At 45.6% G+C, this 144,179-nt stretch overlaps 1 protein-coding gene across 1 annotated transcript; it reads left to right on the top strand.

Annotated features, from left to right (window-relative positions):
- Positions 1-65,803: 65,803 nt before the first annotated feature.
- Positions 65,804-134,064, top strand: LSMEM2 (leucine rich single-pass membrane protein 2). Its single transcript, XM_086936816.1, has 4 exons — positions 65,804-66,293; positions 112,994-113,143; positions 118,525-118,767; positions 133,931-134,064. The coding sequence occupies exons 2-4, from the start codon at positions 112,999-113,001 to the stop codon at positions 134,062-134,064; spliced, it is 522 nt and encodes a 173-aa protein (XP_086792942.1). The 5' UTR covers positions 65,804-66,293; positions 112,994-112,998.
- The last annotated feature ends 10,115 nt before the right edge of the window (positions 134,065-144,179 follow it).

Genomic DNA, 144,179 nt, shown 5'->3' with positions numbered 1-144,179 from the left:
ATATCTTTGGAATCTAGAGTTTCCAACCCACTGTACGGCTTGAAGGCTTGTAAGAGCCTTTCATAGTAAGCATGTAAGGTTTCCTTGGGCTCTTGAGTGGTTCAACCTATCTTAACCCAGTCAATATCTTGTGATGAGATCTTAGACTGCAACCATGTGGTTACTTGCCCAAACTTTTTCATGACCAAGAGTGAAGAACCATGTGTTATGGGGTCTCGGTCTGGTTCAGCAGTTGGCCAATCAACAGCAATTTTACAAGTGGACCACAAATCACTAGGTACCACAATATCAAATAGAGTGTTCAAATAAATCCACAACACCATAGAAATCTTCCCAAACTATCAACTTGTTTGTACCATTCAGCAGGTTTCTCCCTCAGCCGAGGCAAGACGTTTGTAAATGCTGCCAAATTACCCCTGCTCCAAGGCACATGCACATACCCTCTGCTCGGGATACCTCACAATGGGTAAGCCTCTACTCCAGCTGACCGCACCTCCCGGAGGTGGTGTATCTCCTATCCCCTTCTTGACATTCTTTTTCTTTGACCATCTTTCCTCACATTCTTCAAGCATGCTCCACGTGCACATCCCTACAACCAGTTCTTGAATGTGTGTTTTCAAACCTAAAACTCTTTTTTCCTCCAAGTCCTGATCACTGTAATTCAGTCTGTGACTTCACTGTAACATTTTCGTTTTAGACAAATCCACATCGTACGTTTCTGCCAATTCCGTCAGTTTCTCATGTGTTCACCTTGCTTTACGAGTATCATCCTTTGCCACAAACAGCTCATCTTGCTCATAAAGTTCTATCCTTTCCGAGGGAAGACTTCCACTGATTTTCGCGCCAGGACACTCTGGTAGTAACGGAGCGCGTTATAAAACAGCAAATAATAAATAATAATAATTTCCTCTGCTTCTGCTTTTAACCTCATTACTTCCAACACCTTTAATGCAGTCTTAAGGGTTCCCTGACTTGACACGCTACTCTGTCCTTCACTTTCGCTGCTCTGATTCCTGTGGCTATTTCTTGTCGCTGAATTCAGCGAAACATGCCGACTCCCTGAAATTCCCTGATCGACTTCTACTTCTGAAATTTTTCCCGCAGACCCTCTAACTGGAGCTTCCCACATCCTCAAGTCTGAACTAGAGTCCACCAATGGCACTGATTGTACTGCACTAGTCCCGATACACACTCTAGATGGGTCTGCAGTTGTGGGCAATGGGGTACTAGCTTCTACAGGAACCAATTATGAACCACTTCCGTTTGCTGTGACATTTCCCCCTAAGTTGACTCTTTCTTCTGTTCCTGCCTGTGGCTGACTACTGCTTTCCCTTGACTTGGGTTATACACCGACACTATAGGTCCAATAGTGACCAGTACCGTAAGGGCTTCCGGTAACCGCAAAACAGTGTTAACTCCGCTCATCTCCCCCCTCTTCCCATTACAGATGAAATCTTTCCCACTACACTTGTACTAGGGTTCGTCTGCGGTTCTCCAGTCTTCTCCATGTCTATTGCATTTGCCAATACTCTCCTTCCCTCGTCTGAATCTCGATTGTATGGTGGAGTATACTCTGCTAACAATCTATCTAACAGAATGTTATCGGTGTCACTATTATCCTCTTCCTTTCTATTCTGCCCGTCTCCTGTTTTCACTAATAGTGGAAATAGCCTATCTCCCTCAATGGTGTCTACCATCCACTTCAACTGTGCGTCCCATTGCGCATCCTGGTATGCCTTCATCACTTTTTTCATCCTCCCCTGACTTCTTTCCCTGCTCTTCGCCTGTGCTGCTCTCATTCACGTGTTTAATGCCTCAAACTGTGTTGGTCTAGGTGAGGTCGCAACAAAGCCATCACTCCCCTCAACTGATATAGCACCTCTATCTAAATGAGCCATAGCGTGGAAAAGCCAAATCTCCCTCTTTGGTAATCTTATGTCAATTTTTAAGCTAAACTATAGTATTGAGTCCTACATTTGTTGCCGTGTAATGTGCTGGCGTGTCCTCGGGTGGTGCTACCTCACCCACTCTAGTTACCACTCCTCTATCTCCTCTACAAAAGTCTCAGAACACTTTAGAGCATTGCATGATTAAATCAACATTTTTTACTCACCAGGTGTTTTATTTTCAACTTCCTGATGACAACCCATCAATCCCAGCGCGGCATTACACCAACTGGCCTATTGCATCGCGGCATCGTCACTCTTTCCCCTTCACAGCGGTTCACCCTCCTTCACAATCTCTATAGAAACAGGTAACTGTCCACGAAACGACCAGATAGTCACATAAACAAGTAATTGTCTGCCTCTTCTTCAAGATCAATATAATTCAGTCACTCAAGAACATTCCTGCACCTGACCCACGACCTGCGTGGCCACTTGAATCTATACAGTCCACCTTTGTGCACAAGGTTTGCCAGACGACTCTAACAAATACACTCGCACAAAAGTTCCCTGTCTTAGGCGAGTCGTCGATAGCGCTTCATGACTTCTCAACAAATCACTGGTCAGACAATTAAAACAAATAGGTGTCTTCTACACCACAAATCTATCCCGGGATCTTAGGCTACTCTTCAAGCCTGACATCAAATCAAATCTCATGGACCGCGCGCGTTCGGCCCGAAACCACATTCACTCGACTCTCATCCCAGCTCTGCAAGACATCTCACAATCAAATCATCACCGCAATCTAATACACCACATCCCTATTCATTCTCACTCCACCGTTCACCCCTGTTCCCGCCACACCGTCACTCTCCGTTGGTCTCCTCCAATCTCCGTCGTTCTCTGCTCTTTGAGATCTCATTCTTTGGGCTCTATGGGGCTAACTTTTTCTAAAATATTCTAGATTCTCCCCTGACTTCAAGAGGCAACCATCCGACATTGCTACCAAATGATGGGGCCGGGCTCCACGTTCTAGATTTACTCAGGAACCCCTTGTCAACAGACCGTTGGTTCCTGCTTGAAAGTGTAGAAGGGAGAAATATCTTAGCTAATTAGATATTACAATTCGAATAAACCATGATTCAGAAGAATCAAAGACTCCAGGTTCTAAGTTTAGTTAGTTTATTACAAAGCCAAGAATAGCTGGACATACAAACACCGCAGAATGAGGGTGTAAAAATAGATTGGAACTAATACATAGCCAAACCTACGTGCAAAATGTAGTCTATGAAGCATCCAAAGAATAACCAATTTGAGAATCAAGATGCAGAAAATAACTGTGCCGACATAAAGTGTCTTCTTCATTGGAGGTTTGTAAGTAAAAAGTATTAGTCTGTCCCTACGCTACCACTGACGTGACATACCTACTTAGTATTTCCCCAGGCAAGATCAGGAAAAGGTGTCAGCACGTGATGACTTCCTAAGAAGTGCACTCATGTTAGATGGGTCAAGTAGCATAAAGCTACAGAGCTCGTTCTAAGATGCTCCTTGTCCTCTTTCGATCTTCTCTTCTCTCCTCTCCTAATTCTATTTCCTGGGGCACTGCTCCTAATTCCAATATCGAAATCTCAGGACACAACCCTCCTATCATCACGTGATTACCCCATCCAGCTGGGCACCTCCTCGTAGGCAACTTCCCTGTCTACTTCAATCCTCCCAGCCTCTGGCTCAATGACTTCCCAGGCCTTCTCCAGTGAGAAAGAACACTGTCCAATATTATCAGCACCTCTTGTTCAAATGTATCCTCTCCTTCCTAAGCCTAACTCCTAAAACAAAAGCTCTATTTTAACTAACAAAGATGCGTTTCTCCACCTGCAACAGAAACGTGAGAAAGGAAAGATTCTGTATACACATGATGATTGCTAACATTTCAATTCGAGAGCCAGGGAAATACACATGAGGCCTACAGAAAATCGTCTCACATAAGAATCAATACGGGTTTCATTAAACATGCTTAAACATAAACATTATTACTGTGCACGTTTAAATCAGTACGTTACATGTCAGTGAATCAAATTCTGATTAGTCACTAGTAAAACGAGCATTAATCTTCACCATTTAAAGCACAATTGCAATATTAATTCCTCCACGTTGTACAAAATGCCTTTCTCTTTACTTACACGTTATTACATTGCACATTCTAATAACCAAATTTTAACACAACCATGGAATATATGCAGGTGCAACCTACTCATGATTACAATGCACCCCTACAAATCAAAGAGCACAAACGATTGTGCTCTATCAAATGCAAACGTGGAACTTGGGAAACTAAACAATGAGCGGAATTGCTAGAACAAGCGTGCTCTTAACTCTGCTACACTCCCATAGATTGAATCTGCAGTTATCCAAACTGCTGAAAGTGTGGCCATTTGACTGACTCCTCTGGGCCAGTGAATTAGGAACAAGATGCCACTTCAGACGAGGGACACGAACATCTGGTAAACATCAAAGACAGCTACAAACTGGTATATTAGAGGTGACTGTGTCAGGTAAAAATATTGTATCCATGTTTATTGGGCCATACGTGTGGTGACCCTGTGCTTTCAAGGGAAAGAACATCTATTGACTTATTGGAGAGACAACCTGTTATAAATATTAAGCACAGAGTTCATTTGCCAATTTGGACGGATGGTTTCGAACTATTCTGAAATGGTGGTGTGAGTACAAAAAAAGCCTTGACTGACTTTCAACAGTCCCCTCCTCACTGTTTATCCAAAAGATCTATCCAATGTGAATGCATTATCGATTTTAAAAACCCATGCTGACTGTGGCTTTTAATACTATGCAAGTCTGAGTAAGGCAAATGCAGAATTGTGTTACTTGCTAAATAAATTATACTCAAGCGATCCTATGAGTGCAGGTATTATCCTATGGGACAAGTCAATGCATATATATATATTTTAGGGGCTTACAGCCAACCTTTTTCATCCATCTGGCTCATTGCAGATCATTCTCATGTTGCCTCTATCCACTGCAGAATTAAATATGGGATAATACATCACCCCACTTCAGCCAATGACTGATTTCACTGTGGGTGACAGCGTTGTGTTCTTTCATCAGCAAAAGCACATCCAAACAAAGGGACTCATTATGATCTCGTGCGGAAAGCCTCCAAACGGCATTCGGATTCCCCTAGACCGTGTGGGAACCTATCCACCCATCTCAGTCGGAAACAATTCAAACTGTTCGGTCAATTCGAATCGGTTCCGAAAGGCATTCGGAGAATCTAAGTCGGTCAAAGCTGAATAGTACAGCTCTGCGGACAGCGTTTCCAACCAACAGATTAACATGTCTGATTCGGACAACCTTTCTGACTCGGTTTCTCCTACACAATAAGGCTGTTGGAAACTGTCTTTGGGGTCCCTAGCAGGCCCTCCTTCATCTTGATGCCTCAGGTTGGGGGCCGAGGGGTACCCAAGGGACCCCCCTGTAAAACCATGCAGTGTGGCAGGCACCATGGGGTGCCTCCGACAGGGTGCAAGGTTTTCCACAACCGCCACTTTTTCCCATAGGAGCCTGTGTTGTCGGTCGAAACAGAGGCTCCCATTGAAGTCAATGGGAGACCTTCCGAACGGTGTTCGGAGGCATCTTGATAGGTCGTGCGGAACCTCCGACTGAGTCGGTCTGAAAGTTTCTGCACAACATCGTCATAGGTCGAAAAGTAGTGTGCTACAAAGTGTAAAACTACTATCCCAACACATGCTTTTTCAGATCAAAAAATATACTTGCTTTTAGCCAATGCGGCACCTATTGGCTTTGCCAAAGCTTGTTTCGTTTTTGATAGTTCTTCCTTCTTTTTTACCTTAGTGTTTGTTACATTTTTCACAGCTTTTTTTTTTTAACAAGAGTATTTCTCTCGTAGAACCCCTTAGTTGTTTCTACTTATGACAAGTTCTGCAATGCCCCCATTTTAGGTCTCGCCTGCAACAGCCCATGCGCTACATGCACTCTTCCTTGTGAGAGATATTGTATACAACAAAGTACTTGCAGCCTGCCCATTGCTTATCCTTTGTTGGTTTCATTGGCACTCCTATTGACTCCCTTCTAGTTGGCTAGAGCATGCTGGCTTCACTTCCTCTCCTTTCAGCTGGAGCAGGTTTCTTCAACTTGATTGCCGTCCTTCCACTGATCGCACTGTAATTGAGCTACTATTGTTTGATGTCTCCTAAGCAATGCCTGTGCTGTCCCTTCGAGACATACTGTTTCTACTCTGTGGGCCTAGAGCATGCCCATCACTTTTCATTTGTTGTTTTGTGTGCCCTTCAAAAATCCTTGCTTTTCTGTGGTGAATCGCTTGCTATGTTGTAAACACCTATGGCTACAGATCCCTTTTACTAGTAGGTTTTCACTGCTGGCCATTTATGTTTGTTTTGTTCACTCTTTGTTCTTTTTCCTCCGCTCATATTTTAGGATTGTTGTATTTCGGGCTTGCCAAAAGCACTCAGCCAATGGCTGTAAATCATGTCCTTATCTTGGTTCTTCTCCTGTCCCCTAATCACCCTCCTCCCACTGTTGCTTGGGCCAGGCTAATTTCCCTGTGCTTCGCCAATCTTTCCAGACTGCTAGGAACCGGCATCAGAAAGCAGCTACCTATGCCCTTTGGCTGTGGGTGTGTGAAGGACGAGCGAGTGTGTGCATGGTTTTACACTTATAGAGCCTCAACAGCAGTGAAGTCGCTGAGAGGCTTAAAGTAAAGATCACGTGAGTGTTCCTCCGTCCCATAGGGGCACACTTGTTATATCAGTGTCAATAATGATTTATTTTATATTGAATTGAATAGATGACAGGGGAAGAGTGGACTGTGACTATAAGAATTGGCCACTACTTGTTTATCTCCTTTGGATTATTTGGATTCCATTTTAGAACAGTAGAGTTCCATTTTGAATATGTAACAAACTAAGCAATCACGTCAAAATTACACAACAGATTTAATCTGAAACAAACATTTTATGTCATTTTATAAACCAGCTTTTAAACAGCAGCAGCTTGGGACCAGTAGACGTTGTGCAATTAGTAGAAACGTATATTTAAAATAAAATCATTAGTAGATTCCTTGCAACCTCCTAACATTTCCTTTGTTGTTGTTTTATGAATATTGATATTCCTGCGTCATTCTGTACCAAGATAGAAACTGTATTCAGCCCTATTATCTGACTTGCCGCTTTGCACATGCGCTTTGCCTTGTTCGAGCATGCAATCCGATTCCTGACTGTCAAAAGTTTTGGAGTGTGGAGCTAGAGGCAAAGACCTCCTGACCCCTCAAGGTATGTATCCCCACTGTTCTTGTCAAGCACCGTTCCTTAGGGAGTGATACCTTTTGTCTAAAGCTTGAGACATGACACTGCCTGAAAGAGCAACATTCATCCTAGAGGAGTGGGCTGGGGCTGGGGCTGGGGCTGTCAGCTGTCCTTGGAAGCTTATTCCAAAGATGGGGTAGCTTTTTGCGAAACTTGTGTCGGAGAGAGGGTGTATCCAGTTCTTGTTGATGCCACTCTTAGGATGAGAAGCGCAAGAAACAGGCACTCCTCGAAACCGGATATTGTATAATAGGGTCTTTTGAGGAATGTGCCCTTTATGCACCTCCCGCTTCAGGGCTAATTTTGGGCCATACTGTCACTTCTATCCTTTGACATAAATCGTCTTAGGGCAGCTGCCCGGTCACCAAGTGATCTATCTGAACCCCCTGTCCCCTCAGTTGTTTTGATTTGGTTGAAAATGTATAAAGCGCGTGATTTCCCAAAGGCGTTTTGGCGCTGGGTCCGAAGCACAAAGGATTCCTGGACTTAGTAATGTTTAGCCTTAGCAGGTGAAAAGACAAGTTTTTACAGCTTTTCTAGACAGCAAAAGTGAAGGACTGCTTTTTATCGCAATCGGGAGGAGATACAAGTTTTTGGCAGTCTGCAGCAAGAAACTTCTCCCTCCCCACCTCACCTGCTTAAACCTAGGGTCTTGTAGAAGTTTTGTGTGGGCCGATCTCAGGCTTCTGGCCGGCACATACCATTTCAAGTGTGATCTCAAGAACTGTGGTCCAGACACATGCAAGGCCTTTAAGGCCAGGCACAGAGATTTAAACATAATCCTTTTTTTCCATGGGTAACCAATGAAGGGCCCTCAATCGATGTCCAATTGGCTCATATCTGGGAAGATCTAGGACCAGCCTTGCCGCAGCATTCGGCAGACACTGGAGTTTTGAAAGATGTTGGGCTTGGATCCCTGCATACAAGGTGTTGCCATAATCCAATCTGGATAAGGCCAAAGCTGTGATCAACGTTTTACGTGACTCGAGGGGAATGAACGGGCAGACTCTTCTAATCATCTTTAAAATATAACAGATGGTCAAAGAGAGGTTGTTTATCTGGGCGCAAAAGTCAATTTGTTGTCAAATATGACTCGTAGATGTTTGTCCATTGGTACTGGGCAGGCGCCCAGCCTGGCTGGCCACCAGTTAGGAGACCAAAAATCTGTCTTTGATCCCAACAGCATAACCTCTGTTTTTGCCACTGTTCAGCTTCAGGCAGTTTAGCTGCATCCACTGATCTTCCTTTGTCATGCAGTCATTGAATCGCTCAGCTGTTTCCTCCAAGTTGCCTGTAACTGACACCACTATTTGGGTGTCGTCCGCATACGATACTGGAAGGAACCCATGCTGCCTAATAATCTCTGCCAGAGGGGCAACATAAACATTGAGAACCGTGGGGCTCAGGGAAGAACCCTGCGGCACTCCACAAGGAGATTTAAATGATTTGGATGTAAAATCTCCCAGTTTAACCAAGAATGATCTGTCTCTTAAAAAAGATTGCATCAACCTGAGTGCAGAATCTTGGAGCCCCAATTCAGCTAGCCGAGCACAGAGTATCTCGTAGTTCACAGTGTCGAAAGCAGTCGAAAGATCCAATAGAATCAGGACGGCCTTCCCTCCTGCGTCTAATATACTCCTGAGTCCCTCTGTTGCCATAACCAATGCAGTTTCTGTTCCATGCTCTTCCCAGAAACCATATTGTGATTGGTCTAAAATGGTTTTAGATGTAAATACTGTCAATTCGTTATAAAGCAATTTTTCTAAAACTTTAGCTGGAAATGGGATTCTGGATATTGGCGGTAGCTGCTGGTTAGTTTTGTGTCCAGATTTGCTTTTTTTAAAGTGGGAGCATTGAAGCTATTTTCGATGCTGTGGTCGAGCCCTGCCTTTTATTCAACACGCTGGCAACAGATGAAAGGAGAATGTGACATTTCGATGTGCACAAACCTCTTGTTTTCATTAAAGGCACTGCAGCTTTTAGCCAGAACGCACAAGTGTTCCTTCATATCACGGGTGCCGCTGGGAATCTGTTTAGTGCTTTTATGTGGCCAGAACTTCTCTATGCTGTAGCTTTGCTTTTTTGTTTGGCTTGCAAACTGCTGTTGAAATCATGAGTGTACAGTAGACTGTGCCGTGCATCTCTTCACCATTCTTTCTCCCACTCTTCTTTCTGTAGCCAAATTCCCTACCTATCGCGGCAGGACCAGGCCACGTGGGCCACAGCATCGCTATGAAGGAACACACAGGAGGCAACACTTATGCTCTCAGCCGGAAGTCCCCGAGCGGTCTTCAACTCATTTATTTATACCCTCGGGCGAGCCCGGCCCAAGGGGTGCGTGGATGCGTGGGTGAATCGCACCATTGTTGTAGAGAGTCCGGGTGGCTCTCTACATCCCTCCTTTCTTTTAGTTCTTGATCATAAACTTTTCTTAGTTCAGGGTGAGGCACATACAAAGTCTCTGAGCCGGATTTGGCCGGAGACCATACATCTGGCTCCGGACACAGGGAGATGTGGTAACCCCAGCCGGGGTTCCTTCAGCCGACTCGTCAGTGGCGTTTTGGCCGGTCAACCAGGCACCACTGTCATTTCCTTGGCTAGCTTGACTCGGCGACGCCGGCAAAGCATTCCACCCAGGCGGCAATCTAGGGGGAGATGGGCTCGGCAAAGAGTCCTGATATTCAGAGACCTCCGGGTTTACTTCCACCTCCGGTGTCTTCTTGAAACTGGACACGTTCCCGGTGACAGATTGTTGTCCCTTTTGGGCGGTCACCATGGTCCCTTGGACATGCACGACAACCCATGCCTCCGGTTTGTAGGGCGTCCAGAACTTCCACCCGGGGTGTCGGTCTTAGATCACCACCCGGTCTCCCACTCTGAGCTGCGGTTCTTGAGCTCTATGGGCCTCACTTGCCTTCCGGTTCATCGTCTCCCTCCTCGACTAGACAGCAGCATCATCACGCTCCGCGGGCATCCACGTCGGGTCAGCCGGGATACTGTCTCGTGGTGCTCGCTTGAACAGGAGATGAGCCGGAGCACACTTAGTAGTACTATGAGGAGTCTGACGGTACGCGCCAAGGAACTGGTCGAGGGCCACTTCCGGATCTTCCCCATTGTCCACTGCGATGCGTAATGCACGGTTGATCGTCCTCATCAACCTTTCCACTTTCCCGTTCGCTTGGGGCCATAGCGGGGTGATCTTCCTGTGTTGCACCGCTAGGTTCTCGAGATAATCCTGGAACTCACGCCCCTGGAAGGGGGGTCCGTTGTCGGACTTGACTTCTTCCGGCAGCCCCATCATTGCGAAGACTTGATCCAGAACTCTCTTCACTTGAGGGAAGGCTGTTGACGCTATGACTTCAACGATGGGAAACTACGAGAACGAGTCAACCATGACCAGCATGTGACGACCATCCGGTAAGCTCCCAAAGTCCACACTGAGATGTGTCCATGGAGTACTGCACGGTTCTTCCGTGATTACCGGTGCTGGAGCTGGGTCTCCCCCGGTGATCGTGCAGGCATGGTACTGCCGCACCATCTCCTCTACCATGGAGTCCATGGCCGGGAACCAAACCTTATCCCTCAACCGTGCCTTGGTCTTGGCCATTCCCTGGTGCCTGATGTGGGCCAAAGCGAGGATCCTCCTCTGTAGGTTTTCTGAGACCACGATGAGATGTCCTCTCAGGACGACGACTCCTTCCCCCACACTGAGTTCATTTCGAACTTGCCACAATTGTTGACGGGCATGGCTAACCTCCGGCCGGAGGGCACGGGCACCGTCCATGAAATGGGCCCAACTGTTATTCTCCAAGGCTCCCCGAACTCGGGACAGAGTGATGTCTTCCTGGGTGGCTTGGCCGATTTCTTTGAGCGTCATAGCCTTGGGACACGCTCCTTGCGACACCATGTGGACAAACACCTCTGTGCTGCAGGCTTCCGCAGATGGACCAACCGGTGCCGGAGATTCCGGGTGTCGAGACAGGTTGTCGGCAGGGTGGTGCGCCCTGGGGCGAAAGATCACCTTGAAGTTGTATCCCTGTAGCTGCACGGCCCATCGCTCGATCCTCTGGGTGCTAATCGGGATGAGCCTGCGAACAGCGGGAGCAGAGGTTTGTGGTTGGGCACAACGCGAAATTTTTGGCAGCAGAGATATAAATGAAAGTGCTGGCACGCCCACTTGATCGCCAACGCCTCTCTCTCGATTTGTGCATATCTGGTTTCAGTGTCGGTTAGGGCTTTACTGGCGTAGGCAACAGGCTTCCATACTTTCGGGCCATGTTCTTGAAGAAGGACCGCTCCAAGGCCCACCGGGCTGGCGTCAATAACCAGTTCCGTTCTGCGTTGTGGATGGAAGTAGGCCATCACGGTCTTGTCGAGTAGGCCTTCCTTGATGTCCTAGAAAGCCTTGTTGGCCGCTAGTGTCCATTCCCACTTATGGTCTTGACACGTGAGCCCCCGCAGTGGCTCAGACATGGCTGCCAGATTGGGAATAAACCATCCACAGTATGTGGCCATGCAGAGGAAGCTTCTCACCTCGGTGGGGTTGCGAGGGGTGCTGGCTGCTCGGATGGCTTCGGCCTTCTTCGGATCCACCAGGAGTCCCTCGCGGGTAAACGTATAGCCAAAGAAGTCAATGCTCTCCTGATAGAATGAGCACTTGGATTTATGCAGAGTCAGCCCGCAGTCCACTAGCGGTTTCAGCGTGGCCCTGAGGTGTGAGTGATATTCTCGAGCATGGCAGAGTACACAAGGATATCATCGCTGAGGTTGATCACTCCCTGAAGCCCTGACAATGCTTCCCGGATGGCGTTTTGGAAGACTTCAGACGCTGATGGCACTTCAAAGCTGATTCTCCTGTACCTGCGTAGGCCCACACGCATCGAAAAGTGGTAATATACCGGCTTTCTGGCTCAAGTTCCAGCTGGTGGTAGCCGGCGTTGAGGTATAATTTGGAGAACCACTTTGCTCCATTTAGGTCGGCTATGATGTCGTCCGTCGTGGGGCTGATGTGGCGTTCTCTCTTCACCGCTGTATTCGGTAGTCTCATATCAACACAGTCGAATGGCTCCTGGTTGCTTGGGTTTGGGTGCCACAACCAGCGGGGACACCCATGGCATAGGCCCTGACACCTTCTCGATGACCCCTAACTCCTCAAGCTTCCTAAGCTCCTCCTCCACTTGGGGGCGTAAGTTGAAGGGCACCCGATGGTGCCGGAGGGCCACAGGTCGCACAGAAGGGTCAATGTGGAGCTTGAATCTCTTGCCTTTTAGTTTCCCTAGGCCTTCGAAGAGCGCCGGAAATTCCTTCCACATTGCCTCCGCATGGGACTCGTGAACTTGATTAGCAAAGAAGACAAGCCCGAGGTCTTCGGCTGTGTGACAGCTGAGCAAAGTCCCCTTCTTCCCCTCCGTGACGTAGAATTTTGCTTCAGTGGAGTAGCTTCAGCTCACAATCGTGGTCTGGATGACGCCCCGGAGAGGGAGCGGGTCTGTCCCTCCATACGTGTAGATCCTTGCAGGGGATGGTGCAAGGGGAGGTTGCGGTGAAAGGCGATCATATTGGTCGGAGTCCATCACATTGACGGAGGCCCCAGTGTTGATGAGAGCTTGCACGCCAGTGCCTTCGATGGAGACGGAGCACATGGGAGGTGGCCTTCGACGGGTCCCTGTCCGGCTGACGTATGACACTACGAATACTTCGTCATCGCCCTCATCCTCATACATGGGTCGTCACTCCTGGGGCTGGTCATCGGTACTGGCGGTGTCATCCAGGGAGATTTGTCGAATGCGCTGTGACACACTTCTGGGCATCGACATCGCCGATCGGAACTTCCCTCTGCGGCATACTTTGATGTAATGGTTTAGCCTTCCGCAGCGGGAGCATGTCTTTCCTTTTGCCCCACAGATGGCCGTTGCGCGGTGATCATCCCCGCAGTATCCACATGGTCCGCCTGGTGGCGTTCTCGGCGCCTGGCGAGGTGTCGGGGGACCTTCTCTGGATGGCGTCCACCTTTTCCTCCTTGATCGGCATGTGCCTGGGCGTCAGTGACGCGGTGACTGGGGTGTGCAAGGCGGCTTCCATCTCCTCTGCCCTGGCGTCTGACAGTTCGTGGGAGCGAGCCAGGATTAGAATCTCGTCCAGCGAGATTCCTGGTTGTCGGAGGATGAGCTTCCACAGGAGCTTTGAACGGCATCCTAGGATGATCTAGTCCCGTATCTCGTCCCTCGGGTCCGTGAAGGAGCACGTGCTGGCCAGCCGGCGCAGTCGCGCATAGAACATGTCTACAGATTTAGTCTCGGTTTGCCACGCCCTCTTGAACTTGAATTTCTCAAAGTCGTGATTGAGCTGTGGGTCGAAGTGTTTGGTGAGCCCGCCGACCGCCGCCTCGTAGTTATCGTCGCGAACAGATCATATATCTCCGCCCCGCCATAGTATATGAGGAGTGAGCGTTTGACAGTTCCATCGGTTTCGCAGGTCCCCTTGAAGTAGTGGTTGAGCCCCCGACCCAGGCCTTACATCTTGGCGCCACCGTTGCAGGGTCTGCAGCCTCACTGAAGGGGGGTAGTGGTGCGACCGCCGTGTGGGTGTGCACTGATGGTGGGGTGATTGGCAGCGACCACCGGGTTGTGGGCTCCGTCTTGCTGGGCGGCAGTCCCTGCCGCCGGCGCGGTGTTGCTCATTGTGACTGGGCACAAGTGTGCGGGTGCAGGGGCGAGGCTTGCCTGCTGACGTGCAGCTCCGGTGTGCGACTCAACACGTGTCCTTGACCCCTGGGCGCTGTAGTGTCCTCTTGCGCCTGCAGGTGGCGCGATGTGTCACTCAGCGCACCTCTATGTGTGTGCCCCAGGAGTATGATCAGACTTGGTCCCCTCTCAGGGTTGACGTTCAGTGGATGGGTTCCCTGGCCAAAGGTGTCTTTCCTGTGGTGTTTTACTTTTCTTCTTTTTTTCCCTGAATTTGCCAATCCTTTTTTTTTTTTATGTTTGAAAGCTTTATTAGAGAAAAAATAGGTATTACAATAAGGTGACATCAGCAAAATATGAGAAAAGAGGTATACGATGGGATAAAGTAAATAAAAGCAGCCAATATCACAATGAAAAACAAAGCATTTTGAATTATTGGGAAGGGAGGAGGGGGGAGGGGGGGAGAGAGGGAAAGAAAACATGGTATTGATCATAGAAGATGGGTAAGTAAAAATAGAAAATACATTAAATGTCAATCAAAAAGTACAGTAAAAACCATCATATTCAGTAATTGCTTGAGTGAAGAACATGTAGTAAAGGCGATCGATATAAAGCTAAGTAATTACAATATTAAAACTGAAAAAATATCATAAAAACTGCAGGCAAGAGTACATGTGTTCAGGGGGGCTTGAAATTATCCGAAGAAAGTGGAGAGTAAATCTTTTTGGCAGATTGATCTAAGTATAGAGTAAGAGGTAGCAAGTAAAGTTCAACATTTCGGGAAGGTTTGCAGGAGGAAGCAAAGGCAACATCAAGTCTGTGTGATTGGCATACAAGATTCCACCAACAATTTAGGGACAATTTGTTCAAAGATTTCCAATTAGAGACGATATGTTGTAATGCAAGAGCCAGCATAAGATCAAAAAGACCGTGAGAGTGTGGGGGGAGAACTAAATCTTCTGAAAGGCTACCAAGAAATACAAAAGAAATGGAGAATTGAATAGAGATGTTAAAAATACGAGAAAGGCGAAAGAATATCTGAGACCAGAAAATACGAGTTGAAGGACAGAAAAAGAAGAGGTGCAAAAGATCTGCAGAGGGAGCATTACAGGTCCAACAAGTAGATATAGAATCAGGTTGAAAGCGAGAGATAGAAAGAGGAGAAAGGTATAGTCTGTGGTAAAAGAAAAATAGGGATTGAGTGAGAGAAGCAGTACGGGAAACCTTCAAGGATCTGGCCCATATCTTGTCCCAAAGAGAAGTCGGCCATGAAGACTGTAAATCCGTTTCCCAAGACAATTCCAATTTTGATTTGAGACGATCTGGGTTGGGGGTTGAGAAGTACCGGTAAATGATGGATGCTTTAGGAGTTGTAGAGAGGACAGTGAGTAGAGAGGAAGACGAGGCTGGTAGGTCTTCAGAAGGGAGAGAGTAATAACGGTCTAGAATGGTTTCCATAAGGATAAGGAATTTCTTTGCAAAAGAAGGAGGGCAGTGGAATTGAGAGCGAAATTTAGGAAAGGAACAAGGGGATGAACCATCAAAAAGATGATGTACCCAAATGATACCTTTCGCTCTCCATGAGGGCCATGCAATAGGTCTGTTATTTATTAATAGAAGTGAATTGTACCATATAGGCAATAGTAGAAAGGATTCCTGTGACACTGAGGTAGGTGAAACTAAAGGGCGTAGAAGAGAAGAAGTATGTTTGAATAAAAGGGGATTAAGGCATGGGGCTTTAGAGGTAAAGCGAATTACCTCTTGGAAGGAGTATGGAAGCAGTAACTCCTGTTCAACAGAAAGCCAGAGGGGAGAAAAAGGGGAGGGTTCCTGAGATAACCAGCGGGAAGCTTGTCGGAGGGAAAAGGACTTATGGCACAGAATCAATGCGACGGAAATATGAGGTTGGAATACGAAGCGGGAGCATGGATAATAAGTAGATCAGAATAGGGGCAATCATCATTCTGATGGAGTCAAGACGGCCCCACCAGGAAAGAAATAATGGATTCCAAGAGGTGAGTAATGAGTCTATTCTAGATATGACTGCATTCATGTTGAGTTGAATAGAAGAAGAAATGCCAATCCTTTTTTAATGGGAGAGGTCCATGGGGCACTGTGAAAACGTCCCTCTTCTCGAGTTGTTACAAGGGGCTCTCTTTCCAGAGTACAATATGAGAGCCTCCAAGAGCCTCCAAGAGCCTCCTGCGCAGCGGTTGAAAGCAGGCAGCGGAAGGGGCAGCCCTGATCTAGGGCCTCGCTGCTCGGGGGCAGGCCGATGAAGCACAGTATTCGGCAGCAGGCCCTGCGAAGAGCCGGCACCGCAGAATCACCGGCCGCGGGGGCCACCACAAGTGAGGAGACGAAAGTGGGCGGGGCAGGAACCACTTACCCCCCTCCTCCTCTGACACAGCGCCGGGTAGCTCCGCCAGCCGAATACGCTCCCCGGTAGCACAGGAGGCACGTGGGTGGGCTCGAGCCGGCTTCACTGTCGATGGCAGGCACACCGCAGCAGTGGACTTCTCCCCAGCTTGTGGCGCGATGCGATGGGGGTCCGCAGTCGGTCACCTTCCGGCAGCAGGGTCGACCACAGCGTGGGGGCGACGTGGGTGGGCACCGCGTGTGTCTCGACTGGAGCACTTGAGGGTAGCGGGCATGCGTGGGGTGCGACCAGCCTTGTCGCCAATGTAGCACAGCGGGCCCACGTCACGTGGGCCACAGCAGCGCTATGAAGTAACACACAGGAGGCAACACTTATGCTGTCAGCCAGAAGACCCTGAGCGATCTTTAGCTCATTTATTTATACCCTCTGGGCGAGCCCCCCCCCCCCCGAGGGGTGGGTGGATGCGTGGGTGAATCGCAACATTGTTGTAGAGAGTCCGGGTGGCTCTCTACACTAGTTACACAGAGCTGTAAGAGTCCGCACCTGTGCAAGGTCGGAGCTGTCTCTCCTGTATACAGAACGTGAGGGTGACATAGCCATTGGTATATTTCAGTTATTGTTTTTTTTTATTGTTTCGTTATAATATGAACTAAATCGTGCAACTGCATGTGGAAGTAAATGAAGACCGTAGCCCAGCACTGACTCAAATCTGGGAATAACGCAGTGGGACCCTTAACACCAACATTACAGTCCACCATATGTAGAGCAGCCCCTTATGATTTGTCTATTTTATGTTTTGGGCAGCCTTCATAACTCTGGGTGGGACGGGGCTACCAATATTAATGAGGAAAACACATTTCACCGTGCCATTATTTACAAATATAGGGGCTGCCCTCAGCGTAAAATATTACTCCTCCCTGGAGTCCCTTTGACACTCATGCATGTTGAAAGTCGGAGCTTTCCTCCTCGGTCAGAGTGGGATGATTAGAAAGCACACACTCTCTCGCTTCATAATGTTCTAAAACAACACAGAGCTGACTAGTGTCTACAGAGATCCGGATTGTTCTGGGCAATAAACGGTGACCCTTGCTCTTAACGGATGGAGCACTGCATGTATTAATGTTGAAAGGCAGAGCTTTCCTCCTCAGTCAATCGTAGGATGATTAGAAAGCACACACTCTCTCGCTTGCTAATGCTCTAAAACAACCAGTGGTCGAAGTGGGGGAAAAAAGTATGGAAACAGTGGGCAGAGACTTTGAGGGCGGGGATAACCCAAGGATTGGACCAGTGGGCGGAGTCAGAGGTGTGGCCAGAATGTGCCAAACATCCCAATTTTTTGTATTTGTTTGGCATTTCACCGACCAGTTACAACTTATTGTGTTATTTAATTCAACCAATGGATACACTTGATTATTTAATGATTAATAGGAGTTATTGGCAATTAAATACATTCACAAAGTGGGATATATTTCCAATCACACAATGTCCCAAATACGCTTAAAAGTGGAATCACAAGCCATTTGTCTCTAAGCCATGCAGTTTCTCACATTAGCACTTCTTCTCCCTTCTTCCACAAGAGCAGTTCAAACTGAGAACATGGCGGCCGTGAGCTGAGCGGCTGCATGCCTGCGCTAGCTGCTCCGCTGCTCCTTTGCTCCCAAAGGGGCTATGAATGCTCCAAACAATAGTTTAAATCCTAGTAGTAAGGGAATGGCTCTCTAAAAACTCTATTAATTGACTAAACGTAGTATTTCCCTACCTGGCATGTGCGTGAAGTCGGTCCTGGATCTCCCCCATTGCTTCAGCGTGGCTCTCGAGTTGAGGCGGGCCGGGGACTCACTGCGCGCGGTCTGCTCCAAGGTGGGCTCACCCAGAGTGGTTCCGGGAGGACTGAGGGCAGAGGCAGCACTGGATGTGCGGCAGATGCCGGTGTAGCCGCACTGGAGGGCAAGGAGGAGACGTTTGCAGCAACGGAGGAAGAGGCGGTAGTGGTGGCAGAGGCGGCAAACGTCGAGGCGGTAATCCGAGACCCCGCTGCGGCAAAGCAGGAGGGAAAGTCCAGAGGCGAGGTACCGGGGCTCCGGGGGTCCTCAAGCTTGGTAAGCCTTCTCCTCCATACTCACTACGCAATTTAAATCGGAAGGGGGATTCTTCAGTAGACATTTGTGCCTCTGTATCTACTTGTGTAAAGCGGTCGTCTTTTTTTTGCCGCCCCCTCTAAGACCACAGTCCATCGAGAAACAGCAGGGGGAAAACAAGGAGGGTGAGAGAGGTGCTGGGTTGTCAAAAGTACAGGGTAGTAAAGGTGCAAAGAGAGGGAGGAAAGGTGGCAAAAGGGGGGCAGGAAAAAACTCTGATTTACAAGCACAGTCACTTCAGGAGAACAGTGAGGATGACGAAGTCTTTAAGAAAACACCAGTAAATAAAGCCCACTTCACCTCAAACTTTGAAGAAGGTGACGAAGGATACCCCCCAAACCGAGAATATAAAAAGAAGGGCACCAAAAAACTAGAGAAAAGGGGTTATCCAGCAGATGCAAAAGTACGAATTACCCCCTCATTGAGATCCTACTTTAAGGTTCTCCCGCAAGTGCAGGAAGTGGGGAAGCAGAGGGCGTTGAGGGAAGATTTGGAATCCTCTGGGTTAATAAAAATGTCTGCACCTTTAACTATGGAGTTTAGTATCTCCCTAACCCCATCAGTACCTATCCCCTCATTTTCTGAGTTGAACCCTGGATTAGACCCTTCGTTTGGGGCGGATTCCCCATTGGGGTGTCTTCAGATCCTTCTGGGTCCGATTTACGGTTAATTGAGCTTCAAGCTAACCAAATGGTTTTAGTCGAAAATTCTACAACTTTGGCTAACACTGAGGTCAACCAATTAGCATTGGTAAATATGGAGGGGACAGTAAAAGAGAGTAGGGAGCTGGACATGGGGGCGGAAAGAGCACTAGAGGTTTGTGGGGACACGTTGGAGACAGTTGTACCTTCGGGCGACACGGGTCCCTTGGGGACCTCCTGCGAAACCCTCTTTTCTTCAATGGCTACGGACATTAAAAAGGGATTTGCGGTTTCAGAGGTAAATCAGGGGGAAATTCGATTCTTTTGTGAATCGTTGGAAAAAAAACTTGACAACTTAAGTTCAAGAACAACGGCTTTGGAGAGTGAGGTTGGGACCATCAAAGACGGCCTGGGGGAAGTTAGATCGGACATTTCCGTGCTTAAAAAAGGGGAAGCTGCACTTCGGGACAGAGTGGAAATACTGGAAAATAATTTTAGGCGTAACAATTTGCGACTCCTAAATATACCAGAAGGGAGAGAGGGGGACGATCTTAAATCCTATTTCATCTCCCTCATTAAGGATACAATACAGATCGACGCCACGGAAGAGGATCTAAAAAGAGACATCCAGAGAATTCACAGAGATCCTTTCAGAAGACAGCCCAATAGGACAAAGCCTAGGAAGATCTTAGTTAATTTCCTGACTTTTTCCCTTAAGGAAAAAATATTAACAGCAGCCCTCAAACTGAAATCTCTGAAACCAAGAGACTCTTCTTTTTCCTTTGAAATCAGATCCGACCTCTCTCTCGTACGACTTTAGACAGACAGTGGGAGCTGGGGAAAAGAATGGACGGCTTTAGGAAGCTAGGGGCAATAGTCTAATTAAAGTTCCCTGCACAATTGAAAATCATGTTTAATAATAAAATGTATTTTGTCAAAACACTGCAAGAAGCGGATGAGCTTCTAGGGAACCTAAAACCTTGATTCTACTCTAGCTTTCTGCACACTATATAGATCACGCTTCCTCAGTAGTCAATTAATATTGCACTTAGAATTGTAGTTAGAGGTAGCAGCTTAAAAGAAATGTTAAATAGTATTAAAGTAAGCAGAATTAAACTACGGAGCAGTTTAGAGTATGCTAGCAGACAGGCAGAACCTGGTCCATTCCAGGTAAATGAGGGTAGGGTTCTCCAGGGAGGGGTGTGGGGAAGGTTGGGTGGGCGTAGTACACGGGTGTGGGGGCAGAAGGGTAAAAATTATCAAAAAATCATTTGCCTCCTAATCTAGATGAAGTTCAAATTGCATTGTTTTTGGTTTGGGATCAGAACAAGGTAAATTTGAATATACGGAAATCCCAGGGTTATAGCTTCAATCCATATCAGCCATGAAAACTCTACAGTGCTTATCTTGGAACGTGAAAAATGTCTTCAATATTTAAAAGACTCACCGGCACAGATAATTATTCTTCAAGAGACCCACCTGGTAAAAAAGTAAATGAGTGACATTTGTGGAAAGCTTAGGTGGGTAGAGCACTACGCCTGCTCATGTCAGACAGCTAATATCAGGGGTGTGGCTATTCTAATAAAAAAACAAGCAAATGCTTCTCTACAAGATGTGAGAACTGATTTAAGTGGCAGGTGGGTGATAGCGAAGATTTTGGTAGAGAATGTTCCCATTACAATTATTGGGTATTATGGTCCCTATCAGGACGATCCATCAATGCTAAAAACCATTTTTTTAAAAATCTTTTGGATTTTCCTAATTCAACTGTTCTAGCAGGGGATTTCAATATTGTTTTAAATCCGAGATTGGATAAATCATCAAATAGCAGAGCTACAATCTCCTCTAAATCAAGAGCATTTCTAAAAATGATGATGAAGCAATATGATATTAGTGACATATGGAGAGAGAGATCGGGTACACAGTTGGGTGTATCTTTTTTCAACTAAAAATATAGACATAAGTCACAAATAGATTACATCCTGATTAGTAACGATATAAGGGACCGTACACAGAACATCGGGTATTTAACCCCTCACTTGTCCGACCATGCGGCGGTCTGGATTAATTTTAATTTAGCTGGTAGCCAACAACAAAGGGTGTGGAGGTTTGACCGCACAATTCTCCTAGATGCTGCTGTTACTGGTTATTTGATCCAAGAGGTGAAAGCGTTTTTAGATATCAACATAGGATCAACAGATATAATGGTGGTATGGGATGCATTGAAATCCTTTTTGAGAGGCCTGATTACAAATAAAACTGTCCATAAAAATAGACAACACACTCAAGAGATTACATCTGTGGAGACCCAAATGAAGTTGCTGGAGAAAAGGATTAATCAAGCTATCGAGCAGGAGCAAGACCTCCAAGAGACACTAATGGCAGAATTAGAGGTGTTAAAGGCCCGGGTGGAAAATATAATTCAAACTAGAATATCCAAAAGGTAGGAGGTGAGCAAGCTTGCTCACTTCGAATACGGAGCAGGAGCTGGAAGGCTATTAGCCTGGAAAGCTAGAATAGATAAAGTCAGGAATCAAATTAAACAAATAGAAGACGAAGGCTCGAATCTATTAATAAGCAAAGAGGAGGAGATGGGAGAGATCTTCCACGCTTATTTTAAAGGGCTATACAAAGACGAAAGCAATTCTGATCTAACATCTATCCAATGCTGGCTAAACTCCATCGAGCTACCTTCATTGAGTATAACACATCAGGAAAGCATGGAGGCAGAAATATCACACCAAGATGTAAGGAAGGCTCTTCTGGATTGTAGAAAGGGCAAAGCTGCAGGGCCGGATGGCCTCCCTGCGGAACTATACAAGGAATTGAGCGAGGTAGTTATCCCCATTTTGGTTGAGGTGTTTAATAAAATCTTGTTAGAAGGAGCTCAGCCTCCTGCTACCTGGAGGGAAGCAAATATTATTCTAATCCTTAACCTCATGCGCGCTATTGGAATTTTGTCCCTTTGCTGAGATTTTAAAAAACCCATGTTACATGACGAGCTGGGCTCGTCATCAGCGTGCGAGGAGGCTACACCATGACGAGCCCAGCTCGTCATCAGTGTGGAAGGGGTTAAACCAGGCAAACCATCTACAAAATGTAGTTCATATAGGCCAGTATCCTTCTTAAATTCCGATTACATGATTTTCTCCAAAATATTGGCAGATAGACTATGGAGTATAGCAGGGGTGCTGTTGCATACTGACCAGAGGGATTTATTAAGGATAGGAACCTTTTTGTTCTCACACACGATTTCATTGGCGCGATAGAACTTGCATCCACCTTTTCTCTCCCCCTGGCAGCAATGACATTGGATGCAACCAAAGCTTTTGATAGGGTGGATTGGACATTTTTGAGGGCAGTTTTGGAAAAGTTGAAATTTGGGCCAAAATTCTGCCTTACCCTCCGCCTTATGTATAGTGAACCATCTGCCAGACTGGTGCTAAATGGTAAAACCATCAGACCGTTCAAAATTGAAAGGAGTACTAGACAGGGCTGCCCCCTCTCCCCTCTCCTTTTCGACCTTATTATAGAGCCCTCTGCTCAGTGCCTTAGGGAGGAGCCTGCTATTACATCATTTAAGAGCGGCTCATGGGAGCGGAAGGTAGCCCTGTATGCCGATGATATCCTAATTTTGGCGTCAGATCTGGATTCCTCTTTACCCCGAGTGATTGAATTAGCTAGGGATTTCGGCCGGGTCTCTGGTTATGAAGTTGATGAGAATAAAACTGAGATAATGACTTGGGACTTGCCAGTGTCCAGTTACCAAACCAAAAAAGAGTTACGCTATTTAGGAGTAAGGATCGTTCCAGCAATAGACCAAATACCAAAAGTTAATCTTAATAATATTTTGAAGGAATCTCAAGCTCTTATGAAATCTTGGATACATCTACCACTGTCTATTTTGGGCAGAGTAAACCTTATAAAGATGTCTATCTTGCCGAAAATAACGTTCCTGTTTAATACCATCCCTTTGAACTTCGAGAAAGCACTAATCAATAAATTTCAGAAATCCATTAATTCTTTTATTTGGGCATCAAAAGCTGTTAGAATATCATGGAAGAAGCTGAGACGTAGGAGGGATAAAGGAGGTCTGGCTCTTCCTGATATTCAATATTATGCTTGGGCCTTTCAGTTATCGTATTCTAGAATGCTGCTAAAATCCCCCGACTCATCAGGAAGAGGTAAAATGTTTCTGGCCATGTTGGAACAACTGGGGCTTCCTCGAGAAGGCTTTATGTTCAAATATGGGGACAACATTTTTTTTAAGAAGGTCAGACTGAAAGTCCGAAGTGGTATGGCTCAAAACTGGGCCAGGATAAAAAAAACGAATAGGTCTTGAATATTACTCAAGGCTTGCCCCCATGTTGGACAGCCCAGGAACGCCCATTTGCCTAAATGATCAGTTGGCAGCCCCTTTGAAAACATCGGGTGTAGCAGTATGCGGTAGATGGAGCTCTTTTCCCATGGGCTACGTTAAATGACAAGCTGGTGGGCGGTATGTCCAGGTTTAAGTATTTGCAGCTAATGAGCTGGTCTCACAATTTGAAGATTCCATTAGGCCGAGGGAACGCCCTGGTAGATCATCTGGTTAATAAACCAATAAGGAAGAAAGAAATTTCCTTTTTTTATTGGGCTGTTGAAGAGGCTATTGACAGTGAATTCAACCTGGCCGAGCAGTTATGGGGGGAGGCTATTCCGGATACTGATTGGGAGGACCTCTGGCAGAATTCTTATAATATCCTTTTTCGGTAGTGAAGCCAGCTTGGTTGAGGATGAACCACTATTTTACAACACATAGGGCTTACTTCTCCCCAGCAAGGCTCTATAAAATGTCCAAAGGCCCACCGGCAAAGTGCAAAAAATGCAATCTGGAAAGCGCTCCGGATGTACATATGTTCTGGGCCTGTCCATCTCTTGTGGAATTTTGGAGCGAAGTCGGAGACTCCTTAACATCAATTTTGAGCTATACAATACAAATTTCCCTCGAATCTATCATTTTTGGCATATGGAGCAATATCACCGGCCCTGATAGAGACTTTTTATTTTTTTGCAATTCTTTTAGCTAGATGGGAAATTTGTAAGAGATGAGCTGAATTAACACCTCCCACACATTCGGAGTGGCTATCTTCCTTATATAAAATCTCTAAAACAGATTTGGCTCGATTAAAAAATTCTAAGAAGAAGAATATTTGGAACATAATAAAATTGGACCTCAGTCTGAGGTTTTTTTTTGGTTTTGGTTTTTGTCTTATGATTAAGCCTCAAGGAAACTCTCAGACTGTGTCTAAGCTAACAACGGCCATTGACACTAGCTTCAGTTTACCCCTGAAGAGAGTGTAACCACCTTCCCTCGTAACAACGGGAGGGCAGCAACTAGAATAAAGTGGGTATGCTGCTGGTAGTGCTGAATGTCTGACATATTATCGACAGACAGAATATCTACATACAAAAATGTCGACACAAAAATATCGACAGCATAAATATCGGAGTTATATCTTCATAAAGGTAAGTACAAAAATATCGGAAAAAAAATATCGTAGTACAAAAATATCGAAATTAAATATATTGTTTTTTTATTGTATTATTAATAATGTAAAAATAATTTAAAAATACATATAATTTTACTATTATTACATTAAAACATTAAAACATATTAAAAAATTAATAACTAATACATATACATTTAAAATAAATTAAAAAGTGTACATCTAAATTAATATACGTACTTACTACACATATTGCAACAGTAGTAAAAGCGTTGGATAGCGTAGGGGTTTACATTACTATTCCCACTCCAGAGGGTGCAACAGTAGGGAAAGCGTTGGATAGCGTAGGGGTAAAAATTACTATTCCTACTCCAGAGGGTGCAACAGTAGGGAAAAGGTTGGATAGCGTAGGGGTAAAAATTGCTATTCCCACTCCAGAGGGTGCAACAGTAGGGAAAGCGTTGGATAGCGTAGGGGTAAAAATTACTATTCCCACTCCAGAGGGTGCAACTGTAGGGAAAGCGTTGGATAGCGTAGGGGTAAAAATTACTATTCCCACACCAGAGGGTGCAACAGTAGGGAAAGCGTTGGATAGCGTAGGGGTAAAAATTACTATTCCTACTCCAGAGGGTGCAACAGTAGGGAAAGCGTTGGATAGCGTAGGGGTTTAAATTACTATTCCCACTCCAGAGGGTGCAACAGTAGGGAAAGCGTTGGATAGCATAGGGGTAAAAATTACTATTCCCAGACCAGAAGGTGCAACAGTAGGGAAAGCGTTGGATAGCATAGGGGTTTAATTTACTATTCCTACTCCAAAGGGTGCAACAGTAGAGAAAAGGTTGGATAGCAAAGGGGTAAAAATTACTATTCCCACTCCAGAGGGTGCAACAGTAGGGAAAGCGTTGGATAGCGTAGGGGTAAAAATTACTATTCCCACTCCAGAGGGTGCAACTGTAGGGAAAGCGTTGGATAGCGTAGGGGTAAAAATTACTATTCCCACACCAGAGGGTGCAACAGTAGGGAAACGTTGGATAGCGAAGGGGTAAAAATTACTATTCCTACTCCAGAGGGTGCAACAGTAGGGAAAGCGTTGGATAGCGTAGGGGTTTAAATTACTATTCCAACTCCAGAGGGTGCAACAGTAGGGAAAGCGTTGGATAGCATAGGGGTAAAAATTACTATTCCCAGACCAGAAGGTGCAACAGTAGGGAAAGCGTTGGATAGCGTAGGGGTTTAAATTACTATTCCTACTCCAAAGGGTGCAACAGTAGAGAAAAGGTTGGATAGCAAAGGGGTAAAAATTACTATTCCCACTCCAGAGGGTGCAACAGTAGGGAAAGCGTTGGATACGTAGGGGTAAAAATTACTATTCCTACTCCAGAGGGTGCAACAGTAGGGAAAAGGTTGGATAGCGTAGGGGTAAAAATGACTATTCCCACTCCAGAGGGTGCAACAGTAGGGAAAGCGTTGGATAGCGTAGGGGTAAAAATTACTATTCCCACTCCAGAGGGTGCAACAGTAGGGAAAGGGTTGGATAGCGTAGGGGTAAAAATTACTATTCCTACTCCAGAGGGTGCAACAGTAGGGAAAAGGTTGGATAGCGTAGGGGTAAAAATTACTATTCCTACTCCAGAGGGTGCAACAGTAGGGAAAAGGTTGGATAGCGTAGGGGTAAAAATTACTATTCCCACTCCAGAGGGTGGAACAGTAGGGAAAGCGTTGGATAGCATAGGGGTAAAAATTACTATTCCCACACCAGAGGGTGCAACAGTAGGGAAAAGGTTGGATAGCGTAGGGGTAAAAATTACTATTCCGACTCCAGAGGGTGCAACAGTCGGGAAAGCGTTGGATAGCGTAGGGGTAAAAATTACTAATTAATTTAATTAAATAATTAATATTATTTAATTACTAATTAATTATTAATTAACAATTTAAAAAAATTACATACATTAGCACATTAACTCTAATTATTGTAATTAACTAATTAATATTAATTAATTACCAATTAATTATTAATTACCAATAACAAATAATTCTATTTATTTGCACATTAACTCTAATTAATGTAATTAACTAATTAATATAAATTAATTACCAATTAATTATTAATTAACAACAACAAAAATAAATTATATTAGCACATTAACTCTAATTAATTTAATTAACTAATTATTATTAATTAATTACAAATTAATTATTATTTAAAAATATTTTAAAATATTTATTAATTAATTAATTATTATTACATTACTTCCCACCCTATTCCCCTATAAACCCACAACCCGCTCTGATACTAAAACGCAAAATATAAACAAAATTACAAATTTTCAAACATACATTTAATAACATATTTAACAAACATATAAACAACATAATAAAATACAAAACACTAAACATAATTTCGATATTATTAAATTTCGATATTAGTAACATACCTACCATAAAAACGATATTCTGTCTGTCGATATTCTGGACATCGATATTCTATACCATCGAAATTAAAACATCGATATTATTGTATATCGATATTTAAATTTCGATATTTTGTCTCCCTACCGGTAGGGCTGAAGGGCGGGATCGATTCTCAGGGCCTACTTCTCCTTTTGGAGTAACAGCGCCAACCTATGGATTTCATGTTAGCATGGTTGGAGACGAATGGGGGGAAAAAAAAGCAGTTCAAACGTGGATGGCAAAATATTTTAGTTTGCAAATGTATTCTATATAATTATGGCTCTGCCATATTTGCCACATAATACATCACCCACTGCATAATCTTACAGTTTTAACTAATCATTTTTGTAGCTCAAACGGGTAAAAAGTTACTAAAAAACGTGACTTGAGTTGCTGCAAAGTGGACGGCCCTTTGCAAAGGTTGACTGATCACCCTTCTCACTGCTGCATTTGTATGTTATATTAATGAGGCAGCATCTTTGCAGAGATATATCATGTGTAAAAATGTCTAAATAATAAAGTATAAGAACATATATTGCATTACGCTGAAGCCTTTTTTTTGTTGCATAACTTACTCAACACTGCGGCATTATTTTATCCGATATTGCTGCATAATCCCAGTGGCTCCAGAGCAGGTAGAACATGTTAAAAGTGTTTGCGCATGAAGCGGAGAGACTGTGAAGTTTGCAAACTTTTATTTTTTTAATTTTTATTTTTTGTTTTTAAAGACCTTTATTGTATTTCAATGCAAGAACACAGCATTAGGCCTACAACCCAAAAAGGGCCGGCCGCTAAGTAGTCCAATGCATATGCATCCAAGTACCTTAGCACAGCCTTTCAGCCGATAACCAAAGGTCCGGCGGCGTAACAGTTCCAAAATAATACATATATCCTGCTTTACTAATGTAGAAGATACCAGCAGTCTCATTTTTGTTCATACGTTAGAAACAACTGTATAAATTAACACCCCCCCCCTCCCCAACAACCCCAGGGATCAGATCAGGTCAGTGTTCAATAGTGCATAAAACCAGAGGACAGCAAGGGTGTGGAAGACATTGATTTCCGGTATACTCTTGGTTAAGGCATCTGTCTCGTCTTGCTCACTTACAAAATGCCTATTGTAAGAAAGGGAGTGTACTACAAGTAGAGGGAGGTGGGACCAAGTGACGCCAGAGGTCAGTGCTACAGCGTTCCGCCATATGGTAACATGGACGGCATCAGTACCATAACTACAGCAAGGCAGAGGGCACCAGTCCAGTTAACAGTGGCAGGAGAGCACCAGCCAGGCAGTACAAAGACGCGCAGTGTTGATCATCAATCATCAGCGAGCTTAGACAGCATATAAGCAGTGTGAGGGCCCCAAACATCCCGCGGGCGCGAAGCAGGAGTGAGTTCCTCATAATAGCAAGTCAGCTGATCACGGCAATATGCCATGTCCTGCAACCAGGTTTTAACATCAGGCGCACGTCTCCCACCACAGCAAATTGCCACTCTGCTCTTGGCAATCTGCAACGCCAATACCACCAATCGTCTCATTCCCACCGGCACACCAGAGGCCATACCAAGCAAACACACGCGTGGGTCATTAGCAATTTCCACTGACGTCATTTCAGATAACGTCGCTGTCACAGCTGTCCAATACGCAAATACACATGCACAACCCCAAGCCAAGTGCATAAAGTCAGCTCCATCCAGCCCACAGCGCATGCAGACAGCCGAATCACGGAGACCATACTTGACCAGCTGTGCCGGAGTATAATACCATTGCTGCAAGAATTTATAGTGTATGAGTCGGAAATTACCATTAGCTGCAAAGTTGCCAGTCATAGAACAGCATTCAGACATTCATCATCCGTCAAAGGTTCAGGTAAACATGCATCCCATCTAGCTCTCGCAGCTACACCACCTCCACCTTCATCCTCCTGTGATGCACGGTACAACCGTGAGACTAATTTCATACGACTGTTCGTCGTATATAGCAACTGTAATGCGCCTAGCACAGGTGGTTCCGCAGGAAAAGAAGGATATAAAGCGCGCACCGCAGCTCGCAACCTGACATAAAGGAAAGTAGCCATGGTTCCATTAGTCACCTGATCCAATAAGTTTGGCAACGGAAGAAACTGTGCAGCCGTGAAAATATCTCCCAAAGTGTGTACCCCGGCACCCTGCAACAACTGCAAAGCCCCCACTTCGCTCGACACTGAGATATCCGCATGATATAGTACAGGCATATCCGGCGCGTACAGCGGTAGTCTGTTTGAACGTTTGCCCAATTCCCTCCAGGCCTTAGAGGTACATTGCACCGTGTCCACTTCCCCCTTCTCATGTACCGAATGCGGGTTTATTATCATCGCTTTTAAGGGTAGTGGACATACTGCGCTTGCTTCAAGTGCCACATGGGGCGTGTACGGCTGTGCCGAAATCCAATAGGAAGCAAAATGAGCCTGAGCACATAGATAGTACAATCGCATATCCGGCACGGCAAATCCGCCCAGGCATAAGGCTTGGTCAGAGTGTCCCACTTCACACGTGGCTTCTTCCCCCCCCAGGCTAAAGTGGTTAATAAAGACTGAAGCTGTGCAAAAAAATGCGATGTCAGGGCAAGAGGAATATTAACGAAGTAATACAGAAACTTAGGCAGGACCACCATTTTTATCAGGGCAACCCGGTCAGCAAACGAAAGTGGCAGACGAATCCAGCGAGTCACCTGATCTTCCAGCTTCGAAATAGCCACTCCATAATTAGCGCATATTATCTCTTGGGAATCTCTGTGCACCCAGATCCCCAGGTACCAAACAGGTTCCGTGGCCCATGCCAATGGGAATTCCAACGGGAACGGCTGCGTGACGTCCGTTAGAGGCAACAGTATGGATTTGTCCCAATTTATGGATAGACCAGAGAAGTGTTCGAACCGGACATACTCCCGAAGCACCCCCTCCAGATACCTAGCCGGCTCCCGCACATACAAAACCATGTCGTCGGCATCATGGAAACCGCAAGTGACCTGAGAGGAAAGCGTAACGCTGTGTCTGCGTGCCTCTGCCGCAATATACATGCTAGGGGTTCTAAAACAATGGCGAATAATAAGGGCGAGAGTGGGCAACCCTGCTTTGTACCTCTCTGCACAGAGAAGGGCGCCGACACGTAACCATTAACCCTGACTCAGGCAATCGGGTTTGTGTAAAGCAGGGTGATCCAGGACGTAAAGACAAACGGCACTCCCATGCGATGCAACACCGCAATCATATATCGCCAAACGCTTTTGCAGCGTCCAGCAGCACCGCCACCGCGGCAAGATCCGGTTTAAGTAGATGGAGAACCGCAAATAAAGCTCTCAAATTATGTGTCGTGGAGCGGAGGGGGACAAAACCGGACTGGTCCGGTAGTACCATATCGGGCAATTTCAGACGCAGTCGTGTTGCCAGTACTTTGGCGATGATTTTTACATCCGTATTCATCAGGGACAGAGGTCGATAGGACTCACATTGATTCTGTGGCTTGCCCGGCTTTGGAAGGGCCACCAGCAGAGCCTCTCTCATCGTTGCTGGTAGCTGTCCCTGTTCTAAGGCCACATCCAATACCATCGCCAGGTGGGGCAGAAGTAAGTCTACATATTCCTTATAAAATTCAGACGGCAACCCGTCAGTGCCTGCCGCCTTGCCGTTCGGCAGAGCCGCAATCGCATCCCGGAACTCCCCCTCTGTTATGTGATGCATTAAAAAATCTTGTTGCCCCTTGGACAACCAGACCAACGCAATGTCTTCCAAATATTGCGCTATCTCGTCCTCCCCAGCTGTCTCCCTATGCCCATACATTTGCTCGTAATACTGTACAAAACAATTTAATATACCATCCGCACTCGTCACATTAGTATCCCCATCCTTAATTTCTTGTACTCCACAGTGCCTGGCCCAGGGTTCCTTAATTATATCTGCTAGCCCACGTCCCGGACGTCCTCCCTCACCGTAATACCGTGCCCTAGTACGTTTGGATAAAAATTTGACTTCCTGCTCAGCCAATTCGTTATACCCAGTGACCTTTGACCGTATTTCAGCCAGCAAAGATTCCGCCGGTTGCAGCTCCATCTGCCGTTCCAGGCATAATAGCTCACACTCCAGTCTGTCCATGGACTCCCTCAGCGATTTGAGCACACCAGACTGTATAATAATACACGCCTGCGCACCGTCACCTTGAAGGCCTCCCAGACAGTACCCATGTCATCTACAGGGCCAACATTCCTGACAAAATAGTCTTCGATTATTTCCCTCAGGCTTTCACACAATACCTGGTCCGTTAAAGCAACAGGTGGCAGGCGCCACGAAAAAGGCGCAGGTGCATGCGATGGGAGCCACACCTCCATAAGCACCGGTGCATGATCCGACAACGTGCGAGGCAAATGATCCACCCTCATCACCCAACTGCTAACATCCCTCGTCACAAGCCAATAATCCAAACGTGACCAGGTATCATGCGCTGACGTGTAACATGTACCTTCTCTCGCTCCCGGATGCCCCAAGCGCCACACATCCACCAGGCCAAGTCCACTCATACCATCCTGCACTGCTCCAACCGCTCTCTTAGCTGTGTAGTGTCGGTCATCCTTTCTGTCCAGTGCACCATCTAACGTCACATTCATATCCCCGCCACACACAATTGCAGAGGGAGGCAGAGCATACACTTTGTTCCATAAGGTGACATAAAACTCAGGGTCATCAATATTCGGACCATAAATATTAACCATTGTGATTAGCGTACCACACAGCTTTCCATGCAGAATAATATAGCGACCTTCTTTATCTATATCCTAGTGAAGCGTCACAAATGGTATGTTCTTCTTAATCAATATCATGACCCCACGAGCATATGAGGAATAGGTTGACGCCAATCTAGTACCCGCCCACTGTCTGGCCACTGTCTCCGCTGCCCGTCCCCGAAGATGCGTCTCCTGAAGGAAGACCACCTGCACTCCATGCCTGTTCAAGTATGCCAGAACCTGCCTAGTCTTTTGTGGACGGTTCAGCCCCCGCACATTCCAGGTGACCCAAGTAATCTTGCCTGCCTTATCCATATGCTCCTCTAGTTGTTAGTCCCTTAGACATAGCTATCGAACCCACCTCCCAGTACCAAACGCTGAGCTCACAACAACAAACCAAGTAGGCACATGCGGTAACCCCCCCGGGGTCCAATAAGTATGTCAGCCAACAGGCCCAAATCCCACCGTCCACCCCTCCTAGTCCCCTACACACTTCAGCTGTAGAACCGAACCAGACCTGAAATCCCCCAACCCCACCCACTTCAGGTCCCCCAACCTGCCAAAGCCATCTCCAACCTCCCAAACTCCCCATCCCCGACCCAACTTCAAATGGAATGTGGGGTACTCCCATATGTGGGGGCAAAGAGGCGTTAAACTCCCGTTAATAGAAAAACGGGAGGTGACCGAGCCACAAGTATGAACAACCCACCTCTACCACCATAGATCTGTGTCCCGCCGCCGCAGCATCTTCTAAACTTCACAAAAGGAGGAGCTAGGTGCCAGGCTTACATCAACCCAGCACCAGTGTAATCTCACAATAGCATAATATCACATTGACAAACATTGGTTCTCATAAGGCATTAACCCAACAGTGCACTTGTTCTGCAATACTATCACAACATCATGAAAGTATAATGTCATAGGCTCAAACTGTGGACCACATAAGACATTAATCCCAACATTGCATAAGTTCCACAATACCATCAGTAGTGCACATAAGCATAAGAGCACAATTTCCAACTTTAAGTCTTACAAGTCCACAACCCCAACATTGCATAAACCGTTTAATGTTCCAGTGCAAGTGAGGTAAATGGTGTAGTGAAGAGAAGCAGTTCCAACTTGAAGAGGCTCCAGATATCATCAGGCTTTTTGATATGTTCAAGATTACATTCAGCTTTCTTCATTTAGCTCCTCATCTCCCTCCTGCGCCATAGCAGAGTCACGCTTGTGTTTCTTCTGTTTTTTAGCATAATCCATGGCAGCCTTCGGTGACGTGAAAATTGTATTATCCGACGGCGCTCCTATCCGCAGCCGAGCAGGATACAACATGGCATACAGTATGTCTTCTGCCCGGAGAAGTTGTTTCACCCCATTGAATTCTTTGCGCGCTGTTTGCACTGCCACAGTAAAATCGGGGAAAAACTCCAATTTGCTACCTTGATATTCTATGGTGCCCTTCTCTCGTGCCAAGCGTAGCAGTATATCTGTGTCTTTGTAATTTAGGATGCGAGCAATGATGGGGCCGGGCGGCGCACCGGGCACTGGTCTTTTCGCTAAGGAGCGGTGCGCACGTTCAACAATGAATACTCGAGACAGTTGGTCAGACCCAAATAATTCCACAAATAATCGCTCCATAAAGTCCTCCATCCTGCTAACATTTGTGGACTCCTGCAGCCCCGTGACGCGGATGTTGTTGCGTCGGGACCGCCCTTCCAACTCCTCATTTTTAGCCTGGATAACCGCCAACACCCGCTCCATATTGAATACTTTATTAGTTACTTTGGCAAGACCATCCTCCGTAGCGGACAACCTCTGCTCCACTTCACCCATCCTCTCATTCTGCCTGTCAAATTGCGTGGACATATGATCCAGTCTGTGGTTCACTGCCTCCATGGTTGCCTCAATGGACTGCAATGTTTTTTGCATAGCTATGAGGGGGGCCTCCAGATTCGGCGCTCCCCCCGATACGCCCGCCGTCTCAGCGTCAGAAGGAGCTTGTGAAGAGGACATTGCAGTTTTGAGCGTGTCAAAGTTTCTCTTCGGTTGGTTCCTCTCTGGTCTGCCCATGTCGCCAACAGTCAAGTAAAACTAAGGTCAAATGTAACCGGGCCCCTGTAATGGCGACAGAGCTGGCAGTCGAATGTCAATGCCAAGTAGCTAGATACTAAGCGCCACGTGTAGGGGTGTTATATCGTAAGGAGAAAAATTGCGCACTTCCAATGCTATTTTCTAGAAACCAGAGGTAGCAGTTGGTCCTAGTACCCTTCAATAGCGAAAATCCACACGCTGTTTGGGCACTCACATAAGCAAACCAATGTCGACCAGGACTAGGCCCCAACGTCTTTCACTGCTCCCAGCCGCCCGGCTCCCATTCACAGGCACTAGTCAAAAAATGCAGTTCTTCGAGGGGCCCCGCAGCTCAGCCGATGCCAAGCGCCCCAAGCGCCAGCGGGGCCCCAGCCTCCCAGTTGCCCCCGGCCAGCCGCTCCGGACCACCCTCCACCCCCGTTGAACACAGCTCGCGCGGCGCAGCCCAGACCAGCCCAGCGCCGCCTCCGCAGCCCCGGCCTCCCCTAGGCCGCTGCCCCACTCACCGCCACCAGCCCAGGCGGACGCCGCAGCCCGTCACAGCCTGCCGGCGCAGACCCGGAGGGCAAAGCCGCCACACGTTGTCAGTATCACCTCCGGCTCCGCTCCAGCAAGAACAGCAGTGCCCTCACGCCTCCAGGGCACAGCTCCGCTCGCCGCTGGGCCGCTCCTCACAAGCCAGGCCCCAGGCGGGTTCAACAGACGCAGGCCAGCTCCGGCCGTCACGAGGCAGAGATCTCGACAGGGGAACAATGCTCCAGTGTCCGCATCTAGAGGGCTCCGACGACCGGGAACGGCTCCAATTAGTGCCGCAAGTTTTCAAGGACAAGCAGCCATCGAAAGAGTAGGTGGCAGACGCAGGATGTGGCGGATATTGAAAGGATGTGTGCTCAGTCTGGCAGAGCCTCACATAAGTGCGGCCATCTTGCTGTGCGCCCTCTAGCGCCCCCGAAGTTTGCAAACTTAGTTTGGTGTGCGTGGAAATTCTGCATTGCCCATCCTTGGTGAGTTACAGCTACAAGTGCTGAAACAAGGCCAATGGAGGTACTAATGGGTGAGGCGGACTGGCCTCGATGGCAGGGCCGGCTTTAGTGCTGGTGGCGCCCGGTGCAACAATGTTTGTTGGTGCCCCCAATGATCACCTATGCCTCGGACTCCCTCACTACCACCTTTTAACAGTCCCCCTCAAGTCTCCATAACCACACTCTTTCTCAGATGGATTTAATTAGATTTACAGCGCCACTCACACCAGTGTACGGTGTCAGAGCACTTTACATCACACACACTACACAGAGACAATCATTTATATGTGTGTAAATCACTGTATAGGAAATGTTATATAAGACAAAGGACTAGAAGGTGTAGAAGCCACATGACAACCATACTAGCAGGCAGTATAGTTTAATAGCTCACTGTTCTATGCTAGGATTTTAACTTATAAACTGCAAGTAACAAAAGGATCTCTCTGACAAAAGCAGTAACCTACTAACATAGTTAATATTATGTGCACTTTGTGATCTGCATGGTAAATGTTCTTTGCAGCAGGCACATTAACCCTCTGTGCTACCTTTCCAGGAGTCAACCCTTCCACTAGACAAAACTCTGATATCTCTCTAGGAAGAACATTAATCACCGAAGTTATCATGACATTTTTATTGATGCTGAAAATTGCAGGAGGCCAGGAAGGAGGCAGCACTTTTTTTAAAACCATAATATACTTGTAAACGCTAAGCAATCACCCGAAATAGGTAAACAGTGCGGTCACACAGTTCGCACCACCCTAACCTGCTCACGGTTCATGTGACCTCAGTGACAGAGTCACACTGACTGGATCACTGTTGCTCTAGGTTGTGCTGCTTCGTAGGCCTGCCCGTAAGACTGGAGATGAACTTCAGTATGGATTGTGGTGGACAGGCCTTCAAGGTTAACCCACAATTGACACCACTAGGTTACACCTGCTTGTGCTAAGACATCAGGCCTTCTAAGGTCTAGTGGGGCCCTCTAAGGTCTAGCATGGGAATATGCTCCCTCAGTAGAGTGGTCTGGTGGACTGTCATGAATGCTGAACCCAGTTCCAAATTCGACAGCTCTGGCCATAGTGCCACATCCTATCCCCCACTGAACACCATACTGCCCCACTGAGAGAAATTCGCACTGCCTTCAGCTACAACCTAATTGTGCAGCGCTATAAACACCTGGATGTGGCTCAATTCAAATTATGCACTTGATAAGAGTAATATGCTGCCTAAAAAATAAAACATCCCAGAAAAAGCAAACACTCATAGGGAATCCAAGATTAAGTAAAGCATGTGAAATGTAAGCAGGACCAACATGGTTACCTTAACGATACCTATTCAGAAATCAGCGAGTGGTTTTACCTGAAAAGTTAAGGACATGACTACAGGGCTCTGAAGGGAACCGTTTCAATGTCCATTGCTTATATCCTACAAAACTCAAGCAGTATGGTTTAAAAGTACCACATCTATCAACACAGAGCCATGGTACACATTTTGTTTTCCAATCCACCCATCAACCAGGAATTGCAATACATCCAGGAATGGTGCACTTTCCCACCTGGGGACAACAATGCTGTTCAAAGAAAGAAGAGAAAACAAAAGTAGCACTTCACTGCAAAGTCTGTAAAGTGAGGCTGATGTGTTTGGATGTGAATAAAAACAATCTGGCCACTTTGCAAGCACTCTGTCTTGCTTTACTTAGTTAAGCATTTATTTTTCATATTTAAAACCTTTTCTTTCTCTCCATCCTGAGGCTGCACTTTCGAATAGAAACATGTCAGAAAAAGGGCATTTCCCGCGAGAGTGTTTTTCTTTTTTGGATCCATTTCACAGGGAAGCAACTAAATGAAAGAAGGAGAGGATGTGAACAGTTTCTTCAAGTCATGGTTTTCAGTAAGTGAGGAGCAAGACAGAAAAGGCTAGTTAACATGTGCAAGGTCTTTCTGCCCATATGACAGCTAGTTGTTCACTTAATGAGAGAACTTGGCTCATTTTGCTAACCTGCATAAAATCTTTTTAATATCTGTTGTGTATTTTGCCAAAAGCGCATCAACAAACATCCTGCTTGTTCTCAACATTGCATTTTCTGTTCTGTGTTCTATTTCCTAATGCCTTGAAACGCAGCATTTAGTAATTAGAACTAAACTGTTTCATGTTAGAAATGCAGACTTTGTTTAATATTGATGGAAATATTCCATTTGCTCTCTACATCCAAACTCTCTCCTGCCACTGAAGAACCGGGTATTCTAAACCCAGCGGCGTCAGGGGACACGCCCTAGTCTTCTTGGGTTCACCTGTCTTAGAATACAGAGACACGGGATACTTCTAGGTGACGTCAAAGATCAAATTTATTGGCTGCAGCCAGTAACAGAGGTCCTAGAAGTACAACAGCATGTAGGTTCTCAGGAGACTGCTCAATCTTACAAAGCCAGCCTTCCCTTTTTATACAAAATATCACGCTTCAGGCAAACATTCCTTATTTTACAGTTGACCATTCACATATTTTCAATACAAAGAAAAAGCAAAGTCATGATGACAAGCCCACATTTCAATTTGTCCAACCCATAATCAATTACCCGGCAAGGTCCAGTATTTCCATCAGATATCGGCAGACCCCCAATAAAAACGGGCACCTCCTCATCGTAAAGTTAGCCATAAAGAAAGAAACAAAGACAGGTGTGTGTAAGATCTAAACATGGTATGTGTGCGATGCGAGGTTTACAACATGTTGCGCCTTGATACTAATCTCGTTCGGCCACTGGGACAGGAACGGGCCGAACAAGTTTGGCTTCAGGCAGTGGAGTCAGCTTGCCCAGGTCACAGAGAAGTCGGCTAAGGTGTACGTGTCCCAAGGTCTCGCACGGACACGATCATCCTTCGGTCAGCAGTCTAATGTGAGGGCAACCACAAAATGGCTGCCGTACACAAAATGGAACCCGTGGGTTCATGACGAAATCATCAAATACATAGTGAATCCATCGGCGTAGCATTACGAAAACACTCATGCATATCGCATTCGTCATTTGCGGTTCACTGATACCAAAATCGTCTATTTCCGACAACCTTTATTAAACGGGTTCAGAACACTGAACCACAGACCCTTGAACTACGGAACTACAGACCCTCCTTTTGCCCTTACATTAGGCAATAACCTAAACTCACTTCAATCTGAGTCCAGATCTATATTCCTGAAATCACTAAGATGCTGCTGTAGCATCATCCTATTACTTAGCTCATCTCTTGATGCAGGTGTCCTTACACACGATGTAGCACAGAGGCCACATATTGCAGGAACACACTGTACACACAGACAGAACAAGAAAAGGATAGCTAATACCATCCCAATGACCATCAGAATCTTCCATCCCCATGTCGACAACAGTTCCCAAAACCATCCCATCAACGACCAATCTCCTTCAGCCATATGTACAGACTCTGAGATCTTATGTAGCTTGGAAATGGCCTGAAAAACTGTTGGGGCGTTGTCTGGAATGAATATACAGCAACTCGATTGGATCACTTTACATACCCCACCTCTATCTGCAAGTATGACATCAAGAGCAACTCTATTTTGCAATGTCATAAGTCTATCCGACTGGAGCTCAGCAGTCAAGTTACTAAGGGCACCGGCAGTTTCGACTATGGTGGACTCAACCACTCGTGTCAACTGGCGTATGTTCCTGCTGTTTGCCATCGGTCCCCAAAACAGCAGAAAACCCTTAAAGAAATCTCCAAACTCTTGCCCTGCGGTATCTTCCTTGCTGAAGACACCACTAGCAACTCTCATCTTATGGTAATCTGCCGCAGCTGTAAATGTGGGAGGCAACAGGAAAGAAACAAAACACGTGCCCGAGAAGTCAGGGGGCAACCATGTATACGCCTTGTCATGGCAGATGAAATATGTACCCTTAGCTGCTAGAAACGACGGGGAAGTCCGAGATGCAAAGACATACGTCTCAGTACAGACACTCTTCCCTAGCTGAGCTCTGGGGTTCTTGCCATTCCCTTGCAGACATAGGTGACCCTGATGGGATACTATCCAAATCGGGGAAGATCTCTTCGCTCGCTGATTAACGCTCAGAGCGATTCCATAACCTGTTACATTCCATCTATCGTAAGCTTGCAACTCATCTCTGGGAATCGTTCTATATGAATCAATATTTCTGCTCATTTTTTTTGATTCCCACTACTAATGCTTTGTTGCTCGAATTACTTCTCGTGGAACGTGGGGGATATGGTTCAATAGCATATATGAACATCGTCTGAAATGCCCACAAAGAACCATTATAGCTAAATGGCAAAACCAAGTATGGGATACCCTTATCTGTTGTATGTGGCATAAGACCACACACCCAGCAATTAGTCGTATTTACTACTAGCTGGTGTTGGTGCAGAAGCTGAACAAAGGAATTATTTGTGAATTCCATTCTCCTAACGGACTCATGTTCAGGCAGAGGGTGAAAAGAATGCAAAGAAACAGTAGGAAGAGGTGTAGGTTGTACAGTAGGCATAAACGTTACTTGAAAAGAGAATGTCACATAACCAATTAAAAACATCATTAAACTCAATAGCATAAATAAGCACAATATTAAAAATCTTTTTCGAATGATCAACTTTCGTATCAGGCTTTTAAAGTTCATAAGTTCTGCAGGTCTCTCCAACTCAAAGAAATCCATCCTCTCAAATTGCTGCCCGCGGTGGGAGGTTGATTCTGCTAAGGAGTGCTTCTGTCAGCCCAGGGCAACTCCCTTAGACCAACCAGAACCGTCGACCTTGCGTCTTCGGCTGCACTCAAAAGACTTTGGCAACCGCGGCCCTAGCAGCTGAACCCGGATGGCGGTTCGAAAAAACTAAAATGAGTAGATCTTTGGTGGAGAGTTAACCTGCAAACAGAAAAATCATAAAAACTTTATTTATTCTTTATTTGTCCATGATTCTCGGTCTCAAATTATAGCGGTTTCTCCCAGGCAATTCTTGATTTTGAAACAAGAGTTCAGGCTCAGTAGTGTCCAAACGATTTGACAGTGGCACAGCTTCTTGTAAAATGTTATCACTTTCTCGTTCAGAAATTGTTCCCTTTACACGTGCATCGCTGAAGGGCAGAAAACGAGGCACGGCCTCAGTCTCAGAATCAGCAATTCCTTCCTGGACCCACTGGTAGTACGGTAGGGGCAACGGAACCCGTTTACAATGGTTACCGTGCACCCAATTCTTTTTGCCCTGCACACGTACTGCAGAGCGGGTGGCCAATAACACTAGGAAAGGCCCAGTCCAGCGAGGCTGCTCGTTCTTGGTTCGCTGGAAGTTGCGCACCAGGACCCAGGTGCCAGGTTCAATAGCGTGGCCTGGATCGTCAGAAGCTGGCGGTAAGGAACTGTGAACCTGTCTCTCCAACTCAAAGAAATCCATCCTCTCAAATTGCTGCCCGCGGTGGGAGGTTGATTCTGCTAAGGAGTGCTTCTGTCAGCCCAGGGCAACTCCCTTAGACCAACCAGAACCGTCGACCTTGCGTCTTCGGCTGCACTCAAAAGACTTTGGCAACCGCGGCCCTAGCAGCTGAACCCGGATGGCGGTTCGAAAAAACTAAAATGAGTAGATCTTTGGTGGAGAGTTAACCTGCAAACAGAAAAATCATAAAAACGTTATTTATTCTTTATTTGTCCATGATTCTCGGTCTCAAATTATAGCGGTTTCTCCCAGGCAATTCTTGATTTTGAAACAAGAGTTCAGGCTCAGTAGTGTCCAAACGATTTGACAGTGGCACAGCTTCTTGTAAAATGTTATCACTTTCTCGTTCAGAAATTGTTCCCTTTACACGTGCATCGCTGAAGGGCAGAAAACGAGGCACGGCCTCAGTCTCAGAATCAGCAATTCCTTCCTGGACCCACTGGTAGTACGGTAGGGGCAACGGAACCCGTTTACAATGGTTACCGTGCACCCAATTCTTTTTGCCCTGCACACGTACTGCAGAGCGGGTGGCCAATAACACTAGGAAAGGTCCAGTCCAGCGAGGCTGCTCGTTCTTGGTTCGCTGGAAGTTGCGCACCAGGACCCAGGTGCCAGGTTCAATAGCGTGGCCTGGATCGTCAGAAGCTGGCGGTAAGGAACTGTGAACCTGTTGGTGCAAGGCACGCAGTTTAGCCGTCAATTCGTACAAATAATCAAGCAACACAGGATGTTCGATTTCGCTAAACTTGGTTGGCCTTGGCACACCCCAAATGTTCGCCGGGCGGCCAAAGACAACCTCATATGGACTCAAACCCATTTTCGAGTAAACAGTCATTCTTGTGGACAGAAGAGCTAGGGGCAAAGCGTCTGGCCATTGTAAACCAGAGCTCGCTTGAATCTTGGCTAACTTCAGTTTAAGGGTGCCATTATAGCATTCGACTAAACCAGCTGATTGGGGGTGATTTGCAGCTTGAAACTTCTGCCGAATTCCCAAACCCTCACTCACTCTCTTCATCACTTGACCCACAAATTCACTCCCATTGTCACTCCAGATCATTCTCGGCAATCCATACCTAGGGAAAAACTCTTTGATAAGGACTTTCGCTGTGGACAAGGCAGTATTGTCCTTCAAAGGGTAAGCTTCCACCCACCTAGAAAAAGAGCAAACAACAACTAGCACATACTTTAGGTTGTTGCATCTCTCCATGTGAATGAAATCTAGCTGCAAAGCCTCAAACGGATACGTTGGAGGAGCAAAATGACCAGCTGGAGTTGGAGTTCCCTTACAATGATTGTACATCAGACACACCATACAGTTCTTGACCAGATTTTCTGCACACTTGGGAATCCCTGCATTCTGCCATACCGGGGCCAACAACTTGCAAATCCCTTTCACGCTGATATGTGCCATTCCATGAGCCATTGTAACCACTGGAAGTACATACGCATCAGGCAACAACCATCTCTGATGCTCAGACAATTCAACCCAACAACCATTCGAGTCTAATTTACCCTTGCTTTCTCTCCATTCATTCAACTCTTTCTCTGTAGCTTCAGCTTGGATGGATTTCACACTCTCAATCGTGTCTTCACACATACTTCTGTCTGGAACCCATCTCGCAGGACCCGCAACATACATTCGACTCATCACATCTCTCGCAGTTTCTTTCGCAACTTCGTCTGCAAACGCGTTTCCGCGACCAACATCATCAGTAACTTTCTTATGCGCACTGCATTTCACGATCGCAACTTGCAACGGCAAAGTAAGTGATTCAAGGAGTTCATTCACCAACTGACCATGCTGAATCTTTGCGCCATGCGAAGTCAAAAACCCACGTTCACGCCACAAACGTCCAAAACTATGGGCCACTCCAAATGCGTACTGACTGTCAGTGTACACAGTCACTCGTTTTCCTTTCGCCAACACACACGCTCTTGTCAATGCAATCAACTCTGCAGCTTGCGCTGAATTGTGTGGGATACGTGCAGCTTCAACAATCGTATGCAAAGTCGTAACAGCATATGCCGCAGTCGTATCACCATTCGGAAGCTTGAAGCATGAACCATCAACCCACAAAGTACCATCACATTCTGGAAGAGGAGTGTCCCTCAAATCTATCCTCCCTTTCGTTTCTTCCTCAGTTCTAAGGAAACAGTCATGCTGTTCAAAACCATTGTCTATCTCAGCTGAATTTGGCAACAACGTGGCTGGATTCAACGTGTTGCATCTTTTTATATGCACATGACTCGCTAACAAGGTCAATTCATAACCCGACAACCGAGCACTAGTTAAGTGCTGTGTCTTGGTACGATTCAACAAGGTATCCACTGCATGTGGAACCATCACGATTAACGTGTTGTCCATAACCAAGCCAGCAGACTGTCGAATTGAAACAGCCGCTGCCGCTGTAGCTCTCAAACAACTCGGCAACGCTCTAGCTACCGGATCCAAAGTCGACGAAAAATAAGCACATGGACGTTGCTTATCGCCAAATTGCTGAGTCAAAACTGATAATGCACATCCCTCTCTCTCGTGGACATACAATGTGAAGGGCTTACTGTAGTCGGGAGTACCCAACACAGGAGCCGAACACAACGCATTGCGCAATTCTGAAAAGCTCTTCTGACATTTGTCAGTCCAAGGAATAGGATTTGGAGTATCCTTAACTGTAAGAGCTATCAAAGGCTTTGCTAGCAATGAGAAGTTATGAATCCACTGTCTGCAATACGATGTAATACCTAAGAAAGCACGTACTTCTCTCTGTGTCGTCGGCACACTCATTTGCGCAATAGCTTGAATTCTTTCTGGGGTCAGTTTCCTTCCCTCCTTCGATAAGAGGTGACCTAAGTAGGTTACTTCTTGTAGACAATATTGTAGCTTAGAAAGAGAAACCTTATGATGGAAATCAGACAAGTGACGTAACAACGACAAAGTAGCCTCTCTACAAATCTCTTCATTGTCAGCAGCAACTAACAGATCGTCAACATACTGAATAAGGGCAGCACCATCCGGTAAAACCAACAAATCGAGCTGTGTCTTCAAGGCCTGACTATATATTGACAGACTTTCACAATAGCCTTGAGGAGCGCGTTTGAAGCGAAAACTTCGCCTCCTAAAGAGAAGCCAAAGATTTCCCTACTTTCTTCGGCAATCGGGATGCTGAAGAAAGCATTCTTCAAATCAATCACCGAAAACCAAGTAGCAGAAGCTGGAATCAAAGTCAGTAGAGCAGTGATATCAGGCACAACAGGAAATTGCGGAACAACGATCTTATTCACCTCGCGAAGATCGATCACAAACCTATATACAGGAGGCTGTGAAGAATCGGTTCTTTTCAGAACAGGCAAGACAGGACTATTACACACATTACCTCTCGTTTCTTCAATCACACCCTTGTCAATCAGATCATAGATGATCGCCAAAAGTGCTCTTTCACCATCGCTCGAAATTCGATACTGTGGAATGCGTGGCAACCTAACGTTCGCTTTTAGTGTCACAACATATGGCGGAATCTCCAAAAGACCCACATCATTAGGTCCAGTAGCCCAAAGAGAATCAGGGAGAGAAGACAATTCAGGTGGAAGGCGATCTTTAGATAGGTACATTGGAGAGATCACTCTCTTACCTAATGTAAGCTGTACTCCCGAAGGGGAACAATAAAGTGTCGCATACAATCTCTTCAATAAATCCAATCCCAACAAATTCTCGCCGCAACCTGTCGTCAAGATGAGGGGTGCTTCAAATTCACAAGGTCCAACAGAAATAGACAAGGGACTAGAAATCGGATTCGTAACTGGGGCGCCAGAAAAACCTACTGAAACATTCTTTAAGCCAGACAAAGGTGCGCCAGGGAGTTTAGAGTGCATAATAGAACTCTTCGCAGCACCAGTATCCAACAGAAAAGGTTCTGACACACCTGATGCAATCACTTCAACATAGGGTCCACTCTGATCTACTGGAACTGAAACAACTCCCTCTCTTTGTCTATGGCTGTCCTAGAAATCATTACCATCCATATCCTCACCTTCGACGTAGTAATCATCCGCATAGTACTGTGGCGTCCTACCAGACGCACCATTCTGCTGATCAAAGCTATTCATAGAATTCTGTGGAGGCAAAGAACGCGCATTCTGAGGAAACACACCACGTCCTCTACCTCTAGAAGCTTGCTGAACACCTCGACCTCTTACACCAGAAACACCATTCGTGCGCTGTAGCAGAACCGGACAACTATTCTTGAAATGACCCTCTTGTTTGCAATACGCACACTGGTTAGGCCCATACGGAAAACGCTGTTGAGAAGGCTCGAACCTTTGCGAGTTTCCCTGATATTGCTGAAGTTGCTGATAGTCGCGCTGATCATTGCAAGGTGGATAAGCTTGCTGTAACAGAATCTTAGTCTTCAATTCTTTAGTCTTTTTGTCCTCTTTCTCTTTCTCATCCTTTCGTCTATTCTCATAATATTGGGCAGTAGCCAAAATCTGCGCTGCCGTAGAAACAGCCCAAGCACTCTCAGAATCTTTTAACTTATTACACAACTCAGGAAGCAAATTATGTACAAATTTGTCAACGAACAATCTCTGGCCACCTTCAGTAGCCATGTCCTGACCACTATGATCTACAAATGTCTCCTCAAATCGCGTGAAAAAGTCAGACACTGTCTCATCTTTCTTCTGCTTACACGCAGACAACTTATCCCAATTGACACGCACTTCAGGCATCAAAGTCTTCATATAATCAATAATCCTACCAGGGAGTTGAGCAATGATATCTTCAGGCTTAGCACCTCCAACTTGTCTATCGTTCACAGCACGGAGATCAACCCATGTAGCACCTAATTCTTGGTCATGATCTGCATGACGAATCTTACTCCAAATAGGTTGTGGGACAACATTCCCAAACAACATATCTATGTCCGCTAAATTCATAATGCACGAACCCACAGTCTGAGTGAGCTCTTTATAATATCCTGTTGGATTTTTGCGCGGATCAGGCAAAGACTGTTTAATTGCTAAAACTTCAACACGCTTCCAAGGAACATGTACCCAAACTCGCTGAAATTGTGCTGGCGCTGCTACCATACCCAACGCAGCGTCGGCCTGAACTGTTTCCTTCCACACCGGAGGAACCTCTCTCATCGGATATTGACGCGCTTTTCTCTTAACTGACGAATTTGACTCAAACAATCGTTCAGAAGGATCATTATTACGAAATGGCAATATAGTCGACACCGCTTTCTCAATGTCGGGGAGACTCACGATCGTCCCCTTCGCAAACTCGGAGCGCACTCGATATAATTCTTCAGGCGGTTTACCCACTTTGTCCATCCACTCATCATGGAGGAACACACACATCATATCAAAGACGTACCGTTGTTTCGGTTCTTCCCATTGATGGAAGACATCCATAATACCCTCAAGATCATAATGAAAAGCGAGCATGATCCATTTACGCGCCAAATGATCCAAAACTGTACGCTCGTCAGTATCAGGCAACTGACTACGTGAATGTCTACCCTCACTAACTGAAGACATACTCAAATGTCCCCACAAAGGAGAAAGAAAACCTGAAAAAGCAGCAGACATTTTCTGTCTAACAGAAGGAGAAGGTGAAAGAATAAGAGAAGACGGAGCAATAGTAGAGGAATCCAAGGTTGGAACTGAAGAAGTAGTGGAGATAGGTGTAGCAGTAGCAGATGAAGTAGAAGGCAAAGTTGGCGGCCCTTGAGAAGGCTGCGCCAAAGGAACAGCAGCCAACTGAAGAGGAGCTGGCTGTGGAGGAATCACAGGTGGCACAACAACCGGAGGTTGCACAACTAAAGGTGGCGGTGGTGCCGTAGCATTCTGTGCATAAGGGGGTGGCGAACTCAATAGATGCGACATTAAAGGATCTTTGTCAAGATCTTTCTTTGCTTCTTGCTCTTTAGACTGCAAAACTGGGTAGCATTTGTCTACCGCTAACTTCCTGACTCTAAGCATCTGTTCGCTCTCTTGCTCTTCCTCATTATTCCTATACGCTATAGCAGCTTGCACCATTGACAAACCTCGTTCTCTTTTATTCTTCTTCGCTAACTTAATCTCTTTCTGTTTGGCTTCCTTTCGCCATAGGCGGAAAGAGTCAAACATTGCCGGCCGGGCTTCCTTCTTAAACAGTTTAACTTCGAGATTATCTAAAATCTCAGTTTCAAAGCTACCATAATGGGGCCACTGTAGGACACCGTCTTTCCTGGTGTACTTTACCCAGATATCGTTATAACCAATGGGGCCCACTCCATGTTTCACATACAACTCATACGTCAGAGTTCCAATCGGAGGAACCGGACACGAGTCCTCCAATCGGGAATCCCTATTACAACCAAGACAAAACGAATTTCCAAGTCTACTAAGACCAGGCATCTTCGCTCACTAGTCTAGCTTCAAACTTCAAAGGATTATCGAATACGATAGTCTTGTGAAAACACGAGTCCCTCGGTTTTGGGGCCTGCAGGTACCAAACAAAACTATCCCGAAGGATACCAAACAAAGAACCAAACTAAGAACTGGGAGACGCTCCACTCATACTTAACTGAGGTATCGATGACGTCGCCAGAAGACCCGTCTATCGTCTCGCTTTACAAATCATCAAAAGGCTCCAAGACAGGGCGACAGTCAGGGCAGCAGTCCTTCGTAGCCGTTGGAAAGCAGGGAACCTCGCAGCAAAGACTTTCGGACCACGTCGACATACAGGGGTCGATGAAGTGGCTGGCCTTCCTCCAGAATTTTCACACAAAGCTCTCCACGATCTTCAGGCTTGGACCCGTACCGCTGAAGTCGGCCCCTGAGTTGGGCGCCAACTGAAGAACCGGGTATTCTAAACCCAGCGGCGTCAGGGGACACGCCCTAGTCTTCTTGGGTTCACCTGTCTTAGAATACAGAGACACGGGATACTTCTAGGTGACGTCAAAGATCAAATTTATTGGCTGCAGCCAGAAACAGAGGTCCTAGAATTACAACAGCATGTAGGTTCTCAGGAGACTGCTCAATCTTACAAAGCCAGCCTTCCCTTCTTATACAAAATATCACGCTTCAGGCAAACATTCCTTATTTTACAGTTGACAATTCACATATTTTCAATACAAAGAAAAAGCAAAGTCATGATGACAAGCCCACATTTCAATTTGTCCAACCCATAATCAATTACCCGGCAAGGTCCAGTATTTCCATCAGATATCGGCAGTCCCCAATAAATACGGGCACCTCCTCATCGTAAAGTTAGCCATAAAGAAAGAAACAAAGACAGGTGTGTGTAAGATCTAAACATGGTATGTGTGCGATGCGAGGTTTACAACATGTTGCGCCTTGATACTAATCTCGTTCGGCCACTGGGACAGGTACGGGCCGAACAAGTTTGGCTTCAGGCAGTGGAGTCAGCTTGCCCAGGTCACAGAGAAGTCGGCTAAGGTGTACGTGTCCCAAGGACTCGCACGGACACGATCATCCTTCGGTCAGCAGTCTAATGTGAGGGCAACCACAAAATGGCTGCGGTACACAAAATGGAACCCGTGGGTTCATGACAAAATCATCAAATACATAGTGAATCCATCGGCGTAGCATGACGAAAACACTCATGCATATCGCATTCGTCATTTGCGGTTCACTGATACCAAAATCGTCTATTTCCGACAACCTTTATTAAACGGGTTCAGAACACTGGACCACAGACCCTCTAACTACGGAACTACACCATTCAAAGAGGAAACAACATTCATCACACAGTTTTTATATGATATAGGGGCAGGTGTAGACACATTAATGTTTATATGTTAAACGCACATTTGACGTGCACCAAGCATTATTGATTAGCAGAACAAATGTTAAGGTGCATTTAGAATTACTGAGTGATGGGGCAAATATGAACATCTATAATGGTGACATTATTTACATGTTATGAATACTCTCAACATTGATGCCTATTAATTGCATTGACATAATGGTCAAAAATGTTCACATATTATGCACCCAATCCTGGCATATTGTTTGCATTGCTATAATGTTGTCAATTCTTGGCATTTTCTAATATTATCACTACTGCTGTTTCAGTCTGTATGTATACATAGAGAAGAATTTAGCTCTTGACCACGTTATACCATTTCCTGTTGCCCTGTGTTTATGCCATCCCAACCCCTTCTGTTCAATTCTGTCAGTTTAATTCGCCCCCTGTTATTATTATGTCTCTCCTGCAGTTTAGTTATACAACAATAACATAAGTACTTCTCAATGCAGTTCTATATTATGCCTATTATTTTTTTTGTCAGATGTCATTTTTTTCTTTTTTACATATGGGGAGATTGGCTGATTTGCTCACACTACAGATGTGGTGTTCAGAGACTTAATAAGCACTGGCTCAGCAAATAGTTCTCACCTTTGAGACTATTGGCTCTGCAATTGCCTTTTGTTCATGCTGTGTACAGCATGGGCATTGCCAACTGTGTCAATGATTTGTAGCCATGCATGACTGGTGCACAGTTTGGCTAAAAATAACAATAATGAAAGGACTATAATGCACCCATTTCTAATTCACTTTTAAGGGGGGAAAAAGCATATTAGTCCTGACTTCATCATAGTGCTTTTTAGGTCTCGCCTACGCAGCGTGCATGCGTTGCATAGGAGGAGATCTTTAGGAATCGATTCAGTTTTTCTGCCAAAAACGCGCACGCATTGCATTGGTTTCAATGGAAAAGCGTGCACGTTTGGCGATTCCCTTGCGGGAGCGAGCTTTGAAACCATCTGTTCGTAATTAATTTTCATACAGATGGTTCCCTTGCTCGCTCCTGCAAGGGAAACGCTGTGCGCGCTCTGGGCCGCACTCCACCACCCCTCCCCCTTGTTTTTCTTTCTTCTGAGCAAGTGTCATTCGTCAGTAGGTAGTCTCTTTGAAAGTGCGTGCTTTCGGTTAACAGTGCACCCAAAAGTCGGTAACATAGCCTCACCATTTCTGGGCAGTGTTAATTCACCGCCTTAAGTTTTCCCTTCTCAAAGGACGCAGGGGGGCAGAAAAACAAAACTTAAACATTGCTGTACTTAGTTTTTTCCTTATCAGTTGCGTCCACTTAGAAACATGTTATCTAACTTTGCTCTTGCATGGGAGAGGCTCATAAACTTGTGTTTTGCTAAGGGTGCAGTCTGTCTAAGTGAATGGTAAAGTGTCTTGTGCTCGTTGCGTGGGGTCGGGTTGATGGGAAGCGGGAAATAGCAACATTTTGCGTTACCTGTGTGCTGGAACTACCAGTTTACACCGATTGAGCAGAGCCCTGCCTTTAGTATTCTTCCTTTGTATCTACAATTTAAATATTTTTTGACCATCCAGAAGAAATACTGTATACCATGCTTCAGGGAGACGTGTATGCATAACCACATCCACAGAGTGTTATTCTATTGCAGTGTGTGGTAGCGATGCAGGAGAGATTTTTCCGTCGTAGCACTAACACTGGGAGGCCAGGCTGCAAGCGGAGTGTAAGCTCCTCCTGTGGCTCTGGGGACCAGGAGGCTGTTGTATTGCAATCCTTCTTTGTGGGAGTTAGAGCACTGTGTGGCAGTGTTCGCCCCCAGGGTGACAGGACAAAGGCGACCGCCCTCATTGCGGCTTCCTGTTTGTGCCCCGCCTTTCCGCAGGCAAGTGGACCTATGCTGTGTATGGAGGGGGTGGAGATCCATCACTGCTTTTCCAGCTCTCCTGACCAGATCTGGTTTCTCAGCCCCGCTCTCCTCCACCTCGGTGTCTGTTTGGATCTTCGGCAGAAGTTTGTACCCCTGACGCTTCCCCCCAGCCCTCACAGCTGGATTGTGGCTGCCAGAACTTGGACGGTCCCTTTCTATCAGTTGTTGCCTCGCCTCCCCTGGCTCAACTGGTCCCCCAGTGGTACCTAAAGACAAAAGGAAGGTGCACTACATGGACAAATCAAGAAGATATAAGTTCTTTGAAGGTTCTTCTTTTTTATTATAATACGAAGCTGATGGGCATAGTGGCGCGAGCTTCCATCGTTGCTGCGATGGAAGCTCGCGCCACTATGCCCGTCAGCTTCGTATTATGGATGCTCTGACTGGTTAATATACGAAAACTGTTCTTTCAAGCAGTCGGGACCTTCACCTTCTATCACTACTGTTTATCGCCTTACTGTGAAGGAAACCACAACACGTTGGTGTGATAAGAATATATTTATTTCCTGTCATCTTCCGACATATGGAATCCCTGAGGAGTGGACCTACGTAGAACTCACCTGAAACCATTTAGAATTATAGCCCTCCCTCAGTTATACTGCCAAAAAAATGTTCCTCTACCTACTAGGACCATCTATGCTCTTCCTGTGCGACGCTCACTGGACATTTACTTTCGGACATACGGTGTACTTGGGTTCGATTTCGGAAGCCCCTGTTATATCCTAATAGCCCTGACGAAGTTCCCGTGGCACAGGGGAACGAAACGCGTTGGCTGTGTGCCGCTGTTGTTTTCAAAGAAACTTAATAAAAAAGAAGAACCTTCAAAGAACTAATATCTTCTTGATTTGTCCATGTAGTGCACCTTCCTTTTGTCTTTAAGTCTTATTGTTAATAGGCATCTCTCAGCAGCAGGTGCTGGAAGTTGTTGCACTCAAAGTAATAAGTTTGAAACTAAGTGAAGTGAATGTGCTTGACCTGGGTCTGCTGCTGTGTTCTTATGTTGTTCTGGTCCCCCAGTGGTGGTGGCTCTGGAGGTGACATGTGTTTCCGCTAACTGCTACTATTTGCTGGTTTTCACAACAACATTTGGTCATTTAAAATGTGAGAGATGGTAAAAGCCTGTTTTTCTTTTTTTTACCCCGTGTTGTCTTGGTTGTGCTCAAACTTTAACGTGAAAGGGAGAGTACGTCTGCGCTAGATCGATTTTAGAGATACCACACAGAAATGTATTTACTTTTATTGTCCAATGAAGTCCCTAAAGCAGGGAGAGTATGTAACAACAACTTTCGCACTCCTCCAGAATGTGCCCTCATTAGTTGGATGCACTATGCAAGAATTTTCCAACGCTCGCATTGCAAATCATGGTTCATTATCTCTACTTGTGCTCTTGTCATGTTAACACAAATGTCATTTCTGTTTCCATTAATTCTAAAGGGCTACAACGTCTGATAATTTGCCACTGGTAGCACGCTTGCACAGGGGATTTGGGGATTTCTTTTTTTATGTGAGTATTATTTGTTCCACCTTAGATCTTAATTCTTTAATGGTCCATAACTTTTGCTATCAAATTAATCTTTACCCTATTCAATAGGGTAAAGGATTAATTTGGCAATAGGGCCTATTGGCAGTCCCACCGGCAACCGAGGATGGAATGGGTGAGGAGGAGCGTGGCTGTGACTCTGTCCTGAAATCACAAGCAAATGTTTATCAATATTACTAACATTACTTAACCAGAAAATCTGTTTTCTTGCAGCTGAAACGCCACCTTCGTGTGAAAAGCCATAATCATATAGGATTTCCTAGAAAAAAAAAACGTATATCCTGTGGGTATTTGTTATTCTTAATTTTGTAGACCATTTACATTGTACACCTGAACAGCGTCCTGCCTACATATGAGATGTTTTTGTCACCCTAGTATTGGTACTATAATAGGGGTCTGAAAGCGAGAATGCAATAATCAGACCTTCAAATAGCATGCAAAACTGAGTGTGAGAATATCATGAGCACCTGCAGGAGGGTGTCCGTTAATGATGTGTGAAGTGGTATGAAGAATAAAAGTTGGACACCTTTTATCCCGCAAGATCTGGAAGTTAAAACTGTTTCACTGGAATTCAATCTAATCAGAAGACCGTAATGAGGTAAGAAAATGGGTTTCCTTTTTTAAGACACCAGGTCCTATTGTTAAGTCCCAGTGACCATCCAATATACTTATTACGCATACTACATACTTATTCTTCATAGCTTTTGTCTTAATTGCCCAGTGTCGTTTTTCTGCACTTTTCTCTGCCTCTGCAAGCTAAGTCATTGCGATCACCCTATGTACTTATCAAGCATTTAGCTCTTCTATGGTTACTGTTTATATGCCTCATCGCTTGTGGTGGGATAAGAACACTCACATTGTGCAAAGTCACTTATTACTCGTTGTCATATTGTCTCTGCCTGGCCCTACGTTGAGACAGGGCAGGCGGAATGGGAAGGGGCGGGGAAACAGGAAATGACCTGGGGAAAAGGCAGTATGAAGGCGGGCACCAAAGAATAAAGACGTGCCTGAATCAGCTCCTGGCTCCGCGTCTTTCTTTGGGGGCAAACAATAGTACACTGGCGATGAGGATGGGATCTATACAGCCCACAGCACCTGTACCCCCGCCGTAAGCGTTCGGCCGAATACTCGAGAGCCGACAGCACCGCGACGAAAAGGCGCGAAGAAAGCGCGAAAATTGCAGAGGAATTCCACGCGTCGCCTGGACGCTGCCCAGCAGGAGCGCTGCTCAACAAGTGCAGCCCAAGCCCAAGAAATCCTCATCGCAACTCAGACTACACAGGGAATCGGTGGAGCTTCGGCAGCACGTGCAGAAGGCGCGAAAGCAACGAGGAGAAGTCTGGAGCCCCCCCCTTCCAAGAACTGTAAGTGACACAGAGCAAGCGAGGGGTGTGCCTGGATGCCTTATGAAATTGAGAGCAATTGAAGCCTGAAGCCTTACAACAACAAGTGAAGAGAACTAACTTGAGAGTCAGTGTGAAAGAAGAATTGTCCCGAACGGCGGACATATTGAAGTCAGGCGCTGGCCATAGACTCCCATTGGATTTTCGGTGGCGGCCATCTTAAGGTCAAGCAAGACCCAATAAGTGGAAAAAACACAGAATTTAAGTGACAGTTGGTTAAGCAGTTAACAAGTGGGATCAAGATGACCACCCAGCCTGATACCTCACGCCCCTCAAGCACTGGGGCAGAGGTCCAACTTCCACCGTCGCCTCAAGTATTTATGGGAGTATCCTACTTACGCCCACCAGACCCACTGGAACTGACCTCTGGAAACAGTATGGGACCCAAATGGAAGAGTTGGGCGGAGGACTTCGAAGACTTTAAGACTGGGTCCCAAGTGCAGGATTCCAAGCAAAAACTAATAGTGTTGCGAAACCTGGTTGGGAAGGACATTGCGCAGATTATCAAAGAACTGCCCACTGCAGGCGCCACCTCCTATGACGATGTAAATGGGGCCCTTGACCAGAAATTCCTACACAAACGCAACTTGGACAATGAGCGCTATACGTTCAACTTGGCGTCACAAGAAAAGGATGAATCTATGGGTCATTTCATCGTGCGCATCAGGCGCCTAGCCCGACATTGTGAGTTTGACACCTTCACCACAGAAGATGCATTGCGACTACGCATAATTGAAGGCTGCCAATCTGAATCCCTACGTCAGCGCTTATTAAAGAACACTACACGCTGGAAGAAATAGAGGAGATGACACGGATAAATGATCAAGCGGAAGATCACGCAAAAAAATATGGAAGCCACCAAGTCTGAAAAGAAAGGACAGGCCTTCAGAATGCAAGTCCGCACAGACACCAAACGTCGCTCGGACCACCACAAATCAAAAAAATTCACACAGACCTCCAGAGGGACGTCATCGCGTCATGGGACGTCATCGCGTCATGAACCACGACATGATAGAAGCAGCAGACCTGCGTCAAAGTGCTACAGGTGTGGCCAAGAATACCCTCACTCGGGGCAGTGCCCTGCCATTGGTCAACAATGCCACCGCTGTGGAAGAGACAATCATTTTGAAGTAGCCTGTCAAACGCAACAGTCTGAGCGGAAGACAACCATGTCACGGCCGACCATGCGCCACCATGCTCGAGCGATGAAAGGGAGAGAAGGACGTTCCTCTAGCTCGTCAAGATCGAGTGATCGCTAGGCCAGCTCATACAAGTCTATCAGTCAGGTTTTCCAGGACCACCCATTCAGTCACAGGTTCTTGACTGGTGATGTTCTGTGGATCCACTGGAGGGAGCCCACGAGTCGCGAACGAAAACGCCAGAAATGCCAGAAACGCCGACATCGCCGAAGCGAGACGGACGCAGTGGCTGCCGCTCCTGTCTCCTGTCTGCTGCTCCCTAAGCCGTGAAAGCTGTGAAGTCTGTGAGAGTCGACGTGAACGCCGAGAACGCTGAACGGAGCGGGAGAAAAAAAAGCTCGGGCACAGCGAGGCTCCAGCCCGGTCTACCCAGGGTCATGCTTTAGGCTCCACAGGCGGCAGGTGAGCGGCTGAGGCAGGCAGCAGTTTGGTGGACGAGCGGAGCGGAGCTGGGGGTGGAGTCACTCAGAAGCCACTCAGGACTTGGAGTTGAGGGGGGGATTGCAGAAGCAGGTTGGGGCTCATTTTTTTTTTTTTTTCATCTTTCTTCAACTCACCTGCATCAGTAAAGTCTTCTCTCCCACTCGTGGCCCCTCTACAGCCTAAGACCCGCTGTGGGGGTTTTCTTGATGGGGGCCCCTTGGAACATTGCCACGCCCGCTCCCCAGCCACAAACAAGCGACTATCAAGGCAAGACCCCATAGAACTGCATTGAATTGACTCTGGAAAATTCAGCGGAACAGAGAGACTGCGAGCACGGATGCCATTAGAGGCAGCTGCGAAGTAAGAGCCCGGGGGCGGTGGCCTAGGCCGGTCTGACTAGGTCCGACCTCGCCAGCGGTCCCCCCCTGTGTGCCCCGCTCGCTCCACCTAGATCTTCAGTGGTCGCCAACAGAAGGCAGATGCCGGGGGAAACACCTTACTGTTCGTCATTGATATACCGTAGCAACCACCTTGCTGTAAGTGACAGCCAAAACAGAGAAAAAACAATGAGGACTAGAAATTCGTCCTTATTGCAGGCACAAGAAAAGCCTCGACCACACAGAACAGCTAGGAGACGGAAGGCAAAACTTTTCTACCCCCCAGGCGCGGGTGGCCTTTACTCCGGACCTGGGATGTCGGAGGGGGGAACCCCGGGAACACCGGGTGCGACCGGTGCAACGCCGGCGTCCCTAGGATTACAAACTGCGTTCCCTGCACTGACATCGTCGCAAGTAGGGCAAGATGAGAGGCTTTATAACCCGGCTCACTCTATTCCCAGCCCCCGGGGAAATATCTCTTCAGGAAACAGAGACATAAGAAGCTTCTTCTACCCCCTGGCTACAAGTTCAGGCGCACCAATTAGTCCTTTAAGCTGCACTTCACTCAACAAAGACACAGAGGACAGCCCACCCTCTAGCCCCACTGCCTCACAAGCCCCAGGAAGGCCCCTGTCACCAAATATAACCACGCTACAGGGTGGCATATCTTCCAAGCCAGAAACTCCGGGTAGGGTAGCACCCACACCCGACTTAAATAGACCAACAACGCCCTTACACCGCTCACCAGAAGATACTCATTCGAACTCGACCCCAAATGGGGCCCTCGCGGCTGACATATCAAACAGCACATGTAGCGCACCCCCGGCAACCGGGGAGCACACGCCTGACGCAACCAGCCACACACATAAAATTTATGAGGGAGGAACCTTCACAGAAACACTGGCCCGGCACTCCCCACCTTTGAACTTGACACATCAGAGCCCCCGGGACCAAGATAAAACGACCTTGTTACCATCTTCAATGAGTAGAAGCTCGGATAGGGAGTGGAGAATCCCCCAGTGATCACAGACCATCTAACTCTGATCAATGAGACACTCATCTCTATGACAGGTGCGGCAATCATGCACGCCGACAAGCTCGATGCCCAGATAAACATCCTACAAACTGTTGCAAACTTAATATCTGGAATCGACTGTAAATTGGACCGTCTGAACTCGCTGATTCGCAGAGCACAGGACAGCACATACTTTAAGCCAGTGCCATGCTGCTGCAGTCCAATCCTGAACAACTTAAGAAAACTCCCGGACATCATGACCACACTAGTTGAGGACCTCAAAAATGAAGTCGGCAAAATCAAGGATCCGATCTCTCAGGAACCACTTCCACACCCTCCAATAACAGAAGACTTAAGAAACCCAACAAACCACTCTACACAGATTAATAAAGAAGATAAAACTGCCTGGGAGGCACCACTACCTATGCTCAGCAAGAGCACGTCAGACGCCACCCCTACCAAAACACAAAATCATGAGCCTCAGCACATTACCACATCAATCAGCCCAGACTTTCACATCTTATCAAGGAAAAACAAGAAAAAATAAAAAAAACTCAACAAGGGAAACAGAAACAAATCTCTTGCTCCCAGAACCATCCGGGAACGGCTACGGCCTGAGAATGCGATGTCCACCCACATCGTGAATCAGGAAACGACCAACCCGGGAGCAACTGTGAAAATACTGGAAACAATCAAGTCAAACGCAGAAGACACTCATCCGACTAACTCAGTAACAACCCCGCTTGTAACCCCCCAGCCAGTCTTAACAGCACCACACCTAAAACAAGCAATGGACCCCCATGGTCAAAGCTCCGCTGAAGCAATTCAAGCAAACCCAAACAGATACGACCTTCGGGTCGCTGCTTTATCAACATCCGCGAAGGTCTGCGCACCGCAAGCGTCCCTGACCATTACGGACCTGAGGGAAATCGAACAGCCGCCATTAACCGTAAGCGCCCCCAATCTGTCACTGATGGAGGCCCAACCACGACACTTCGGGCCATTGGGGTTAAACAGGCAGGACACAGCACAAATACCACAAACAGGAGGCCATGGGGCAGACTCACTCTGCCGAATAAGCCACCCCCAGGATCGCAAGATAACGTTGTACCCTGACTACGCCTCCCAGGGGACGTGGGATATTCTTAACCATAGCAATTTATTAAAACTTTTGCAAATATCCCAGGATTGGAGGGAACTAACACTACAGACATTGACACCATCTCTTTTCTCGAGCCAGATGCGGAGGAGAAAAACGAATCCACAGTGTTGATCTTCGTGAGCCCGCACAAGGCCGAGGTCCTGAGAAGCCAGCACAAGCTACTGGAAAGTTGGGGCATAATAATAAAATCTACGCGTACACAAAAATACCCACTCCCACTAAAACCTCAAACCGCACAATCCCAGAGGGGAAATATAGCTCAGAGAATTGGAGGGATCTCATGCCTGCACACCCACCCCATTGACGGGCCTCACATGGTGCCCATCCTCCAGGGGTCCAAAGGTGCCACAAATACTGGCCCAACCATCAGTACCCCAATTAAAATAACAACTAATACGAACCAGGGTACACGCATATGCGCAACCTTGGGACGCGTAAGTAAAGATTGGTCCTGGCTGCCGCTAGCATTAAACTCAAGATCCTAACACAGCCACGATGCCTCGAGCCACCTCTCTGCAACATGATCATCGTCCAACAAAACCCTCTAGACAGGGATTACCCCTGGGTTGTCTGAAAATCATGACTTGGAACGTCGCAGGGCTTAGGAGGCTGCTTCTCAATAAAAACGCTGTGACATTCATGGAAGAAGCAAACATCATCTGCATACAAGAATCCTGGCATCTCCACCCGCTTTCAATAAGAGGATACGCAGAATACGGAAAACCCGCAAAAAAGCCCAACACCTTCGGTAGACCGTCGGGGGGATATGCGTTTACATAAAGCACTCACTCAATCTGGAATTTGTGGTAATTCCTAATCTCCCGGACAATTTACAGGCAGGCATCCTGAAAGGCTGTCGCCTGACAAATGGACACATTGCGTTCTTATTAATTAACCTTTATCATAACTCACATGGGCCCATATCTAATCTGGCCACGCTGACAATGCTCCTCGAGACCTTAATCCTCCAACATCCGCCCTTGGAATGCATCATCCTTGGTGACTTCAATACCCATAATATAGGGATATCAACCACACGAAGACTCCAGCCTGAGTCCACCACTGCTCTGAATGACTTATTAAAAACGTACAAGCTGGCGACAGCGCACTCGGTCCTCTTAAATCTGAGTCCAGGGTCCCTTGTCGGCCCTACATATAACAACCAAACAACGATTGATTACATCATTCTCAGTGAAAAATTACAACCTCTCATGTCAAATTTTACAGTCCACCCGCGCAACGATAGCGACCACGCTGCCTTAACCATCACATTGAATCTCATAGTGGACACTCGTCACAGGCTCGAATACATTGGTGCATCAAATGGCGAAGATCTGATAAAGCTGCCTAGAAGAATTAAATGGGCACAGACCTCTATCACATCCTTTAACAACTGGGCAAACCAGTGGCCAGGCTGGCCACCGAATGAACACATAAAGGGCGCAATAGCAACCTGGAATGCCATCACTGAGACCCTGGCCGCGATCCTTCGCGGAACCTTAAAGAGCACATTTAACAGGGACTCTCAACCCACATATGGATACAAGGTGGAACTCAAAATCAGCGCCAAACAACTGAGTAAGAAGCGTAAACTCTTCTATAAACATGGCCCAAGCCCAATGAAGAAACAACTCCAAGAGGCCAGCAAAAGTCACTCAAAGAAGGTCTGGGAGGCAAAACGAGAACACTGCGAAGCACAATGGCTGAAAATCTTTGACCTACTGAGCCCAGGAAAATCGCAGGAGTTCTGGCACTACCTAAGCACACTCGGACGATGCACAAACCAGAGACAAAACTCCCTCGAGGCTCCCATCTGGGTCGCCCATGTAAAAGCCCTCTACATTGAAACCGGCCCCGTCATCAAACAAAATGAAACAATCAACGTTGGAGCTGACTCAGAGTCAATCACTGAGATGACTGCCCCGCCGGGAAGACTGTCGGTGTCCAAAATTCTAAAAAACATCAGACAAAATGGTGCCCCGGGGCCTAATGGCCTACCCGGACACTTATTTAAGGCTAACATCGACTTCTGGTCAAAGACCCTGACCCACCTGTACACCGAATGCTGGCTTCTGGGGGATGTCCCCGACTCATGGAGAGGCTCGCTACTACAGCCAATTCACAAAAAGGGTCCCAAATCTGAACCCTCAAACTATCGCCTGATTGCCCTTCTGGACATCGAGGGAAAAGCATATGCTAGTGCGATCCTGAGGGACCTTACAGACTGGACGAACGTTGAAGGTCTCCTTCCATTCTGTCAAACTGGATTTAGACCAGGGTCCGCCACAGTCGACAACATTACAGCACTCTCTTATCTGGTCCACCACGCTCGGACACGCAAAAGCCCCCCCTTATTCGCCTGCTTTATTGACTATTCGGCGGCGTTCGACGGGGTAGATCGTGCAATCCTGTAGAGAAAGCTGGCCCAATGGAACATCAACCCAGCTTTGTTGAGGGCGATCCAATCCTTGTATCATAAAACGTGGGTAAGAATCAAAGTCTTGAGGGATCACGCATCCGCAAAGATCAACACGGATCGTGGGCTAAAACAAGGGTGCGTGCTAGCCCCAATGCTATTTAATTTATATACAGCTGACATGGAGAGAGCCTTGTCTGGGGCAGCACTGCATACCCCAAAGATCGGCGGGGCAAAAATCCACTTTATGCAATACGCCAATGACCTGGTGCTTTTGGACCATACGAGAATTGGGCTACAAAAGGCGTTAACGGCACTCGCCGCATATAACGATAAAAATAAGCTTGTAGCAAATTCATCCAAGTCCAAAATCATTATTTTTGGAAAGTACCCAAAGAAAAAATCTTTAAAATGGCGGCTTGGCAACCTTTTACTGGAAAGCACTCAGCGGTACACTTACTTGGGCATTTGCTTTCAGGAGTCGGGGCTCTCTAGCGCGCACCTAAAGACTATTCAAGGCAAAGGCAAATCATTTGCAAGCTGCACGCTTCTTTATACAGCCCGTCCACAATGGCCATCCAACGTGTACTCAAAGCAAAATTAATGCCGGCCCTAAACTATGCTCTCCAAGCATTTCCAGGGAAACTGTACAAAGAACTAGAAAAAATTCACTGCAGAGCCTACAAGAGACTATTCCATCTTCTGAGGTGTATCAGAAACACTCTCGTCCGACTGTAGTTTTCACTCAACCAGCAATACTTGGAAGAGATGGCAGCCCTAAGCAAATACTACTTTTTAACAACGACTGCCAAGGAGAACACACTTAAGGCAACGCTAATATTGCATCTTCAGAGAACCAGGGAATCCTTGGTCGGCCACTCTCAAGGCGGCGAAGGATCATCTCAACCTTGCCATTGAGTCTTGGAATCCCGAACATGTCAGCTACACTGCCATCAAATACTCCATCAAAAAACAAGTGCGGGCGCGGTCAAGAGAACTGGACCTGGAGTCGCTGGCAAAAAAAAACCTACACGTGTCCTTGGTCCTACCACATATCCTGCATAATCCCAAACACCACCTCAAGCAGGCTGTGGGCCGTGCAGCCCTTCACAAGATCTTAGCCTACAGACTACACCCGCTGCCTCTCAAAGAACTATATGCCCTCGGCACGGCCGGCTCAGAACTCCGGGAATGCAGGCTCTGCAGGTACAAACGTGAGTCATTGGCCCACCTACTATTCTGCTGCCCGGCCCTGCGCATGGCCCGCAATTTCTATCTTAGGCCAATTCTAAGACAATCAGGATTCTGCACGGTAAAGGAGGCGACCACCTACCTCTATACCCTGACAACGGTAAAGCATATGGCCTCCTTCGGAAAGTTCATTTACCAGACACGAACTCTGCTGATGGCACGGGAGGGCCTCCCCTCATAGAGACTTAGCAGATCCACGTCTTAATATGATCCTCACTCATCGCTACCCCGCCCCTTGGGCGGCACAAACTCCTTTGGTTTTAACTTTTGTAATTTTGTAACTTTGTATTTCGTTTTAATGTAATGGTTTTGAGTAACCAAACAGTAAAAGAATTCATTCATTCATTCATTCATTCATTCATTCATACAAGTCTCGAAGATCAACGTCCAGAGAATCATCGCCACACACACCCGTGTCACAAGACAGTGACGAATATATATGCATGGTGTCAGATCCGGACCGACTAAAGAAGTACCCCAAACTGGACATCAGAATAGGAAATCACCCTGCGAAATTTGTGCTAGACTCAGGAGCCTCTTTGAACTACATCTGCACCCTTGAATACCAAAGCATGAAACCCAGACCAAAACTAGAACCAGCAGCAGTCCGAGTTTACACATGGATGTCCAGGAAACTGTTGCCATGTCTAGGCCAGTTTAGCAAGACACTAACCTACAAGGACAGACAAATCCAAGCCTACATTCACGTAGTTGAAGTTCCCGATGCAGCAGACTGTCTCCTCAGTCTGCCAACCGCAGAACGATTGAAGCTCGTAGACCTCCTCTACATGATAGAAGATGTCCCAGATATCGTCAGTAAATTTCCGAACCTCTTCAAGGGCCTAGGAAAACTCAACCAGTTCAAAGTCAAGTTGCACATTGATGAGCAAGTAACGCCTGTGGCGCAACATCACAGAAAGGTACCATTTCACCTACAACAGGCAGTAGATGATGAACTACAAGACCTACTAAGGACAGATATCATCGAACGCTCCTCAGGACCCACACCCTGGGTATCGCCGGTGGTGGTAGTACCTAAGAAAGGGCAAGACAACAAAGTGCGCTTGTGCGTGGACATGCGCAGGCCCAACACGGCCATTGAAAGGGAGCGACATCCGGGACCCCACATTAGCGACATGATCGCTCGCCTCAATGGGGCGACAGTCTTCTCGAAATTGGACCTCAATAAGGGATACCACCAATTAGAACTGCACGAGAAGTCACGTTACATCCCAACATTCACAACTCATCAAGGGCTTTTCCGTTACAAACGCCTTAATTTCGGGATATCCTCGGCCGCCGAGATATTCCAAGAAGCCATCTGTCAAGTGATTCAAGGTATCTCAAATGCTTACAACTACAGCGATGATATCTTGGTATTTGGAAACAATCAAACTGAACACGACACAGCCCTAAACAGAGTCTGCCACGCACTGCTAAACGCCAATCTTACTTTGAACCCCGTCAAATGTGAATTTCACAAATCAACCCTAAAATTTTATGGTCACATCTTCTCCAAGGACGGCATGAAACCTGACCCAGAGAAAGTATCAGCCCTTGCAGATACTCCACAACCAAAAGACGTCAGTGACCTCCGATCATTTCTAGGGATGGCAAGCTATTGCGCCCGATATATCAAAGACTATGCAACTATCAGCTACCCACTCAGAGAACTCACCTGTCAGGGCCAACAATTCTTATGGACACCTGCCTGCGGCCAAGCATTCAACAAAATCAAGAAGGCTGTGAGTTCTGCCATCAACCTCGCATACTTTGACACCAAGCGAAAGACTGAAGTAACTGTTGACGCCAGCCCAGTGGGACTAGGCGCTATCCTCGCACAATACCATGAGGACTCTGATCAACGACACATAGTCGCTTATGCCAGTCGCAGTCTCACTGGCATTGAAAAGGCATACTCGCAGCCTGAGAAGGAGAGCCTTGCTGTCGTATGGCCTGCAAGCATTTCCACCTTTTTGTATACGGAAAGCACTTTACCCTTATCACGGACCACCAGGCTCTCGTCACAATATTTGGGAATCCTAGAGCCAAAATGCCCCCGCGCATTGAGAGATGGGGATTGCGTCTCCAAGACTATGTCTATACCATCATTCATAAGCCTGGAAAATCAGAGAATCCAGCAGACTACATGTCCCGACACCCTCAACCACATTCCAAGGAAAAGTGCTCCCTGGCAGAGGAATACATCCACTTCGTCATTGATAATGCTTGTCCTCCCACCGTACCACTGGAGGCTATCCGTGAGGCATCCATCCAAGACCCCACCTTTCAAGACATCATGGATCGCATCCGTACTAACTCATGGAGACACTTACAGGATACCTCTCAAAACACTGCTCATGCCACTCAAGAACTTGTGGCATTCAAACATGTTCAAGATGAGCTGTCAATCAGCGCAGATGGTTTACTGCTGAGGGGAGGGAGGATAGTAATCCCACAGAGATTACGGCAAGGAATCATCAACCTGGCCCACGAAGGTCACAGAGGAATAGTCGCCACCAAGAAAGCGCTCAGGGAACGTGTCTGGTTCCCGCTACTCGATCAGATGGTGGAAAACACACTCAAGGACTGCACCTCGTGCCAGCTAGTAAGTCGCGACGAACCGCCGGCACCTTTGCAGATGTCAGAACTACCGGACGGGGTATGGCAACAAGTGGCCATCGATTTCTTCGGCCCTCTAAAGTCGGGCAAGTACATCGTCGTTATCATGGCCGAATATTCTCGATTCCCCATCGCACATCAAGTGTCCTCCACCAAAGCGACTGCAGTAATCCCCATCCTTGATGAGACCTTCGCAGCTTGGGGTATCCCCGTAGGAGTAAAATCAGGCAATGGGCCATCGTTCAATAGCCACGAGTTCGCTGAATTTGCAAAACATCTCAATTTCAAGCACAGGAAGATAACACCGCTATGGCCCCAAGCCAATGAGCGATTTATGGGGACACTTAAGAAGGCAGTCCAACAAGCCGAACTGGCTCACCGTGACATACAACAAATTCTAAACGAAGTACTGCGGGCGTATCGCACCACGCCTCACAGTACCACAAATCAATGCCCGGCCACCCTAATCCTGGGAAGAGTTCCTCGCACACGGCTACCTACCCTGAACAACTCCTCTCAATCTCAAACGGTGACCACTGACCATGACACATTGGTCAAACGAGACCACGACAAGAAGCTGAAGATGAAAATCTACGCTAACAAAACGGAGACATGCAAAACATGCGGACATCCAAGAGGGAGACTGGGTGATGGTCAAACGCGATCGCACAACGAAAGCAGACAGTCGATACCTTGCTCACCCCCTGCGAGTCTCCAGTCGGAAAGGGACCATGATCACAGCAGAGGCTGATCACAAACGAATAACCCGAAACATATCACACTTTAAAAGGTGCACACCCACTGGTTGTGACGAAACCCGAATCCATGACTCCAGCGCTGACTCCCTGAGTCAGAGCGAGAACAGTGACCGAGATCGCTTCAGCCCGGCAAGACATGAAGATGCTGGAGATCACCGGGCACCAGAACTGGAACAGCCCGGCCGTCCACGAAGACGCATCAAACGACTAGAAAGTCTCATCGAAGAACTCTAAGAGACAGTAAGACTGTTTGTACAAAAGGGGGAGGTGTCATATCGGCTCTGCCTGGCCCTACGTTGAGACAGGGCAGGCGGAATGGGAAGGGGTGGGGAAACAGGAAATGACCTGGGGAAAAGGCAGTATGGAGGCGGGCACCAAAAAATAAAGACGTGCCTGAATCAGCTCCTGGCTCTGCGTCTTTCTTTGGGGGCAAACGATAGTACACTTGTGGCAGGTGAAGTGGTTTACACGCTACAATGTTGTTGTGCCCACCCTGAGCCAAGAGCAGCTCTCCCTATGCACCTCAAGCTCTGATCTCTCCAGATGGACCACTTGCACCCTGAGATAGGAGCAGCCCTCTGCCTGCATCACGTTTTATTCACATTTCTCCAATCTTCTCTCCATCTCCGCTTCTTCCCTGTCTCTCTTCCCCTATTTCTCTCTCCTTCAGCTCATACATAATTGTGAAGGGAAAAAGAGGCTGATCTTTCGCCTTGCGCGGCCTTATATGCTGCAGTCCCCGAGCGCCACCCAATGACGCCATGGGCGACCATCCTTTGTGGCGACACGGATGAAGGACTCTCCACCTTGGCTCCTGCCCGTGGAGCGACTAATGGCGCCCCTCTGCTATATGCCGGGGGCGCCTTCATAAGCAGACTTATTGGATTTGCTAATGCTTGTTTGTCTCCCCCTTCCTCGTTTTAATAGTCCCCACTTATGTTGTCTGTCAGTTGCCACAGAAAGCGATCCCATTCCTGTCACTTTTGATTCTTTCAATTCTTTAGCATTTTCTACCTTATACTATGTCGAATAAATAAGAATACCATTCTTTTCTTTGAAAATTGTGACGTTAGACGTTTTACATTTTGACGAGACTATTTTGAATTATTGATGTTATATTGTCTCGGACGGGGGGAAACGACGGATTCCCGTCTAGCTAAAAAATATATAATTTCCTGTAACCTATCACTCACAGGTTAAAAGTGCTGTAACTGCTGCTCATGATGCATAATTGTATTTATATTAGAGAAGATAACTCTAAAGACGTGTGTCTGCTCCCCCTTTGTGCTTTAAAACTCTGGTTAATGCCCCCCCCCCTTCATTCAAAGTCTTAGAACACGTCTCTTCTCTTTTCTTATCGTCTGCTCCTCTGAAGCATTCCCCAAATATAGACGCGATCCTCCCGGCCCGGGTGCCTTCCCAGCAGGCAGGGCTCTGTGCAGACCCTTCATGCTATTTTTAACCCACCCTCCTTGCACTGCCGTCAGCTCTGGCCCTATTTTGGAGGCAGCTTCGACTGAACCAAGATGCAGTATCGGAGCGCACGTGCGCCGCGGCGCGGGTCCGTCCATTGAAGCTGGGAGAAGAGGGGTTTGGGGGACTGGGGTTTGCACTGGAAGAACTCTCCGGGCCTGCGCAATTTCCGGTTGGTATGTGCTAGTCCTCATTTTGGGGGATTGATGCTACAGCACCCCCATGTTCACTGCATTTGAGGACTTCCTGTTCACAGTTTGACAGATTAGGATGACACACCCCCAGTCTCACAGTTTTTTTGGGCAGTGAGTGGTGATATACATTTAAGGGGCTTGTTGCTACAACACCACCAGGCTCATAGCATCAGACCGCTGAGGTCCCCGTGTCAGTGTTTTGGTGTCGCAGAGCCCCGAGGCTGACAGCACTTGAGGGGTGTGGTTACCACATCACACTTCGCAGATCTGTCCTGTGATTTCAGTTCACCTGCTACGAATATATTTCCCCAGGAGCATTGATTGACTGTCTTATTCTAAGGACCTTTCACCATGTAGACCTCGAGCTGGGGTGATCTTGCGTACTCGTGCACACCTAAAGATCCCGAGGGTATAGACCACACCCACATTGAACAGTGAGTATTAATTGTGTGCGTTTGTGGTGGGAGGGGAGTAGTGGTGCAGTGGGTTGTCTGTATGGAGAATTTCCAGATGCCTAGACATCTGGAAACTAACAGGTGTCTGGCTGTTGCAGGACATACCTAGGAAAGGTGGTTGTGTGTTTGCGCCAACCACAGTATCCAAACACCCAGTACCCCTATCGACCTTTCAGCTACCCTATAGGGAAGTGGGAATACATATGCACCCAAAGTTTGGGTAACACATTTGGCAGCCCCAGACAGAAGAAAGATTACAATTTATTGTAGGGGAGTAAAAGAGGATTCTGTACGTGTCCTTGTGACCTGTTCCACCCCAGGAGCACTATTTGACTGTTTCAAATCTAGTTTTGCTCCTGAATTTCAAGTCCAGGATATTGTGGGATACTAGTGCCGTGGATACATTTTCGTGGTGCAAAATATCTAAAGGTAAGAATGTACAGATTTATATACCAAACTCCAAATACATGTCCATTGGCAATCTATATCTTCAAGGTACATAGATGAGGAGTTAAGAATAGCAGATCTATACTTCCCTGTGTGCAGTTAACTTTTGATATTCTGTTTTAATATTTTGACCACAATATTAGTGTACCCCACTGTTCTTGTATTCAATTTTCAAGTGTCCAGTCACAAAATGCCATAATGTAGACCTAATGAATTCATATTTCATGGCCCATCCCACACACAATTGCTAAAACAAGAGACCAGTTCAACAAAGGAGTTTTGGCTTTGTGAAGTAATATGAACCATAAAGGCTCAATCCAGAAATTAATCCAGACGTGTCAACATAGATAAAGAGATTTCTATATATTTTAAGGAAACATGCAAAAGGTAGACTGTGTGTCAAATATAATTAATCAATGTCTGTCATTATTGTGTATCAATTATGTAATTGATATAGCTGGGCTGATGAAATGAGTGATACCAAAATATGGCATATCCATGTATGTATATATGTATATTGCGGCAAACTGAAAAATAAGAAAATGGTGGGTCACTATTTGTTATAAATAAATTGGGGAGGGGAGCATGAGTGGGGTCCAACTCCATAACCCATTTTTGGCCCTGGGTACCCCATTTTACGGGGCCATGTTCCTTAACTAAGAGGAGACACCACTTCCCTCCAGAGCCTTAAAATGCCCTGGGGACCTCATCCTGGGGCCAAACTCAATAAAAAAGGGAGGGGACTGCAACACCCCCTGAGCCTTCACAGGTTCTGTGAAACCTCATACCCCTGGGGTCTGAATTGAACAATAAAGGGGAGGGGGGCGCCCGGGCCCTCTCCCCGAGCCTTAAAATGTCACAGTGATCCCATTCGTCTGGGCTGGCTCAATTACTCTGTCCCGGGAGGCCCACCAATGGGACAGAGTAGATTCCCTGCCCAAATCAGTGCAAGCATGGAGGATTGTAGTACAGTCAGTGCAGTGCCTAATTTGTAAACAAAATGACAGGGCTCTAGTCAGAAGGCCTCTGCAGGTTGCACCACCCATTGCAATGCTGTCATTGCCAATGAGAGTACCTACACAACTACTACTAACTGGCAGACTAGAAGTGTGACAATTCAGCCTATTCCAGGCCTCCAAAGCTAAACAAATGAATGTCTGACAAAATATCGAAAACAAAAATATTGATATACAAAAATATCGGAACAAAAATATCGAAGTCAAAAATATAGGAATCCTATCCCCAACAAGGTAAGTACAAAAATATCGAAAATAAAATATAGAATGACAAAAATATCGTTTTTTGTAAAATATCGTTTTTTTTAAATATAATAAAAATGTAATATTAACAAAATAATACTTATAAATGTAATAAACATATTTAAAAATGTACTATAATATTTAAAATTAATACATAATATAATACAAATTAATGTTAATAAATATATAATACATAATGTATTTTTCATTAATAATAACTCTAAATTAATTATTGTCATAACTAAAAAACAAATAAAAATGTAATAAATTACTAATACATTTATTTACATAAAATATTCACATAAATAACAATTAATAACAACATAATACTAATAAAAAAGCTAAATACATTTTAGATAGCGTATGAGTAAAAATTACTATTCCCACTCCAGAGAGTGCGACAGTAGGGAAACTGTTGGATAGTGTAGCAGTAACAATTACTATTCCCACTCCACAGAGTGCAACAGTAGGGAAAGTTTTGGATAGCGTAGGGGTAACTATTACAATTCCTACTCCAGAGAGTGCAACAGTAGGGAACGGTTTGGATAGCGTAGGGGTAAAAATTACTATTCCCACTCCAGAGAGTGCAACAGTAGAGAAAGTGTTGGATAGCGTCAGGGTAACAATTACTATTCCAACTCCAGAGAGTGCAACAGTAGGGAAAGTGTTGGATAGCGTAGGATTAAAAATTACTATTCCAACTCCAGAGAGTGCAACAGTAGGGAAAGTGTTGGATAGTGTCAGGGTAACAATTACTATTCCAACTCCAGAGAGTGCAACAGTAGGGAAAGTGTTGGATAGCGTAGGATTAAAAATTACTATTCCAACTCCAGAGAGTGCAACAGTAGGGAAAGTGTTGGATAGCGTAGGTTTAAAAATTACTATTCCAACTCCAGAGAGTGCAACAGTAGGGAAAGTGTTGGATAGCGTAGGGGTGACAATTACTATTCAAACTCCAGAGAGTGCAACAGTAGGGAAAGTGTTGGATAGCGTAGGATTAAAAATTACTATTTCCACTCCAGAGAATGCAACAGTAGGGAAAGTGTTGGATAGTGTAGGGGTAACAATTACTATTCCAACTCCAGAGAGTGCAACAGTAGGGGAAGTGTTGGATAGCGTAGGATTAAAAATTACTATTCTAACTCCAGAGAGTGCAACAGTAGGGAAAGTGTTGGATAGCGTAGGGGTAACAATTACTATTCCAATTCCAGAGAGTGCAACAGTAGGGAAAGTGTTGGATAGCGTAGGGGTAACAAATACTATTCCCACTCCAGAGTGCAACAGTAGGGAAAGTGTTGGATAGCGTAGGGGTAACAATTACTATTCCAACTCCAGAGAGTGCAACAGTAGGGAAAGTGTTGGATAGCATAGGGGTAAAAATTACTATTCCCACTCCAGAGAGTGCAACAGTAGGGAAAGTGTTGGCTAGCGTAGGGGTAACAATTACTATTCCAACTCCAGAGAGTGCAACAGTAGGGAAAGTGTTGGATAGCGTAGAGGTTTAAATTACATACTTATAAATTACATATATCAATTAATTAATTATTTAAAATTAATAACCAATTAATTAAATTTATTTACCAATTAATAAAAATAAATGTATGCTTCCTACTAATTAATAATTAATTCTACATAAGGAAATTACTTCCCACCCTATTCCCCTATAAACCCATAACCCGCTACAGAACATATTTATCAATTAATTAAAAATAATTACCAAAATAATTAAATATAATTACCAATTATTTTTAATTAATGTATGATTCCTACTAATTAATAATTATTTAAACATTATTACATTACTTCCAACCCTATTCCCCTATAAACCCATAACCCGCTACAGAACATAATTATCAATTAATCAATTAATTAAAATTATTTACAAATAATTCTCAATTAATAAATTAATAATTCCTACTAATTAATACTTAATTTAACATAATTAAATTACTTCCCACCCTATTCCCCTATAAACCCATAACCCGCTACAGAACATATTTATCAATTAATCAATTAATTAAAATTAATTAAAACTTAATTCTCAATTAATTAATTAATAATTCCTACTAATTAATAATTATTTTAACATAATTAAATTACTTCCCACCCTATTCCCCTATAAACCCATAACCCGCTACAGAACATATTTATCAATTAATCAATTAATTAAAATTAATTAAAAATTAATTCTCAATTAATTAATGAATAATTCCTACTAATTAATAATTAATTTAACATAATAAAATTACTTCCCACCCTATTCCCCTATAAACCCACAACCCGCTACAGTACTAAAAGACAATATTTAATTAAATTATATTAAAAATAAATAATAAAACATAATAAATACAATATAATATACACAAAATGTATTTAAAAATCGATATTAGTAACATCGAAATTATTTATTTCGATATTATTGACATCGATATTTAAAACTTCGAAATTACTAATATCATACTAATATCAATATTAAGACTGTCGATATTACTTACCTTCTATATTATGTCCCATCGATATTTAAACTTCGATATAATTGTATATCGAAATTTAAAACTCGATATTTTGTCTGTGTACCAAACAAATAGCTTGGGCAGCAGGCAGTAGTTGTTTTTAATGCATACTGAATTAATAAACAATTGCTGTCCTGCTCATCTTTAATTTATACAAACCGCGCCTCCATGTGGCAGCTGTCATAAATGCTAGTGTTGACAATTAAGTGCTGGGGCCGAGCACCGAAAACCACCGGCTCAAATTATGCACTGGTCCAGTGGCATATACTGTATTTCAGGACAATGGAGTGCTGTAGAATGGAGTAGCGTAGACTGGAATAGCGCACACTCCAGTAGTGTACCATCAAGTGGGGCATAGTTGAATAGCATATAGTGGAATAGCCTAAAGTTGAGTTGCAAACAATGGAATAGCATATAGTTGCGAGCCATACAGTTTAGGGACGTCCAGTAAAGTGGCATACACAAAAGTGTAATTAAATTCAGTGGCGAACAGTATAATAGCGTAGAATATAGTGGTGTAGACTGGATTGGCGTACATTGGTGTTGGGTGGAGTAGAAATGAGTAACATACAGTGGATTATTGTACAATACAGTGGCGTGTACTGGAGTGGCATACTCTAAATAGTGTACAGTGGAGTGGCATAAGGTCGACTGTTGTACATTGGAGTGGCATAAGGTGGAGTGTGTAAATTAAAGGAAGCATACTGATAGTTTGTGTAAAGATGTCAATGTTATATCTACAAAATATATATTAGAATATGTAAATATAAATTTTCTGGTTGTATATGTAAATAGTGTAGGTAATGTTAAACTTATATGTTGTATAAAACATAGGTATATCTTGTGGTATGGTATATGATAGTAAGTTCATGGTATTCCATGGTCCATGCTGAGAACTGGCAATGTGATTAGTTGATGGCTGTGCTTACCAATTTTGCATTATTGTATTGTCAGCATTTCACAGCATTCTGGGTTAGGGTCTTACACATAGGTTAACAGCAATTAAACCTAATACTTAACTATTACCACTTTATTTAAGTGGTAAAAGGTTAACTTTAAAAAGAAAAAAATAGTATATATAATCGACATACAGATTTTTGTAAATTTTGACCCTTATAACTTTGCACACGTTTGACGAATGTCCACCAAATTTTGTAGACCAGTTGCACCCGTTTCATTGTTGGAGGAGTAAAAGTTTTGCGGGGATTAGTCAGGGGGGTGCAAAGAAAAAAGGGGGCTCCCAAAATTTGCTCAAATCCAATGTATTTTACATATGCTTTTATAGTTTGCATAGTGTGTAAACAGTCATTCGTAACATTTGACAGAATTACATATAGTGGTGCATAGATGATTATTTTGGGTAGTGCAGGTAAGTAGTGTAGCTGTTCTATAAGTTTTTTTAAATAAACAATTTAATTGTTTTTAAACAAACTACCAGCAGCAGTCAAATACAGTATATGTAGGAAGGTGGATACCTGACTATGGTTACCCCCAGCTTTTTGCCTAGTGTTTAGCTGGTTTTCGACTTAGTTGGCCTCGGATTCTGCTAATCAGGGCCCCAGGCTATCTGCTCTCACTGTAAAATGGACTTAATGTACTTTAGGTACATCTCCGATTGGACATTGGGTCACCTTATGAGCCCCTGTATAGTGTACCATAGGTACCCAGGGCATAGGTGCATCCAAGGCCCACCAGGGGCTGCAGCATGTATTATGTCACCCCTGGCTGGCCATACAAATTGACACAACTGGCTGATCACTCGGCTTGGGGCAAGGTGGTGTAATCACCCTTTGCTTTAGATATAGTATACCTATATCTAACCTTATATATAGACACATATACACATATAAGTCACTCCTATGACAGGCCTTAACAATCCTGGAGGCAGAGGGCTTGGTTTTATGTGAGATGGTGATCTAGCATGAGCTGAGCCTGTCTGCAGCTTTTGGAACCATGTCCTTATAGCTGTTCTATGATATAGCCATACCACATACTCTTAAGTGCATTATAATCCTCGCGGTTACTTGCTAACTTTGGTTTGGCTTTATCAAAACATGTCGTGTAAGGTGTCATACGCTTTAGAATACTACCCCCTCGCCAGTTCTGGCGACGGGGGTAGCATTCCACCCTTCTAGAGGGAGAAGACATGTTGTTCCTATTAATCCCGGTTAAAGTTAACCAGAGCCTCAGCATCACAAAATGGATGCTGCTGCCACAGACACAAGTCTGACCTCCTGCTGCTGGGAGTCCTTCCAGCGAGGGAGGCTTGGCCAATAGGTTTCCTGTCTTGGGAGGTGCTAGCACCACCCCAGACAGCCCATAGTGTATTGGGGCAGGGAGGGCTGAATGAAAAAAGACACTGCCTGGGGCACACAAGGTGCTCCATGCATAGTCCGGTTGAAACCAGTTGCTGGGGCACTCCAGCCCCAGCTCTGGCACGAAACTGGACAAAGGGAAAGGGGTGTAACCACCCCCTTCCCTGGTCCCACCCATAGGAGGGACCTAGCAGGTAATCCAGCCCCTTTAATCAGTATAAAGGTAGGAGCTGAGTCAAGAGACTTTAGATTTATCCTGAACTGAAACTTGAAACAAAACTCTGGCCCTTCGACATTCTTTTGCAACTAGAAGACTGAAGAATCTCCCTTGTGGTCGAGGAGTGACCACCCTGTGCAAACAGGCACCATCCAGCGATCTGCGGTTTGCTTTGTCAATGCTCCTGCCGGAGCCCGAGCACAGAGCCTGACAAGAATCAGACTTCCAGACTTCCTTGAGCCCGATCCACAGCCACAGCAAAGCTGAGACCCGTGGAGGCGACGAGAGACGTGGAACTGTTCATCTTGAAAAACTTGCTCATTGCTACCTGTGCAGCTTCTGAGGCACCCTCGAAGTTGTGCCTTGGGGATTGAGAAGCCCCAGCCCCGAGCACCTTCTACACCGACGCACAGCCCTCCACACTCCACGAGTACCGCTTGGGGGCTGCTATTGTTTTTGTGCTTGACGCATCTGTCCGGTCACTTGCCCATTAGCTAGTGGCCTCTGTGACAACAAACCTTTGAAACTACACCACTGGCCTGGTTGCTCCAGGCTGGCCCTTGCTTCCCTGAAAAGGAGAAGCCCCCCAGACCTTGCTGGTCTGCAACAGAACCCATCTTCGATTCCTGCGTGGGTTGCCTTTGCCATGGCTTGTTGACTCCAATCTGGAATCCGACACCGCCGACAGCGAGACCCTTCGTGGGACAGTCCGTATCCAGCTCCTGGTTGTCGTAGACACCTCCTGGTCCACGTGGCTGCAGAGACAAGCTTCACGACATCACCTGATTGCTTCAGAACATCGCCTGGTTCCTTCCTGGTCACTGGCTAGTGACCCAGACTCTGTCCCCTCTGCTTTCAGGTACTCTTCATCCTCGATCCGCTCTTGGATCCAACCGGACACTTCTTTCCTGGTTGCCTGCAGCATCCTTTCACAGGTCTCCATAGGATTCAGCGACACCCGACACAACTTGACACCTATGCACCCGGCTCCTGTGGGTGAGGTAACGCAAGTACTCCAATGCTCCTGTGGGTATTGACTATCCAAGTGTCCTAGTTTTCAGTAGCTTTCTCCTAGTCCATACGGAAGTGTCCTAAATCAACTAGTTTCTAATTCTTTCGTTCCCATTGTATCCCTAAGGTAACTCGCATGTGTGTTAAGACACTGCACACGCTTCCCGTGGGCCTCCTGCTTCCTAACCTTTGGTAGTTCCGTGTAGCCCCAGCGATTCCCTAGGCCCTAGGCCTACTCCTTGTTCGTGACGTGGTTCGTATACCACTATTTTAGTATATGGCTTGCAACACCCCTAGGGCTCGACTGTATTTTGTGCAACTAATTGTATGATAATCAAGTATCTTGTTATGTGCTTGTGCCTCTGACCTCATAAAGAGTTCAGAGGGGTTGTGTTAGTAATAAATACATATATATTTATATATACCTGTGTGGTGTCCTTTCATTTGATATTCAAGGGGTTACATATGGCAAAACAGCTGGCTTCACATGCTCTCTGAAGTTTTAGCCTAAGACTGCTTTGTCCATGCTACCACTAGGATAGCTGGTCTATAAGGTTGACTTTGCAGCCATCACCATAAGGGTTGTTTGGACTGATACAGGGTGCCCACTAGAATAGTGGACATCACATATCGGGCCAACTTCTCACAGTATATCACAGCAATCATTTGATTTTTTTGTTTGAATATATTTTATTAGTTTTACAAAACATGAATATAACATCGGTTGCTGACTCAAGCCATGACAATGCATTTGATCTCCACAAATCTATATTGCAATCACATGGTATCATTGTACTTTAGATATTACTTGTGTCTGAACATGTGAAAGTGGGGTAAACTGGCACGCGGGTGGTCACAGTGGTCTTGTGGTATGCTAAATGTCGTGGTTTCCACTCCCTGCGACCGCTACTATCCAGCAGTCCTTGGGGGGGATCCATCCCGTGGCGTGTGACACATCCCCGGTGCCTTGTGTGGTAGTGTGGTGTCAACTGCGACCTCTGGCCGTGAGGCCAGCGCGTCGTCCTCGCGTCACGGGGCTGACATAAGGCCCGTTGCCTTCTTATCACGTGGCCTAGATCCGTTTGTCGTGACAGAGACACCAGCGTGTATCCCCCTCTCACAAGTCGTCTGATGCGCACCTATCACTTTGCGGTCGCGGTTGGGCGTGACAGTGTTACTGTATACATGTGTACGCACCTTCGACTGCTTGATCAGTGTGTCCGTCAGTAGAACCGTCTCGGCTTCCAGAACCCAGTGCCGGTTATGTGGTCAGAGTAGCGAGGGAGGAAGAATAGGGGAAGTTAAAACATAACAGGAGGAATGGGAAAGAAAGTGTGGGGGGGAGTCAACTTGGAAATGTGTGTTGTGTGATAAGGTGAGAGCGTGTTAGTTTAATGGGCGCTGTAAGTGGCTGTTGCATGTGGTTTGTTCCAGTGTGTCTGTCCATGGATGGTCAACTCAGTGAACCGCTGGTGGGTCACGGCGCGGCGGGGGGCACAATCACGCAGTCCTGCCGTGTGTGTGGTCGCTCGGGGTGCGGTGTTCGTGTGAGCGGGCTGTGGGCACTCCGGAGCTGGCGCCTCGTGTCCGCGCTCGGTGGGATCCCAGTGTCTGCATGTTATGGTCTCCGTTCTGAAGGTCAAGTCGTGGCTGTGTCAGGGGGGGGATTGGTCGGGGGAATTCCCTGAGCCTGACATTCTCGGTGGTAGGAGCTCAATGTTTCATCCCAAAGGTTCGCTATGGGGAATTTTCTAAGGCCCGCCGTCTCTTCTCTGTGGAGGGTAATGCTCTCTGCCCTTGCCCAGTTGTCAAAGGAGGTGTGCCAATGTTCAGCTGCGCTTCCAATGTTTGGTGAGGAGCCTCTTAGCCGTGATGAGGCCTAGGTCCCAGAAACGGGAGGGTACTTTGTTGTGTTTCGTTCTCTTATATAGGCCTAGTAAACATGCCTCCCACGCATGCTGTACTTTCATGGCCGTGTTTTTCTCCAACAGTGACAGTACCGCCTGCCAATATGTCTGTATCCTAGGGCAGAGCCAGAGCATGTGGAGGAGATCCGCTCCTGTTAGAGCGCATCTCGGGCATCCTGCAGAAGTTCCGGGGAAGTACTGATTGATCTTGTCTGGCGAAAGGTATGCCTTATGCAGTATGTAAAACTGTATGAGTTTAAACCGAGTGTTACGGGGAATGTGTCTGGGGCTTTCTAGTACCATTGCCCACTCCTTGTCCGTCCACCCCCTCCCTCTGTCCACCTCCCACTTATCCCGCAGAGGCTGCAAAGAGAGTTGTGTGTACGTCAGTAGTGCCTGTGCCAGCCAATGGATCACATGCCTGCCATTCCCCATGACGTGTAGGTATTGCACAAACTGATGTGTGGGTGGCTCTTCCTCTATGCTTCCCCATGCCTGTGTGTATGTCCGTACTGTGGATGCATGTTGTATGAACTGTCCGACTGGCAGTCCCGTATCTTCGGCGAGTGTCGCAAAGGGGATGAAGGCACCATCTGCATATAGATCCTCCATGGTGTCCACTCCCGACCGTGTCCATTGCTCTATTGCCACCTCCGTCACCACGCCTACGGCTCTGGGAGTACCTAAGAGTGGGAGCGCCGGGACGTACGGTCTCATCACCTTAGTGAGTCGAAGACACTACTGCAATGTGTAGCTGCGTCTGGCGTGCCGTCTTTGCTAGTGGGTGAAACATCGTGTATATTTGGAAAGGGGACAGCATATCCGTATCTGTGGCCGTATCGCCCAGATTTCTGCCACTTAACCAGGCCGACACCCATTTTAACTGTGCCGCCAGGTAATAGAGCTCTTGGTTGGGTACCGCGAGGCCTCCAGCGCTTGCTGGGGCATATAGCTTCCTCAGTGCTACTCGGGGTCTCCCTGCGTTCCAGATAAGATCCCTGCTCATGGTTTCTAACTCCCTGAATAGACGGGCCGGGACATAAGTCGGGATGTTGGCGTAATAATACAGCAACCTTGGCAGCACAATCATTTTCACCAGCGTTATTCTGCTCGGCACATTGAGCGGGAGGGTCTTCCAGAAGTAGATTTGTGACCGTATAGACGTGATGGCTCGTGTCAGGTTGCCATCCAGTACTTCAGGTAAGGCTCTGTAGATGTGGACACCCAGGTAACGAAACGTGGTGGGGTACCAGGCTAGCCTCACATCTCTGATCCTGATCTCGGGCTCCAGGGTGTCAGGGCAAAACGAGTACACCCCTGACTTGGCCCAGTTCACCCTGAGTCCCGACATTGCCTCAAAAGTTCGGAAGATGTCCGATAACTCCGGCGGCAGGAGGGTTAGGTCCCTGATATACAGGAGCAGATCGCCTGCATAAAGCGAGACTGTGTGTATTCCATCTGCTAACTGGATTCCCCAGCCCGCACCTCTGTCTCTCAGTAATTTTGCGAGGGGCTCCATCGCCAATGAAAAGAGCAGCGGAGACAACGGGCATCCCTGCCTAGTGCCACGTCTGACCTTTATGGGAGTGGACAGCAGCTTGCCTGTACGGACTCGTACTTCGGACCTTCTGTACAGTAGACCGACCAGTTCCATGAATTCATCGCCTAGATTGAATTTGCGTAGTGCCGTCAGTAGATAGGGCCATTCCACTGAATCGAAGGCTTTCTCCAGATCTAGCACTAAGCATCCCGACCATGGCCACTGTCGCACTGCATACGTCTGCACTCGGAACAGCCTCCTGATATTCTGTGAGGTGCTCCTCGTGGGCATGAAGCCGTTCTGAACTGCGTGCACAAGGCTAGGCACCAATGGAGCCAGTCGTCGGGCAGGTGTTGATACCAGTATCTTATAATCTGTATTTAAAAGCGCCAGTGGCCGGTATGAGCCGAGACGCATGCCATCTCTGTCCGGTTTGAGAAGAGACACCATGGTCGCCTCATTCATGACTGGGGTAGGGAGGGACGAGTCGTCTAGGGCCGCTGCGTACGTCCAGAGTAACTCGGGTATCAACATATCAGAACAGGCCTTGTAGTACTCAGCCGGCAGTCCGTCCGGGCCAGGACCCTTGCCATTCGAGAGGGCGAAAATGGCTTCGCGCAGCTCGTCAGGTAGCCAGCGATGTCTGATTGGGGTGCGTGTAGTCGCGACTCATATAGCGCGCGGTGAAGTACCACAAAGACCTCGTGTATTTCTTCCTGTGTGTATACCACTGCCCCATTGGGAGTTTGTATCACCGTTACTGGGGCCTTGCGATCTTCTCGACTTATCGCCAGGCTAGTAATTTGCCAGGTTTGTCCCCTGTGTGATGTGTGCGGGCTGAGTGGGCCATGGAATTGAGGTGTCGCAGCCTATCTAGTAATGTCTCATGTTCAGCACGCGCTGCTAGTAGCCTTGCGTCTGCACCCTCACCTGTCTCCTGTTCCCCCTGTAGCAATTCTGACTCTATGCGTGACAGCTCTCTCTCCACCTGTCGTCTGGTGTTGGCCTGTGTGCCCATGCAGTGCCCCCTGAGCACCACCTTGAATGCATCCCACTCAATCTGGGGGGTAGATGCTGTGCCCGTGTTGTCTTCGAAGTACTGCGCCGCTGTGCACATATGGATTGCCTGAAAAGGCCATCTAGGAGCAAATCTGGCTGTAGTTTCCAAGTAGGCACCGGGGGGTATGGTCGTATCCACGTCAGGTCTATGATATGTGGGTTGTGATCCAAGTGTGTGCGTCCCATGTAATATGCGTCTGTTACGTGAGGAAGCAGCTCGCTAGTGACCATGTACCTATCCAGGCGTACGTGCAGGGAGTGCGCCCCTGAGAAGTATGAATATACTCTTGTGTGTGGATTGCGGTTGCGCCATGCATCCTGCAGGTTCCACTGCGCAGACCAAGTCTGCAAGGCCTTCGTGGCGGTCTGCGTTTGTGAGCCCGGCGGTGGAGGGAGTGACCGGTCCAGTGCCAGATCCAGAACACAGTTGTAATCTCCGCCCAGTACCCATGGGATCCCGTGCCAGGGCACCAATGCGTCTGTCAAGCGCACAAAGAAGTTAGCCTGCTCTATGTTAGGTGCATATATCGAGGCCAGGACTATCAACCTCCCGTCTAGCCTGACGTTTACTATGACAAACCGCCCCTCTGGATCAATGAGTGTGTCAGTCACTGTCCAAGGGGTTCCTGGTCTCACCCATATTAGGGTCCCTCTAGCATATGAGGAGTAGCTCATGGCATAAAGATGCCCTCGCCATCTGCGGCGCAAGACACAAGCCTCTGTTTCATTGAGGTGTGTCTCCGGTAAGAGTGCTATCTGTATGCGGTGGCGTTTGAGGTAAGAGTACATCTGATAGCGTCGGGACGGTGTGTGCATGCCCCTCACGTTCCACGTGCAGATCTTGACAGCAGACATTGTAGATCAATAGCATTACCCCTGCCCACCCCCCCCACCGCTCCCCGGACAACCACAAGTGCCTCAACTTGAAGATTCCCTCACAGGAACATACTTGAGATACAGCCGCTCCCACATACCACAACACAGGAATAAAGTAAATAAGAGAGAACATTTCAGGCGAAACGGTAAACTGTGGAAGTCTATATACATGAAAAATACCAAAAGGTCTGTTGCCAAATATGCCCCCGTCCATACTCTCGAGGAGAGAAACAAAGTCTAAAGCTAAAGGGGTCGCTGTGCGATTAGCACTAGAACTGAGTCCGAATAATTAAATCATAGTGTGAGGGCCCCGCCCTTCCCGGGGTTTGCTAACTATGCTATACCTTCATCAATAATGCAAATGAAAGGTTGTTCATGCAGTAGCATCATACGTTACGTGTCCCAATCGAGCTCCAGCCAGGTGGGTCAGTGTGAGTCCAGTGTTCCAGCTATACCTGGCCCGCCGCCACCAGGATTCCTGTGGTTATGCCTGTTATTGTTCCTCTTCCGGGACTAGCCTCCCATTGGCCAGTTGGCCGGCAAGAACACATCCTGCCACGTACTGCAGGACCACCAGCCCTCTCCGGCAGGGGAAGGTTCTCCAAATGACACGGGCAACGCGATCAGGTCAGCATCAGTTCCTTTTCATCTCTCAAGCATTTCTCGGCAAGCTCCGCAGGGGCAGTGTGCATCTAGTACATAATCAGTGGATTAGATCCGCCGTCTGTAGCGTGACGTCAGGTCGCTCCCCTGAGGCCTGGGAATCCGGTATGCCGTAGATAGCTTCGTCATTGCTGGGAATATTCCGAGGGCTGCTGTCTGCCTCCTCGCTCAGCACAGGAGATTGGCTTAGCTCCATGACCATGCGAAGGGCGTCCTGCTTCTCCTGTTGTGTGATCTCCACTGGGGGGGTCACGTTCGTCGCCTCCCGTGTGCTGCCTGGTGGTTTCTGTCTGTTCCTGCGTCGTCTTCGTGGGCCTCCGGCGCATCGCTGGTCAGGAACCCCTGCTGGTCTTCTAGGGGTTGTTTCCGTACCGCTATCCAGACTTGCCTCTACTTCCTCCGGGCTGTTGAAAAAGTGCGTTTTCTCGTGAGCCACCACCCTCAGTTTCGCAGGGAATAAAAGTGAGTATTGCAGTTCGAGTTGTCTCAGGCGCCTCTTCACGGTCAGGAAGGAGTGTCTTTGTCTCTGTACCTGCACCGTATAGTCCGGAAAGAACATAACGGTCGCGTTGTCAATCCGCACTTCCTGGAGCCTGCGCGTTTCTCGCAAAATGGAGTCTCTGCCGCGATAGTTCAATATGCGGAGCAGCATTGGTCTGGGGTTCGAGCCCGTTGGCAGCGGCCTCGTCGGAACTCTGTGCGTGCGCTCCACCACAAAGTACGGTGAAAGGGCCCCTTCCGGGAGAATGTCTCTCAACCATTTTTCCATGTGCTCCTCCGGATTCCTTCCTTCCCATCTTTCCGGTACGCCTACGATACGCACGTTGTTCCTCCGTGCCCTCCCTTCTGCATTCTCTGCACGGTCTTCTAGGAATTCTACCCTGTTCAGGAGATCTTGTACCTGTTATTTGTTTGGGTGACTTGCGGTCGTAGCTCCTTCATTTCGCCCTCTCGGGATGTGGTGCGCTCCACTAGCTTTTTATGGTCAGCTCTCAGGTGGGTGAGGTCGATGGCGACACTATCGATTTTGGTCGCCAGGGAGGTGCGAGTGAGTTGGACGGATTCCTCCAGCCTCTCCATGGCAGCCAGCATGGTGTCAAGCTTGGCCGCCGTGTGGTCCTGTTCCGTGGTCTTCCCGTTCTTATCCATCTTGCCCCTAGGCTGCGTGTTCCCAGTCCCAGTTCGGGCTCTGGTCCCTCCTGACATTAGTGCCCCGGTATGTGCTCGGGCTTCTCCAGCGATGATGGCAGGGGGGCTCGCGCACTGGTCAGTGTGTCGGCGTGATTACCTGCGTAGCTGTCGGCTTTTGGGTTGTGGTTTCCTCCCTGCACAGAGCCTGCACCCAAGCCGCGTCGGCCCGCTTTCTGCACTCTACTCACTGCCCAGGGGGTGTCCCTGCTCCAACATTGGTCAAGCAGCCTCCGCAATCATGGGATGCACGCCACGTGGTCGACAGCAGGTTGCGCCGTGTCTTTTAATTTGCCGTCGCAGGCTCCCCAGGCCGCGACCAGTGCCGTCCGTCCGGGAAGGTAGCGCTTGGCTGTGTCGTGATATATGCGGCTCCCAGTGCTCTCCGTCGGCGGTCCTCCGGCGTAGTTCGTTGGGCAATGGGGCTCTAATCACTGCCTGCTCCTGCGGTCATCCCACTGCATGCGGGGTCTGCCACACCCCAGGCCCCCCGCAGTCCGTGGTTTGTTATCTCCGTGCCTCCTAGGAGTTGTCCTCGTGTGCCTCAATTGCGGCTGCCCGTGTGCCTTGTATTGCCACGGGGTCGCGGGGCGACGCCTCAGGGGCTCCTGTCCGCGACCACCAGCGCCTCTGTGGTTTTAGCGCCTAGTCTTTACCCCTTCTGCGTGTCCCGGCGGGAATGTCGCGGCGTAGTCACCGACTTGGGGTTTCAAGGGCTCCCAATTCCGAGGATTGGCCCGGGTGCTGTGTTTCCTCGCATCCATTAAAGAAAATGGGGTAACCCATAAGGTACTGAACCTGGGTATTTCATCGACATTAAACAACAATGGTCCAAGACCTCAATATTTTCAAACAAATTGAATTAATCAATCAAAATTCAACAGTAAGGAGCATGTACCCGTTGATCAGCTCTACTCAATTAATGATAAATACATGAATAAGGCAACAGCATCCATTACCAACAACACAACAATATTTTAACATATTGTTTCCATTTTAACCATGAGTAGAAAATTCAAAGCTTACAATTTGCAAATCGATACAAAATTATATACATTGCCCCGTATAGAGCGTGCAGCATAGAAAAAGGGGTGTCAAGAAGTTGTGGATGTGATTAAGGAAGAACAGAGAAAAGAAATCAAAAAAGGTGAAAAATACACTTCCAATACTTTTAAATGAACAGTATCAGGCCAATAAATCCTAGATCTGTACAACCTAGCCACTCAATTAAGTAGTCCACACTCTCTCTTCTTTGATCTCAAATCAAATTATAAGACATTAATATCTGCACATTATCAAAGAGAGAGAGAAAAAGAGGTCCAGGTTTTTTGGGAAAGAGTGTCGACGTTTCGACTCGTCTTACGGCCATGCGGTTAGTTATGCCTAGGCCATGCGAGTCTTCTTCAGGACATAATGCACGGGGCCAACAGGGATCTTTATGCTGATCCTACAAGAAAATAGATGACCATGAACTGGAGCTGTTGCCGGGCATATCGATCACAGATACATGCCCAAGAGTAAACTTGCTTACCCTTCTCTAAGTTAAGGTGATTGTAGTTCCCACACTAGATGGATCAATCAGTTCAATCCTAAGAATTCCTGTTGTATGTACTGGTTAAGCCGGGATTCTGTACAGACAAAACAAAGAGCAAAAGAAGCCCATATAAGACTTTGCACACCTAGACCCTTTAGCTCAAGCCAACCAAAAATGAGCGACTGGAAATTACCTCTTCAGTGGTCTAGAATTCTTGGTTCTTGGTTTTCAACCATAAGAGGATGTCATTTCCTGTCCCCAAGAAGCTGTAATATTATAAATAGTAGATGTAATACCCAATCGGTAACATCAACGGTAATTCAAAAATACGGGCATGTGTCAAGTGCTCACCGTGTAATACTTGTACACTTCAATCTTGGGGCGAAGCGTCTACCACGGGACCCATGTTGGGTACATTTTAGGACACAGTCACCACGCTGTAACGAATAAACAGCCTCTATTAGAATTCCCAACCTTTTAATGTTTGAGGAATGATAGATACTTTAGAAACCCCCAATTACCTCATTTGTTTAAGGGTTCTTCTTCCTCTATTACTTATTCCAAAGTCGCACTGGCGCCCAAACACCACAGTTTTTTCAAGTCACCAGGGAGCTGTAATGAATTAACAGCAGATATAATACCCATGCGGTAATTTAACAGAATATGTCTACAAAACGAAGCGCCTACATCTCTAGGACGCTTACCGTCTCCAAAGTCAATATCCTGAATCTCCGGGGAAGAGCGTCTAACAAGCTACCCGGCTCATTTCGTCCGGATGTTTATATTCGCGGCCACTCGCGATAGTGAACAGCAAGGTTGGACTATGGCTCTACTCTTGGGAGCGTCTAGGGGATACTAATCCAAACCATGTTTAACGAGCTTTCATCTCAATCCCTTGTACCAATAAACAGAGACACCTGTATTAGTATCCGGGTTGTAGAATGTTTCGGTGAAAATACGATATAAATAAGGGATCGATGTAGATACAGGAACCGTCGGCCATCTTGGCTTGGGACAGTATAATCCTTATCTGCCCTATTCAGTATACATGCTCAAGTTGACTGTCCAACCGACACGTGGTGTAACATGGAATCAAGGGACAGGCAGGGGGAAGAAGCAATTCCAACCAGACTCCCATGGCGACATCAGGACGAGGCGCCAGCATTACAGATGGTAGCACACAGACCGGAGAATCCGGTTATTAACTTGTTGGATCATGTACTCACACAAGATGAACAGAGTGTGCTATCAAAAGGTTTATCCTTTGTCCCAACATCGATGCCGAATGATTTCAACTTGAGGATTGAATTGCAGCAATTCTTTAGAAAAGTGCGCCTTAAACATTACTTTCATAAGGTACCTTATAATGCAACCTTTTCAGCAAGTGGTCTGAGGCCTCCCTCCAATTTTAATCCTCCCCTACATATGGTGGATAATAAAATTCTAGCCTATGAACAGGTGGTTACACGTGATGTTGAACAGATTTTAGCGACCAGACAGTATGTACCTTATAACATGAGTAAACAGGAGAAAACTGCCCTTTATACTTTGAAAAATAACACCAATATCGTAGTGAAGCCCGCAGATAAGGGCGGGGTGATTGTAATTCAAAGTATTCATAAATATAAGAATGAGATATTGTCACAACTACAGGTGGAAGGCAACTATAGGCTTCTAAAGAAAGATCCCACAAAAGTGGTGAGTCAAACAATCAATGTTGTAACTAGCCATGCACTACTGGAGGGGTATATCACAAAACAAGAATTTGACTTTTTAAATAACAGAGCCATAGTCCAACCTTGCTGTTCACTATCGCGAGTGGCCGCGAATATAAACATCCGGAAGAAATGAGCCCGGGTAGCTTGTTAGACGCTCTTCCCCGGAGATTCAGGATATTGACTTTGGAGACGGTAAGCGTCCTAGAGATGTAGGCGCTTCGTTTTGTAGACATATTCTGTTAAATTACCGCATGGGTATTATATCTGCTGTTAATTCATTACAGCTCCCTGGTGACTTGAAAAAACTGTGGTGTTTGGGCGCCAGTGCGACTTTGGAATAAGTAATAGAGGAAGAAGAACCCTTAAACAAATGAGGTCATTGGGGGTTTCTAAAGTATCTCTCATTCCTCAAACATTAAAAGGTTGGGAATTCTAATAGAGGCTGTTTATTCGTTACAGCGTGGTGACTGTGTCATAAAATGTACCCAACATGGGTCCCGTTCGCCCCAAGATTGAAGTGTACAAGTATTACACGGTGAGCACTTGACACATGCCGGTATTTTTGAATTACCGTTGATGTTACCAATTGGGTATTACATCTACTATTTATAATATTACAGCTTCTTGGGGACAGCAAATGACATCCTCTTATGGTTGAAAATCAAGAACCAATAATTCTAGACCACTGAGGAGGTAATTTCCAGTCGCTCATTTTTGGTTGGCTTGAGCTAAAGGGTCTAGGTGTGCAAAGTCTTATATGGGCTTCTTTTGCTCTTTGTTTTGTCTGTACAGAATCCCGGCTTAACCAGTACATACAACAGGAATTCTTAGGATTGAACTGATTGATCCATCTAGTGTGGGAACTACAATCACCTTAACTTAGAGAAGGGTAAGCAAGTTTACTCTTGGGCATGTATCTGTGATCGATATGCCCGGCAACAGCTCCAGTTCATGGTCATCTATTTTCTTGTAGGATCAGCATAAAGATCCCTGTTGGCCCCGTGCATTATGTCCTGAAGAAGACTCGCATGGCCCAGGCATAACTAACCGCATGGCCGTAAGACGAGTCGAAACGTTGACACCCTTTCCCAAAAAACCTGGACCACTTTTTCTCTCTCTCTTTGATAATGTGCAGATATTAATGTCTTATAATTTGATTTGAGATCAAAGAAGAGAGAGTGTGGACTACTTAATTGAGTGGCTAGGTTGTACAGATCTAGGATTTATAGGCCTGATACTGTTCATTTAAAATTATTGGAAGTGTATTTTTCACCTTTTTTGATTTCTTTTCTCTGTTCTTCCTTAATCACATCCACAACTTCTTGACACCCCTTTTTCTATGCTGCACGCTCTATACGGGGCAATGTATATAATTTTGTATCGATTTGCAAATTGTAAGCTTTGAATTTTCTACTCATGGTTAAAATGGAAACAATAGATTAAAATATTGTTGTGTTGTTGGTAATGGATGCTGTTGCCTTATTCATGTATTTATCATTAATTGAGTAGAGCTGATCAACGGGTACATGCTCCTTACTGTTGAATTTTGATTGATTAATTCAATTTGTTTGAAAATATTGAGGTCTTGGACCATTGTTGTTTAGTGTTTCCTCGCATCAGCTTCCCGCGGCCTCGCTCCCCTCCCGCGGTGGTCTCGAGGGGGGTAGCGCGGGGGGTGATCCGGTGCTCTCCGTGTGTCCCTGGTCGGCCCTGGTTCATGCAGCGGGCGGGTCCGGCTGATTTTCGTGAGCTCCGCTGGGAGAGGGCGCAGGCCTCACCTCCAGGCCCAGCCCTCCCGCCGGAACCGCAATCTTTCCTGTGATCGCGTCTGGCCCTGCGTTGATCCACGCGGTCTCCTTGCCCCGATGGTCTCGGTTCCACCGATCACCTCCAAAGTCGAAGGGGCACACGTTGGTGATGTCCTGAAGCAGCGCCTGTGTTGTCCAGTCAGCTACAGTAGTTATTTCACGGATAATTTCGCCGGGAAGGGGAGCTCAGAGCGGAGCTCAACCCGAAGGCGTCCATTCCAGTCGTGTGCTTAGCCACGCCCCCCATCACAGCAATCATTTGATATTACCATTTACATACACGGGGAAATGAGTTTGCATTAAACTGTCCCCACAGATCCCACACAGTGCACACATTTTCAGAAGGAGACACGCTTAATCTATCTGCCCCAGCCATTTGCCCCAAACCTTACGGTATTTAGCTGGACACCCTCTTGCCACGAACAATGGTTTCTCCATACAACTCAATGGGAAAGTCGTGGTTCGAAAGATAAAGTTTAAGGATACTTTTACGAGGACTTCAAGCAAACCTTTTGGAACATAGGAGGTTCTAGAGTCAGCCCACCAGTGAGTACCGAAGTACCCGTGTTACCTATCCCAGAGGAGCCGGGTGCATAGGGGTCAAGTGGTGTCGGAAACCTTTGTCATTTTCAATGGAGAGCTGCAAAGAAGTACTGCTGCCAGGAAGGTGAAAAGTGTCTGGTAGAATCCAAGCCTGGATTCGAGGTGAGAGGAACTTGAAAGCAGAGGGAACAGAGTCTGGGCCACGGCAAGTGACCAGGGGCTCGGTAGTCGAATGCCCACCGATGTCGGGTGCTTCAGGTGCGAAGAAGGGATGCTTGACTCTGCAGCCACGGGGACCAGGAGATGTCGAGGATGGCCAGGATCCCGAGGTGACCCGTCCCACGAAGAATGTCGAGTGCTGAGGGGTCGATGTCTGGCTGGAGCACCAACATGCCTTGGCAAATGCATTCCACGCGGTCAGAGGAAACAGGTTACAGTGTGGACCAGCAAGGCCCAGGGGACTCTCCAAGCATAACTTTCGGCATATCGAGATAGCGTGTGATTGCTCCGCCTGCCCTTTAATATTTAAATAATAGCGGAGGCACCTTCGAAAGCAGCGCTAGACAGAAATTGTGTGACTCGCGCTGTTGTGCTGCCTGCAGTCTTCCGCTGCCCGATTGCCAACTCCACTGCCATTTGTACTAGAGACACTGCAGATCGGACCCCAGTCCTGATCAATTACCCGATTGCTGCCATTTTGTTGGTTTGTTATTATTTGTGCCTCCCTGCCCTTAGCTCCACCCCGCTCCCGCCTCCCAGCTGACCCCCCCTCCCATGGATACTGACGAGGCTGCTCAGCCGCTGATGCGCTGTGACCGTCCTGCTACCAGCAGAAACGGCCGCTCCTCCCGCTGCTCCTGACCGGTATCGTAGCACTACAAGCCTTTGCACTGCCTCAGCCTGCGTAACTTATTGACTGCCCACCTCACTCTGCTATACTGCTGCATGTAATAGAAACTGATTATCTGCATAACTTTCGGCGTATCGAGATAGCGTGTGATTGCTCCGCCTGCCCTTTAATATTTAAATAATAGCGGAGGCACCTTCGAAAGCAGCGCTAGACAGAAATTGTGTGACTCGCGCTGTTGTGCTGCCTGCAGTCTTCCGCTGCCCGATTGCCAACTCCACTGCCATTTGTACTAGAGACACTGCAGATCGGACCCCAGTCCTGGTCAATTACCCGATTGCCTCCATTTTGTTGGTTTGTTATTATTTGTGCCTCCCTGCCCTTAGCTCCACCCCGCTCCCGCCTCCCAGCTGACCCCCCCTCCCACGGATACTGACGAGGCTGCGCAGTCGCTGATGCGCTGTGACCGTCCTGCTACCAGCAGAAACGGCCGCTCCTCCCGCTGCTCCTGACCGGTATCGTAGCACTACAAGCCTTTGCACTGCCTCAGCCTGCGTAACTTATTGACTGCCCACCTCACTCTGCTATACTGCTGCATGTAATAGAAACTTATTATCTGCATAACTTTCGGCGTATCGAGATAGCGTGTGATTGCTCCGCCTGCCCTTTAATATTTAAATAATAGCGGAGGCACCTTCGAAAGCAGCGCTAGACAGAAATTGTGTGACTCGCGCTGTTGTGCTGCCTGCAGTCTTCCGCTGCCCGATTGCCAACTCCACTGCCATTTGTACTAGAGACACTGCATATCGGACCCCAGTCCTGGTCAATTACCCGATTGCCGCCATTTTGTTGGTTTGTTATTATTTGTGCCTCCCTGCCCTTAGCTTCACCCCGCTCCCGCCTCCCAGCTGACCCCCCCTCGCCCCCTCGCCCCTCCCCTTCCACCACCCATTTATGACAGATGCACATGCTCGCAGCGTTTACGCGCAGCGATTGCACCCCAGTCGCGCCGAAGGTGCGCCAAAGGTAAGCCCGTCTACGCCTGTCCGCGTCTGGACCGCGCCCAGTGCCATACCCCCTGGCCCCCGTACCAGCCACCCCACCCGCATTACATACGCCGCCACCACCCTCTTAGCCCTTAACCCCGGTCGATTCCCCAGCTGTGCCCAAGCCGCCCCTGGACACACCCATGGACCCTTCACATGCAACTCCTGCAAGTTTGACGGCACCAAGACCAACTCCTCATCCACCAATACCAAACAGAGATCTGACACCAACCACCTAAAATGCATCCTGCTCAACACCCGCTCGGTCCACAGACACGCCATCGACCTTTGGAATCTTCTGGACACCATTTCTCCGGACGTCGCTTTCCTAACAGAAACATGGATGAACACCTCATCAGCTCCTGACATCACCATAGCCATCCCGGAAGGCTACAAGATCATCCGCAAAGACCGCAACAAGCAATCAGGAGGAGGCATCGCTATCGTCCACAAGAATACCATCCGCATCTCAACCAGCTCAGACGCCAACCTCGCTAGCGCCGAACACCTTCACTTCCAGATCCACACCGACCCCAAGACCACACTCAGAGGCACCCTCCTCTACAGGCCACCAGGACCCCGTGCACAATTCAGTGAAGACATCACAGACTTTATCACCCCACATGCCCTCCCATCCGAGGACTACATTCTATTGGGAGACCTCAATCTTCACCTTGAAAAAAGCAACGACATCAACACCTCCACCCTTCTGGGCAATCTCGCCAACCTCGGACTCAAACAACTTGTTAATACCCCGACTCACCATGCTGGTCACACACTCGACCCTATCTTCACCTCCAGCAAACATATCTCCTTCAGTCACACCACAGCTCTCCATTGGACAGACCACAGCTGCGTTCACTTTATCTACAATAAGAACGCAACACACATCCATCCCCAACCTACTCTGCGAAGAAACTGGAACAAAATCACCATCGACCAGATCTCCTCATCGCTTCTTCAAAACCCCCCTGCCCACTCTTCGAACCCCAACCAAGCAGCCATTAACCTCACCCAATGGCTAACCAACAGCGCCGACAACCTAGCACCCCTGAAAAAACTTCAAATCAAACTAGGCAACAAAAAGGCTGATCTCAAGAAATCCAAGAAACTCTGTCGCTCCCTTGAGAAGGCCTGGAAAAAAGACCCAAACACCAGCACTAGGGACGCCTTCAAAAACGCCACCCGCATACACCACCAACTGATCCGGACTGCCAAGAAAGCCGCATTCAAAGACCGACTAAACAACAACGCCCACAACAGCAAGGAATTATTCAACATCATCAAAGAATTTACCAACCCCACTGCCAACTCCAACGACATCACTCCCTCTCAAACCCTTTGCGACTCCCTAGCTTCGTTCTTCCACGACAAAATCGCAGACATCCACAACAGCTTCGACAATCAACCTGGAGACCTACCCACCCCACCTTCTTCCATACCTTCACCCCCCTTGAACATCCTTAACGAATGGAACACACTCTCCACTGAGGACACTATTCGCCTGATGAACTCCATCCACTCAGGATCCCCCACAGACCCGTGCCCTCACCACATCTTCAACAAAGCAGATTCCATCATAGCACCACACCTCCGAGACGTCATCAACTGCTCCCTCAACCACGCCACCTTCCCGGATAGCTGGAAACACGCCGAACTCAGCGCCCTTCTGAAAAAACCCACAGCTGACCCCACCGAACTCAAAAACTACCGCCCCATCTCGCTCCTTCCATTCCCGGCCAAAGTTATCGAGAAAGCTGTCAACAAACAACTCACCGCCTTCCTCGAAACCAACAAATCCCTCGACCCCTCACAGTCCGGCTTCCGAACCAAACACAGCACTGAGACCGCACTCATCGCAGCAACTGATGACATTCGAACTCTACTGGACAATGGAGACACAGTCGCCCTCATCCTCCTCGACCTCTCCGCAGCCTTCGACACAGTCTGCCATAGCACCCTGCTACAACGCCTCAGAAACATCGGAATACAAGGAAAAGCACTGGAATGGATCACCTCGTTCCTTGCAGGAAGAACCCAGAGAGTCCGCCTCCCACCATTCAAATCAGAAGCCACTGAAGTAATTTGCGGCGTGCCACAAGGATCTTCACTCAGCCCCACCCTCTTCAACGTATACATGAGCCCCCTCGCGGCCATCGCACGCCAACACAACCTCAACATCATCTCTTACGCTGATGACACCCAACTTATCCTCTCACTCACCAAAGACCCTAACACCGCCAAAACCAACCTACATGAAGGAATGAAAGAAGTAGCCGAATGGATGAAGCACAGCCGTCTAAAACTGAATTCAGACAAAACAGAAGTACTTATCTTAGGTAACTCTCCCTCCGCCTGGGACGACTCTTGGTGGCCAGAGGCCCTTGGAAAAGCACCCATCCCGACGGACCACGCACGCAACCTTGGCGTCATCCTGGACTCCTCACTCTCGATGACCAGACAAGTCAACGCCGTTTCATCATCTTGTTTCAACATTCTTTGCATGCTCAAAAAAACATTTTGCTGGATCCCCACCGAAACTAGAAAAACGGTCACCCACGCACTGGTTACAAGTCGCCTGGACTACAGAAACACCCTATACGCCGGTACCACCGCAAAACTTCAGAAAAAACTCCAACGCATCCAGAACGCATCAGCCAGACTCATACTAGACATCCTGCGTAACGACCACATTTCTGATCACCTGAAAAACCTCCACTGGCTCCCCGTCAATAAGAGGATAACATTCCGTCTCCTAACCCACGCACACAAAGCACTCTACGAACTTGGACCCGAATGCCTCAACACACGACTTTCCTTCTACACCCCCTCCCGCCAGCTACGTTCCTCCAACCAAGCCCTTGCTGCAGTACCTCGTATCAACAAAACCACCATGGGAGGAAGATCCTTCTCCTACCTGGCGGCTAAAACCTGGAACTCACTTCCCACTCACCTTCGCCTCACTCAGAACCACCTAGCATTCAGAAAGCAACTTAAAACCTGGATATTCGACAAGTAATCCCCCACCCTCCCCAAGCGCCTTGAGACCCATTGGGTATGTAGCGCACTATATAAATCTATTGAATTGAATATTGAATTGAAGCAATGGAGAGCCAGGGCACGTTTGGAGCAACCAGGAAAGCCCAGGAACAATTAAAGTGTTCACAAGGAGACCTCAAGCAAGTTTACAAAGCACCAGTTCACGGAGTACTCGATAAGTGGAGGCCGGATATCTTCGGTGTAAATACTGCTCGGGGTCAGGACTACACGGGGTCCAATGCACAGGCTCAGGGATCACCAAAAAGCATATGCACTTGCAAATGTACGCAGTGCACAGGGGTTCGGGTTGCACGGCCCCCACGAAGGATACTGGTCTCAGAATCGCTGAGAGGTCAGATCTGCCTCTTTTTTAAATTTTTTTTATTGGAGTTCATGGTGCAATAAGGATATACATAAATAAATAGCCATAATCAAGGTATAAGAACATCTGATACATATATAAGCAGTTAAAGAACACAATATTTTAAGTGGGGATAAAAATTATATAGAAGAACTGTCAATAAATATAACAATGCAGTACATTTCAAATTCTTATTCTATCGTCCAGCCATTTCTTAACCGGGGCCCATATTCGTCTTCCCATTTCTCGTTTTTAACACCTTTAAATTCATAGAGACCAGACTCAATATTGTAAATGGCCAAGAATCTGGAGATCCACATCTGAAAAGACGGGGCTGTACCATCCTTCCATCCGGCCGAGATTATGATTCTGAGCACGGCGACCGACATAAAAAGATGTTTACAACATGCTGGTGTCCAGATTACAGGACGATGTAGGAAAAGTAGAAAGTGACTGGGCAACTAAATTGGGAAACCCGGATGTAGATTTGGACCTAGCATTACGCCCGAATAAAAAGATTTTTCGGGCGTCCAACTTACGAGCACAACATTTTAAAACAGTTTTCAATCTGTACCATACACCGGCTAAATTATTTGCTTGGGGTGTTAGGAAGAATAATTGCTGCCCGAGATGTAATAAGGGGCAAGCCGACCTACTACATATGTTTTTTACCTGTGAGCGACTGGCCCCCGCCCTGGATGGAATAACAACATTCTGGGAGGGGCTGCTAGGTCATAAGATCGATCTATCCCCAACACTGATGTTATTTGGCTCAGATTCTAAACTGGTTTTAACAGAGGATGAGGCTGCTTTGGTTTTTATGTCGGTCGCCGTGCTCAGAATCATAATCGAGGTCAGATCTGCCTCATGTCCTTCGTGAACCCACCTCCAGTGTTGCTGAAATCTTCATAGTCCTCAGGAGCTCTGGAGAAGCAAACCGGTCAGATGCGTTTAGGTGCCTGCTGCTGCAGGGGAGTAACTCCTTTACTCCAAGGAGAGATTCTTCAGTCATGCAATCGTGGTGCAGGCAGTTGAAGTACTTGGTTTCTTCTTAGCAGAATCTTGTCCAGGTAAAATCTAAAGTAAAATCTAAAGTCCTGTAGTCCGGTATCCCACTTTATACCCATGGGTAGGGGTTGCACGGATTCTGCTGACCCTCCTAGGGAAGGGGCTGGACAGAGGGGTGGCTACACCCATGTCCTTTGTCCAGTTTCGCACCAGAGCAGGAGCCAATGGCTCCCAGAACTGGTTTGAGCAGACTTTCTGGCACTCTCAGAGTGCACCCACCCAGCCCCAATACACTAAATCCTGTCTGGGAGGTGGTCACACCTCCCTCTGACAGGATGCCTATTGTCATGCCTTCCTCTGCATGCCTGCTCAGCAGCAGGAGAGCAGAATCGTGTCTGTGGCTGGCAGCATCCATTTTGTGCTGCCCAGGTCGAGAAAGCTGGTACCGGGTAGACCGGTGGCCGACAGTAGTGGTTCTAGAAGGGTGGAATCATACCTTCCACACCAGTTACTGGTGTGGAGGTATGATTCCAAGGGGTTTGACACCAAACACAACATGTTTCTAAGCAGCTGTTTAAAAGTTAGCATTTACCGCGAGGTTATAATGCACTTAAACATATATGTCTGGCTGCATCACAGACAACCCCGGAGAATGGTCTCCGAAGGCTGCAGAGAGGCTCTGCTCATGCAGGGACACCCTCTCACGTAAAACCCAGCACCCTACCTTCAGGATTGATAATTTTTTTATCCAAAGAACAGTGGTTCCTGTGGCATAATTACTTGTACAATTTATACTTAGTACAACAGCTAAATAGCACTTTTAGTTTATCATAGAGGGGTTGGCAAAGAAAAAAGCACGCTCATACCAATTTATAGAAATTGCTTTTGTATTTCAAATAAGACAAATACTACTGTAATCATATCAGCGACATATATACAAGAAAAGTGCAATGTGTCCCCAGTGATATTGTGAGCGAAAAACACAAAACATAAAACAGTAAGTGATCTGTACAATTTTCAGCTATGGATTGATAAGGCCTACCATAGAGGTGACTGATATGTTTTTAAGTGTAGTGATTTAGATAGATATAGTGAACCTATATCTCAGTAAGTGGTGCAAGCACCATCTTACACAGTCTGCTGTAGCGGGCTTGTCGTGTAATTTTTAATGGCCTTTTAGGGGTGGCATAATACATGCTGCAGCCCAAGGGGGGCCTCTGGGGTACCTATGCCCTGGGTACATGGCGTACTATATACTAGGGACTAATAAGGGTACCTCAGTATCCAATCTGTAGTGTACCTAAAGTACACATATAACAATTTAAGGGAGAAAGCAGACAAACTTGGGTCCTGATTAGCAGGATCCCAGTCAGACTAGTCAAAAACAGTGATACATCAGCAAAAAAGTGTGGTTAACCATAAGAACCATATCCTACTTTTCAACAACTTTAATAAGGTGGTAATAGGTAGTGCAAAATATTTATACGTTTCTATATATTTGTTTTAAAAAATATGGAGCAACGTAGTACTACCTCAGTACCCCAAAAAAAGTTTGTACGGTTAACATTTTTGTTTATACATTTCTATATATTTTTCTAGCAGTGTATGGTGAACTGCGTTTTTTTTTTTAAGTAATGCACTAATTTTACAAATTAGTGCGCTACTCCATACACTTTTTGCAGCATATTTAAATGTGTGAAATATAGAAAGACATTATTGCACATTATATTTATAAAATATAGGGGCATACTTACTAGCCCTTATTGGCTTAGGAACATAACTTTTTATGATGATCCTGTGGGGATAAACCCTTCGCCTTATTTACAAGGCAGCGTTAAGCCACTTAATGTGGCTTCAGTCCGCCTTGTAACTAAGGCCCCCTTTCATGCTACACTTAGCGTGAAAGGGGCGTGCAATGGGTGTTGCGGTGGGCGTTCTGCTGCAACTCCCATTAATTTTGAAGCTGACCCCTATTTACAAGGGTGGCGTAAATAGGAAGCAGCGCCAAAATTTACCTAGTCTTAACATGGCAAACCAAGGAAAAATGCTTAATTTCTCCTAGTTTTTGCTGTTTCTATGTGTGCTGCAATGTGCAGCACACATAGAAACAGCAAATCACTACGATGAAGGGACCCCTTCCTGCACATAAATAATCATTTAAAAAATGACTATTTGCAACTTTTATGCCTGCTGCACAAAGCAGCACACATGGATGTTACAATTTGCCATTCTTGATTGTTTATGTGCAGGAAGATGTCCCTTCCTGCACATAAACAATAATTCCACTCAACACAGACACCCTTACACTATGGTGTCAGGGTGCCTGCGTTAGTGCTAGGGAGCTAGGTTTAGCACTAGGGGAAATGCAGCGTATTCTTGTGAATACAGCGCATCCCTGCAAAGACAGTGCATCCTTGCATTTTCAGAATGGCGGAGCGTGGCTTTAGCAATGTTTGCCTAACTCCATGCTTCACCATTCCCGTGTGAATATGGCCCATAGTCTCTTATAGTGTATTTCCAATTTCTTTATTTCTTTTTTGGGTATTGCGGTAGTACCGTGGTACTCTGTATTTAAAAAAATATATATATAAACTAATAAATATTTTTCCCTACCTATTATCACTTTACTAAAATGGTAATAGGTATGGCAAAAATACCAAGCCTAATACATAACTAGATTGCAAGATGTAACGCAGTACACAGGGAAACCCAAGCTAAAAGCAACATGGCTCCCTTTAACTTTTTAGGTCTCGCCTAGCTATTGCGTAAGCAATCGCTATGCGAGAGATATAGAGGTGCTCCAGGGAAGCTTACCAAGAGGGCTTTGGAATGCGGATTATGGACAGTGCATGTGCGCCATACGCGCGCTTGCCATTTGCTCCCCGCCCCCCTCCCCCCATCAGACTTGAAAGGAAGCCGCTCGCACACCACCATTCCACTATTTGTCTGAGCTTCGGCATCAGACTTCAAAGGAATGCCTCCCGCTCCCCCGCCCCCTGACTCACCAGATGCTTCAGAGGGTGCCTGTTCCTGTTCTGTGCACTTCCTCCTCTTGCATTGGCACAAATGGTATTCGCATTTCAGCAGGCACGTTCAGAAGGCGCAGTGCACTTCCCCTCTTGTTCTCGTTTCCCATCGTAATGCCCTTCTAATCCGCCCACTTTTCATCTGGCATAACTCACCACCACCTTCTCTCTCTGATGTGGCTTTCAATAGTAGCCAATTTTTTCCTTCAACCGCATTTCAACGGTAGCGCCCAGAGGCCCTTTTGAGACCGAAAAAGCGCTCTATAAATAACTCGCGTTCTCTGGCTTTTTTTGTTCAAATTCTGTTGATTTCTTTCGCACACGCCCCGTCTCCATCCCTCCTTCATTCATTTACACCTCACACCCTCTACTCCCCGACTCTTGCCTTCGCTCCCTCGCGTTTTCTGTCATCCTCTTCCTCCCTTCATTTCTACACTTTCTTCCCAATTTATCATCCAGCTTTTTTTGTGTTTTTTGCAGTTTTATTTAGCGCTAACTCGACCCGAGAAGGTTTCGGAGTTTCACACCTCCCCCACTTCTTTCCTCTCTAATGCACTGTCACCTTCCACTGCCTCCTCTATGACGTGTCTACCTACTCCTCCACTACCGCCCTCGCGTCTTCTCCTGACTAGACACCCTCACTTCCGTTTACTATGTTTCTCTCCCCGTCCTTTTATCTCCTGTACCCAGCTCGTATCCTTCCTTTCCTCTCCCCCCCGTCCCCTTCCCTTCTCGTCACCTCCACCAGGTCCGTTCCCTCTCGCCTCACTCCTCTTTCTTTTCAACTTTTTTCTACCTCACTTACCATCCGTCTTCTCCTCCTCCACTACTCTCCCACCTGCATAAGCCCGTCCCCTCGCTGCCCATCGACGCTCCCCTGCTGTCCCCTTTTCCGAAAGATCCAATATTTCCCCTTTCACCACCACTGCCCTCAGCCCTCCTCTTCATCTATTCCTCTTCATCTCCTTCCCTCCCACTACCCTTCTCTCGCCCATCAGTCATCCCACTTCCCTCCTTTACCCCTCTCTCCTCACTCTCCTCCACTCCACCATTCTCACCCCTTCCTTCCTTCTCTTCTCTTCTCCCTTTCTTTCTTTCTCTTGTCACCTTTTATGCTTTCTTTCACGCTACACCCCCTCCCAGACCTCTTACATGAACTAACTTAACTTCCTACACCCCGTCTTACACGTTTTTTCTCATTTCTCATCGTAATGCCCTTCTTATCCGCCCACTTTTCATCTGGCATAACTTGCCACTACCTCCTCTCTCTGATGTGGCTTTCAATAGTAGCCATTTTTTTCCTTCAACCGCATTTCAATGGTAGCGCCCAGAGGCCCTTTCGAGGCCGAAAAAGCGCTCTATAAATGACTCGCCTTCTCTAGCTTTTTTTGTTCAAATTATGTTGATTTCTTTCACCCACGCCCCGTCTCCATCCCTCCTTCATTCATTTACACCCGACACCCTCTACTCCTCTTGCCTTTGCTCCCTCACATTTTCTGTCATCCTCTTCCTCCCTTAATTTCTACACTTTCTTCCCAATTTATCATCCAGCTTTTTTTTGTCTTTTTTGCAGTTTTATTTAGCACTAACTCGACCCGAGAAGGTATTGGAGTTTCACACCTCCCCCACTTCTTTCCTCTCTAATGCACCGTTGCCTTCCACTGCCTCCTCTATGAGGTGTCTCCCTACTCCTCCACTACCGCCCTCACACCTTCTCCTGACTAGACACCCTCACTTCCATTTACTATGTTTCTCTACCCGTCCTTTTATCTCCTGTACCCAGCTCGTATCCTTCCTTTCCTCTCCCCCCCCCAGTCCCCTTCCCTTCTCGTCACCTCCACCAGGTCCGTTCCCTCATACCCGCACTCCTCTTTCTTTTCAACTTTTTTCTACCTCACTCACCACCTTCTCCTCCTCCACTACTCTCCCCCTGCATAAGCCCGTCCCCTCGCTGCCCATCGACGCTCCCCTGCTGTCCCTTTTCAGAATGATCCAATATTTTCATCTCCCTTTCACCACCACTGCCTTCAGCCCTCCTCTTCATCTATTCCTCTTCATCTCCTTCCCTCACACTACCCTTCTCTCGCCCATCAGTCAGCCCACTTCCCTCCTTTACCCCTCTCCCCTCGCACTCCTCCACTCCACCATTCTCCCTCCAAACTCAGCTGCCCTCCGCCCTATCAACTGAACCTTCCCCTCATTCATATCACACTCCCTCCTCAGCCCCTTTTTTCCGACTAGCCCCCTCTCTTCTACACCTTTTTAGGGCTCGACTTAAAGCATTGCTTTAGCAATGCTTGTTTGTTAGGTCTTGACTTAAAGCATTGCTTTAGCAATGCTTGTTTGTCGAGATTTCTAGTAAGCGGACTCCACCCTCCAATCCACCCTCCAACTCCACCCTCCAACTCCACCCTCCAACTCCACCCTCCAACTCCACCCTCCAACTCCAACTCCACCTCCACCTCCACCCTCCAAATCCACTCTCCAACTCCACCCTCCAACTCCACCCTCCAAATCCACCCTCCAACTACACCCTCCAAATCCACCCTCCAACTCCACCCTCCAACTCCAACTCCACCCTCCAACTCCACCCTCCATCACTCAGGAGCACCACCACATCACTCAGGGGCACCACCACATCACTCAGGGGGACCACCACATCGCTCAGGGGCACCACCACATCACTCAGGGGCACCACCACATCACTCAGGGGCACCACTCGGGGGCACCACCACATCACTCGGGGGCACCACCACGTCACTCGGGGGCACCACCACATCACTCTGGGAACGCCACCACATCACTCTGGGACACCACCACAGCACTCTAGGATACCACCACATCACTCTGGGACACCACAACAGCACTGTCCTTGCTTGTTAAAGGCAGTCATTAGTCAATCAGGTAATGGCTCATCATCGTTATATATCTTGGTAGTACTGTGGTACTGCCACAGATATCACTAAGTTAAAAACATCTCAAATTTATAAAATACTTCTTATCCTACTTACCTGCAATACCCTCCACAGAATGAACTACGCACCATAATCTATAATCCTGCCAAAATTTTTCAAAATCCGAAGGACTCTTTTCGCACTACACAAAATACAAGTCTATGTAAAATGCATTGGGTTATGTGCCTGTTTTGGGACCTCTTTTTCTCCTTGCACCTCCTTGCCCAAACACTGCAAAACTTTCTGTACTCCGACAATTAAACAGGTGCAGCAGGACTGAAATATTTAACGGAAATTAGTCAAACGGATGCAAAGTTAAGGGACAAATATGCATGATCACCATCTAATGGAAGAAAGGCGTAGCACTTGGTGGTTAACAGAGTAGGGAGATTATCTCCCTCATACATTAGACATGCACGAATGGGGTATTAGATCCCCATTTTCATCCACCAAATATTTAAAAAGTTGTTTCTCTTTGGCTGTTGCAGTCAATGATACAGTGCTGTTGTTTTAATATGGTGATACGATTCTGAACTTTTAATTGAGACTATTATTCCCCCCAAATCTTATTTTTTCTGAATTTTTAACTCCTTTCATTTTTCCCCTCTTCACTCTTGTAGGATGCAGATGATCACGTGTAAAATGATTTTCTTCTCTACATCAGTATTTGTTGTATGCCACGAGGGAGGGTGGAAATGTAATTTCCATGTTTTTTTTTTAATGTTTTATGGGTTTTTGTGAAATGCAGATTTATCCAAAGAGGATGTTAGACGCATTACCGAGAGAACATAGACGTTATTTTTACAGACTTGCTACTGAACAATGGCACCATATTCTGCACAACAGCACTCACACACGTCTAACATATAAACAGAAAAATAACCCTCAAAATTGCAACGCGTGATTCCTAAAAAAAAAAGCCAATGCTGCAATAAAGGCTGCGAAGACTTACTGACATTGAGACACAAATGCATGTACCAGCATTACCTCCGCTATGACATTTTTTCCTATACTAGCATTATTGTCCTTGTAGGTGCTATGTATATTGTGGAGAACTTGAAGCACTCCAGGGCCAACCCTGTCTAAGGTACGATCTTTGTAAGGTATAGCAATAGGTCAGACATGCATGCACACACACCTATTCCCACCACTTCCTTATTGATTAAATCATTGGACCAAAATGGTTCCGGGAGCTGCACTTTTATCTGAAAAATAAAACTTTGTCATATCATTTCTACTTACAAAGGCCTTCAGTATATGCTGCAATAGAAAAACCCAGCTAAAATATTCTAGAGGCCTCATTTAGGAGTCCCCTAGCGGCACATTTGCGCCGCCGGAGCGTCACTTGGTGGCACAATTTGCAGCAGCGTATTTACAAGGCTCTTCGCGTGGTATTTCATGGGATTGTAAACATGTGCCCCTTTCACGCAGTACACTGAGTGAAAAGGATGTTCCATGGGTGTTGCTGCAACACGCATGGAATCAAGCATTCCCAGAATTACGAGGAATCATAAGCCTGGGAATGCGTCAGGTTCTAACGCCACCCTAGGGGTTAGGTTAAGGAGGCGCAATGAGGAGAATAGCCTTATTTTTTTCCGTTTTTCCTTCTTTCTGTGTGTGGCACATTCTAGGTGTACAAAATAAAGAAATTAAATGAAGGGGCTTACTAATTCATCAAACAGGGGTGAAGGGCTTGGATCATCTGATCGGGATTGGGAAAAGTCGTTCAGGTTGACAGACTATCGAAAAAAAGGTAAACATTTCTGCGCTGAGGAGATGCGGAAAGTGTTTTGAGCTCTGCACTCACAAACCCACAGGTATCTCGAATGTATCTCCTGGGATAAGCAATATGTACTCCATCTGAGGTGATTGTTTTGTTGAGGAACACAGCTCCATAAATCTTTTCTTGTTAGGATTGATGTGTGTCACCAAATGACTCTCTTCTTCTTATACAAGAAGTTAAGTTTTAGGAATTGTGCTTTTTAGTATATGTTCTATCTCATTTTCCAATGGGATTTTATTTGTTTTATTTTATAGAGTTTCATATAGCGCAAACCTGACCCGAATCGGGTATCAGAGCGCTTTACATAGCACCATTTGCATTACATGACACATTCCTTTTTAGGTCGAGCCTGGGAATACGCATCCGAAGGATGCGGTCCAGGTGGAGAACTATAGCTAGCTGACTCGGGGGAATGAAGGACAAGAAACTGCCACGCGCTTCTCTCCGGCTGGATTCAGCTGCGTGCACGCGCACCCACACTCACGCATGCGCACATCACAGCCACACGCATACACAGCCACACGCATACACAGGCACACCCCCTCCCCCCCCGCCCCCGCACCTACACACACACTAGCGCACCTACACGCACACACAGAGACCCCCCACACACACACCAGCGCACCTACACACACGCACGCACACATACAAAGACCCCCCTCCCCCGCCGCCGCGGCAATCGCACACATACACATACACACACACACACACACCAGCACCGGACCCCACTCACCGGCTACGCAGGATTTCTCTTCTCTGGGGCGGCCCCGGGGCTCTCCGTAGCTCACGGGAGCCCCGGGCCGTGGGAGGACTCGGCTTCTTTGCTCCATCCCGGCGGGCAGCCAATCATAGCCCAGCAGCAGGCGGGACTTCCTTCTTTCTTCTGGCCCGGCCTACGTCTTCTCTCCCGTTGCCTGGCTTCCTGCCTCAGGGGTCCGCCAATGGCAGCGCGGCCCCGAGCAGGGAGGCGGGCAAAGCGTTTCCTCTGGAATCCCGGGCCCGTCGGCGGTGATAATTTATTTGGGGACACAGTGGGGGCTGACTATAAAAGCAATCATGTTGACTCCATGACATCAGCTGTGCAGCATGGGCAAAAGAATAAAAAGGCGAAATGGAGCGGCGGAAGCAGCTGCATTATTTGCTGGGTTGAGCTTGCATGAAGACTTGTGTGTGGGCATGAGTCATTACGCTTGCACGAGCCACAAAATGAAATGGGTGACATTTTTTCCCACCGATTTCAGATGGCTCAAAAAATAAAATAAAAGCAGCTTTTTTTAAGGCGGAAGAGATGGCAGCAATTTGTTGTTAGGTCACCCCACCTCCCCAAAAAATAAATAAATAAATAAAATATGTTGAACAAAATGCAGGGGTGGGTATCAACAGGGTGTGGAAAAGAGAAGCAATGGTGTGTGGGTGGGGAATGAGAAAAAGCAGCACACAAGAAAGCGCAACACAGGGCGCCAGATAAACACACACATAAAAAAGCAACACAGTGCGCTGGGGGCAGAGGGGGCAGGAGAAGCAACTGAGAGAGAGCTTACACCACGAGGAAGACAATACCTTGATGTTAATAAACCATTCCATTCCACTGATATTTTGAAAACCAAGTGCGGCTCTGATTACATTACGCTGTGGGCAAACAAATATGGGGAACATGCTTTTCCGTAGCTTTCAGTAATTGCTTGTTCCTCTCATGTTTTATGCACGACTTTTTAAAACTTTTTTTTTGTACTTTTGTACCGACTCTCCAAAGGTATCAGAGCGCTGGCCCGCAACCGGTTCCCTCGCTTCAAAGAAGCTCGCTCCAGCCATTACATCAGATCCTCGTCATTGCCCTGTTCTGCCTGACCCCTCCACCCGTGCTAATTACAGGCATAACGGGGTCAGCATTTTGGTGAAGGCAACATTATCCATTGTATGTGGAGGGCTCTCTTTTTAGAGGAGTATTGAGTTGCAAATTGTCCCCAATAACTTAGATGTTCCTGCTGATGAGACAGAACAGATTTCATGTCGAGCAACATTGGCACCAAGTGAGGAGCCGCCTGGTTTGCATTTTTTTTACAGCGCAAACACGTCCCGAAGGTATTTCAGTAGAAACATACAGTATGTTAAATTGCTCATATTAACAATAGCCTAGTTCATTAAACTCACCTACAGTTTAATGTATATCTGACTCTTCAGCAACTGACAAGATTTTCTGCCATACTCATTGAAAGTTGTTTCTGCCAGACGGTCACAGGAACACTCACATTTGTGTCACTCTACACATGTGTACACTTCCGCTTCTAAAATTTGATGTGACATGCATTTGTAACTGTTTTTTGTTTATGTACTAAAACTTATTTTTTCCTTTCAAAAATCCGTCACTCCGAAACCTCTGCCACTTCTAAAGATGTTCCCTCTTAACTCCCACCGTTAAAATAGATTTATTCCTGCTTTTCACAATCCTATAGCTAAAACTTTTTTTAAGTGGGAAACATCCTGCAATAACATTCAATTCCAAATGACTAGCAGACGTGTGGCTGTTGACCAACTTTTAAAGGTGCACCCACAAAACTGCACACACAAAAATATTTGCTTGGAAGTAATTAGAATCTGCTGGGGGGATTTTAAGTAAGTAAATGTCACCGGTGACATTTCTGCTTTAGTGACACCTCCGGATGCTGAGATGGTTTATTTCTCTCTCCTACTAATTATGGCTTCCCTTGTGGCAATTTCATTTAGTGTTGGCATGTAGAGCTAAGACTGAATACGTCAGATGTTGCAACAAGAGCTGTGCTAAATACAGATAAAAGAGTTGTGTGTTTGCTGAAGACTTGTGACTGCATGTTTTTATTTTTTAAACTTTTGTACTCCCCCCTTCATTCACACTCCCCATCCTAACTCACGGTCCTCATTATAAATAATCGCCCCTTTTTAACACAGCCTGGAAGAATTCAGAACATGTTATTCTTCATTGATAGTTCCAATTCAGAATAAGATGCCAATCACTGTAGAAGCCTTCTATCCATCTCTGCAGAGAATTTAATGAGTTTGTTATTTTAGCCAAGAACTAGGGCAATTGTGCAGTTCTACAACATATGTCGCTTATGTTCTGCACTGTCCTGTCATTGTGCTGTTGTGTAAACCTTGTTGTTTAATAAAAATCTGTCAAATGACCGATGCATGTTTCATAATGTTAAAAGATGCATACACAGCATACTCGCCTGTTTAGAGTCTTACTCTCCCTTTCCTGTAATATCTCTTTAAAATTTTAAGTGAGACATCTTGGTACCAATGTTTATATATCAAGTTATTTGCTTCGTTATGTTAGGTCATGGTATGTTATTTTATACTTTGCTATTTTAACAGAGATTTGTTTAGCGGGGCATGGCTTTTAGTGTAGTGCACAGTGACTGGTGGTTTGGGTATCCCTCACTGTGTAGGACTGCCATGTCGGCTTGCAGTTTCTGTTTCTTCAGGGCCCTTTTACAGCGTGATATTGACTTTGTTGCTCTTGGGTTTCCTGTTGGTGCATGGGTGAATTTGGTTGTTGAATACTATGCATGTTTTCTCTGAAGATGGTCCTAGTAATAGCTTAGGTTGCAGGTGGTGGGCACCGGTGCAAATTTTTGGCAACTGGGACTTATTGTTCATTATCAGATTTTGACCCAGAGCAAGAGAGGGAAAAGCACGAATAAGAGAAAGACAGAAATCAGTGACATAAGTAGAAAGCAGAGATGAAAAAGAACCTGCAATCACTCAACCAAACACACACACAACGACACACACAACACACACAAGCCCCCACACAGCCCCCCACACACACAGACACACAACCCCACACCCACACACACAACACCCCCACACACACACACAACACCCCCCACACACACACAACACCCCCCACACACACACAACGCCCCCCACACACACACAACCCCACACACAACCCCATACACACGACCACACACCCCCACAACTCCACACACACACAACCCCACACAAACACACACACACAACCCCACAACAACCACACACACAACCCCACACACAACCCCACCCCCACACACAACCCTACACACACACAACCCCACACACACACCCAGACACCACACCCCCCCCACACACCCTCACACACACACAACACCCCACACAAACCCCACACACATACCCCCCCCCACACACACACCCACACACACCCACAACCCCCCCCACACACACAACCCCCCCACACACACAACCCCCCACACACACAACCCCACACACAACCCACCACACACACACAACCCCACACATACACACAGCCCACCACACAAAACACCCCACACACAACCCCACACACACAACCCCCCACACCCACCCACACACAGACACCGCCCCACACCACCCCATACACACAACCCCACACACACAACCCAACACACACAACCCCACACACACACACCACACACACACACCACACACAACCCCCCCACACACAACTCCCCACACACACAACTCCCCACACAAACACAACCCCACACACTCACTCAACCCACACACATACAACCCCACACACACTCAACCACCTACACGCACACACAACCACACACAACAACACACACAACCACAAGCACACACACAAGCACACCCACAACCACAAACACAACCCCACAACCACACACACAACCCCAAACACAACACACACAACCCCAAACCCCACACACACAACCCCAAACAAAACACACACAACCCCACACACACACAATCACACACACACAACCACACACACACACAACCACACACACAATCTATCTATCTGTCTATCTCCCTCACTCTATCTATCGCCCTCCCTCTATCTATCTATCGCCCTCCCTCTTTCTATCTATCGCCCTCCCTCTTTCCATCTATCGCCCTCCCTCTATCTATCTATATATCGCCCTCACTCTATCTATCGCCCTCACTCTATCTATCTATCGCATCACCACAGCATCACTCTGCACCACCACAGCATCACTCAGGAGCACCACAACATCATTATGCGTTACCACAGCATCACTGAACGCCACAGCATCACTCGTTGCCACCACATCACTCAGCGCCACCACAGCATCAATCTGTGCAACCTTTCAACAATAACTGGTTCAAATATGTTCTCTCAATGTTTCAAGCTTTATTACAAATGTCACAAAAAAGATGTTAATATTTCACTTCTGTTTTTGGATTTTCGTCACAATAAAATACATTGAACATAATTTTCACAAAAGTTATTTACAAAAGTATAAGCTATTGCCTTTATCAATTACAATAACTTTTATTTAAGTATTATTTAAAAAAATTAAAAGCCATTATTTGTAATATCAATACATCTAAGTCACGTAAATACAACACATATTGCATTACAAATCCTATAGGTGTCACATTTGCGAAAATTATGACTATTGGCATTGTAAATGACAAAGCTATTAATTTTGCAATTTTCAAAACCAACACATAAATAAAAAAAATGTCATTTACAATACCAATAGCTCAAACTTTCCTAATGCGAGACCTATTGCATTGCAAATGCTTGTTTTTTTAGGCACAGGGAGATTAAGTGATTTGTCCAGAATCACAGGATGTTCAGCGTCATTGCCGAGACTCGAACCCAATTCCCCAGATTCGAGGTCAACCACCCTAGCCCTGATGCCAACTCCTCTCCCCATTTACCTGGGTTAGTTATTGTTTGATGGCAAACAAAATGACAGCATTCCTTTCTAGAGCTATTCCTTCCATACTATATACTTGTGCTCTACTCAATAAAAAGTTTTTAGGAAAAGACATTGCCCCAACTTCCTCCCAGCCCCTATCCGGTTGGGAGGAGGGTCAGAAATGGAAGAGACCCCAAGTGCTGTCTCCAGTAGTATATTAACGTGGTCCAACTCTGCACTTCCCTGATCATCTGAGACGTGACTGCCACTGATAGGTTGGGAGATGGAAAGAGATCGAGAAGAAAGAGTAGTAATTGAATGTAAGAGACATGCACTGTCGTAATAATGGCAGTTTGGCAGCTATGAAAATAACAATTCCAAAATTATACTACTGAGAAAACTCACTGATGGTTGACAGAGATGTAAATACCAAAGAAAAGGTTCACATTGTGGTAGCCCTCTTATCAGCCATGCAGAACAGAAGAGGGCAACAGTGAGTTCAATGCTAGTCCACTCCTCCTAATTCTCTATTATTAAAACAGGTGAATGTGGACCACTTCATGATAATGCTCTTGAAGCCAGTTCTCAGGGAGATAGTGTTGACTAGAGCTTAGTGCTTGACAGTGTCAAAGACTGCTGATAGCACATCAGCATGAGGGAACAGAGCTCATCATTGTTGGTGATCTAGAGTACCTTGTTGACTATTCAATCAATCAATCAATGGGATTTGTATAGCGCGCTACTCACCCTTAAGGGTCTCAAGGCGCTGAGGGGGGGGGGGGGGGGGGGAGAGATGGTCCAGGGTCCGCCGTAGGTGAGTGGGGAGGGAGTTCCATTTCTTGGCTGCCAGGTAGGAGAAGGACCTTCCTCCGACTGTGGATTTCCGAAATTGTGGGACGGAGGCGAGGGCGAGGCTGGTGGATCGGAGCTGGCGGGTGGGTGTGTAGAATGTGAGGCGGCTGTTGAGGTACTTCGGGCCCATGTCGTGGAGAGCCTTATGAGCGTGGGTGAGGATTCTGAACGTGATCCTCTTGTTGACGGGGAGCCAATGCAGGTTTTTCAGGTGGGCAGAGATGTGGCTGCGGCGAGGGATGTCCAGGATGAGTCTTGCTGAGGCGTTCTGAATGCGCTTGAGTCTTTTCTGGAGTTTGGCTGTGGTTCTAGCGTAGAGGGTGTTCCCGTAGTCCAGACGGCTGGTGACGAGGGCCTGGGTGACCGTCTTCCTGGTTTTGGTGGGGATCCATCGGAAGATCTTTCGGAGCATGCGCAGGGTGTTGAAGCAGGATGATGAGACGGCGTTCACTTGCTTGGTCATCGCGAGGGAGGAGTCCAGGATGAAGCCCTGGTTGCGTGCATGGTCCGTTGGTTTGAGTGCGATGCCCAGGGCCACCAGGAGTCGTCCCAGGCGGAGGGAGATGGTCCGAGGATGAGGACTTCCGTCTTGTCTGAGTTCAGTTTCAGACGGCTGATCTTCATCCATTCTGCAACGTCTCTCATTCCTTCCTGGAGGTTGGCTTTGGCGGTGGCGGGGTCGTTGGTGAGGGAGAGGATCAGCTGGGTGTCGTCGGCGTAGGAGATGATGTTGAGGTTGTGTTGGCGGGAGATGGCTGTGAGGGGGCTCATGTAGACGTTGAAGAGGGTGGGGCTGAGTGAGGATCCTTGTGGGACACCGCAAATGACTTTGGTGGTCGCGGATTGAAACTATTTGAATGGTTGTTTCAGTGCAGCGCTGTGGCCTGAATCTAGATTGGTCAATATTTCGGTGGATTTTGCTCTTGGTCTTCTCATGAAACAGGAGAGTGATAGTCTTTTCAATTGTCTAGACTCAGGTTGGTAGGTAGGTGACTAGGCAGTTGTTACTGAGATCTGAAATGGCCGGATCTATCTTTTCTTGGGGGAGTCTGGGTAGATGATTTGTGGGGTATTGTGAAGACATCTGAAAGCCCTGTTGATGTGAACTTCACTTTCGATGCAGGATTCTTATATTTCTTTCCTACACAGAGCAGGGACATCACAGGCAGTAACAATAACTATTTTTCATATAAAGAGCAAGTGCAGCACAGGACACAGTAGTGTAAATGTGTAGGGGTTCTAGCTTTCAGTGAAAAGTCATTTTTAATGATAAGACCCCACTGAAGTGAATATTTCAACTGAAATCAGAAAGCACTGAAGTTTGCTTCACTTGAACTGCTTTTGTGTTCTCTGGAGTCAAAGCAGTATAATGATATGATATATGATATAAAGGCTTTTGTAGCGCGCTCTATTACTAAAAATAGTATCCTGGCGCGAGAAGATGAGAGCGAATCACAGGGTTCAAGGATAGGCAGAAGTGGTTTACAGAGTGATGTTAAACAGGTGGGTTTTCAGTCCTTTCTTAAAAGCCACGATGGTAGGAGCGGGCTTGATGTGGAGGGGGAGGGCATTCCAGGCCTTCGCGGCTCTGACCGCGATGGACTGGCCGCCTAATCGAGAGTACTTAAATTTAGGCACGGACAGTTGGCACTGATTGGCAGACCGGAGGGATCGGTTAGGAACATAGATGGTGAACCTTTTCCTCAAGTAGGCAGGGCCAATTTGATGGACAGCGCTATAGGAGAGGACAAGAGTTTTAAACATGATCCTATGAGCAACTGGGAGCCAATGGAGGCTGCGAAGTAGGAGGCGGACAATGGATCTCTTGGGTATATTAAACAGGAGTCTTACGGCGGCATTTTGTATGACCTGAAGACGATGAGTCAGATAGGCCGGTAGCCCGCAGAACAAGCCGTTCGCGTAATCTAACCGGGAGAGTATTAGAGCACGTGTAACAGTCTCTTTAGCCTCTCTTGGGAGGAGGGGAAAAAACCTACGTAGGGTTTTCAAGGTAGAGAAACAGACCCCTGTAAGTTTTTTTATATGGTCCTCAAATTTGAGGTCATTTCCAAACCAGACTCCCAGGTTTTTTGCTGGGCCGCCAATAGATTTTGGACAGGGCAGATCGGTCGGCCGTAGAAGGTCACTAAAATTGTCGGGGAAGGAGCCATAAAAAAGAACCTCAGACTTGCCTTTGTTGCATTTTAACTGGGCAAGTGCTAGCCATTGGAAAACTGATGATAGGCAGAGTTGGGCCGCCGACGTATCCAAATTGTTATTGGCCCAGGTAAACAGAAGTTGGGTGTCGTCGGCGTAGGCCATAATTTTTGCCCCTAGCTGTTCTGCTAGATAGATTAAAGGGGTAAGAGAAATGTTAAAAAGCAAGGGGCTCAAAGTGGAGCCCTGTGGGACCCCAGTAGCGAGTTTCTTTGGGGAAGAAGCGAAGGGAGGCATCCAGACTTGTTGAGTCCTATTATCTAAAAAAGACGTCAGCCAGTCAAGTGCTGGGCCGGTGATGCCAATGGTGGCTAATCTGGTAAGTAGAAGGGAGTGGGATACTGTGTCGAAGGTGGCAGAGAGGTCTAATAAAATCAGAGCTGCTCTGCCACCTCCATCCAAACACTCCCGGATAGCCTCAGATATTTCAACTAGGGCTGTTTCAGTACTGTAAGCAGCCCTGAATCCTGACTGCGCTGGGTGCAGTGCCTGAGATGTTTCGACAAAATTGTCCAGCTGTTTAAAATCGATCTTCTCGCAAACTTTGGCTAAGGCTGGCAGTAATGATATAGGCCGATAGTTGGAAGGAATGACAGAATCCAGCCCGGTCTTTTGTAAGAGTGGCAGCAATTTACCTTGCTTCCAACAAGCCGGGACGGTTGCAGAGAGAAAAAAAAGATTAATGATCTGGGTGACCTCATTTCCAACTGTTTCCGCTAGTCCCCCGAGGACCCTAGCAGGGCAGGGGTCAGAGGGGGACCCCGATTTCAAGGCCGCTAGGACAGCAATGATGTCAGACTTGGAAGACAGAGCAAAGTTGGTGAACTGGTCGGCAGGTTCCGGCATCGTAGAGGGGGGAAATACAGGGGGGAAGGGAAAGCTGTTACAGACAGCAAGCAGGTCGTCCTGAATTTTGGCAATTTTATCAACAAAGAATGAAGAAAGCTCTTCGCACCATTGCTCAGATGAGGGTAGCAAAGGTTGTGCGGCACTTGGTGAAACAAAGCTTTTTACAATTGAAAACATTTCCTTGCTGTTATTATTAGCTTTATTAATTCGTCCTGCATAGTAACTGCTCTTGGCAGATCTGATGGCCGCGTAATAATTTATTTGCGCCACCCGCAGATCCTTCTTTGCCTCAGGCAGATATGCTTGTCTCCATACCCGTTTGAGTTTCTTACAACCCAATTTAAGTTCCCGAAGGGTGTGTGAAAACCAGGGTTTGGAGAGGGTAGTACGTAGTCTACGGACCCCGCCTTTGTTTATGGAGGTAGCGGTCCTGTGTTCTACCCATGTATTAAAAGTGCTAACCGCCGCCTCAATTTCTGAGGGTAATAGTGTACGGGTTACAGCTAGGCAGTCTGTCAGGGTGTCTAAATTAATCTTCTGTGCATGAGCAACTTGGGGACCGCTCTCCGCGGCAGTAGCCAGAGACCTAGAAAACCTAATCAGCTTATGGTCCGACCAAGTCACTATCTCAGGACAGGCCATGACAATATTGAAGTTAGAGCAGACCAGATCTAGGACGTGGCCTCCCGTGTGAGTGGGTGCCGCAACCCACTGTTTGAGATGGGCCATGGAAAAAGCTTCGTCTAGGCGAACGGCCTCCGGAGAGTCCAGGCTATCAACATGAATGTTAAAATCTCCCAGAAGAGAAGTGCCCGTGGGATTATAACCTCTTCCAGTGCCCCCACAAAATTCCCAATGTATCCCGGAGGCCGGTACAGCAGTGTGCCACCCACTGTAAGATGAGAATTAAATGCTAGGGAGAAATGGAGCACCTCGGCGTCTGCCAGCTGATCCTGGGGGTCGCAGGAGAGAACCCATTCCTCCCTATAGACCGCGGCGATACCGCCTCCTCTACCAAGCGGACGGTCTACCCTTGTGATTTTAAAACCCCGTGGGATGGCAAGCTCGACTACTGGGGCACATGTGTCATTAAGCCAGGTTTCAGTAATGAAAAATAGGTATATAAGTGCAGTACATATGTTTATGCACTTTCCTGTGACAGATGGTCCCATTATGCCTCACTTATCACATTTGGTGATGCAGTGCACGCAACGAAATTCGTTTTATTTATTTATATGTTTACTTACCTGTTAAACTCCGTAATCCATACATTACTACCCCCCACCCTGCCCCTCCCCACGTCACAGCCCGGCCGGTACTCCCACTACCAACCGCGGCTGCTTATGGGCATGGTAGTTCATCCAATATGTCCCTGGGATCCTTAATTCATCACCTGTGCAACCCAAAGTGGCTGCAATAAATGGCAACATATTGAGGATGTATTTACAACACATGTTATTACCACATATGCATGTTATACAATGCATTGATCTTTACAGTGTATTTCATTAGATCGTGGAGCTTTACTGACACGTTTTTGTGGTATTTACTATTTTACTAGATATATCAACCTTTTTTCACTTTATTTTCATCCCAGTATCCTTTTTTACTCCAAACATCCCTTTACCTCTTACCCGTCTTTAACCCTAATATTATCCTTATGTTCCGTTACCTCTACCCAAACTTAAATCCTACAATTAACCTTACATCCCTCTGCCTCTACCCACCCATAAATCCTATAGTTACCCTTACCTGCCTTTACCTCTACCCATTTCTTAACCCTAAATTTACCTTAATCTCCCTTTACCTCTACCCACCCTTAAAACCTAAAATCACTCGTACCTCCATTTACTTCCACCCACACCTCCACCACTTTTTAAAATAACATTTAACAAAATGTTTTTTTTAAATAATACTTACCTGTGTAGTAAAGTACAGCATGATTGAGGTTAAAACCTATAATAAGTACTTACCTGTGTGGTTCTTACGTGCATGGTAAAGACTGCTTGGTAAAGGTTATGATATGTGTTCTTGTAAAGTGCACTTTAACCTGCGAGGGTATCTTGGCACTGAGCAGGTGTGTGTGTCTACCCCTGGCTATGGTAAGTTAGTTCATTGAAATAGGTTATTATTGCATTAATTAGTGTTTCCATGCCAGACTCCAGTAGTGATTCCCCATTTTTAGTCTTCTATCCACCAATCAAAGTAGGATTTAGCACACACACAGAACAGAGACCAGGACAATTATATTTAAATAGTAACAGAGGGAAAGGATAAGGATGAACATAACCTTCCAACTGTAACCTAATAAGAAAACAAATTTCCCATTGAATTACTTGCTGATTGAGAGTCAAGTTCAGACACTTTTTCAATTTATGCAATGGCCTCTCTCCCCGATAAACATAGAATTTCTCAGTTTGTTTCAGTGCTATTTTTTTCTTGTGGCAGGCATAATGGCGGAGGGAGGCGCCTTATCTGAGAAGTCTACAATAGGCTCCAATGAGAATGACACGTTGGAAGTCAATCTTCACACAGTTGAATCGATTAGTGACATCCACTTGACATCAACCAACTTGGAGGTGCCTAAGGGAGCAGAAGGTATGCCAGGAACACATTGCTATTGTTTTTATTGCTGATAGAGTAATTAATTTTCTATATCTGTACATTAATAGTGTTGTTGTAAGCATGCAGAAATATATGTGAGGGAAAGGGAGGTGCTGGAAACTAAAAGGGGATTATAGGATGAATATAACATTAACAAGCCCTGGCAAACCAATAGGTCTTGGCAATCCGAGAGCTATATGCCTTGTCAAAGCAGTGTTGAATAGCAGTAGCATCTTAACTTGTCTAGCAAAACTGGTCACTATAGAACAGAGAGAGAAACACCAAATGTTTAAGGAAGAGAAAGAAGGAAAAAAATAGTGATGAAGGGAGAAAGCAGGGTTGAAAAAAATAACCTATAGGAGTGAGATGAAAGAGCAGGGAGTGTCTGATGATGGATTAAAGAGGCATGAGGCGGAATCAAGACTACACAGCCTTGGTATTTGGCACCCCAACATTCAACAGAGATGGACGCAAGACTCTTGAGTAAAACATTGGGCAGTGGTACTTTTGGTTTTACAAACTAAACACTGTGGTTACCAAGCATTGCAGCCCCATCCCTTCAGGGTGAATGCTGAGCTCTGCAGCATGTGCATTAACCTACTCATTTATGTAACTGGAATCAGAAGGAAGAAATGATGACTTGGGTGAACTTGTAACTTCCAGGATTGCCTCAACTGATCTCTCGCTCTCTCTCTCTCACACACACTCTCTCTCTCTTTCTCTCTCACACACACACACGCACACACACACGCACACGCACATGCACACGCACACACACAATCACACACTCACACACACAATCACACACACTTGCACTCAACCAACTGAGCTACATGAATTATGGTTTAATGGAGGTAACAGAAACCTCTCAAAGCAGTGCCATCAATCACTTTTCGAAGCGTGACATATTAGTACTCAGAGAGTACTCTGACATTCCCTGGACACTCCCCAATCTCCAAAACTTCGCAATTCATCCTTTCCACCTGCTTAACCAGTACCAGTGTGTTTCGTAACAGCAACACCTCTTTTCACTGCAGCATGTCTATATCCGAGTGTTTAAGTGCTTTAAGAAGCCTGAGGTCGCCCTGATTACTATTTAAGTCTGCCATTACCAGAGTCATAAAACGTACACAAGAGTGACCCTAGTCTCATTGGAGACTGATTAAAATCTGTGTATTTGCCTCCATTAAACCACGGCATGCAACTCCACTCTACACCTCTTCAATGTATACCACTCTGCTATACGCTACTCCAGTATATGCTAATCCACTCTATGCCATTCCACTGTATGCCACTTCACTCTATGCTGTTCCACTGTAAGCCACTCCACTCTACGCTACTCCATTCTATGCCACTCCAGTGTATGGCAATCCACGCTACCTCACGTCATTCTACACTATTCAGTTGGACCCTACTCCAATGCACGCCACTCCAGCGTATGCTGTTACACTCTACCCTATGTCTCTCCAGCCTACACAACTCTATTACACGTCACTGAATGTATGCTACAATACTATACTTTATCACACAGTACGCTCCACTGTACAACGCTCTGTCTTGCGCCACTCCACTCTATGCTATTGCATGGTACACAGCTCCACTCAAGTCCACTCTACACTATTACACTGTATGCAACTCCACTCAACGCCTCTTCAGTGTATGCCACTCCACTGTATATTATTACACTGTACCTCATTCCAGTGTATGCCACTCCAGTCTACACCACTTAATTGTATGCGACTGCATGCTACGCTACTCCATCATACTCTATTTTAATCTAAACCACTCTACTGTACATCACTCCACACTATGCTATTCCACAGTATGCCACTCCACTCTACGCCATTTCACCCTACCCCACTCCAGTGTACACTACTCCAGTCTACACCACTCCACTCTGTTATTCTACTCTATGCTATTCCACTCTACCCTATTCTACTCCACACCACTCCACTCTATGCTAGTACACTTTATACCACTCCACTGTAATCTACTACACAATACGCTATTGCACTCCATGCGACTCCACTGTACGCCACTCCAGTCTATTCTACTCCACTCTATTGCACTCAACGCCACTATAGTCTACGACACGCCCCTCCGCTCTATGACACTTGACTCCACTCTACACTACCCCACTCCAGTGTTCTCCACTCTACTATACTCCACTCCACTATACTTTAGCTCACTCTATGCCACTGTCCTATATTCTGCTCTACACCCTCTCCACTGTCTGACAGTCTACTCCACTGTATGCAACTCCACTCTACAACTTTGCACTACACTTTATGCCACTCTAACACTCTAGTCCACTCTATGCCCATCTACTCTACGCCATTGTACTACACCATATGACACTCAACGAAACGCCACTTTCTCTTCGATATACCAAATCCTCTATTTGACATGGCACTCCACTATACGAAACTCTCCTCCACTGTACTCTGCAACACTACACTTTACGCTACTCCACTCTGACACTCTAATTCACCTTACTCCACTCAAAAACACTCTACTCCACTCTATGACAGTCTACAACACCCTACTATACTGTTTGACACACCATTCCACTGTGCAACCCACTGCTCCAGTCTACAATACTTGACTCCACTATATTAGACACCATACCACTACACTATATAACACTTTACTGTACTGTACGATACACTACTGCTAATACACTCTATTCTATTCCACTTCACTTGATTCTAATCAACAATACTCCAGTCTATGACAATAGAATTTACAACATTCTCCTCCACTGCACTGTATGACACTCCACATAACAACTCTCCACTTGCGGCATTGGACTCCGATTTGAAACACATTTTTTTAGTTTAAAAAAACATTGAAATTCAATTAATAAAACAACAGTTAAAGCTTAGCTATAGTTATGAAAGCTTATTTTCTCTCTACAAATCAAGATTAAACTACACAAACTTCAAAAATGTTAAAGTTATAACTTTCATTTACAATTTATACATCATCTTAAAGTTATTATGGGTAGCGGACCTCATTACACACTCTTTTCAGCTCTCTAACCAGAAAAAACTAACTACACCTCGCCATTTCGCCATTGGCACTTGAATATGTACTTTTTGGAGGAGCTTGATTAAGTTTGGCAAAACAATCAAATTTAAACCTGCACGAAGAGAACAGCTGTGGAGTGTTTTAGTGCCTGGTGCTGCTAAATTGCGTGTTTGAGTAGTGATGGCGTGAGGGAGCATCACTGCTCCAACACGTGATGCAGTGGCACCAGGCACAAAGACACTCCACAGCAGTTCTCTTCGTGTAGGTTTAATTTTTTGTGCCAAACTGAATCAAGCTTCCCAAAAAAGTACATATTCAAGTGCGAAATGGCGAGCATTTATATGTGCAAAAGTGTCTGATTTCAAGTGAATACATTCAGGAGATAGCTGATGGAACCCTACTGCCCTTAGAAAGTGCTGATGGGTGCAGTGAACATTGGTGAAGTGGCTTAACACTAAGACAACTAGAAAGCTTCATGTTACCAGGGACTCAATGCACAAGTAATGTAATTGTTTTTAAATTAATGTTTTCAGATGTTAATATGATCAATTAAATTGAACCTCAAAGTTCTCCTTTCGCTATACTGCCTCTCTACAGCAGTCTTCATTAAAGCCCACCACATTATTCTCTTAAATTCCATGGTCCCACACTCTTGTGCTTTCATCTGTCCAGCAGCGGCTGGTGCAGGTAAGTGCGGTCGGTTGGGATGGTCGCTGCGTGGGGTGTGGGGGGAGGGGGGGGGGGATTGTCAACAGACAACAGAATAGGAGTTATTTTTTTTTCACTTGACCTATTCCATCATCAGTCGACATCCCCCGCTGCTCCCTGCCCCGTGCCTCATCACGTTTACCTGCACCGGCCGCTTCTGCATCTGTCCCTGTCCTAGTTTCCCATTTTACTTCGACCCAGGCTCTTTGCTCATTTCTACCTGAGGGCTCTCCACCTCATGTTTTCACCGATAGTCACATTTACCTAACCGCTATCCCTCAAAGTTCTCCCTAGTCACTTGTACCCTCAGCTTCTTCCTATTTCTCCCCGCTCCCTCTTCTGCGACATTGAGGCTGCTGATTTTCCTTTTATTCACTGTTCTCTTTCCACTATGCACCCTATTGAGTGGTTTGAAGCCTTGCATTACCTTTTTGACTTTATGCCTTTGTTGGTACTTGTCTATTCCATGTAAGGGGTTAACTTAAACTCCTGCTCGCTGATGTCTACTCTGTTGAATTTGCTTTATGAGAAATAAACGCAAATTAAATCTGGACTACAACGCCCAATCAATCAATCAGTCTACTTGTAGAGCGCAATACTCACCCGCGAGGGTCTCAAGGCGCTGGAAGGGGGTGGGGGGGGGGGGTGGCTGCTGCTACTTCTCGAATAGCCAGGTCTTGAGGAGTCTTCTGAAGGTGAGTAGGTCTTGGGTCTGCCGCAGGAGGGTGGGCAGGGTGTTCCAGGTCTTGGCGGCGAGGAAGGAGAAGGATCTGCCGCCGGAGATCGCTCGTTGGATGTGAGAAACAGCAGCGAGGGCGAGGCTGGCAGAACGGAGTTGACGGGCGGGGGTGTAGAAGCTGAGTCTGCTGTTCAGGTAGGCTGGTTCGGTGTTGTGTAGTGCTTTGTGTGCGTGGATGAGGAGTCTGAAGGTGATCCTTTTGTCGAAGGGGAGCCAGTGTAGGTCTCTCAGGTGGGGGGTGATGTGGCTGCGGCGAGGGATGTTGAGGATCAGACGGGCGGAGGCGCTTTGAATGCATTGTAATTGTCGTAGGAGTTTGGCTGAGATTCCTGCGTAGAGTGCCTTGCCGTAGTCTAGTCTGCTACTGACGAGGGCCTGTGTCACTGTTCTTCTTGTTTCGGTGGGGATCCACTTGTAGACCCTGCGGAGCATGCGGAGGGTGTTGTAGCAGGAGGAGGAGACGGCGCTTACCTGCTTTGACATGGAGAGGGAGGAGTCGAGGATGATTCCTAGGTTGCGTGGTCAGTGGGTGTTGGTGCGGCTCCTAGCTTAGTTGGCCACCAGGAGTCGTCCCAGGCTGATGGCGCTGGTCCGAGGATGAATTAGATCCTTTAACAACTCCAAAAAAATATAGAACCGGAGCACACCTTCCGTAGTGATATCGAATCATATGCTTAGCCCATCTACAGAGCGAGCTAGAGAGTGCACACGCTGTATATTACAACAGCTGCCAAATTGCCAACTTGTAGTCTTATTTAGCCCAGTATAAACACAGGATTACCAGTCCCAGAATTCTAAGAGAAAACCGGGACTGGACTAACTAGTCAAGCATGGACCGAGGAAACTTAACAGCTATGTCACCCCCTTTCTCTAATGTTCTTTTTCTCTTTTCTCACAGGAAACAATGATTCCCTGCCCAGAACTTTTACTGCGCCACATGGCAACCGTATTCCAGCAGACACCAAAATGTTTCCGGATGAGGACCTGGACTTTCCCACCCCTGAGCCTCCTATCACTGAGGTGAACTGCCTCCAGTGGCCTTGCTGCGGACCCACCTGCTGTCGCCTGGTCCTGTACACTGCACTTGTCGGCCTGATCATAACAAGCGTGGCGCTCATTGTGTACAGTGTCCACCTGAGCTGTAAGTGCACCCTGTTCATCATTTCAATGAGCACTGCTGCTCTCACATCATCTCAGAACCGACCCATGAGAAATAGATAACTCGACAACTGCACCTCAGTCCTGACTTCATATGTCCCTCTACTCACTGTAATCACAGCAAGGCATTCAGTTTGTAAAGTTTACGCTACTTCGCACTACGCAAATTGCACGTAGCACAGTGCAAACACGCGTAGCGTAGCAGTAATTTTTTGCTTGCTCGCGGTCCTCAACGTCAAGTTGGTGACCGCGAGTGAGTAAAATGACATCCCGGCGAGACCTTTTCTTCGTTAGCGATCAGCAACATTAAGGTGCCAATCGCGAGCGTAGAAAATAAACCTCCTGGCGAGATTCTCAACGCAGGGAGGTCAGGTTTCTCATTGCAAGTGGTTGCATATGCTAGCGACCGCTCGTGATGACAAACTACCAGTCCACGTTGAGAAAGCTGTCGCTCGAGTATAAATCTACTCGAGTGGCAGAAAATGACCGCTTGCACTGTGCAAGATGCGGTTTGCACTGATTGCACAGTGCAGACAAGCATCCAGCACTGTGAAATCAGTGCGAACAGCATTTTGCACAGTGCACTATGCAGTTCGCGTAGCTGCGCGTAGCTCGCAAAGTGCACTTCGCATAGCTACGTGGTGTAGCGCTGCTACGCAAACTACACCCAGTGTTAACTCAGACCCACTCACTTGTATACAGATGCACTGTAAAACTGATTGATGGCACTCTGCCATTCCAGCACTTAGAACCACAAACTGCAGAATTACTAAGGTCGGATGCAACGTAGGGCAGCAAACAAAGTTGCTGCACTGCGTGAAATGGAGAAAGCAGAAATGTTCCATATCTACTAAAATATGGCGCACTTCTGCTTCGTCCTTGCACTAGAGCACTGTTTGGAGCTTAGTGCCAACGCAGGCACCCTTGCACCTTGTTTCAAGAGTGCCTGTGTTGTGCACAGGAATGGTTTTGTTCAGGATGTGGTCCAATCCTGCACAAAAATAATCCTTAAATGCAGTTTCCTTTTTCTATGTCTGATGTGGAAAGCATCACACATAGTAAAAGGAAGTCCCAAGGGCAAATAAAGGTATTTCTCCTCATTAAGCCCAGGTCAGGGTAGTGCACCATTTTGACATACTAGGACCTACACATAGGTCTTAAAAGCACAGCAGTCATTCTCTGCAGCATCCACCCCTTCTCATGATTCAATATAGATGGAAGACCTCTAGCATGCACCTCAATTCTGCAGCACTACAGTGGTTCCTACATTTGCATCCACTTCACATCTGTTCAGCTCATTTCACACCCCTAATATTTCAGTATAAGGAATACACAGGTTTATTAAGGCACCTCGATCCCGACCTTTAGCCAGCCCTGCTGTGCCAATACTTGAAGACACAGAGATGCTTTTGTGTAACTCTATGATCCTGCAACCTTACTGCTGTCCTGATAGTGGGTCCTCACAGACCTGAAAATTAACCTAAATACTAATCTGCCTTGCCTCGTACAATATGCTACCATTCCAGTAGTGAGAGAGATAGTCAGTCTCTCTCTCTCTCTCTCTCTCTCTCTCTCTCTCTCTCTCTCTCTCTCTCTCTCTCTCTCTCTCTCTCTCTCTCTCTCTCTCTCTCTCTTTCTCTCTCTCTTTCATTCTTCACGTGCCCAACACACAAGTGCCTCAATTTGTTCTATTAAATAAATATATTGACATTCCAGAAGTTAATGCTACCAGTTTTTACACTGCATACAATTAAATCGCATTTTGCATTCGCTCTGCTCATAAATGTAGAATGTAGGGGCATATTACCAACAACTAGCGATAATTATCGCTATGTTGGCTTAGCGGCAATATTTTTATCGCCGAGCTGCGGCGATTTTTATCGCTTAGGAACCTTGCTATTATCAAGGTTTATCTCCTAAGCGATAAAAATCGGCCGAAATGCATGAATATAGCTGAAAAGTCCGCGATATTCATGCATTACCGAGCTAATGCTCTTAGCCATGTTATCCACCTACCATTGGATAACATGGCTAAGAACTGCTCAGGGGCAGGTGTTAGTATTTGGAGATATTCGCGCTTAGCGCGAATATCTCCAAAAGTTGGTAATAGGAGATAGCGATGTTAGCGACTGTTTCCAGTTGCTTTCATCTTGGCACGCCTACTTTGCATGTCATTAGTGATAAATTTCACTGACATGCAAAGCGGGGCCCAAGATGGTCGCTATCTCCTACTAGCTGTCGCTAACTGGTGTTAGCGACAGCTAGGTAATAGGGAGATAATTTTATCTCCGCTTTCTTGGCTTTTAAAGCCAAAAAAGCGGAGATAAACCCCCTTGATAATATGCCCCGTAGTCCTCAAAATGAGATGGGATAGCAGCAGAAGTCAACTATCTCTCATACTTAGGTTTCCAGAAGGTGGCAATGAGGGTGCATAGGTTTCGATTATTCCTACGTCCTTGTCCCAGTCATCTCTATTGAGGTGGATCCCAAATCATGACAAGAAAAAAAATCAGGAAGTAGTAGTACTGGTATTGCATCTTTGAAATCCGTTTGAAACTGACGACCGCCTCCACGCGCAAGGACCAAACAAATATCGGTAGAAACCAAAGACCCGTTCCCGCCGCGCGTGTCAATATCGAGACTACGCCTCGGCAACATAAGCGACAACAACTTTGCTTGCGAGTTTAGTGCTGGCTCGTTCGCATGACTGTGAGCCTAACAACTCGCCGCGTCAAATTAAATAATTCTATCGACTTGAGAACTCCACGTTTATTGCTGTCTTCAGACTAGGAATCCAATAACTAGGAGCAACCGAAAAGCTATTTTACAATTTGTTACAACTCGTCGTTTTCCGTGGAGGCGGTGCAATTTTGTTTTTAAATATCAGGTTCATCGAAATATCAAACATTGAGCCTAAGCACTTAACCAAGGAATGGATTAAACATATAAGATATAAAACAAAGTTGATTCTAGAGCTCCACCATCTATGTTATGTGTTTGTATCAATTAAGGATTTAAATAGAATAATAACTTATCGGCTCCAAGAGCTGCTCGCTGCTATAGAGAGTTGTCTTCTGTCTTGATAAAGGCGCTGGCCGCCGAAACGCGTTGACACACAACCTGACACATGAGATACAACTTGACACATTATCCTTCTGTGTTATGTAGAAGAAAAAAAATGTTATGTGTTTTTTACTGTGACTCATTTCTCTGATTGTAATTTTATTTGGTGTTGAAATTTATGCATTTTTACCTTGTCTTGTTTAATAATAAAAGTTTTTTAGTATATACAAAAATAGTATAATTTTCATTGGAAACTGCCTCTCCCTTGTTTTTGTCCTGTGACCATTGTGTAGGCATTTTCAAAACTTCCGCCTAGGTTGTTATTTCCCTTGTAGTACTGGTAGTTGACCTGCCCACCACCAATGGGTGTCGATAATAGAACTGAGGGGCATATTATCAAGGGGGTTTATCTCCACTTTTTTAGCTTTAAAAATCAAGAAAGCGGAGATAAAATTATCTCCCTATTACCTAGCTGTCGCTAACACCAGTTAGCGACAGCTAGTAGGAGATATCGACCATCTTGGGCCCCGCTTTGCATGTCAGTGATATTTATCACTAATGACATGCAAAGTGGGCGTGCCAAGATGTTAGCGACTGGAAACAGTCACTACCATCGCTATCTCCTATTACCAACTTTTGGAGATATTTGCGCTAAGCGCGAATATCTCCAAAAGCTAACACCTGCCCCTGAGCAGTTCTTAGCCATGTTATCCAATGGTAGGTGGATAACATGGCTAAGAGCATTAGCTCGGTAATGCATGAATATCGCTGACTTTACAGCGATATTCATGGATTTCGGCCGATTTTTATCGCTTAGGAGATAAACCTTGATAATAGCAAGGCTCCTAAGAGATAAAAATCGCCGCAGCTCGGCGATAAAAATATCGCTGCTAAACCAACATAGCGATAATTATCGCTAGTTGTTGGTAATATGCCCCTTAATACCCACAACACTTCCTATTTGTTTTTCATGTCTTATGACTGAAGCGAGGAAGTAGAATGTGGTCCCTGCTGGTCTTGGACCTCCGGCGAGTACAGCATCATTCATTTCATTTAATTTCATAATCTTCATTTCGGTACATTAGTACCATAAAAGATGCATTAAAAAAACACATACATATACATTAAAACGTGGTTGATGTTATTGCAAAATACCAAATGAAATAAAGTGCAGTTACAGGAAGGCAATTGTGAGGGCATTTATCATTTCATTAAAAACCTTGTTTAAATAGTTTAAAAAGGCATGTGTACAAGTAAAAACATATAACATTCGGAGATAAATCCATAGTTATGCTAGACAATCTAAGACTAACAGTGATTACAATATTTATTATATATACACTATATGTTCATTAATAATACGGTTATAAATGTTTTAGCATAGTGCAACTCTTAGGTCCCAAACAAGGAACTTCTCTAAAATTTCAGACCAGCTTTAGTTCTTATAAAATGTATAGCTAGCAAAAACCTACTAACACCAAAAATAATGACCTGACAAGTATCAGTTTTCAAAATCCTTCCTGCCTCTTTATATGATCTTACACCTATATTTAAGCAGAGTGGTCTGATCCACCTTTTTCTGGGGGCCGCATAGGCCGGACAAAAAAAAATGTGCAAATCATCTTCCTTAACCTTGCCTGAGCATAAAGTGCATAAGTCATTACTATCGTTTGACCGCCTTGCTACACTTGTATTTATCATCAAGATACCATATCTATATTTCATATATAGTGTTTTAGCAAGTGGTGGATATACTTCATCTAAAAAACATTCATAACAAGCACTATCTTTAAACATAAGGAACTTGCTTGTTAATGATCCATTCACTCTTTCATTTAACATGCTATGTTCCATATGTGCCCAGAACGATGATTTTAACATTTTTCTCGAATTTCGGTTTAGTATTAACAGGTCAACCCAGAAATGTGCTAGACCAATCTTGTTTAACCAAATTCTAACATTCTTAAGCCATGCGATAATATTACAGTTGTCCAGTTCCATTATTTCTTTTAGACCATCCTTGTAATCTAACAACTCGGGGGTCGACCAGAGTCTAACCCAGAGCATCAACGGTCTCAGAATCCCATGGTGGTCGGTGCATTTCATATTCAGATCTAAGATAAGTGGTATTAGTGGTGTCCGGACAGGTAGTGTTAGTAACGCTCTATAAAATCTATTTTCACCAACATCAAAAACTTTTTTGCATATGGGTCTCCATAATTCAGCTCCATATAATGCTGCTGATTGTGCTTTAAACTTAAAAACCTCTAATGCTGGCGAAACTGCTTTGCTAAGACTATTTCCATGCCTTTTCAAAATCGGTAACATGCTTTACATTCAAGGTATTTTACTTTTTTCTATCTGTGTTCTCCATGATAGATTAGAATCCAGGGAAACACCCAAATAGCTAAAATTCTGAACAAGTTCCAATTTTTGGCCGTTTAGAGTCATGTTTTCCTTAAAGGTTTTGTGTGGGTTTATGGCCATGTACTTCATTTTGTTGGTGTTAATCTCAAGGCCTTTTTTGCTGCAATATGTTTGGAATGTATTTAGTAGACATTGTAGACCCTTGGGTGTTTGCGGATATAAGTATGGTGTTGTCAGCGAAGAGGAGGGCAAAATGTGGTACAGGTAATTCTTCATGAATGGCAGGACCCATAAGATAATGGTCCCCGTTTCATGTCGATACTCAATCTATTTGAGGAAATAGATATGAAGATCTCTCAATCAGTCGCAGTGGATTCTTTAGTGGCAAGCCCCGGGGAAAGATCTTCCATTGTGAAAGAGAACATGTTGAAGGGCACTACAGACAAGAGGGTTAGCTCCGCTCTAAAGAAAGTATATGTTCACTCCAGTCTCGCCATGAGGCCTGGTATTAATGGGGCTTATACTAGCCAGAGCCTTATTGCAGACTTTCATTGACTTTTTAAGACTTTTCAAAAGAGCACTAAGTGTACTTCACTTTGGGATAATCTAGAGGAACAAGTTGAATGTCTCTCAGTCATTTCATCTGAGTTTCTTAAAGCAGTCGCTTTGTCTGAGGGAGCCAAAGTGATGGCTAGAAGAATTTGTTTTCTCAGAGATCAGCATACGGATTCTGCTCACAAAAATGGCTACCCTTTGATGGAAACAAGCTGTTTGGATGGGAGCTACAGGAAAAATAGCATACATTCTTTCTCCTTTAGACAATCTTCCTCCTCTTCGGCTAACCAGAATCTTTTGAGATCTTTATTTAGACATCCTTCACTAAGGCAATCAAATTGTTATCCCAGAAAACAAAGAGGAAGAGGGTTCATGAATCAACCTAGGCTGAGGAATAAGACATCTTCTCTTAAACATTTTTAGTGTTGCTGGCTTTGAAAAGACTGGACTAGAGTGGCAGGTGGGGAGAAGAATTTAACATTTTCTTCAGGAGTGGTAAAGATAGTCTTCACTCTCCTGGATTCATACAACAGACCCTTGGGATCCTATAAACTTGTGTAAGCTATGAAATCTGCTATTCAATCTCTGATTCTGAAAGGAGCAATAACTTGAGCACCGAAAAACCAACAGAGCAAAGGGACATTCTCAAGGACATTGGTTGTTTAAAAAGCAACAGGAGGATTCATGTTGAACATGGATCTAATGAGAATAAACAAGGATCCACTTCAAGATGGAGACATTGCATTGGATTGTGCCCTAATTTTGCCTGATTAATTTTTAGCGACACTGGATCTGATGGATGCTTACTTCCATATACCTACAGCAATGTCTCATCAGAAGATCCTTAGGTTTGCCATTTTTGGAAAACATTATCAATTCTAGGTTTTGCCCGTTGGGATCAGATCTGCTCCAAGAGTCTTCACAAAAATGAATGCTCCTCCAGTGCATGTTCAAGCCCTTTTAGTCTTCTTGTGTCTACACAACTAGCTCCTTGCAGCACCCTCAAAGGAATTGGCACTAAAGGAGTTGGAGACAGTGATGACATCTCTATCCAAGTGTGGTCTTCTTTTTACCTTTTCAAAGTGTCATCTTATACATTCACAGGATCAGGTATTCTTTGGCACAAATTTCAGGACAAATATGGGAATACTGTACCTTCCACTAAAAGAGCAGAGAGACTGAGGAAAGCACTTGTCTCGGGGTCAAGTATCAGTGAGATTATGGCTAAAGGTTCAAGGATACATGGACTCATAGGTGTTCCTTGTACCATGAGCCAGGCCACACCTAAGCCGTCACTCGATTCATCTGCTAAAATATTGGAGACCATCATTGATGGAATTCAAGAGACAGATTACAGTGACACAACACATTTTGCTTCAACTTCAGTGGTGGCTAAAGAAGGATTCTTTGACAAAGGGGCAGCAGATCCTCCACTCAAAGTAACAACAGATGCCAACCTGATAGACTGGTTCTGGTTTATAATTTATTTTCTGTTTATTTAGACCATTGTCTTTAAACACAAAGAAATCTCATACACACAATAAAACCATACATAAAAGGATCACATGAACCGTAAAAATCAACTAATACATCCTTCTCCTTTACAGACCTCCACCTAGCAAGGCAACATTCCCAGACACACTTCTAGACACAGTTTCAAATCTGATAACAATACACTCCAACCTATGCATTCTGGGTGACCTTAACATTTGGTTTGATAAACCCAATATGACCCATCCAAAAACTATAATCACCGGCCTAGACTCATTGAACCTGCATCAGATTGTCCACAATCCGACACACACCGCTGGACATATCCTAGATGTCATTTTTGCTAATACTGAACTAGTTACCTTTCAAACTATAACTCCAGTCACATGGTCAGACCACCACTTGCTTGCCTTCCAACATAAAACAATGCTAAGCGACTCACCTAAAACTACCTTACATCCATCCACCTATCGGCCGTGGAACAAACTCAATTTGGAACACCTGGAAACACAACTAACATCCAGTACAAATCTGGAAAGCATAAATTCTGTTCAAAATCTATATGAGTGGCTACAAGAAGCTTTTATGTGGATGCACCCCCATGTGTTTGGGGTATGTCCCCCGGGCTCCTTTAAATCCTCGTGTGTAGAGGTTCAATAAATTCGTACCAAAATTTGATTATTAAACTTCACGTTTTATTTCATCACTTATCCATCTCGTGGATCATGTGTATCACTGGTCATTTTATTCATGAACCAATATTTTCATTTCCATTATTGTGGTAAACATTTCATCTCTCCCAATGCATTTTGGCACATCAAATGCCTTCTGCCAGGAAGCTTTTGACATCCTGATACCACTCAAAACCACACAACAGAACAAAAGAAAAAAGCGCCTTGGAGAAACATAGAAATAAAAGACATAAAACAACAAATTAGAAAGCTGCAACGTACCTGGCTCAAAACAAACGCCAAAGAAGACAAACCTCACCTACAGAAAATTAACAGATTATACAAGTCTGCTATCAAAAAAGCTAAGAAAAGATACTATTCAGACAGAATTCAAAATGCTAAATGTGCAAATAAAGAATTCTATAAAATACTCAATGAATTTCGCAAACCAAATTGCCTAGAAGGAACTCATCCTGTTACTCAAGATTTCACAGACAAACTGGCAAATCATTACACGGACAAAGCAGACACATTGGAATCATACTTAAAACAGAAACAAAGCACCAGCACTAACCCTTGTACAAAACAACAATCCAGAATGCTCTAATCAAGCCTCTCCATTCCTTCCAACACATCTCACACGATGAATTTATGGACCTGGTCAAAGCAAGCAGGCCTGCAGGCACCCCTTCTGACCCCTGTCCGCCACAAACTTTCAAGACAATTTTTTTAACAACCTCTGCTGCCACTCCAGTAAGAAGAATCATCAACGATTCCTTAACTACTGGAATATTTCCAGAAGAACTTAGAAAGTCATACATACGCCCTTTACTGAAGAAAACAAACTTGGACCCGCTGAACCCTGACGACTACAGACCCATTACAAATGGACCGTTCCTGGGCAAACTGATAGAAAGAGCAGTGTTCGCCCAGATGTCAAAATTCATTGAAGAGAATGACATACTTCCAGACTTCCAAACAGGATTACGTCCTTGCCATCTGGGATGACCTAAAGAATACAGTTGACCGCAATTGGGTTGCTGCGCTACTCCTCTTGGACCTCTCAGTTGCCTTTGACACGGTTGACCATGACACTCTGAAACAAAAACTCTATGAAGCCGGCATAGAGGGAACTGCTTTAGACTGGATAGCTTCCTACCTTCGAAACAGAACTAATGTCATCCATACCCCACCTTTCTCGTCCAAACCATACTCTACAAAAGCTGGGGTCTCTCAAGGTTCTATCTTCTCGCCCATGCTTTTCAACATATACATGAAGTCATCACCAGTACTGATCAATAGATTTCACCTCACATGCTATAACTATGCAGATGACACGCAAAAACTCCTTCAACTGGAATGCCCCAAAGACATTGAAAAATCACCAATTTCCAGCTGTCTCAGAGCCGTGGATCAGTGGATGACCTGGAGCCATCTCAAATTGAATGCTTCAAAAACTGAAATACTCACGTGTGGCGATTGGAAACATTACAACCCGCTTGCCGCATGGCCTGATGAACTGGGATCACTGCCTAAAGTATCGAAGGAAGTAAGAAACCTCGGAATGACCATGGACTCCAAGCTGTCGATGAATGCCCAAGTGGATAGACTAGCAAGATCAAGCTTTGCTACTATAAAAACGCTGCGACGAATTTTCCCTCATTTGGGATTTCCGCACAAGGTCCAAGCTACCATCTCCCTTGTTCTGTCCAAACTCGATTACGCCAATAGCCTCTACCACGGATCACCTTTAACTCGGCTGCCAGACTACTCTTGCATATCAAACCGCGAGACCACATCTCCCCTGCCTTGAAAGCCCTGCATTGGTTACTGGTTGCCAGAAGATCCACGTTCAAGCTGCTTTGTATCACCCACAAAGCAATACATGGAATGGGACCACTCTTCATCAGGAATAAAATCACCAAACACATTCAACAAGAGAACCTCCACTCTAAATGAGCATCTCGCCTCAAAATCCCACCATACAAGAAAAAAATCATGGGTGGCACATCCTCCTCTGTTCAAGCAGCCAAACTATGGAACTCTTTACCCCCCAACATAAGGTCCACCGACAACCACCTTATCTTCAGAAAACTACTCAAGATTTGGCTCTTCCCCACATAAGCACAATACGCAAACAAATTTACAGCATATCCCTCTGTATACAAGCATTTTTTTTCACTATAGATATGTACCTATCTTTGTGTATTACTTTGTATAAACATGTAAAATAATTATGTTGTTGAGAGAAAAAATAATAATAAATAAATAAAAATCATCTTTGGTTTACATGTACATACTTCCATTGTGCATCTATGTACCTTCCATGTACTTGGATCTGTGTGTCTGTTACTTTTCTTCTGAAAAAGCATATCCAATGCACTACCCTATTTCTCATCCTGTGCCTTTATCAATATCTTTAATCTACATATACTTACCTCCTTTATGTATCTATCTACGTTCAATGTAATTATGGATCTACATATTTATCACTTTCTTCTAATTCAGCATTTCCAATGCACTACCCTATTTCTCAGCCTATACTTCGCTCAATATGTCTTGTAGCCCAACCTTCTGACTCATCTAAAACTTCTTCTACTACTCCTTCCAATGCACTACCCTATCTCTCGTCCTATACATCTATCAATATATCCTCTACATCTCCTCTCTCATTTATCCCAAACCCCATACCACTACAATGATTGCTAAAATAACCCTTTCTAGACTCTCTCCTACTCTACCCCTCCTTGTATCATCTGACACCTCTTTTACTATACCGATCCCCTAAAACAAACCTTTCTAAGCTCTTTCCTCTGAGTCCTCCCCTCCAAAACTTATTTTCACTCATCCAAAAGCCTCCTCCTATTGCTAAGACCTAAAAAATAAAAAATAAAAAAAATATTTCATTCTTTTATCCCTCCACTATTCTTTTCAATCGAAATTAACAGACTAACATGTTCACTTCTCAAATTCCATATTAAACTATACTAATATACTACCCGAATAACTGAATAACATATCCACTACTCAAATTACTTCATATTTTTTTTACTTTACTAATTTTCAACAGTAATCCTTTATGGGTTCCGGAGTGGCGTGCTACTCGCCAGAAAAACGATTCAACACCCATCAGGGGTAACAAGTGCTACATGAATGCAAATCTTTCTTCCCCTTTTATCCCTCCGCTATCCTTCTCACTCCAAGTAACTGACTAATATCCACCACTGAAATTACTTCATATTTCACCATATTAATTCACCACTAATCCTTTGTAAGCTTCCTGAATAGCGTGCGTCAACAAGCGCTATATAAATACAAACCTTTGTCCTCCTCTATCCTTCTGCTATCATTCCAAATCCAAATAACTGACTAACCTATCCACCACTTAAAATGTACTTGCATGTTTCACTATACTAATTCAACACTAATCCTCTATGGGTCCCAGAGTAGCGGGCTACTCGCCAAAAAAGCGCTTCAATGCCTCATCAGGGGTAGTAAGCGCTATATAAATGCAATTACAATACAATACAATATACAGTTAAATAATTAAAATAACATAAAAATAGTTAAACAGCGGTATCGTTTGACTCTCTTTAAAAGGGAATTCGTTGTCCACATCCTTCCATTTTAGCAGCGGTTAATTAAAACCATTGGATCTATGACTGTTCCATAAGCTTCAATGTTTATATACTCGGGATGTGGGATTTTAAGAATAGATAACATTTCTACCCTTGCTTAAGTTTATCCCATACAAAACGATTTAAGCCTTTCATGAAGCTTCCTAGTGCAATTGCAATGTCAAGATTTATCATTTATGTCAGTAACACAATGGCTTGGGCTCGTGACCTTATTCCGTATTTTAAAAATACTGGGCGTAAAAATAATGTTCTCAATTCTAAAACTTCAAGGCAATCTAGCAATATATGCTGGATTTCAGATTTGGTCCCAAGGCCACATTTGCCTGTTCCATCTGGGTGTAACATTTCTGCCTTTATTTTCCCATCCATTAACCACGGGTTAATGTCAATCCGTATCCTTAGGATTTTGCACTGAAGCACATAGTTTGGTAAGGTTTCTAGGTACATTGGGCTGATTTTTTCTTCCTCATATATTCTAGGTCATTGTTCCTTGACTGCTCCATGCCTTGGTACCTAAGTGACATCTTTGTAAATTCTACATCCAGGGGGTGCTGTGTTGAGCTCACATTTAAACTCACTGTTATTACCTGGATTTCCCTTCTCGCTTCCTTTGCCCATTTTAAACTCCTGTGCCGATGGACAGGTTTGCAACTTTGACAAATCAGGCAGCACAAAGGAGATAGTCTGTAATGGAACGACAACAATACTCAAATTGGAGGGATTTGACTGCTATATGGAAAGCCTTGACTCATTTCAAGGAAATTCTGTTACACCATTATGTCCTGATCAGATTGACAATCAGGTTACAATGAACAGACAGGGAGGGGCAAAGTCCTGATCTCTGAATGTGGTGGCAATGAGAATGGGAAATTGGCTGGAACAAACTTTTCTATCTCTAACTGCCAAGTACATAAAGGGAAAGGCTAATCTTAACAGCAGATTCCTGAAGTGGGAAATTCCCAACTTCTCAGGATCTGTGTCTGAATCCCATTGTGTGTCAGGAGATTTGTCACATATTTGGGAATCCATTAATAGGCCCTTTTGCCTCTCCTCTCAGTACCCAGTTGGAGACATTTTGTTCTCGGTGCATGAGGAGAGGATGCTCTAACTATACCTTGGCCTCCTCTTCTTCTTTATGCCTTGCTCTCCTTTCCTCAAATTTGGCTGCTAGTATTGGGAATTAAGATGGAGGCAGCAGAGGGGATTGTGGTGATACCATTCTGACCCAGAAGGTCATGGTTCCCTCTTCTACCATCCATAGTTCTATCTCTTTGCTGGAAAATCTGTCTTTCAGCTACTTCAAATCTATCACTGTGGTCCCTTTCTCTTTGGAATTTATCTTTATCGGTATGTAGATATAAATTATAGGGCTGTTAAAGAAGGGTATTCCAGATCATGTTGACCTTTCCATTCAGCAAAGTAGATTTCCTTCCACATTGAAAGCTTAATTTAATAATTTGGAAGAGTTTTCAGGCTTAGTTAGATCTGTGTTGCCTGTGGAGTGTGTAATCAATATGCTGTTGCTATTCTTTGAGGAATTTCAGATGGGATTGGCTGTCTCTACTCTAAAAGCACAATGTGCCGCAAGTAGAGGCTTTAGAGAGCCTCGGGCACCGTTTTCTAAGAACAAACAACTAGAAACAGACTTTTCAAAGGTTTTACCTAGGCCTAAGGCCCCTCCATTGTTTCCACCTTGGGATTTACCTTTAGTTCTTAAGGTTCTTCAAGGGTTCCATTTGAACATATTAAGTCTATTATGTTAAAATGTCATACCTTAAAGTTGTGTTCTTAGTGGCTATTACGTCTGCAAGGAGAATTTGGGAGTCGGGAGCTTTCTAATGCCAACCTACTTACCTCAGAGTTTTAGAGGATAGTATTGTGTTACATTCAAATCCTGAATTTCTCCCAAAGGTTCCATCTCTAGCACTTAGAGATCAGGAAATGATTCCTGCAATGTATTTCCTGCTTCTCAGGATCAGATGTTGTTACATTTTATTATTAAGAGAGCTGTAGTAATTTAATTGGAACGCACACGTTTAAGAAACTTGATCACCTGCTTACGAATTTGCTAAGATTTTATTGTCCTAGAATATAACAGGAAGATCTACTAGAGGTAGGACTGCTGCCTGTGCTGAACTGAATATGTTTGTTTGAGGATATTTGGCAGAGCTGGCACAAGGGCATCTCCTCAGACTATTCTGAATGAGTATAAAATTCAGTGGTTGGTAATAAGTGATGGTAAATTGGGACTAACAAGCGTAGGTTCCAGAATCTAAATGAGCCGAAATTCGATTTCTTGAAATTTGTAAATCTGTTTTCATGATTTAACTTTGTTTGTATTTGATGGTGATATGTTGTTAATAATAGAATTGTCGGCCAGCAGAGCTTTCGTATACTTTGATAGTTGTAACGGGGATGAGGACATTGGAAGTTGGCATAGTGCCCCGATTATTTACTTTTAATCTTCATAATGCTTAGTTTGTAGTGCCTCATCACAGGCATAACGACCTGTCTATCCTCCCTGTCCGGCTGGCCTAATCTAAGGCTTAGTAGGATAAGCAGGAGCTGTAGGTAGTTGGTTCTATGATCGACACCCATTATGGTGAGCGTATATTGGACTCAACTGCTCCACCCAATAGTAATGAATGTAACGAGGACGTTATGGACTAAGGATAATGAAGATTGCCGGTAAGAAATCGGAATAGTCCCCTGCAATTCAGACAGGTTTCTTGTAGGGGCAGGGCATCCTTTCAGGAGGTATAGCATGAAGATACATCATTGCTTGTTCAGCCGAACTATAGTCTACAGATTTACTAGAGTCATCCCACTAACTTCTGGGGTGACTGTGGATTAAACCTGTTAAATAATGAAAGCCAGCTCCATCTGGAGGAAAAGGATTACCACAACCCCCTGGAGCTCTTATATTTCTTTGACATGCATGCTTCTCAGCCGCCAATGAAGCTGCTGACTGAAGCCACTGCCCTGCATTTATTTATTCATGAGAGAAGATATATGTAAGTGAGGCTAATCCTGACCAGAGTGTTCAAAAGGCATTCATTATACCAAGTTACTTATTTCCTATGACGGTGTTTATTCTATCTGGCTTTAAATACACACTGTTATGTTATTTCTTCTGATCTGGGTCAGGACATGTGATGCAACTTCCTGTGATATCATTGATACTAAGTTGGTGTGATCTGATCTCAAGTGATGTCATCATTATGCTTATTGGTGGTTTTGAAATCTGAACAATCCTGCCTGTTTTTTTGTCACAACATGTTTTTATGCGTCCTACTACTGCCGAGTGTTGAAGAGCGTCTATCTTCAGACTGAATGTGTTGCCTTCTCCTTTGTCCCTCAGCTGAACACAGCGAGTCCATCCTTTTCCTCTCCCACCGGTTGGCCTACCAGGAGGAGTCCATCCGGCGCCTGAGGCTTGCCAGCTCGCAGCTGTGGCAGAGGCTGAATGCCAGTGAGCCTCTTGGCCCCACCTGATGTCATTTTCTGCTGGAACAGTCTTCAGGATGTGGCCCCACCAAGAGGTTGACTACAAGATGTTTGGTATGCCGCAGAGCCCGCAAGTGCATCAAAGTACGCATTGGCAGAGGAGAACCAGAGTGGCACATCTTCATTGGCATTGCCAGCTTGCTGAGGCTGATGCCATCTTCTGAAGGTTCTGGAGTGTCGAGTGGGCGCCTCTCTACGTATCATCCCGCACATTGTTTTCAGTCCTGGGATATTCCACTACCAGTTATTAGTGACAGGTGTGATGGTTTAATTGGTTCAATGGAAACAAACCAAGATTACAACTCCCAGAATGCATTAGGTTGTCACAAGGAAGCCCTGGCCTTGAAAGACTACCCATGATGAACGGTGAGGTGGCTGAGCACCTGCCAGTCTGCTCTTTCTGATACTAGATGAACTAAGCAGCAGGGTCGTCTTAACAGCATTATAGGCCCCCGGGCAAAGCAGTGCACTGGGCCCTGACTACACTACCACTCACCAGAATAAAAATGTAAATTATCGATAAAATACATTTATATTAAATTCTGGTCTGTGCATAGATTATTATGGGGGCCCTATGCTCATGGGGCCCCCAGTCAGCATGCCAAATCCTTTTAGACGGCGCTGATCAGCCGGGCAGGTTTAAGTCCTGCAGGACTGGAGGTCTCGGTCATATCAAGATACCTGTGTTTAACTATGAGCCAAATACCTACATGTCTATGGCATTGCTCTTGTGTGGTTGGTTGCATGTCAGGTATGTTTTTTTTTTTACTTTTAACATATCCTTTTTTTTATATAAACTTTGTTTATTTGTTTAAATTACAGTCATACATTACATGATTGGACAACATAGTACATGTTCTCAGCCAAATGATCCCACAAAACATTAATCATGGGTACACATTACATATCTCCTACAAGTCTCTCTTGTCTACGCATCTCCATTTCAACAGTAGGCGACACACAGAGATCTCCCCTATATTTATTCCACTGTGACCACTTCCTATCCCATTTTTTGGGGCATCCCGAGCCTTGTAGACCTCTGTCTCTGCCAGCATACATCTATCCATTTCTGTGATCCATAGGGTGACACGAGGAGGGTTTATACTCCCCCAACCCTTAGCCAATTCTCTCTTTACTAGCGTGTATCCCAGTGTTGTGAATTGCTGCTCGACTTCAGTCAGGTCAGAAGCCTCCCAAATGTTTAATATTCCCAACTGTGGGGTCAGTACTATAGCTTTCCCCAGGGCGTCAGGTATGTTAAGATCAGCAAGAACTAGATTTTCTTCTCACGTTACATTGCATTCTGGTACTTGCAGTTTTACTTTTCCCACAAAAATTGGATATGTATTGGCATAGAGAAACCCGAGGGCTGGCTGGATGTCTCACACATGTCACAGGACTCTAAAAGATCTGCCAGGCTGCACCGAGCTTGGGTTTATAAAGTCGCTCTGTGGCTCACTGCCTGTGTAGTGGCCTGCAAAGTTGCAGAGCAGACATCCAGTCTCGGTAGGGCTCCAACGAAGGCCAATTTTAGTAAAGAATGTTCACTTCACACTCATAGCCCTCACTCTGACCTCTCCTCTGCTCTCCTTACAACTGAACTGTCCTGTGCTGGAGACAAGGTTCTCCTTACGGACCCCATCCATAAATTCTTCAATGTATCAGTAAGTTTGAAAGAGTCTAAAGCAGGTGGAGTCAGCTTTCTGGCCTCGCCAGCATAGTTTTTAAGAAAACCCTCAGTTTTACCCTCACCTTTTTACCTACTCTTAGACACCCCACGGGATCTCTCTAGTTTCTGCGGCTCTTTTGCTTCTTTTTTAATTATTTTATTTTTATACAGTGCTATTCCTAGGAGTGTCTGTGCTATCTACAAACAAGTGTAAAACTCTGCCTGTATAAGTAAACTATGTTCTGAATTATTAAGGTAGAACGTTCGAAGGATTACTGCAGAAGAAAAGTGAATATAGGGCAACAGATAAAGGAACTTATATGAAAGTCACTGGAATTGTGCAGCAATGGATGGCTAATTATGCGGCAACGTTGACTACATTTACGTGGTAAGGAAATACAAAATAGCACAGCATTAAACAACTATAGGCAAATTATAAAACATATTCTGTGTCACTATTGACGAGCTATTTTTACATTGTAACGTTGGTACAAGAGGAATCTACATTGAATGCTTTATTAAATAGAAAGATGATCTTCTAGCAATAAAGTGTCTTACATGGAAGCACTGTAATACCATTGACCAATGCTGTGCTTTCTATTTCCCAGAGTAAAATAGTTTGTGTATAATATATACAATGATGCATTTGACAGAAATATGCCTGCGTTTGACCACTTTGGGGCATATTTACTAAACGTTCACCCAACGCAAGGCAGCAAGCAACGTTGCTGGGCTGCATTGTGAAAGGGAGAGGGCATATTTACTAAGATATGGAACAATTCTGCTCTCTCCTTTGGATGGTGCACTTTAGGCATGCCTAGCACCAACACAGGCACCCTTGCATCATGGGGCAAGTGTGCCTGTGTTGTAAGGAGAATTGTTTTTGTGTAGGAAGGCATACCTTCCTACACAAAAACAACCTCTCGTGCAATTTTCCTGCAATCTGCAGCACAGATAGAAAGTGGGAATAACGTGGAGAATAAAGTATTCTCTTCGTTACGCCATCTTCTAGGAGGCGTAGTAATTTCACGCAATCCCAGGTTTACAAAACATGTGTAAATCTGGGATTGCGTGAAATCCATGGGTGGATGCACCCAGAATGAAATGTAACGCAATGCAATGTAAGTCACGGCATTGCGTTACATCTCTTTTTTTTTTTACAAAGCCACGCGAGGTGGCGCAGATTGACCCTAGCATGGCTTTGTAAATATCTACTTGCATTTTGCGTCATGGTTGCGCTACAAAGTGGTACAACCATGATGCAAAATGTTAGTAAATTTGGACCTTATTATAATAAGTGTTCCTCATTGTTTCTGCACTTACAAGTGGCTTCCATTTCAGGTTCGACATGTATTCCCACTGAATGATCCCCGAAAGCACCTCTTAACATTATGAACCAGCCATCCAGAGCAGTGTTGTATATTTCATATCTATTACATATGTGTCTCCCTAGGAGACATTCCAAGATTGAAAACAATTGAAAATAATTTTTGCAATTCTTCTAAAGTCTGAGTGCCCTCTTGAGAGAACTGCTGCTTTATTTATTTATTTATTTATTAAAAGTTTTATATAGCGCGAACAAGATCTTTGCAGATATCAGAGCGCTTTACAGAGACAGTAGGTAGGGTAAACAAAACTCTTGAAACAATATAAAATTCAATAGTCAGTGAGTTGCAAAATAGGGTAACAATCACAAAGAGTATGCAGACTAATAACAATCAAGAAACAATAATATGGAAGTAGTACAATGTCTAATCGGGTAAGATTATAGCACCCCAGAGGGTGAGTAAACACAATGTGAAAGCAGAGTAGTAGTCAGTAATGGGTGCGTTGCAAGTTAGTGAGGCACTGAAGGCATAGTGTACAACCCACTAGCCAAGTTGGAAACCAATAATATAGCATCCGTGTGATGATTTAGATCCGAAAGCAGTCAAAAAAAGAGACTCGCATAGGTAAGCAATCAGAAGGCCGCTAATGTAGGAGCCAAGTACTGTCATTGTTCCAGTAACAATAGTATTCAGGTGAATTTAGCCTGAAGGATGGCCTTCACCTCTTTCTTGAAGAGTACAGTGGAAGGGATAAGCCTAGTTTCTGGCGGGAGTGCATTCCAGATCCTAGGCGCCATTCCTGAGAAGGAGCGTTTGTATGTTTTTTCCTTCCGGAATCTCCGTGGTTTCAGGAGGAGGGTTTTTGTGCTTCTGTTGGATCTTGAGCCTCCTGATATGGTCAGCTTTTGAGTGAGGTAGTTAGGTGACTTGTGGTGTATGGCCGAGTGCGTCATACAGGCAATTTTCAGCTGAATTCTGGCTTCAATAGGCAGCCACTTTAGGGCTTTTAAATCAGGGGATATATGCGAGTGTTTTCTTGAGCCAGTGATGAGTCTTGCGGCCGCGTTCAGGGAGGCTCTTAGGGGAGCCGTTGTTGTAAGGGGGAGCCCGCTGAGAGCCGCAATACCGTAGTCTATCCGAGGAATGACTAAGGCTTGAACAACCGTTTGGAAGTCCTTGGGTGGAAGAAAGGGTTTGAGTTTTCTCAGCGTGTTGATTTGGAAGTTGGCTCCTTTAGTTGCTTTGCTAATATGCTGCTGCATGTCGAGATTGCAGTCCAGTGTGATGCCAAGGGATTTCGCGGAGTCCACGATGGTGGGCTGGACATTGAGTGCGGTTAGATGATTGAGCCATGTTTGGGTGATGGCCTTTTTCGTAGGAGGAGAGATCAGAAGGAACTCAGTTTTCAGAGCATTTAGTTTGAGATGATTGTCGGCCAGCCAAGCTTGGGTCTTTCTTAGTGTGGTATTCAACAGTTTGACGTCTTCAGGGGATTGAAGCTTGAGGTAGAGCTGAGTGTCATCGGCGTACATATGGAAGTGTACCTTTGAAGATTGAAGCAAGGTGGTGAGTGGTTCCATGACGAGGTTGAACAGTGTGGGGGATAGTGAGGAACCTTGTGGGACGCCCAGTGTTACTGGCACAGGCGAGGACAGTGCGTTGTTGATCTTGAACTTCTGAGACCGGTTGTGCAGAAAGGATGTGAACCATTTGAGAACAGTCCCGGATATGCCCATTCTGGTGTTTAGGAGCTCCAGTAGTTTCTCGTGTTTGACCGTATCAAATACTGAGGAGAGGTCAAGAAGGATGAGGAGGCAAGACTCATTGTGATCAAGGATTTGGAGGGCGTCATCAATTATGTGTGTCATGGCCGTTTCCGTGCTATGCTTTGCTCTGAATCCTGACTGGTGAGAGTTGAGGAGCTCAAACTGCTCAATGTGTTTTGTCAGTTGGAGTTGTACGCATTTTTCTAACAGTTTTGCCAGAGTGGGGATATTGGTGATGGGACGATAGTTGTTTAGGTCGGTCGGGTCAGCTGTGGGTTTCTTGAGTATAGGCGTGACTTGCCCAATCTTGAGGGGGTCTGGGATGAGCCCTTGTTGCAAGGAACAGTTGATGATTTTAGTCCAGAGTGGGAGGAACAGGGGGGTGAGGACTTTAACAGCATTGGCAGGTAGGGGGTCTGTGTGGTGATTGGCGGGTTTCAAGGTGACAAGCAGCTTGTGGATTGATTCTTCAGAATAGGTGTCGAAGGACGACCAGGAAGCGTTGTTTTTAGGTTGAGTGTTAGTTATGGCTATGGAGCCGGAGTATCGACTTACATCCTTGAGGAGATCACTTCTTATAGTGTCGTTCTTTTGCTTGAAGAAAGCAGAAAAGTCTTCACAACTTGGAATAGCCTTTGTTGAGTTGTTAGATTGTGGAGGTTGCGTTTTGGTTTGGGTTTTGACTAACTCGAACAGTTTTTTAGGACGGTTTTTAGCTTGATCCAGCTGTTGGCTAAAGAAGACTGATTTCGAGAGTTTGATTTTTCTGAAGTAAGCGTTTCTCTTACTCTTGAGCGTTCTAAGGTGCAGTGCTGAGGGGTCCGATCTCCACGAGCGCTCAGCCATGCGCATAGCACGTCTATCTTCATTGAGGCTGCCATCGTACCATGGGTTCGAGTTCTTGGTGGCTACTCTCTTCAGTTGCAGGGGTGCGGCTTCATTGATTATGGCAGACATGGTGTCTAGGTAGTGGTCCGTCAATGAGTGCACATCAGAGACGCCCATCGGGGGAAGGAGGAGACTTAGTGTAATCAAGTAGTTTTGTGAACAGTGAAGCAAAACATTTTCAAAGAAGGAATCTGTAGAAAATAGGTCCACGCTTGAAGGTAGTTTTCATGTAGTTTTATTGAGCAGATAAGTTAAGTCAGGTACAAGCTCAATAAGGGACTTAAGGGACCTAGGGGAGACCCCACCAGGAGCTCCTATCCAGGTGCTCAGCCCATGCAAACTGTCACTCTGCAGTCAGAGTACTAACATTCTGACTGCAGCATTTATGAACATTCTAAAGATGGTATAAATGCATCACATAGGGAATGATAGGTTATTACATATCCCCCTTTCTTATATAAAAATTTAAAAGTTAGAAACATCATTTTAGAAGCAGAGAATGAAATCAAGAAAAGAGAGCACAAGAAAGAAAGAATTAACGAAATAGGAAAAGAAACAATCCAGAAGTAGGAATAGGAACAAACCAGAAATAGAAATCCAGAAAAAGGAAAAGAAGCAATCCAGAAATAGGAATAGGAGAATAGAACCAAACATACAGACCATCCTCCCTTCTCACACAACGGCAGAAAAGAAAAGAAAAGAAGAAAATACGAAACACAACTCCAACGCATACCTACTGGCCAGAACAGGAATGAATGGAGAACGAAGAGAAATGGAAATTATAGAACACAGAAAAGCAGAGAAAGAAGAAGAAAACAGAAAAGAAGATGAGGAACAAATTGGGATAACCTCATCAAGGCACTATTAACCATAAACATAATACAAATAAGTAATGCAATGGGAACAGTGAGAAAAGTTAATCAAAATACAATGAAAATAGAACATATTTAGCTAAAAAAAAATGCATGAAGGCACTAAAATATAACTAGAACATAAGCTAAATATGATAATAAGGCATAATCTCTTTATGAAAAAAAACAAAGTGCACCAAAATAGAAACAGAACTTACTGGCAATGTAAGAATAAATACTAAACTGTGTGGAAAGCCACGTTGTGCACTTAATAAAATGCTAAATAACTAGCAAAAATGAGAAAACTCGTGAAAAGAGATATAAGAAACTTTAAACTTTTCAAAAATCCCTTCAAATTGGACCGAAAAGACAGAGTATGGGTGGGAACCCATGTCACACAAAGGGAATTGTACCCTAAAATAACTCCTAATCAGGAAAAGAAATACACGAATAAGTATGAGTAGGAACCCATAACAATAAAGTCAAGGCACGGTATCCCAAGCAAGACGAAATGCACCTACAAAACTAAGGGGTCCAAGTGAGGACAACTATTGTGGTGCTGTTAGAAACCAAAAAAAAAGGACTAAAATCCTTACCAAAACACAGAATAACTAAAATAATGAGAGATGTGTATCGACACTAAGTGTGCACAACTATAATCTAAAGGGAGTATGACCCTATGCGAGATAAAGACAACAAAACTAGTGAGATCTCAGTGAAAGAATAATTGTGGTGGCAAGTGAAGGAGTGTGCGCACCACCCAACACTGAAGATAAACGAGGATGAGGAGACCAGCTCCCACACACCACTAAACATGCCTAAATAACACTAAAATGTGACATTTCACCTAAGAAAAATAGACACATCACCCACCAGAATGAAAAATAAAAAAATAAAAAAAAAATGTTATCAAATGGCACATTACTTTTGATAAGTACTCACAGTAAATGGCAAGAAACATTAACTTATCTCTAAGAAAAGAGAACAGGAACCAACAAGACAGTGAGCAACCTATAAATAGTGCACACCGAAACTAAGACAAGCCCATAACAAATCTGCAACACAAAAAAAATAAATAAATGAACAACATTAGCTCCGGTGAGCGATCTGTCTCACCCGAGATGCCTTTTCCTCAGAACACTTAGTCACAAATGTCACGCACAAGGATTGAGCTCTCAGACGATTTAATAGAGCGCTCCAGCTTCAATAGGAACATTTCCTTGGTAGTCGCTCGATAAGCTCAAATGAATTTAAACCCAACACGGGTCACACGAACGGGTGAAAACAATCAGCATCGCGCTTCTGAAGAACTGTCAGGGTTGACACATCGAAGATGGTGACACGCTCCTTACGTTGCTGGTGGCAGATTCCTTACGTTGCTCCGGGTGGCTCACGGAGCGCTGCTGCTCACTAGCGTAATGCTGCATCAGACACTCCAGTAAGCTGGGAAAGACGTCACTTGCCAGAATCCTTGCCTCCACGCGACACATACTGATCACCATACCCTCCTACAGGGTTCGAATGCGTCATCAAAACAAAGAGGCAATTGAAGAGAAAAGAGCTCCTCACCAACTGAAAACGGACTCCAAGAAGCAGTTGGTCTCAGTGACAACAGCAGGTAGATTGAATTACTCGACGTTATAGATGACAGAAAAATGTTTAACTACCCCACGCTTCCATTTAAACAACGATGTGAGTTCAAATGAAATGAATGTCACAGCGATATCTCCGTGTCACAGATGTCTCGCTCAGCAATATGGATTTGAAGAGTTTAACCTCTTGTATGAACTGTCTGTATTGCCTCTCTAGTTAAAATCGTGAACACTTTAAAAATGAAGCCGAATGTCATGAAAAAGTTAAACATTTCTCCAGTAGGTGGCATCAAGTATCCATTTGTACACGTTTTAAAAGCAAAAGAAATCACAATACTGATAATTTGCTTTTCTTTTCGGTTACGATGTTTTAGATTGGCTTTTGTCATCCAAATGCTGTAGAAAGAATTTATAAATTTTGAGTTAAGCAGAAATAGGTTGAAGAATGATGACAAACTAAATTTAAATCTTTGTAGTCTCATTATAAAATAGTCCGACAAAGTGTGATCAGCCTAACTGTCGCTAGAGGTTGTGTAGAGGCTTGATTCAGCACAGGTTGGCAAGGCTTGTAATAACAAAGCAATTTAGTGGTTCCAGTTTGTTGAGAAAGGGACTACAGTCAGAGAAATGACTCACCAGACACTTGTATAACTGGCAGGCTGTTGTGGGCGACAGATGTCGGGTCACTGGTGGGGTCTCGGTGCCAGTTGGGGTGTCTTGAGTGAAATTCAGATTAACTTGTTCTTGTGACTTGCTTGTAGTATTCTGTAACTTGCTTGTAGTAACTTGCTTGTAGGTTCTTTCAGGATCGTCGCCAAAATAATGTGGTAAATAGGTCCACGCTTGAAGGTAGTTTTCATGTAGTTTTATTGAGCAGATAAGTTAAGTCAGGTACAAGCTCAATAGGGGACTTAAGGGACCTAGGGGAGACCCCACCAGGAGCTCCTATCCAGGTGCTCAGCCCATGCAAACTGTCACTCTGCAGTCAGAGTACTAACATTCTGACTGCAGCATTTATGAACATTCTAAAGATGGTATAAATGCATCACATAGGGAATGATAGGATATTACAGAATAATTATTTTGACTCTGTTTGAATTACTTGATTATTTAGGTTTTTGTATCTTGCTACAAAAAGATTCTCCCCAAAATATATTGATTGCGGGTGGTAACAGGAAGTTGTTTATCGCCTCTTTAAAAGTCTGATTACAGCAATAAACAGCTGAAAGGCAACCAGGTAACTTCTGCAAAGTGTCAGGTGCAGTGTTGAGCTCCTGGTGCAGTGTTTTAGTAACCTTTGATCGCCTGAGCTAGAAACAGTCTTTTTGGGTATACTCCTCGATTGGTTTTCATGTCTGCACCGGTTAACATAGGTTCAGGAATATGGGAGCACATCTACTGTTTGGCCGTAATTTTCTGTGAACTTAAAACCCCCCAGATGAACATCAGATGAGACCAGATGAGAAGATGGACCTGATCCTATGAGACTATTCAGCATAATTGTTTCCCATAAACCATCCCATCCAATCACAGAGGCTGGAACCTCACATTTTCACACAGATACCAAGAGATGGATCAGGGATGGCTCCAAGACATGCCATGCCTTTAAACTGTAAGGGGCCCCCAGCTCCATGAAGGGCCACCACTGTGTGATGGAGAAGGCTTGGAGAGTGTAGCTCAAGCTACAGACAGCCTGGCAACTTTCAGATAATGTTGTGCACCATCCAAGGTGCTCAGGCAAAGTATGAGGTTGTTTATACTATTTTTATTTAATTAAATGTTTTATGCACCATTATGGTATTTGTAACTTTATAGCACACATCCCTCTATTGACCATTGGTCCAGGATGTGTGTTATCAAATAGATCCTTTTTTTTTTATCTTCAGCAGATTCTGACAGCCGGAATGTGTATTACGCAGAGTAGAGATCACTTATGGAATTCCCCAGATCTTCTGACTTTTATTGCTGAGTCAAATTGTAACCCCGAACCCCCCCCCACACACACACCA

This window comes from Lissotriton vulgaris, chromosome 9 (genome assembly GCF_964263255.1).
Source record: "Lissotriton vulgaris chromosome 9, aLisVul1.2, whole genome shotgun sequence".
Taxonomy (NCBI): Eukaryota; Metazoa; Chordata; class Amphibia; order Caudata; family Salamandridae; genus Lissotriton; species Lissotriton vulgaris.
The sequence above is the reverse complement of the archived record's forward strand: the minus strand, read 5'-3'. Positions and strand labels throughout refer to the sequence as shown.

Bases quoted from the DNA above. Each gene is read 5' to 3' on its own strand.
- LSMEM2 (XM_086936816.1), top strand. From the start codon at position 112,999: ATGGCGGAGGGAGGCGCCTTATCTGAGAAGTCTACAATAGGCTCCAAT. The intron at 113,144-118,524 runs GTATGCCAGGAA...CTTTTCTCACAG, and splicing joins GGTGCCTAAGGGAGCAGAAG to GAAACAATGATTCCCTGCCC. The intron at 118,768-133,930 runs GTAAGTGCACCC...TTTGTCCCTCAG, and splicing joins GTACAGTGTCCACCTGAGCT to CTGAACACAGCGAGTCCATC.